The sequence below is a fragment of the Cryptomeria japonica genome, chromosome 10 (assembly GCF_030272615.1).
Source record: "Cryptomeria japonica chromosome 10, Sugi_1.0, whole genome shotgun sequence".
NCBI classification, from domain to species: domain Eukaryota; kingdom Viridiplantae; phylum Streptophyta; class Pinopsida; order Cupressales; family Cupressaceae; genus Cryptomeria; species Cryptomeria japonica.
This window is the reverse complement of record NC_081414.1, coordinates 503,330,107-503,474,285: the sequence shown is the minus strand read 5'-3', so window position 1 is coordinate 503,474,285 and position 144,179 is coordinate 503,330,107. Positions and strand designations below refer to the sequence as shown.

General features: G+C 37.2%; 1 protein-coding gene across 3 annotated transcripts; it reads left to right on the top strand.

Moving 5' to 3' along the window:
* The first annotated feature begins 32,321 nt into the window (after positions 1-32,321).
* LOC131039451 (PH, RCC1 and FYVE domains-containing protein 1) lies at positions 32,322-134,033 on the top strand. Of its 3 annotated transcripts, none has more exons than XM_057972230.2 (10): positions 32,383-32,974; positions 33,276-33,458; positions 35,200-35,286; positions 49,484-49,573; positions 65,559-65,639; positions 65,862-66,059; positions 66,258-68,405; positions 84,368-84,514; positions 132,514-132,977; positions 133,089-134,033. In XM_057972230.2, the coding sequence occupies exons 2-10, from the start codon at positions 33,411-33,413 to the stop codon at positions 133,237-133,239; spliced, it is 3,414 nt and encodes a 1,137-aa protein (XP_057828213.1). In that variant the 5' UTR covers positions 32,383-32,974; positions 33,276-33,410; the 3' UTR covers positions 133,240-134,033. The 3 variants fall into 3 exon arrangements, with proteins under 3 accessions (XP_057828214.1, XP_057828213.1, XP_057828212.1); XM_057972229.2 differs by having other exon boundaries at positions 33,261-33,458; XM_057972231.2 differs by lacking the exon at positions 133,089-134,033 and having other exon boundaries at positions 32,322-33,458; positions 132,498-132,971.
* Positions 134,034-144,179: the final 10,146 nt, after the last annotated feature.

The window sequence follows — 144,179 nt, the reverse complement described above, 5'->3', positions numbered from 1 at the left end:
CGCCATGCCTTCTGTACGTGCCTCTATGGCCGAAGGTGGTCCCACGGGTGGCGCACTAGCCTGCGGAGGTGGTACGATGGAAGGTGATGCCACCTGCTGCATGGGCCCAAGTGCAACGGGTGTGCGACCCTCCCCAAATGATGGAATCGACGTGCCTCCCACTCCCGCGGATGACCTCACAAGTGTGCCAAGTGGTAGTGAGGGTGGTGCAAACAAGACTCGCTCCCCCGTGGGCTCCATCCTCCCCTCTTCTGTCGCCCTACTACTACTATCCTCCGCCGAATCCTCCTCCCCTGAAACCTCTTCACTGCTGGAAGTCTCTCTTCCACTATCAGGTTCTGCCGAGGGGGTCTCTACTATCCTTTTTCGTTTCACGGAAGAATGGCCAATGTCAAGGTGTCTCCAATGCATGATAGGAGGCTCACCTACAGCCAATGGTCTCTGCGACTGTATCTCCAATTCTGCCTCCGGTACTACTTCTCGCGTGGCCTCTAGAAACAATCTGATGGCATAATGGGGCATGTAAAACGTGCGCTGCTCCATCATCAAGAACTCACACATCTGTGTTGATAACAGTGTAGCCCAATCATACCTAACGCCATTCAGAAGTCCATTCATCAATATGATCTGCGGGAGAGCGATGTTGGATGCCCTACCAGACCCCGTCAACCTGCTCTTGATGACATCCATTATACACCGCCAGTGACCCTCTGCAACAAAGGTCCTACGTATCCCACGGTTTTTCATGGCATCCACAATGCTATCCAATTCTGCCTTGGTCAAGTCACAGGACACTAGTTTAATCCAATATTCTTTTTCGTCCCGCGTCATCTTCTTAGCTTTCAATTCAACTTTCTTGCCATGTATGCCTGGGATGCCAAACACTCTAGTGAAATCTGCAAGTTTGAAGGATATTGTGATATCCTTCCTAAGGTACTCAAAAGTACTCGTCCGTCAATGGCTATCAAAGGTATCAACCATGAACCGTAATGCTCCCTTTTACTCACGGATAGCAAACACAGGCATTCGGATGGCCCACTCCACTCCTGCTTTCCGTAGGCTCTTCTTCACCAAATCATCATCTGGTGTATCCTGCCACCACTTCCTGCATTCAGACCCATTCAATCCCTCAAAGGTGATATTATGCGGAGTCCATGTGTTCTTCCCTCTTGCGACATGCTGCTGTGGTGTCTTTCTCTTCTGCGTGGCGTCCATTGTGCTACCTGCTATGCGTACACCCGAAGGGAGAACTCGCTTATCCTTATTCATGTGGCTGCCCTCCTGCAACTATTTTTTCCAATTCCTTTTTCCTGCAAACTCCATTAATTTCCTCCTCTAACTGATTCTTAATTTTAGCCGTGTAGTTGCAAAAGCCGCTAACTACCTCCGGGCAGCTAAGACCGTGTGGAGGTGATCATAACTCCGCTTGCCAACCAACTACTGTCAACGCGGCCATATATGGCCCAGCGCCACCAGTACCAACTAGGACGCGCGTTGAAAGATCAATATAAATGGGGCCCCCAAATCGCCAATACGAGTCGGTGCGGAATGTTCTATTATGCCCAGCAATCAAACACTTCCCTTAACCGAGATGACTTTGCCACTTCCAAGCAGACTTGCTACACTTCTAGCTGTGCGATGACCATGGCCAATGACTCCCACACACAAGCGTAGGTCAGAACGGTTAAAATCCACCTCCAATTTGCATGCCCTCAAATTGCGAATACGTGTTTTGAACAATCCGGAGCACAATTGCAAATACGCGTTTTGAAAAAATGTTGGCCATGAATGAAAATGCCTACCAAGTAATTCCCCTCAGGTGATCCCACTGTTGTATGTGCCTGTGCGTTGGGCGTGCGGTAGACACCGGGAGGAGCAAACCCAAACTTGTCGTTGTTGTCCCCGTGCGTTCCCTTCTCGCATTCGTTGTTTTCCACCGCACTTGTTTTATGTCTACGTACCCACCGCACGGTAGACTTTGTTTGTGGCTTTGCGCTGCCTGTCCGTGGGGGATTCGCATGGTGGAGTATGGAATATACTTCACGCAGCAGCTAGAAATGTTTGGGATTTGCTTGTTTGTATACTTTATTTATATGATCACCGCACTTGTTTTCCCTTGGGACTTGCTTACATACCCCCGCACTTGAATGCGTTTCCGTTCGGATGTGCCCACCGCAACTTACTTTGGCGTGACCACCGCACGGTAGAGCCTTAGTTCCTTTCATGCTGTTTGGTGAGGGTTGTAGGTGGTGTGGTGGACACCGCACGGTGGTTCCACTGCGTGGTGGTCACCGCACGGTGGTTCCACCGTGTGGTGGTCACCGCACGGTGGTTCCACTGCGTGGTGGTCACCGCACTGGTGGTCCCCGCACGGTGGACCCAAAGTTATTTTATTATTTTTTTTATTTTTTATTTTTTTTTATTTTTTATTTTTTATTTTTTATTTTTTATTTTTTATTTTTTATTTTTTATTTTTTTATTTTTTTATTTTTTTATTTATTATTTTTTTTTCAATTGTCGAGTTGCCTGCTCGCCTCCAGCCTCTGATGATATACTTTAAGTTTTGAGCCATTGACAACCTCCGGAATTTCTTGTCCGTTGAGGGTCCAGAGTTTGACGGACCCATTTGCTACGACCTCTCGGACCCTGTACGGGCCTAACCACTTGACCTTGAACTTGCCAGGCTTAATCTCGTTTCGTCCATTATATTTCAAGACTAACTGCCCCGGGGTGAACCTCGCCCACCGAATGTGTTGGTCGTGCCAATGTTTCCTTCGTTGCTGGGCCACGTCTGTCACCCATTGTGCCATCAACCTTCGTTCATCGAGTTTGTTTAGGGCATACAGGCGCTCCCTCAGGCTCTCCATATCGCCAAGTTTATTCTCAATAGCAATTCGGAGACTTGGCACCATGAACTCCATCAGTACTACTGCTTCCTGTCCGTACATTAATTGGAATGGTGTCTGGCCCATCGTTACTTTGTAGGTGGTGCGGTATGCCCATAACACCGACGGTAGTCACTCCTCCCAATCTTCCTTTTCTACCCCGCACGACTTATAGATGACCGAAACCAGAATCTTGTTGGTCGCCTCCGCTTGACCATTGGCCCTTGGGTAATACGGACTAGACAAGGAGTGAAAAATTTTGAACTCTGTCGTAAGGAGTTTCACCACATGGTTCACAAAATGGCCTCCTCTGTCACTAGTTATCTGAAGCAGAATTCCATATCTCGTGATAATTTGTTCATAAATAAATCTGGCTGTACTCACCGCGGTGTTATCGGGTAGGGCCCGTGCTTCGACCCATTTTGTCAAGTATTCCGTAGCTACCACAATGTATGTACATCGCCATGGTCTGCTAACTTTTAAAGGCCCCACAAAATCAAGCCACCAACGTTCGAATAACTCTTGTGCCGCTGAAGGGTTTAATGGCATGAAGTCTCGTTTTAGTGGTTTTCCGACCCTCTGGCATGTATCACAGCTTCCGACCCATTCTCCAGTGTCACTGTGTAGCGTCGGCCACCATAGTCCGGCTAACAATACTTTCCTGGCCATCGTGTCCGGCCCCATATGACCTCCTGCGGGTCCTTCGTGCGCTTCCTTCAAAATCCCCGGTATCTCTTCCTCCATCACGCATCGGCGGAGTACTTGATCTGTCCCCATTTTGTAAAGGAGTCCATTGATCAGTTGGAACGTTCGGCTCCTCAGAACCAGTTTGCGTCGTTCCCCTGGTGGCATGTCCCGAGGGAACTGGGACGTCGAGAGGTACTCACCAATACGAGTGTACCATGATGGTAAAACCGCAATCCAGAATACGTGCGCATCCGGAAAATCATCATTCACCCCCTCCGCTCGTTCTCCTGACTTGATTCGTGACAGTTGGTCAGCGATCACATGGCTCTTCCCTGGCCGTACTATAATGTTGAATGTGAATTCTTGCAGTAGTAACAACCACCGACTCACTCGTCCTTGAATAATAGGTTTATTCACCAAGTACATCAAAGCTTGGTGGTCTACATAGAAGGTGAAGGGTGTTGCCAACAAATAATGCCAGAACTTATGTACTGTGTAAACCATGCCGAGCGCTTCCCGTTCAGTTGTACTGTAATTCCTCTCAGCTTTCGAGAGTAGTCTACTGGCGAAGTAGATCGGGTGATCTAACCCATGATCCCCAACTTGTGCTAATGTTGCACCTATTGCATAGTTGGAGGCATCGACGTGCACATGAAATTCTCTGTCCCAGTTTGGGTAGGCCAATATTGGTGCCGCCAACAGTCGTGATTTCAATTCCTCGAAGGATTCCGACTGCGTTGTTCCCCATACGTACGGTTCCCCTTTTCTTGTGAGGTTATCCAGGGGGTAAGATATCTGGGAGAAATTTTTTATAAACCTTCGGTAATATCCGATGTGTCCCAAAAAAGATTTTACCCCTGAGACATCCTGTGGGGGTTCCATCTCCACAATCACCCGAACTTTATCCGGGTCTGTTTTAAGTCCCGCTTTACACACTATGTGTCCGAGTAGTCTACCCTGAGGTACCATGAATCTGCATTTCTTAGGGTTCAGTGCGAGTCGTGCCCTCCGGCACCTGTCCATACATTCTCCGAGTGCCTTCAGATGCGTCTCCTCCCCGCTGTAGATGGACCAATCATCTAGGAACGCCTTGAAGTTACCCACGGACATCTTATAAAAAATGTGGAGAATTATTCATTGGAACGTTGCTGGAGCATTGCAGAGACCGAAGGGCATCCGGTTGTAAGCATATACTCCGTCCTCCACCACAAATGTCGTCTTCAGTGTATCTTCCTCCGCTATTGATATCTGATTATAGCCATAAAATCCATCCATAAATGAATAGATTTCATGGCCGACCACCTCTTCAAGAATAGAGTCCGTGAACGGTATGGGAAATGGATCTTTGATGGTAACTGTATTGAGTCGCCGGAAGTCAACACAAATCCGGATCTCGTTACCATCCTTTTTGAGAGATATTACGATGGGGGATACCCATTCGCTATTCTGCACCCTAAAGATAATCTTGGCCTCCAGCATTCGTTCAATCTCTTTTTGTACTTTTGCAGCATAGTTTTTATTCATCCTGTACGGCCGCTGCTGTACTGGTACTGCGCCTAGTACCAACAGAATACGGTGAACACATAACTCCGGTGGGACTCCCTTCAAATCCTTATAAGTCCATGTGAATACATCTTTGTACTCGGTGAAAATCTTGAATGCGGCCGTTTTCAGCACTGGGTTCCAGTCATCTCCTACCAGAATGATTTTCTTATCCGTCTCCGTACCTAGATTCAAAGGTTTCACCATCGGTTCTTCATACTTCATGGCCTCCTTGTTTCTAAACTGATGTGTGGGTACGGTGTCCATTGTAGCTTCTCCTTCCTTATACTCCCCGTATTCTGGAGAATATTGATTTAGCTCCTCTCCTTCGACGCTTAATACGTTACAGGAGGGTGAGAACATCTCATAGTCCTCCTGCTGCCAATGGAACAATCCATTTAGTGAATCTGTGTCATCCTCCGAACAACAACCTCTGATTTTTAATATGCCTTCGGTATCTAGGTCCATCCCCTCTCTCCCTTCGTCTCGTGGGTCATTTTCCCTCTCGGATTCAGATCCCGAGGAAGAGGCAAGTTCCTCATTCACCAACTGCGTCCGGAGATCAATAGTGAATTTCTTGCCTCCGCTCTCCATCGAGAGTGTATTTCGTTTCCAGTTGTGGTTTGCTTTCGCTGCCACCAACCATCCTCTTCCAAGTATGGTGTCATGCCCTTTTTGTTTCAATGGAATGACCACGAAGTCGAGTACAAAAGGTTGTGCACCCACGGTGACTTGTTGTGCCATCAACATGCCGAGGGGTTTAATCCCGTGCTGGTCTGCACCTAGCAGATTAAACGTAGGTGGCCATAGAGTGGGCTTTCCTAGCTTTTTCCATGTGTCCTCCGGAAGGACATTTACTCCGGAACCGCCGTCTACTATAGTATCCGTCAAGATGGTGCCCAGGATGCCCATCTCCACCACGGCTGGGTGTCGACCATTGTTGATGGTAAGTACAACTGGATTTGTTGCCGAGCTTCCTAGTATGGGAGCGTCCATGTCTCTCAGTTTGGGTTTATCAACCTTTGTGCCCAACAACACTGTCCCCAATTGTGGTATGGTGTGTAGGAGATCTTCCAGTTTCACAGGTACCTCCATTTGGAGCATCTACCGTACAATGTTCCTCTCCGCGTCTGTGCAGTAGGGTCTAGATGACTCGTGTGTCTCTCCCCGTTGGGCTTTCATGGCCCTTTCTATTTCCTCCCTTGCCTCCGTCATTCTCTGCTTCTCCGTGCGGGGATGGGGGTATCGGGCTTCCTTTGCCTGCCCTCGGGTAAGAGGAAGGATGGCTTCTTTACCCCGTGTGTTGCCTTCGATATCAATCAGATTGGCCCCTACGCCAGACTTCGGACAATCGGCATCTTCATGGTCACCAGGGCCACACCATCGACATAGCTTTTGAGCGGTGTCATTGTTATTACACTCTCGTGCGTAATGACCCCATTGATTGCAAGCCCTACATTGAATCATCGGGCGTCCCTTCGCATCGTATTGGACCCTATTTCTGGTGGAATTATTATTATTCCCCCGTCCACCTCGTCGGTTTCCTCGGTAGCCTCCGGAAGATGCATTATTGTTTGAATCCGATGTGGAGGGCTGCTCCTGGGCAAAGAGCACTTGTTGGTTATGTGCCTTCAGATTGTATGGGCATTCCTTCGTAGAATGTCCCATGATCTGGCAGATGTCACATAATGCCTTCTTGGGACAGGCACCCTTTGTGTGGCCGCTCTCCTTACAATCCGTGCACCACAGTTTGTCATCCTTGCTTGTGGTCCCCTTCATTGTCTTAAACTCTTTTAACATCCGTTCCATATCCTTCTGAAGGGCCGTGACTTTCTTCTTCGGCTTCTCATCACTGCTACTCTCTTCTTCTGACGTATCATCTTCAGAGGATGACGAAGATCTATTCTTCTTCTTTTTGGCCGTCTTATTTTCACTTTCCAAGTCCATGGCCCGGTTGTATGCATCATCGTAGGATGTCGGAGGCACGATTTTCATCTTTCATCGTAGCTTAGGGTTCAAACCCTCGACAAACCACCACTTCTTTAAGCCATCAGCCGGTTGGCTTTCCATCTTTCCGACTAATTCCTTCAGCCGGTGGCCATACGCCCGTACGGTCTCCTTCTTTCCTTGCTTTGTTCCATAGATTTCGGAGACTATCTCATTATCATCTCGGAGAAGCCGAAATTCCTTCTCGAATGCTTTCTTTAGTTCATCCCACGTAGTTACCCCGGTTTTATCCAAGTCTGAATACCAGTCAATAGCCACTCCTCTCAGTGTGGCGGGGAACTGCTTCATCCATTCATCCTGGTTAGTCACCCCGTTGGCTGTCCAGATGGTTTCGCATGTACGGCAATGCCATGCGGGATCATCTTTGCTATCCCCGTTGAATTTGGGCAACTTTTGTTTGCTCACCATTGATGGAAGTCGTCCACTTGGAGGTGGTTGTGGCTGTGTCTGCCCTCCGGCACTGCTCCCTCCGATGCCGCTGATGTCTCCTGTGGTGGTGACCGAAGGTACGGTGTTCTGCCTTGTACCTACCATGCGGTTAGCTTCCCCTTCGTTGTTACCCATGCCCGGCTCCCTTCGGTGATCCTCCCTTTGTGGCGTGAGAGATAAGTCTATGAACCGATTTTGAGTCTCTTCAACTAGTTCTCTCCGTAACCTAGTTTCCTCCAGAAACTCTTTGAGGCTTCTCGCTCTACAGCAGTCTGGCGATGCGTAGAAATTCCCCTCGGCCTCTGCACCTTCCATGACACCTCCTTGGTTCCCCTCGGGCAACCCTTCGGCAGGTCGTCCTTCGGCAAGTTGCCTCAGCCTCCATCTACGTTCTACACGTTGTTCCAGAATCAAAGCCTTCTGCGCAGCCTCCCACTCGTCGGCTTCTAATTTCTTATTTCTGTCTTTATTCAATAAATTGGGCATTAATTGTGGTACAATTTCATGTTTCACAACACATAAACCAAAACACAACATGTCTTTATTAATTCATTCTTTTGTATACAATCAACATAATTCTTCTGCTTCTAACAGTGTTCTTTATTTCTCCCCCTTCACAATTTAAGGATTATTTGTCCTTCGTCGGTCGTCCGTCATCTTGGTGCTCATGAAATTCTCGTAAGATTTGCTGTCGTCAATTCTCACGGTAGGTGTCTTCTCTGCGGTTTTGAAGAGCCAAAAATGCTTGAGCCAGAAGGTTAGGCAAATTGCTCATCAACCGATTCACCGTCGGGCTTACACCAAGCGCGCTCCACACAGCATCCTCTGGAACAGCCTCAATGGTGGCTTCCCTCCGTACATGTGTTTCGATGGCCGCCTGAAGGATGCAAGCGAAATCTTTTGTGAGTGCTCGTTCTCCTTCGAACAGTTCTTGGTGATCTTCGTCAGGGTTACTACTTGTCCCCTCGGGCAATGGTTGTCCCATTATCCCTGTGCCATGTAGTATATTCCCGTCCCTCCCGAAATAATTTCGGCAGCGGCGCCAAATGTTTACCTCTCTGGGTAAACAGGAAGAATACAGAAACTGAACAGCAATGCACAATGCACTTACAAAGGAAGTACCAGAATAAGCTTTCCATTAATGTCAAAAGATGTTCATATTATATTCTGTCGTCCCCATTACATGTCTCCAACACCCGGAGGTGGTACAATATATAACAGCCGAAGGGGTGCGACACAACATCGCGACTCCAACTACCTACCCGTCGGCTAACTAACTATCAATGATTAACATTACTAAACTATACATATTTTCCGATAACAACAATTCCAATAGATTTTTCTTTGGAGGATTTTTTTTTTCTCAAAATGGTTTTTCTAAGGTATATCTTATGGTGTGTATTTCTCTATTGGATATTGTCTAGATATGTAACTTGTTGTGTTACTTATCTTATTCAATTAATGTAGAACTATCTAGCTTCCTTACATTTGGCATTAGCCTTTAGTATTGACATGAGGGATAGAACACTCTTCTTGGTTTGGTAACAATTATTATTTGAATGGGAGATTTACACGTAGATAATCCTTTTAGGGAAAAGAATAGTAAGCATACAAATGAAGATAAAGAGATTAAACAATATGAACATTGAGATTGGAAGCTTGATATGGAGGATCTTATCATAGACAAATAACCATGGGTTCTATTTTCTAGTTAGAAACCCTCGACCATGATAGATAAAGATTGTCTAATTCATAAAAGGAAGGAAATAAACTTGTTTGAATTCTCCTTGACACTAAGAACTTCTAGAAGATTATTGGGAATTTGTATCAATGTCCCTTATTAAGAAGTTTTTTATATAAATAACTTACATATTTATTAAGAATGAATGATGGACAACCGTGGTAGAGCTCTTATTTTCTTTCAATATTAAGGTGAGCTAATTAGAATCTATTGATGCAAAGATGGATTAAGGGGATTCCAGTATATAATCTTGTTGTGTTTATTACTTAATTAATAACATAAATTTGTGATGGTGATTAATGGTATCACCTCTTATTTAAATATTGATGATGTGGTTAGCAATTTGAGTCAATCAACAAGGTAAACAACTTTCAAATTTGTTAAGGATACATTGATTATTATAGCACATTCCAAGGAAAGAGGAAACAAGATGAAGAAATGAAAGGTAGATCCAAATCTTATGAAAAATCCAAGGTGAAGCATTAGCATTGTATGGAGTTTAGACAAAGTAAGTAGGATTACAAGAAAAAAAGGTAGCAAGAGAGAAAAAGATGAAATGGTATGAAATTTTTTGCATGAAATTCCTCTATTGAAGAAGATGAATTTTGTAGTGAAGATAAAATTAATGCATATTTTTTACCGATAAATGTGACACTTTGGTACCACCCATAAATTGATATCATGAAAATTTACATATTTCATCACCCAACAGGCTTTTAAGACTATATTTATATCTATATGTTATGCTTGTTATTTTTTATGTTGGAGTCTTTTATCAAAATGACTCATTTTGATTACAACTCAGATATATGGTACTCATTTGGCATACTAAGCTATTGTAGGGGCTTATATTACAATATTGGCTAATTTTGTGCTAACATAAATGTCTATAAAATTAAAAAACAGATCTATTATTGACATACCACTTTTAATTCCTTATCTACCCATGTAATTAACATGCAAAAAATATTCATCTTTGTCATGGGTTGTTTACCCTTCGTCATCCTTGATTGCATCATGTGTTGAAGGTGGATTGAGTAGGGAAAAGGGCCAATAGACTTTTGCGACCATCTCATCTCTAATGATAGCTTTGAGGAAATCAATCCCACACTTGACTTGTTGGCACTACAACTCAACATTCATTTCACTCTCCCGTGACAAAAATGGAATCCAAGGGTAATTAAAGGACTAGTTAATCTACAAACACTCCTTTCCTTTTGGATGATAACTAATCCCTATCACCTCTCCTTTTGATAAATTGCTCATTCACCACCACGAATAGGACCAAACCAAGCCTATCGTCGTTTCTTGACATTAGTATTCTCCTCTTTTGCATCTAACAACATAGCCATGAACATCAAGGCTATATCTAGATGTACAAGTGTCACCTCACCATATTGAATTTATGTATTGCCAACACCAACCAAATTGCACAAAGAATAACCCTAGCAATTATTTTAAAGACCTCTATCAACCTTCACTTAGTGATCTCCCTTAGAAAGGTTGTTTTCTTATTTTTAGCTCTTTGAAAATTGGTGGTATCTATCTTGGAAATTCATGAATAATTAACTTTCATTACTACCATTTGTAAACTATATTTCCATTATGAGGATTAATGGTTGATGTACTTTTCAATATGATTCTTCACTTCTCATGATTTCATTTATTATTTTCTTTCTCGCAATTATAATATTTACCTCTCTACCTCTTTTGTTGCACAAAGTATATCATACCAACATTTGACATATCTAAGAGTAATTATTCACCTTGCATATCGACTACCCAATTTTCAACTCATTCTACCATGTCATTCCCTTCTCTATACATGTGGGTAATGCGAATGTCTTCATGTTCTTCTACTACTTCTGAAATTGGTACAATTTGTTGGCAATTGACACTCAATTGGTTGGTTTTACTATGTTGTCATTGATGGCAACATGGCAAGTTATTTCAGCTTCATATTTTGGGTCAGTTGTGTACCGACATACACTTCACCGGCACCAACACCAAAACCGACACCGGTAGGATGGAAGGAATTCTCAAGTTACCGGCGATGCAGGCCAACATGGTTTAGGTATTGGAGGTCGACATCTTCTGGATCCGATATTGGCAATTGTTTTTTATATTCATGTATTTATGTTATCTAGCCGACATGTATATTAATATTGTAATTATCTTTGTAAGACGACATAAGGCATGATAAATTGTATAGGTTATATAGGTCAATTGGATTAGATCATTTTGACATATGTGATATGATGCAAATATGTATTAGGAAGGAAATAATGAAGGAGATGCAAAATATATTAGAGAGAATCATGTATGTGAGGATATTTATGTAAAGGGGTATTCCGGTAAAGGGTTTAGGGTCTCAGACTGGAACAAACATAGCTGTAGCGTCCTAAAATTGCGACACTTGCAATTTTGACCGCATTTGGGTCTTCACGATGGTGGCGCAACACTGAACCTGAATGGAGACCCCGAAACTTGTTCATGACACCAAAAACTGCATTTTTCAGCACCCTGGCCTGATCCCTCCTTGCACCCTGCTGTCCCAGGAGGTGGGACCATGGCGCCCAGCGCCCTGGTCCCTGGCCCTATTTTGGGCCCGGTCTCTTTTGGGGCTTCGGGTCTTTAAGTTTGCAAATTGGAAAATAATATTTCCTGGTCGGCCTAAGGTCGGGAAAATCAGTCTTTCAACCCTAATTGACAAGTATATAAACTACATTTCCTCTCCCATTTGAGGAGGACATAGATGGAAAAAAAGGCGGAGGCGATATTCAAACATTCAAGTATTCAAGCATTCAAGCATTCCTTCAAGCAATTGATCATTCTAAGTCTCCATTCAAGGCTAAGTGTTGCATTCAAGACAAGGATTCAACCATTTAAGAGGAGATCACATACAACCTACAACATACTACATACATTACACCTTCGCATGTAAGAATACAAACATTCTTACAACAAGGTATCAGTACTTGTTTACATTACAAACATTTACATTTACAGCATTCTCATTTCTTGGTTAATTCCAAAACTGGGGTTTGACCTAAAGGCAAACCCCTCATCCCTAACCCCCCAATCGTCCTCTCTTTTCTGTGTGTAGGTTGCAGGTACGCGGCTGTAATTGAAGATCTGGAATCCTTGTGCAGAGACGAACAGATCCACCTTCGTTTCGCGGATTTTTCGGAGGACCGTGTGCACACCGGGCGCCATCGTCCCGTCAAATTTCGCTCAAATTTGCAGAACAGCACCGTCTCGGCATTTTACTGCTAATTCCAGGTCCGCAGCTTCATCCTATATCCCTATCTCTGTTTATAAGCAAATCTTTCCTACTTTACATGCATTCCTAGTTCAATCTTTCTATCTACATTCTTTACAAAAGAGGGTATCCTTGATGTCTTAACCCTTGAAACTCATATAGAATCCAATCTTGCATTGCGTGGGATTGGATCTTGTGGGTTTCAACCCCTCTTTTGAATGTAAAGTCTCTCCTAAGTGAAAACCATCAACCCTAGTGACTCTCCCTTCTCTCTCCTTGGAGTTGGGGAGGGGAGATCGACTAGGGTTTGATTTTTCCGCTTTACAATAGCTTAACTGAAACTATATTCAGGCATAGAAGATGCCATCTCTATAGTTCAATCATTTCTCCAGATTGTAGTTTGGATTTATATGTCGTCAGTGAGGCTCCTTTTGTGATTGAGCAGTGTGCTCTAGGCTATAAGCCTTCCTGCAAGTGCAGGCCCCTATATTTTGTAATATCTCTTCATACGACCAGTGGATTGATATTGTGGGTCACAAATCCCACCGTGGTTTTCCACGTATAACTCTGTGTGTTATGGTATTCATCTATGTGATTGGCTTATTGGTTCCTTTACTTCTTTCAATTCTGTATGTACCGGTATACCGGTTGGTGTATGCATGTTTTAATAAGGTTAAAATTAATCATACTGGTAGAACATTGATTCACCTCCCCCCCCTCCCTCTCAGTGTTCTTGGATTCCAACAATTGGTATCAGAGCCTAGTGCCTCAGAGGAAGTTTAATAGCTTGAGGGAGATCCTAAATCCGGAATCCATGGATATGGGTTTGGAAAAGAAACTTGAGATGGAACTTGAAGATTATGATGCTGAAAGGATGAAGAACTTAAAGCTACAAAATGAATTGAATTCCACTCAGGAATTCAATCTTATCCTACAGGAGAGGTTGTCATATGTTCAAGCTAGGAGGAAGAAACTTTTATAAAATCGGGATGATGAAGAGAAAGATGCACTTAAGAAACATTGTCAGAAGCTGTGTCGGGAGAACATGGTTATGAGAAATGAAATGCAAGATATAACTATGAGAATGTCTAAGGAGATTGAAGACTGGAAGAAAAAGGAAGAAAATCTTGTTGTATCTCTGAAGAACAAATTTGAAGAACGTGGTAGGCTAGTTCATGAGAATGATATGTTGAGAATTGATTTAGTACAATCTCAGAGAAATGAACAAGAGCTTGAGGGACAAATGATAATTATGAGAGATGATCTAAATACTGCAAGTGAGTATAAAGAAAAATTCAAGATTAGTTCAGCACAACTAGATGAGCTATTGAAGGGACAAAGGCAGAATGGAGATTCCAGTGGACTTGGATTTGAACAAGGACAGAGTTCCGATACTACTAATGAAGATCAAAATCATAAGGCACCGGTAAGGCAGTTCAATGCTTATAAATTTAATGGTAGATGTTTTGTTTGTAATAAATTTGGTCATGTGGCTAGGCAATGTAGAAATAGAGCAAATCAGAACCTTGATTTTGCTCTCGGTCAATGTTCTAAATATAATAAGTATGGTCATAAGATAGAAGATTGCAGAATGAATGTTAAATTCTATGCATGTGGAAAATTTGGACATATGGCTAATTAGTGCAGGTCAAGCAATTAAACTGGTTTTAGCAAAGCAATTCAAAAAACAATGTTACATGTTATGGATGTAATGAGGTTGGACATATTGCTAAATTTTGTAGAAGTAGAAATCCACTAGTTGGTAATAGAGGATCAAATGAGAAAGGGAAAGAGAAGGTTATTGAAATCCGAAAATATCATACCCAAAGATGGGTTAGGAAGACTGAAGATCAATCTGCCGATGGGAATGCACTGGTTACTTATTTAGTAGAGGAGGTTGCTCCTGCACCGAAAGGAAGCTCATCCGGTAACTAAGGCAAATGCCTTAGGGGTAGGAAAAATTCATGAAGATGTTGCATATGCCCTAGGAAGAGCTTCTGGAAGATGTTCCACACATTGGAGATGCTTATCCGGCATGGAGATGTTTAACAAAGATCCAGTATCTTTCACCGGAAGTCATTTATATCAATGACGAATTAGGGTTTTTCTTGGAGGATAAAAGGTTGACTCCACTTCATTTTTTATCACTTTGCATTTAGAGCAATTCAGAGCGATCAAAGGCGATTCAATGCGATCAAATATCTTCTTGAGCGATTTCACGGGCGACTGAAAGAGTTTGTTAGGGTTTCACCGATAACGATTAATAGGTATGTATCTTTAATCATGAAAGCATGATCATCATGTTTTCATATCTTTGTTGCAAACCCGACTGTTGTTGAAGTCAAGGACCATCCCAGGCCAACTTTCAAGCAATATCCGCATGTGGCTACCCTGGAAGACTCGGTTGGAGCATTTTCCTATGTTTCGAAAGGAGTTGTGTATGTCGAAGATATTAGGGCATACATACACTATCACATTAAGGATTTGGGGACATCTGATATAAAGGGCATGTACATGAGTGAGCTAATGGGAAATTTTGAAAAGATCAAACCTGAATACAAGCATATTGAAGACTTAGGGTTTACCGATATTCTAGACATTCTGGAATTTGAAGATGAAATAGTTAGGTATGTTTTAAGCAGAGTACATGGAGAGTTTATCTGGTTGGACAGACCATATAAGATTACAAAGGAGGCCATCAGGGTAATCAACAGTTTACCACAGATTAGGCAACATCCAGATAAGAAGGTTTCTAATGAATATGTAAATAAAATCACTGGTGCAACATCAGACAGGTGATCCATGAGAATCAACACTATTACCGACACATACATCAAATTCAGTGGCATGGTCATCAGTTATAAGGTAACTCAGTCAAACCGATAGAATTTTGTTTCTAGCTCCTGCATTTTCATAGCTTATAAGATTATGAGAGAAAATGAGAAATTGGATCTATGTGGTTGGATGTTAGATGAATTATTGATAAACCTATGAAAGATTAAAGGAGAAAAGAAAGGAACTTTCCAATATGGAAACTTAATTGTCTTCTTAATGCTATTTTTCATGAGTGAGACTCCCGGTTTTGGGAAGAGACAAGGGGCATTTGATATCCCGGTAGGGAGGCAAGTGAAACAGTCAATTGCTACATTGGGCAGTCAAAGGGAAGACAAAGTATGGGGATATTTTAAAGCATTCCAAAAGGCTATGGAATCTAGAGAAAGGGTTCCTAAGCACATTGCTGACAAATACTCAACTGACATATGCTTCATGGTGAAGAAAGATGAAACACTCATGGAAGCGGTCAAATCTTGGAAGATCTGGATTGAGGAAATGGGCTATGAAGTTGATGGACATATTTTAGATGCTTATGCAAAACTGTTGATTGATGCACCTATTGATGAAGCTAAGAAGTCGTGTGGTACTGCTAAACAGAAGACACAAGAGGTTGAAACTGAGTTCAACCAGAAGAAGAGAGAGAAGTAGGAAGGAAAGGCAAGTAAGTTTGTAGAAAAGGTTTCACTGGACATCAAAGCATTGATTGATGTTATCCTGGAGAAAGGTAGGAAGAGGAAAGAAACAGAAGTATTCATTAAGTATATCACAGTTGATTCTACATCTAAGGATGACACACCCCTGGCTTTCAAAAGAATTATAAGGAAGAAAATAGAAGAAACCAAGGTAGAATCTAAAAAGCAACCGGTTAGGAAAGTTACATTCAAGTTATCGACACAGAAACAACCACCAAAAGTAACACGTTCAGCTCCATCCGATACTGCAAGAAGGAAGAAGAAGGCTACCATTGATCTGACAATTGAATATGGTAATGTAACTATCATTCCACCAAAAACTTGTGCAGAATTAGTTAATGAGACCACTAAGGATGGTATGTTAAAGAATGTACAGTTTTCTTATGAGAATTTAGAGGATGATGAACAAAGAGAGATAGAGGAAGCAATTTTGTTGTATTTGGATATTTATAAGAAATCCTTAATAGAGATTGAAATCCAAATACCGATAGAATTGCATGATATGTTAGATGCTAGAAGACTATCAACAATGCAAGAAGACAAGCACATAAAAATTCAAGAGTTGTTATCTATTTGTGTTTCTATTACTCCAGAGGAAATGGATAGGACACTTGAGGTTGCAGATAGAAAAGTCTTTAACAACAAACATAGAATAACCAGTCTGATGCTAGGAAGGGTAAATGAGATAGTAAAGGAGACCCCCAAGGCATGGGTTAAGTTCTTTGAAGAGAACCAAGGTTTCTTTACTTCACCAGAATCAAAGACAGACACTGCAGAAATCCCAGTTGAAGGGAAAGGAAAGGGTATTATAGGTACTTCACCCTCAATTTTGAAAAACATTAAGATAGTGGAATTTAAGGCCCCGGTAAATACAAATGTACAGGAAAATGTTGAGATACCGCCAAATACAAATAGTATAAAGGTTGATAATGTACAAGATACTAATGTTGAGGACAACAGTCCTCCATATACAAATGTACAAGATGAGGTTACAGTTCCTAGGGAGGAACCAATAGTTACTGAGACTACACCAAGTGGCGAAGCCACCGGTGCAAGTGACGAAACTATAAAGGATAAATCATCAGAGGAGAAGTAAGGGGAATCTGACAGGGAACTGGTAGTGAGTCCATCATTATTGTCAATTGACACCTCACAGGTTGTAAAGAAAAACATAACCAAGATGAGTTCTACTGAACTCATGATGATGGTTGCACATAAATTAATGAAGGAGGGATCTATGGATAAAGGGATTATTGATCAGTCTATCACTGTTTTGCACAGACTAGTCCCGGGTTGCAAGTTTGACAGAGAAGCGAGCCCATCTGGCAAGCTTAAGACAATTACATAGCACATTTCAAAGGATTTTCAATCCTTGTAGTAGATTTGAAACTGACAAGCACTAAAAAAGGTTCACATAGGCTAAAAGAGATACATTTGATCAGATGATTGAGTTTGAGAGAAAGGAAATGGATGAGAATTTGAAATTGATAGATAATTCTTTGAAGCAGTGTACAAATATTTACAGAGTATGTTGTAACATAGATGCTCTTACATTTAATTTGGCTAAGAAGATTAAGGAATTCTAGGAGAAAATTGCAAGTATAGCTAATTCTTTTGATGGATTGAGTTCATTGACTACATCCATTGATGGTCAAAATTTGGTTTTGGAAGCTCAAATTTCTGCTCTTGAGAAAGAAAAAGACAAAATCATAAGAAGAACCAGAAGTCTAAGAGGTTTGGTGAGTCCTTGGTTGGATTCCCTCAGTGTACATAAGAAGGAGTGTATAGATATGATTGGCAAGCCCACAACAGCAGAGCTAAATGAGAAAGAGTCCTTTACCCATATGCTAAATGGGCTTGTATCTATTTTCGGGACTTTCAAATCTGGTTGGGATACTTATCTTGAGCTTTTAGAGAAGGCATACCCAAATATTTTCAAATATATTAAGCTCCGGTAAGGTATTTCTGGGATATTCATTGTACAGTCTTTTCATTCTTTGTCCCGGTTTTGGATCTTTGGCATTCTTTTTGGAAATTTTGATGGCATTGATGTCAAAGGGGGAGTGATATAGATGTGAAAAAGAAAAAAAGGGAGTTGTATACATTAGGGGGAGATATGGAACTATGGAAGTATGGAGTATTTTGTATTGATGAATATTCAGCTCAGAGGGAGCAGGCAGGATGAAACTGACAGATGAAACCATGATCATTTTTCACATGAGTCTTGCCATCAATGCCAAAGGGGGAGATTGTTGGCAATTGACACTCAATTAGTTGGTTTCACTATGTTGTCATTAATGGCAACATGACAATTTATTTCGGCTTCATATTTTGGGTTAGTTGTGTACCAACAGGGACTTCACCGGCACCAGCAGGATGGAAGGAATTCTCAGGTTACCGACAATGCAGGCCGACATGGTTTAGCTATTGAAGACCAACATCTTTTGGATTTGGCATCAATAATTGTTTTTGATATTCATGTATTTATGTTATCTATCCGACATGTATATTGATATTGTAATTATCTTTGTAAGCCGACATAAGGCATGATAAACTGTACAAGGTATATAGGTCAGTTGGATTAGATCATTTTGACATATGCGATATGATGCGAATATGTATTAGGAAGGAAATAGTAAAGAGATGCAAAATATATCAGAGATAATCATGTATGTGAGGATATTTATGTAAAGGGGTATTCCGGTAAAGGGTTTAGGGTTTAAGACCAGAACATACAGAGCTTAACCGAAACTGTATTCAGGCATAGAAGATGTCATCTAGTGCAGGAGCACCTAGTTTTGAGTGCAATTTCTTCATTTTGGTGTGTTAGTCCTTAGTTTGGTTTTGTATGATGAATAAGAGTCTTCTCATAGGTCCTCATATGTTTATGATATGCTTTGGTAGGTTGGATATCCATAGGACCATGCATTTGCTCAATTTTGGCTTGTAAACCCTTGTAAGCCTAAAATGGCATAATCATGTATTTTGATGTAAAATGTCTTGAAAATCCTTGTTTGAAATTGGGACATGTTAAGGTAGTGGTTTTTATTCATCTTAGATGGTTTTAAAAAGGAAACAAAGCATGTAATGCAAAAATGCACTTTTTGGCAAAAGTTGTCAAAGTTGCTTGACAACATTTTGCAACATTGAGCAACTTCGAGCAAAGGGTTGGTTAGGAAACTGATGGAGAGTTAGTTAGACTAAAAATGGCATATCAATTCCCTGAGCATGAATTTATTGAGGTTGGTGAATGCCTGGAGCAGATAGAAAACAATTTGGAGACCATTTTCAAGTTTTTACCTTGTGTTTTCTAAGAATTAGAGCAACAACTCGTACTTCATAGATTGATTACATTGTTGTTCTTTGATCATTATTTTTTACATTTTATTGTAGTGCTCAAGAATCATTTTGATTAGTTTTGTTGCAGGTTTGAATTGAGTTCTTAATTTTGAAAGCTCTCGACCTGAGTAAGGGTTTGAGAGGCCTAAACATGGTTCCAGGTTGAAGTCCTTTGAGTTCTTCTCAATAACCCTTGGGACTCGAGCCATGGAACCTTTTTATAGTGTACATAGTCTTTTTTTTCATTTTGAGGTCATTGAAAGGCCATTGAGCATCATTTCCTAGGCGAGCTCAGTCATAGCCTGGTTAGGAAATGAATGAAATTATGCAAATGCTTGTAGGGATGAGCAGAATTGGAGTTGCCAAGTGTTTGGAATGAGAAAGTAGTGTGTGGAAGAGAATTTTTGAGAGTTTGGAGGTGTGGCAAATTGAGGAAGACACCAAACCCTTGAAAGAAGACCAAAAAGAGCCTAAAACCCCTTAAAACAAGCCATTCCCGGGTTTCGTACCTATACAGTCAGACTGAGATTTATCATTTCATAAATCTTGAAGTACTTCCAAAAGGGTACTCAGATCACCAATGAGTTTGTTTGCATCTTTGGGGAAATTGTGAACAAATCCATAAAAACCGGTTAGGTAGGGCTAATTCGGGCTCTAAGGCTACTAGGCCTAGAAAATAGGGAAAGGAAAGAGCTATGGGGAAATGGATCAAACCCAAACTCAAAACCAGTTGATTGGCCTTGGAAAACATCATAAACACCTACTACAACCCCTACACGCATTTCTTAGGAGTTTGATAGTGTAAGGTTGGATTTACCCTTGTGAATCTCAACCATGCCCGAGCAACCAGTGGGCACACCCTGATTGGGAGCACTCCTAGAGAGTTTGGATGCCTATTTTGATTGCTAGACCAGAGAACAATGAAGTGATCCTACTAAGACAACACTTGGCTGCCATTTGATAAAGGATTGACTCTCTTTGAGTATCCCTCCCCATCATTATCTCTGCAGTTCAATCATTTCTCTGGATTGTAGTCTGGATTTATATGTAGTCAGTGAGGCTCCTTTTGTGATTGAGAAATGTGCTCTAGGCTGTAAGATTTCCTACAAGTGTAGGCTCCTATATCTTGTAATATCTCTTCATATGGCCAGTGGATTGATATTGTGGGTCACAAATCCCACCGTGGTTTTTCCTCTTTGAGGTTTTCCATGTATAACTCTATGTGTTATGGTATTCATTTATGTGATTGGCTTATTGGTTGATTTACTTCTTTTAATTCTATATGTATCAGCATACCAGTAGGTGTATGCATGTTTTAATAAGGTTAAAATTAATCATACCGGTAGAACACTGATTCACCCCCCTCTCAGTGTTCTTGGATTCCAACACAATTCACTTTTTTAATTTCCAATTTCGTGTAGGCATTTTACATATAACATTGATTATTATCTATGAGTCCCCTTCTAAGTGATATTTTCAAAAAATTCAATTTCTTACACATGGATAGTCTTAGTGGTGTAGCTTGAAACTTGATGACGTTGTTGATCCATCTTGGTAATTTCTTGGTGGCTATCATAATAATTTTTCCTTCCCAATCTCTAATAATTCACCCTACACCTAATAATTATATATTTCTACAAGAGTAACCATTAAATTTGATTTTAACCCATTCATGATTTGAAGGAATCCATCGAGCATCGTCTCCATAATTAGATGCAAGATAAACCCACTGAGCCTATAAACACCTGGGTATATGATTAATGAATCTTATGATTTTTGTTAGGAAACAAAATTATTTATATCTTCCTTATTACTAATTGTATTTCATCTATTCATCATTGCTTAGTAATTAGAAAACAATGAAATGTAATGTGTTTTGAGTTTAGTCTTTTGCTAGTATATGTAGTAGTTTTGTATCATAAGGTGATTCAACCCTTCTAGATTGAGATGATCACGTCCCTCTACTTATGTGTTACTTGCAAATTTATATTTCATGTATATGTTAGTACATTCACGTGTATTAACTACACTTATGTATGTATGTGCACATTGCAACATATTTTGTGTTTGTGTTTATTGACACAAAAAATACTATCCTTATTTTTACTCATGTTGTCTTGGTCAATTTTAGGCATTAAAAATTTGTTCATGTGTTGAATTGGAGTTATTTTTAACGGTATGGGATAATTCCTTAATTATGCATAAAGGTTATGAATTTAGTCATGTGGTAACTTTGACCTATAATTCTTAAACAAATTTGAGGTTCTTTTGCCTACATAGACTTGGTGAAAGGAGTTGGCAATGTAACGATTTGACTTGGAACTCCTGGATGCATATAACCAATGGAGGTTATGGTGTTGGTCATGCAATAACTTTGATTTAGAGCTCATAGATAGAACCTTAGTCCTTTTGGATGCATTTACAAGTTGCATGTTGTAGACCTACATATTCTAAATTTGTGATATTTTATCATTTATAATGTGAATTTTCTACTCTTAGGATTTATGGGTGTTTTTGATATGCTATGGATCTAGATTTAAGAATGTATGCATTTGGCATGGTTAGTTTTGTAGGTTTTTACATAATTATGTAAGATTATTTCTTTAGATTATAATCCTTGAGAGTTATTTGGATTGAGACAATTTCATATTTGCACGTGCTTTTATAATGGTTGGTTTTATGATATTTTTATTTAAAAATCTATTAATGTTTTTTTTTTTTTTTGGAAGGTAATTCTTGAGGTTTATTCATATGGAGATCATTTTATATTTCGATGCATATTTTTATGCACGGTGAGAGGTTTGTTTATTGATTCTAGTTCCTAACTCATGCTAGTCTTGGAGTGTAAATTTATTTTCAATATTTTAGATGCAATGATCATGTTGTGGGAAAAATTTGCATGATGACCCAATTTTGTTATTTCTAGATGACTTCACATGTGTGCAATAAAAGGTTATCAATGATATATTTATGGCTACATGTTGGATCAATGACTTGGGACCAAATCTATAAAGTGTTGAAAGTGTTGTGTGAACTATTATGATAATTATGCACTAATTGTGGTGGTGGGTTAATCCTTTTATGAGCATCTTATTTATTTGTTAGATTGTTTGGATGCAATGGAGTTGTAGATTTTGGTTTGTTGGCCTTTGGCTATCTTTAACCATTGACATTTTTTTTTTGCTTTGTAAGATGTTGGAGGTCACAAGGGGGACCTCCTCCCCATTCAACATATTCAACTTACAAGCCACATAAGCCACTTAATTGACTCAAGTAAACATAGAAGCCACACAGATGCAATTTCAGGGGATTCAAACATGGAACTCAAACATGAGAGCCTCATGGCATTACCATTTGAGCACAACCCCATTAAATTTTATTTAACATCTGGTAGGGAAATTAATGGTCAAGGTCTTTTTGAATACCTCATAGAATAGAGAAGGATTTTATTTTTTGGTTTTGAAGATAATAAGCTATGTTTTTATGATATATTTTGACATCACAATTTAGTGGGAGCCTTTGTGTAGCCTTTGTGTAGGGACACGCTTGTTTGTGAGACTATCTTATGGGTTGAAAATAGCAATCATAATGTCATAGGAAAATCTTGTATATACGTGGAGTTTTGACATGACATGATTAAGTTTATGAATATACCATTTGGGCGCTTATCATGATGTTATTGGTAATTTCAAATAACTCCTAGTGGGAGTCTATAGATGATGTGAATTTTGCATTGGTCCTTGTAGCGTCCTAAAATTGCGACACTTGCAATTTCGACTGCATTTCGGTCTTCACGATGGTGACGCAACACGCAACCTGAATGGAGACCCTGAAACTTGCTCACGACACTGAAAACTGCATTTTTCAAGCACCCTGGCCTGAACCTCCTTGCACCCTGCTGTCCCGGGAGGTGGGACCAAAGCGCCCAGTGCCCTGGTCCCTGGGTCCTATTTTGGGCCCGGTCTCCTAAGGGGTCTCGGGTCTTTTTGTTTGCAATTTGGAATTTAACTTTCCTGGTCGGCCTAAGGTCGGGAAAATCAGTCTATCAGCCCTAAATGACAAGTATATAAACTACATTTTTCTCTCTCATTTGGAAATAACACATACATGATGAAAAAGGCGTGGAAACTATACTCAAGCATTCAAGCATTCAAGCATTCCTTCTAAGTCTCCATTCAAGGCTAAGTGTTGCATTCAAGACAAGGATTCAACCATTGAAGATGAGATCATATACTACATGTTACATACAACATACAACATACAACATCTAAACCTTCGCACATGAGGATACAAACATCCTTAGAACAAGGTATTAGTACTTGTTTTACATACATTTACATTTACAACACTTGCTCATTTCTTGGTTAATTCCAAAACCGGGGTTTGACCTAAAGGCAAACCCCTAATCCCTAACCCCCCAATCGTCTTCGCTTTTCTGTGTGTAGGTTGCAGGTACGCGGCTGAAATTGAAGATCTGGAATCCTTGTGCAGAGACGAACAGATCCCCCTTCGTTTCGCGGATTTTTCGGAGGACCGTGGCGCCGGGCGCCATCGTCCCGACAACTTTTGCTCAAATTTGCAGGACAGCGCCATATCGACATTTTACTGCTAATTCCAGGTCCACAGCTTCATCCTATATACCTATCTCAGTTTATAAGCGAATCTTTGTCACTTTCTATGCATTCCTAGCCTAATTCTCCTATGCACATTCTTTACAAAAGAGGGTAGCCTTGCTGTCATAACCCTTGAAACTCATTTAGCATCCAATCTTGCATTGCGTGGGATTGGATCTTGTGGGTTTCAACCCCTCTTTTGAATGTAAAGTCTCTCCCCTAAGTGAAAACCATCAACCCTAGTGAATCTCCCTTCTCTCTCCTTGGAGTTGGAAGAGGGGAGAGCAACTAGGGTTCGATCGCGATTTTCCGCTTTACAGTCCTCTAGTATTGAGGATGTTCATTATTGTTCCTCTATGGAATTTGAACTAACTAGATGGATCTTGGCATGATATAGCTACTTTTGAGTAGATTTATTAATCAAATGCATATAATATTCCTTTGCTAAAATGAAAATCATAATGTCATAATGATTCTATTGAAGTATGTAATGGGAATATTAGTCATGATTTCGGGATAATGTTCTAATATTATAAAGTATAATGATCATTTTTCCTTAGAGAGAGACACTCTTGGATATTGCCTAATGTAGTATTTGAAGTTTGGTTTAAGGAATTAGATGGTCATAATAGTACATGTGATTACTAGGTAGATTAGAGTGAGTCCATAGATCATTATTTGATATAATATTGTAGAATAGTACGAGTCTCTCAATGGATCTTAGAAAGAAGATCATGGAGCCTACACCTTGGGCTAGACACAAGTTTAACATGGACCTGATGAGGAGATTATTTAGATAAATGGATGATTTAGAGCATCACATGAAGATGAATCATTTCATATTACTCCCAAGGAGGTCCACTTGGTAGAGAATGCAACTTGATAGCTACATAGCTCCCTTTATTTTTCATATGCATTCTATTTTTTTTTCTTCTATGAGTATATGTTATATGATGTTAGTTTATGGATGAGATTGGGATGTACAAGGTATGATTAGTGGTCAAGGGATAATTTCTTAGATTTGGGAATTAATATTGGTGAGATCTTCTTTCTTGCTAAGAAGTGTACATATTTAAGATTCATAGATTTGTTGCTATCAAGTTTGACTTTGGAGTGAATATAAGATGCAGAGATAACTTTTCTATCTAAGGGTTTAGAGTAAGAGTTCTATAGTAAACAACCATAAAATTTTTTGGGTGTTGTAAGAAGGAAATAGTCCATAGCATTCTTTTACACCAAGTAATAAAGAAGATATTAGCCATGTACTTTATGTGAGTGTAGTTGGTAGTTTTCTATGGTTTGCACTTGATTAAACATTTCCCAAGTATATGTGTACAATCTAGGAAAGCAATGTTTGAGTTGGATAAAGAGGACCTTCAAATATATTTGACATATTCAAATTTTAATTTGCTACTAGGGAGGATATCTTGAGTAGGACAATTAATATACAATAATTTATGATTTTATATTAAGTACATGAGATGTGGATAGTAGGTATATTAGTGGGTATATGTGTTTACATTTTTTATGGTGTGGCTAGTTAGACGAGAAAGAACATATATTGTGGTTGCTCTTTTAGTTACATTTAAGATGCAAAGAAAATTATGTGCCAATTGTTTAGGCATGTAAGAATGAGCTTCACTTCAACATGTGTGTTTAGATATTGGGATGAAGTTGGATTTATTTCATGAAACCCATGAGCATATAGATGTTCAGTTGACACGTGATGCTAATGGGGATGGATTACATTTGCAATGAGCCTATTGTGCCTTGAGTTGACCCTTTACATGTGTGGATTCTTATCTAACACATACAAATGGAACAATTAATTGGGATAAAGTGTTGTGTGTCTCATAGAAATATTTGGTATTTTGTTGAGTTGAGGTTCATGTCTATGTGGGATACCACACTTTTAGAGAGCTCAATGTCCTTCCAAGGGATTGATTTGTGTAACATTGCATGTCTAGTTACTATCAATGGCACATAAGAGGAATTACATTTAATATATAGGGGGTCATGGTTTAGTGAGCATATGGTTTGTTGGGATTATTAGAGGAATGCATTTAATGGTTGGAGGTCATTATAAAATCCATTCAATATTATACAAAACATTTTAATACTTGAATCAATTTTTGTTAGTTAAAATTATGCATTTATGCTATGATAGAGGAACATTAGTTTCATCCTCTATCAATCATCTTAGAGATGCAAATGATTGCATTATTGATGCATGAAAAAATAAATAATGGTGGGAAAGGAGGTCAGTGTTGGTGTGAATGTGGTTTTGTTCCTAACTAGTTATTTGTGGGAACCCATTCACATGGCTTAAGTTTACTTAGGCCCTAACCTGTATCTTAATTTAGATTGTATTATCCTAAGTTAGTTATCATTAAATCCTAGGTATCATTCTGGATTAGCCTTGTAATGGGGCCATATCAAGCATTATTAAATATTAGTCTTTTCACATTTAATATTTTGCATTAAGAATTTAATGTTTGTATCAAGGGTAGTTGTCATCCCACCTCATCACTTTGCCTATACTAGCAAGGCCTTTATACATTTTTAATCATATCCAACGGTTATTAATCTATGCATTGTTATACAAGTTATCTTGCCATTCTCTCTTGTGGAAGCTATTTTTTCTCATGCAGATATCTCGGGGGTGTTGAGGAGTCTCCTATCTACTCCTACAACTTGAAAGATTCTAATAATTTTTCCCTTACTTGTTGCCCTCTAGCCTACAAATAAGATACTTGGGATAGAGTTATTCATATCTTGTACATGCTCACGATGAGTGAAGCTTGGTGTAAGCACTTGGAGGTGGGTGCTTGTTGAGGAGATATCACAGAACATTGATTGACATGTGTCACTCTCATATTCTCTTCAATTAGTCTCATGGAATAAATAACAATGGTTTATCACCATTGTAGAAGAATGTCATATCTTGCATTGTTTCCTCCTTGATTGAGAGAGTTGATCTCCACATTAAGGACCAAAGCTTGACTTTGTGCTATCTTTTTTTCTACTTGAAATATATTAGTTTTGGTGATTCGAAGGCTAGGTTTTACTAAATGGGTTTTCTTAGAGTATATTCATGTTTATCTCTCTTGTGTGGTTATTAATTTAAATTCTTGTTATTTGCTATTTATGCTAGAATATTGTTCTAGAATATCTATAGATTAGATAATGTACGACATCTCTTATCATAGGGTGAATATACATTTTTTCTTTATTTCCTTTGAAGATTTAAGCATTTCTTACACACACATTTGTGTGCTATGATACTATATTTAAGAATATTCATTCATTTTTAAATCACTTAAGAGTTATGGAAGCACTGTTAAGTTATCAAGATAATTTTATCATAGTAGAATTATTAGAGCATTTAGTCAACATATATCATCTTAGGTCTATTACATGTTTGCTTTTCCCCCTCAATTTTTTTCTAAAGCTATTGAATTAGTTCAACTTAGGGTTTGACTAAGGATACTATGACAATTATGATTCCATGGATTCCTTGATCATGTTTGCAAACATTATCAATCCTTATTTAGATTCAAGTAGCAATTTGAGGCAAGTAAATTCCAAGAGTCAAAATTTCTAGGTTTGCATGCTAAATCATTTTTACACTCATGAAGACCAGTTATGTGCACACACATATGAACTAAAACAAAACACAAACAATTTATAGAGTTTAATACATTTGATAGATTAGATCCTAAAATTCTAGTTATGTGACACATTGATTCCATTCATTTTCAACATGATAATTCCCTCTCTAGAATTCATCTATCACATTTTTTATTTATTTCATCTCCATAGTTAATTTAACATCTATTATTTATGAACCCCCACCTCATCCCTAAAGTCAACTTCTTTTGGTGGACTACACTCCACAACAAAATCCTCATGCAAGATAACCTCTCCAAAAGAGGTTTCCAGTTTCTTAATAGATGTGTTTTGTGCAAATTAAATGAAGAAAATATCTCTCATTTGGTCCTACATTGTGCTTTTGCTAAAGCCTTTCGGGGGATGCTTTGTCATAAATTCAATATTTGTTAGACTATGAACGAGAATTTGACCCACTTGGTGCAAGAGTGGGGGGCCTCAACTCCTAATCCCTAATTCGACAACTTTGGAGGTAAGTTCCACCGCACTTGGACTGGAGCATTTGGAAGTAGAGGAATAACAAGATTTTTTGAGACATTGAAGCCTTTGTCGAGGTTGTTTTTGGATCCTTCTTCGAGCTCCTCTTAGAGAACATCTCTACCACTATTGTTCAATTGCCCACCAACCCTCCCTCTATCTCCGATAATGAATACACTATTAATTGGAATCTCCCACACTCCTTTGTAGCCCTTGATGATTCTAAGCGCTTGCACAAATTGATTACCAAGTGGACACCACCTTCCCTTGGCTACTTCAAGCTCAATTTTGATGGGGCTTCCAATACTCTTGTGGACTAGCAGTGGGTGGTGGAATTTTAAGATCTCACACTAGGGAGCTAGTGATGACTTATGTTGGTAATTTGAATGGATGCTCTAGTAATCAAGCTGAAGGCATGGCCTTGCCTTGGGGCCTTCACATTTCCCTCTCTATTGGCATCCATGTCATTGTTAATCAAAGGGACTCCAAACTCATCATTGATGCCGTTAAAGGGCTGAACAAAATTAACTTGTCGATCGATGGTATTATCAAAGATATCCTCAGACTTATCTCAGGTTTTGACTCCTTTTTCTTAGGCCATGTTTATAGGGAAAGTAATAGGGTTGTTGATGCTTTGGTGACACTTGGTCTTCCTAGATAGGGTCTAAGATGTTGGAGGAATTTAAATTCATTGTCTCTCAATGTCAAATCACTCCTTTAAGGAGAGTATTACGATCCAATCACCCATGGATACCCACCCCCTGATTTTACCCACCCTCTCCTTTGGGAACATAGGTTTCACTGGAAGGGGAGTTTTCAAATTAAAAAAACTCAGCCTTATGTTGATTGGACCAACGGTCATGTTACACGACTTGCCAAATGGGCCATAATTTGTGAAGTCCACCCCACCATCATTTGCTGGCATTGTTTCTTTTAATGGTGCAAATTACTCAAGCTACAACACATGTGAAGCCTATGGAGAAATGTGAGCTTAGATAACGGATTGAGCTTGGATGGACACGTGAATGTCTACTTAATGATTACTCCCTAAGCCTCGATTACAAGGTAATGTTTTTTATATCCAATGTCACTTCGAAAGGCTGGATTAACCTTTCACATGCTTCTCCTTGCTCGGTGGATATCTCCAACAATTATTTCATCGATGGCTTGTCTGATTTTCAAAATTTTAACATTTACGTTAAAAATAATTTGATTTTGACAAGACAATGTTTTTTGGTTACCTTCTCTACAAAAGAGTTTATGTTGAGGGCTCAAAAAAAAGCCTTGGCTATCAATGTCTTTGAGTTTTCCATGAGAGGTGACAGGGTTCGTTAAGAGTCGGATAAACCTGATGACTTCAAGAAGGATGCAATGTTTGGAATTACTGTGTTGAAGGCGGGGTGGCGGAGTTCATGGAAAATCTGCAAGGGCATGATGAGTAGCTCTCCATTCAATTTGTTGTCTCTTGGAATAATCATAGAGTTACTGTTGGGGGATTTCCTTTGAAGTTTCTAAGGAGGTTATCGCCCAAGCGACTAGCCTTTCTCTAGAGGGAAGAAGATGGAAAGAGGCGAGTCATGTGGCTAACAATGAACGTCTCAACATATTCTTCAAGGGGAAGGAGGCAACTGTCAAACTTCAAGACAATTTTGCTAGAGAAGAGCTACAACACTCGTGGAACATGGTATGTTTAATGATCATGAAGTATTTTACTCTCGAGGGTTGCCATAAAATTTACTTTTATTACCATTTGCTCTTATTAAACCACTTTAGAAATCATGATTTGTTAGGTCTGCCTTTCTATTTGTTACATTATTTGGAAAAATCAATCAAAGAGTCCCTAGACCCAAAAAATGAGGACAAGCCACCTATCCCCCTTCACCAGGGCTTGATTTATAGGCTCTGTCGCTACCATTTGACCTTATATCGCCCTTGTAATATTATGCTAATCCAACCCACCCTACATGCCTCTCACCCTCTGGCGGTTTATGCGAGTGGAATGACCCCTTCCAGATTCTTTCAACTTTCTAATGAAGCCTTTGTTTCCTCTCTGATTCCCTCTTCCTCTGTAACTATCACAGAGCTTAGCCCTCACACCTTTCCCTCCCCTTCTGCTGCGAAAGATTGGAAACCCTTTTGCCCTAAGGGCAAGGCTAAATCTATAGGTAAACACAAATGAATTGTTATTAATAATTCTAGCTCGAAAGACTCAAATGATGAAGAAAATGTTGTGGAAATTGAGTAGGAGAAGGTCTCAAAGGCTTGCTCCAAGGGTGTTAGTGAGAAAAAGGATAAGACCCAAAAGCTTGCTGAAACTCAAGAGGAACTTGACAAGGGTGAGGGCGACAGGTATCCCAAATGAACCTGTGGGGGGTGAGGTTGTCACTGAGAATTTGGGCATTGCCGACTTGGATGATCCTGGTCCCCCTCTGGGCCACCATGATTTGAACACAACTAATGTACAACTTCTTGAGAATTTTGAAGATGTGGTCTTGGAGAACTTTATGTAGAAGGTAGACCCTGTTACTAGGATGGCTGCTGAGTTGGACATCGAGGTTGTGAGTGATGAAGGGGTTGTTGTGGAAGGTGCAAATAAAGACAAGAAGAGTGATAAGAAAAAGAAAAAGAAGAAAAAAGACAAGGGTTTTTCCCTAGCGATAGAGGAATATTAGGAAATGCAAAAGGCAGAGGAAGCAGATCCCACAGACCACCCTAGGGAGGACAAAATGTAGGCCCTCAAATGTGAAGTTAGTGAGATGAGGAACCACCTTGACAATTTTGGGGCGGATGAGGAAATCCAAAAGCTGAAGGAGGAAATCAGAGAGTTGAATTGCAGGTGGGACACTAGGGACAAGCATCTCGTTAGTATCAACAAATTCTACATTCATGTAATGCACAACTCGACGTTGATGTTCTGCCTCCTCCGCGACAGGACTACTGAAGATGAAGCGAACAAGCAGGCATGTAGGGAACTCTACAGGTTCCTTTCTAAGTATTGGGGCAAGGTCATAGATATGACTGGGCTTACAAAATCGACCCCTTAGGTCGTTGTCCGCTAGTCTTTGGTTAGTTGTTGGTTTTGGTTCTTTGGACTTATGGGGTATGCCCCTGATGCTTTTATTCCTGTTGAACTTTCGTTGCAAATTTTGTTTTTGTGATGTTTTGATGTTGTTAATGTGCTCTTGATAGTCTTTGACTATGTTAAAGGTTATCGCCCTAGTTAACGTTGCTTTACAAATAAAAAACATTCAATATTTCTATTCCTAACTCATTTATCTAAATTAATTATATTTATAATTAGTTTAGATACTAATATATAAAATAAAAAAGCTTGTAAACAAAATAAAAAATATGATGATTTTTTAAAAATTAATTAATAAATGGAAATTAAAGGAGCAATAATTATTTTCAAGACATTAAGTTTCCATGGCTTGTTTCAATAATATTTTTGAGTTTAATTATATGTAATATTTTAGTTGTATCAAAAAATACAATTAAAATTAATATATATTTATTGAAAAAAATAAATGGTGCAACAAAAGGTTATAGCTCAATTAGTTGAGCATGTGAGGTTGATGGTATGTTCCTTAAATACGCCAACCACCAAAGTTCAAACTTTGAGAGGTATGATATAAGGGATGATGTGAGGATCATAGCTAGACAATGAAATAAAGGATATGCTTCAATTGACTCTCAATAGAGGAAGTATCAAGAAATCTATGCTCTTATATGAGAAAGCCAAACAATCCCAATAAAAGAAATATCAACATAAATTCATGTTCTTATATGAAAAAGCAAAATAAAATGATAAATAATATAAAATCTGCCATAAAAATAAGTATGTGTTAATATTTGCTTGAATGAGGGCAAGGAAGTCTCCCCTTCGTGACCTCAAAATATTTTGACTAGTTGGTCCCACTTTTATTTATTTAAAATTTGCACGTGCCAGTCAACTCATGTATGGATATTGAGAACATAAAGAAAAACCAGTAAAGCTCTAGGCTTTATGAATTGACTAATATTCACATTAATTACCAAATTAAGGTATAATCTAATAATACAATATTATTTATGAGTTGTTACGCTAATTTCACCAATCGCAGCCCCACTTATATAAAATAAGTTAAACAGAAAATGCAACAGAAAGCTTATTAGTTAAAAATATTTTTTAAAGTAACTATCACCTTTGCTATCTATATATTTTTTAACTGCAATAATTTTTTTAATTTTTTTTATCTGCAAATTTTTATCTTGGCATTCCGGGGTCTGGTTTTTTCGTTTTGGATAGATTGTAAGATTTTCAGAGATCAGACCCTTTTCTGTAGAAACTTTTGGAATGCTCGTGATTTTTTTGAGTTGAAGAAGCCTCGAATCGCTCCAAATGAGCAAGTATTGAAGGAATTTCATGATCCGAGATTTTCGAATCACTAAAGAGGATGCTGATTTCATGGACGTCTTTGTAATTTTTGTGTATGTGTTACTTATTCAAGTATTTGCCGGCCATGGAGTTGGGCTAGCCGTGAAATGCTGAACAGATGAAAAATTAGGCCGCGTGTGATTTTTTGAGGCTCAGGGTTTAATTTTTATGGTATCCGTAAAATGGCGGTAAATTGCGCGAAAAATTGGTCGGAGGGCTTAGTCAATGCTCAATGCCGAGTGAATTGCGTAAAATTTGGAAATATTTTTGATTGTGCGATATTTGGATAGATTTTTTTAACTTTTTGAGGAGGTTTAGACGGTTTGGAGCTGCGGTGCTATTGATTGTTTAGTAAATGCAGAGAACATTTTCACCTAGCGTAAGTTTTAGTTGTGGATTTTTATTTTCTGAAGATTTTAGCTCAGATGGGGCAAATTCGCTTTGCTCTGTGCTTTCCACTGTAGAACTTTGCAAATCAAGATTTTAGGTCATCTATGTTACTGCATTGTTAGGTTCATCTTGTTCGTTGCCTACTGATGGTGGTCTCTCCTCTAAATGCGTGGAAAATTTCGATAAAATTAAACTTTTGATGCCCTGGAACCTGATGAAAATTTGGATATTGATGAAAAAATTGAACCTTTTCTGATCCGTGTACATGCAAGCAGGGGTTCAAGATAAAGGGGTTCAGTGCAACCTTTCCCTGTATATCCCAATCTTGGCATGAAATGAGACTTCCTGATGGAGAATGGGCGAAATTATAAACGTTTAGAGCAGAATTGGTGGAGTGATTAGGGTGAATTCTAACGGGTAGCCGCATGGCAGATCTATCCCGTAATGGCCCAGTTGAACGGGACATCGAGCAGGTATGCCTTGGATTCTCTTTACATTCTTGAGGCTATTATCTGCATTCTAAAATGTGGCTGCCCAAAGGTCCTTGGTGCAAACCAAGGTCCCAATTTTTTGCCACTTGGCTAATTATTAACATTTTTTTTAGAGTTTATATTTGCCAAGCAAGATTTTTTGAAAAGCAGTTGCTTAATATTTGTATAAAAAGCACGTAAGATTAACAAACTCACTTAAGTTAACAACTACGATTATATGTAAATCCGTATATTCCCCCACCCTCCGCCCTCCCCCCCATTAGCTTATAATGTATATATCACTTTGAAGATATCTCTTAGCAGTTTAAGATATTTTGGAGGTGGACAGTCTAAACCAACAGTCTAAACCAGCTCTTTGAGGAGACAAGGCTTCACAAGTCAGCAAGCTTCTTGGTCAAAATTCATAATAGAAGAGCAGAAATAGAAAGAAGTCTGATACATGTGTTAATGTTGTGGCTTTTGGTTCCTTAGACTGCTAGGTCTAGTGAATGTCCTTCATTCATTCATTCACTTGTTTATTGATAAAAATATCTGGTAATTATTCTACGCTTGTAAAAAGATTTTTTATTGTTGCAAAATAAAGGAATCATTTCCGTTTCCACAATTATGCAAGTGTTGGGTTTTGTGCACAAGTATGTGCCAAAACAAGATATCTTAATCTTTAAGATCAACAGAGCTACAATTTTCAAACATTCAGTTGTGACGTTTACCCTAGTAACCAAATTCAATTTATGCAGTCGTGCATTGTGTTGAAAATGATATGCTGGAGCTGCCGGAAGGCTAACCCTTTTTAGTGGAATTCGAGCACATCAAAATGCATTAACTGTAATTTTATTTCATAAAATTGTGGGCTTAATATTTTGAAGTTCAAAATGGAATTGTGCATACTAATTCATATTTACATTAAATTTATGAGCTCAATACTAAGTGTGAATTGGACTAAAGTTATAAATGAAGTTGTTGATGCATATCGATTGGGGTTCTGTAAATTTTACTATGATGCCTGTAAACTATAAAATCTTGGGGTGACTATCTTGAATCTTGATATTTAAGCTGTAACGAAATGGTTTGGCCTAGCAATCAGTTAGTGGGATTTTCAGCCATTAGTTACAATTACAACTCCACTAGAATTTATATATTTGTTGTGGGCACATGCAAATAACAGGTGAATACATCAAGCAAGAGGAATATAAACTTGGTGTTATACACTTTGTGAAATTTAAACCCTCTTTAATTCAGTCTGTTTCAGTTGGAACAATGTTAGGCTGTGGCATACCAAATTTCGTTTACAGTATAAGTTTGGATTCCTAAGAAGAATGTGTTTATATGAATTTTGAAATACAGTGAGGACTTTTTTGATACTTTGAACTCACTAGAAGAGTCTAAATTTTCTATACTAAAGGGGAACACGAATATAAACCACTATAAGATACCTTAATGAAAGGTTGTAATAAGTAGCATACCTCTCAATCCCATACATAAACTAGGCTCTATGCATGCAAACTAAAAGGTAAATGAAGTTGTAGGACACCTAATTTGAATCCTCTTTGATTCAGTTTGTTTCAGTTGGAACAATGTTGGCTATGCATACCAAATTTATGTTACACTATAAGTTTGGATCCTTAAGAAGAATGTGTTCTATGAATTTTGAAATACATTGAGGACAATTTTGATACTTTGAGCTCACTATTGCCATTTTTCTTTCTGATCAATAATTCTACAGGCAATAACCGCACTGAAAAAAGGGGCATACTTACTGAAGTATGGACGAAGGGGGAAGCCAAAGTTCTGTCCTTTCAGGCTTTCTAATGTAAGATTTTATTTTGATTGCCACTTATCTGTTCAGTAATATGATCTGCAAAATTAGACATGGGCTGTTACTTTAAAAAAAATAAAAAATTCCGCTGGAAGGACTATATATGTAAATGCCTCCTGACATCCTTTTGTTCTCTCTTACACATATTAGTGACTTACATATTCAAATATGTACACTTATATTCATGTCTTAAATGGGCAAAAAGTGATCATATTAAGCCAAACTGGGTTTAAGAAGTTACATCTTATGAAAACAATCATATTTTATCATATTCTGGCACTTAGTGGCTGAAAACTTTCTCTGTTTTTTATTAGGCATACGAAAGATGTTCTTGATGGTTTGTTTATGATTGAATCTAAGGTGGATGTGAGTCAAGACGACTTGATAAGAACTCTAGGACTCGACTACTGTCTAGGATACATGTGTTTTTTGTTGATATAAACTACTGTCTTACATTGTAAAAACTTGTGAACGTAGTTTTTGATTTCACATGTGGTGTTGTACATGGTCCATCTTGATATATAATAGTGGCTTGTATAATATTAATTTAGTTGAAGGATGTATAATATAGCTACCCTCTACCAGAGCAGATTCTGAATGCAGGTTTTGCATGGCTGCTCCGTTCCCTTTCCTAGAATGCTTTTCAGTAGACATTTAATCTCTTTCTTGTCAATACCCAAGTGCCAACCGTCACAGAATGGAACAACACAATGAGTAGCAATTTGGTAAGAAATCCAACTATTATAGTCTTTTCACGTTAACGTTGTTGTTTTTCTCTACAATGGCTTTTGGAGTGGGCGCAGTTCATTTTGCAAAGGTTTTCAGACACCTTTTAAGCTAATTGAAAATCAACATAGCCATGATTTAATTTTAATTTTTAACTAATCAAATTCTGATGTATGCCGATAAATCCTATTTTGATCTGCAAGTAAAATTGGTTGATCTTTATCCAAAAATACAAGCATTATAGTGATCATCTAGCAATATTGGTGCATTATCCTTTGTAGATGGAGATTTATTATTATGGCAAGTTATTACACAAATTTGTGTTGACGGAATTGGTAAAAGGGTTTGAACTTCATGCGAAATTGCTTCCATCAGTGCTGCTCAAAGAAGAGATGCTTATAATTCATAAAAAACTGATAATAAATGGAAAACTACACAACAAATTGGAGAAGTTGATAAGAAATCTGAAATCTGATCTATTTATTTTTAATTCTTTCCGAAATTCAAAAGATTCTGTAATCTACCCTATTTCAGGAAGTAAATTGAAATATTTGAGAAACAGTGAAGTTAGAATACAGTGTTAAAATTATTGCAGATTTGCAGCAGTTTTGAGAATATTTGTGAAAGAATTGACAGAGACAAAACAAACTTTCTTGAGAAGGTATAGGAGGCAACGCAGGCCCAACCTAAGAGCGCTATGGTTGTCAAAGTTGGTCACAATCAATTCATCTACAATGGTCTGCTCAATATTTTCCAGCCAAAAGTACATATTGTTATGAACTTATATTTATTTAACCAGGTAAATTGAAAAGGCCCACTAACCAGCCAAGCAAGTACACAAACAAGGTCACTGTTACCTGAAAGTCCAAAATGTAAGGTAAGAAGAACAGAAAGAAAGATATTATATCAATGTCCATAGATGACTAAAAGTAATTCAATGGGACTAAAGGTTACAGCAGTTAATAATAGAAAGGTCTAGGAAGAGAGAACCCTAGAATCAAAATATTAAAAGTACATTAGATAAAATAAAGCAGCATGTTGCTAACAAATAGCAATAAAGGAAGAACAAAAACCCCAAAAGCATGTGCTGGTGAAGATTGGAAGAAAATCTTTTTGAATATTCCTGTCTGTGTCCAAAGTGTCTGAGCCATCATCTGTTACTGTGAGAGATAATGCTTGCTAGGAAGTATCCAGGTTGGGAGGCTATGCTGGGATAACCGAGGAGGAATTGAAGCACTTCCTCTAGAAACTCTTCTAATATCCAAGGTCTGTGCAGCTCCCATAATACAAAGAAGCTTGTAATATGAGTCTGCCCGTGGTTTTGGGGGTGGTTGGAAAGTAGTAGATCCATGTTGCTGGAATGGGGCTGAGTCATGACGATGGGAAGGAGCAGAGTCATGATGCTGAGAAAGAAGATTGTGACAATGACGATCAGATTATACTACTAAAAATAGAACTGCCGTTGAAATCCACTGAAACCGAAAACCTCTCCACAGAACATAGAGACCCATAATCAGTTCCGAATAGCCTACAGGAACCCAAAAATAGGCTAATGGGAAGCAAAGCTGACCATGTGCAAGAAGGGGACATTATACCCTTCTTTTGTTTTTGATTGTGGGCTAGTGTTCTGAGCGGTATCTCATCCATTATAATGAATATATATTGGCTTAGGGTTTTTCCTTCGTCTCAATTCGTTAGAGGTCTTAAACCATCTTCCCTACTGTCTATTGAGGGCTATGGAGAAACGTGTTATAAAGACATCTCTTTTCCATTCCACAAATCTTTTGCTGAATCCAATCTGTTTCAGAATTCTGACAAGAAAACCCTAGTTACAACTATCAAAGGCATTTGACCTATCCAGTGTTTGAAAATTCCTCCCAAATTTTGTGTTTAGCTGAGTGCAGGAGTTTTTGTATTGCAATGATATTTATTGTGATCGACTTTCTGGGACGTTATGGGATAATTAACTTTTTTACAAAGAAAATTCATCTAATGAAGCAAATGCCAAATGGAGTGACAAGTCTGGACCCCACTGACCAATTCTAAGACAATATAAAAAAGGAGTTTAATGGAGCCATAGGTGTTGGTGACTAGTGCTGAAGCTTATTATCATATGGTATGGTACCATAAGTAGGGATTGTGTGAACTATACAGTCCTCGTAGACAACCTTTGTATGCTTCAATAGAAGCCATCTGGTGCTTGCATCTACAGTTGCCTGTTGCCATGGTTTTGGTTTATAGTTTCTTTTTTGTTTCCTGTAATAAAATCAACATTGGCCAAATGAAAAATTTCTATTTGAAGATGTTATTTCACACTTTTTCCCAATGTAATTAACCTATGCTGTGATTGCTGTACTTCCCAGATATTGTCATATAAGTTGGTACAACTTTGCACTGATTGTTTTTTGCCTCGAAGTTTGAATGTGTGGGAGTGATTTATCCAAGTGTGATCATATCACGAGGTTCTGTGCTGTGGTTTTTTGAATGCAAATTTCAAGGCATATGAGCAACAAACCATCTCAATTTTTATTTGCAAAAGCAAAGTGTACATTGTCACCTTCTTGGTTGGATCCCTGAATTTTTTCATGTTGTCACTTTTTTTGCATGCTTGCAAATGTTCTTTCTTAGCAGTCCAGTTGACAAATAAAGCCTACCATGCCCTTGTGTACACTAGAATGTTTCATCACAGCACCACTGCATCTGACATTTGACTTTTTTATGCTATTATATCAATCGTTTTATCTCCACAAGGTTGTTTGGTTATGTGTAAGTTCCATCTGATTTAGTTAATCACCTAAGGTAGGTTCATTTGGGTTGTGTAAAATTGTGATCCTCAGAAAGTTACTTGGATGGCCTCTCAATTGTGGCAAATTTTCTGTTTCTTTATCATACAGTTTGCATTCCTTCAATGGTTGACATAATATCCAATTGACTTCACACTTCATTTTATCTTCAGGGAGATTTTGTTCTGACAGCTTTTCTAACAAAGAAACGAGAATTTTGGTTTTCAAATCATTAGTCTTCTACAATGAGTAATGCCACCCTTTTGTTTTGTTTCCATATGCAAGAAATAGATATGTGGTCTTCTTTGGTTTGGAGTCCCATAGAAGCAATAGTCTGCAAAAAATCATGATTATACCCGATTAATCTTGATTCTTGATGCCAGCCAATTTATTCCCCGAAAAAATCCTGATTCACGAAAAAATCGTTGACCAATCATTGAATCAATTTTCAATTTTTTGCATTTAAATCACATTAAAATCATGTTAAAACCCCCAAAATATGGCAAAAAAAGTGTAAAAAGTCATTGTAAAAACTTGAAAAACCCTTGAATAAGTTTGCAATTTTGTCCATTTTTCAGGGGCACAGGGTTGATCTGAGACAGAATCAGAGTCAATGTGAAATCAACATTGAAAAAGTTTGTAATTTTGTCCATTTTTGGGGGGTTCATGGTTCATCATTCTCCACACTTCACTTGTTCAAACCCATGAGCTCAACGACCCAACAAAGGCAGAAAGCCCTCAAGTTCAATGGCCCAGCAGGGGTTTGAACCTTGGTGGCTGCCTCACTGTCATGTCCCAGAATTAAACGTACTAAACATGAATATATTTTTATACTACAAATCTTTATTTAATTTCTGTCACTGAGTTATTATTGATTATTAGTGTAATGATGAATAATAATAATGATACTCTATTGCAAATGTAACGATTGATATTAACTATTTTGTTACTAATATTAATTAATAACCCATAAGTTATACCGTGTGATATTCGTATAAGAATCACGGCTCTTTTCTTGAATCATGTCTCTTCAAGACATCGGGGAATAAGGTAAGAATGTTGCGTCCCTCCAAATAGGTCGTGACTCATCCTGCCATGGTTGCACGATGTGCTTTATAAGGCTTTGTTGGGCTCTTACACGGGCAAGGAGTAGAGAAGGAATTTACGGGAATAGCTTCCAGACGAGTGGTAAAAAAGGAAGGAATTGTTCCAGGTAAGTACTTCTGCCATAAGACTGGTATGGAAAAGCATTTGTGATATTAAAATAGAATGAATATAATATACTAGAGTCTGTACAATTTGGTACAATAAACTGTTAGACAGAGATCATAGGCGGATTAATCAAAGGATATTACTGTTAATAAATATACAGCGAACATACAGATTACAGTGACGTGTATATAATAATAATCAGAGAATAGGACAAAATAATCTTTAATGAATTGGTATTTGGTACTATTTGGTATTACCGACACATAGCAGATATAAGAATAAAGTAACTATGGTTTGATAAAAAACTACCTTCAAATGATAATATTATGGGAATGCAATTAATGTAATCTGATTAATAAGCAATGATGATAAAAGGCACAGTAGAATTAATAATCAATGAACAGCCATACAAGTATTGATTTTTATCTAACTGACTGAACAAATATAATAAATTATTAACAGAGGAACAGAGTATGAACAGAAAGTTAAGACCCACACCATGTAGTAAGACCCGGTGGGCATAGCATGGTCTGGATGGGCAATCTGGTCATGACTCTGAACCCCAAACTGAGTGTGATTAGGGAAGTAAGACCCACACCATGCTAGTAAGACCCGGTGGGCATAGCATGGTCTGGATGGGCAACCCTATCATGACTACAAAACCTATAACATTAAACTGGAACAGCACAACTGATAATTAAATCATACTCATTTAATATGTGATTGCTATAGAATTCTTAATAATTTGTAGGATCTTTATGTATATTATCAAAATTATTAGATTAAAAGGTAATTGTTTTCTCTCAGTTTACCAACTATTGCATTCATTCCAGGATACTGGGTAGGGAACATCACACTCACCAATGGAGTGTTTCTACCACAACACTAAATGCCCAAAGACATATAATATATATAGATTTAGATATATGATTTTTAATTTATAATCGATATAGTTAATTTTTGCTCAAATAAAGACATACAATTCATTAGGTGAGCAATATATCCAAAGTGCTCCACGAAATAAATCTGAATGACAACAAACAAGCTTACATAGCTGTAATAAAAGAGCCTCCAACACAATTATTAAAATTTGTCTCCACCTAAAATAGTAGTTGCAAGCTAGGTATTGCGAAAACTAGTGGCTTGCTAATCTTTTACTTCAGCTAAACAAATGCCTTTTGTCGAATTCTACCCCATATAAAAGACTTACCAATTGCCATCAGGGAATATAAAGCATTGCAAGTGTGGAATATGATTTGATAAGCTTTCTCCAATATTGAACTACCTCTAAAAAACTCCTTGCCTCGATCACAATGGAAGTCTTGGATCACTTTAAAATGGCTTCCACTTTTACAAAATTCCTAATAATAGATGGATCTTTGTTTGATAAATTTTGATCTCAGCTACTTCATAGACTTAGCTAATCTTTGATCTCAGACTTAGACAACTATTTGGCATATTTGGTGACTGCCCTTTTAAAAAGTTAAATGAATATTTGCCTATGTAACCAGCAATATGAATATAAACAACAAAAATCAATTTCCTACAATTCATGGGTTAAACTCTATATTTTATTTACTCTCTATATCTCTATGCTATGGAAATGTGCTTGAAGTTTTTAAAAAAAGTAGTTTGCATCTATTTTTCTACAATTTTTTACGGTTTTTAAAATCCAATTTTTTATCCATTTTTTCAAAAAATCTTATACTTCTGGTTTGCCAATTTTTTTCCCAAACAATTTTTGTTGCTATGATATAAAACATGGCAATTGTGGAATATGATTTGATAAGCTTTCTAAAATATTGAATTAACCCTACAAAACTCCTTGCCTCAATCACAATGAAATTCTTGGATCACTGCAAAATGGCTTCCACTTTTACTATTTGTTTGTTAACTTTTAATCTCATTTACTTCATAGACTTGGCTAATATTTGATCTTATATTTGGATAACTATTTGGTGTATTTGGTGACTACCCTCTTAAAAAGTTAGTTGAATATTTGCTTATGTAATCAACAATATGAATATAAACAACAAAAAAATATTTTCTACAATTCATGGGTTAAACTTTATTTTATTTGCTCTTTATATCTCTATGCTATGGAAATGCCCCTAAGCTTTTTTAAAAATAGTTTCTCTTTTTCTACAATTTTTTATGTTTTTTTTAAAATCGATTTTTGCTACTATGGTTCACTTTGGACAACACCCCTGGAATTTGATTTTAATTTTTGTATGAATTGCCAGTACTTCTAAAGAAATTTGTCATTCTGGAAGATATCTTAGCATCTTCAATAATGTCAATATCTGGCCCATTAGTCACCAATACCAAAGAGATTGCATTGCTCACCATAAGTAGGAAATTTATATATCTCCTTAAATGTTGAATGATACGGGTGGTATACAACTGCTGTCTTTCCATTAATGTTGAATAGATTGTTATAGTGGTTTGTATCCTCATTATGATAAAATATTGACATTCTTAGTGGATGCCACATTGACTATACTGCCTTCATTGTTACACCTAATAGTCTTAGGTCTCTTTAGTTTGTGAGGTGGATAGAGCACATTGGCTTCATCAATTTTGGTTTTCCAAGTTCCTGTCCAACTGATTTTGGAAGAAAAACTAATAATTGACCCTCATCTATAATGGTTTGGGTATGACTTGAAAGAAAGTCTACATGGTACCTTTGGATAAATATCCCAAATTATTTGGGGTTTTCTTACTTGTAGCACTTAGGATTTCAATCATTTGGATGCATTACTTTAAGTGATGCATTTCAACAGCTTCTTTGTACATTCCCTATGTTCATGTTTCCATTATCTCTTGATCCAGTTGTTGAATGGTATAAGAAAAAAACAGAGACCAATTTGTGGAACTACTCTCATTGAGTAGTAGAGTTAGGATACACACCATTCTTTTATTGGTCTGGGGTTTCTTGTTTAAAAGTGTGGAATGAAGAATTGTAGCTCTACTAGATGCTATTTCATCAAGGAGTACGAGGAAAAGATATGTGCCTTGAACCTTCCTCTGTATTTCTGGGTGATTTTTCCCTCTCACTTGTAATTGTGAAGGCCACACTCACAATATACACAACTTCATTTCTCTTTTTGGATAGTAGATTGGACACAAGTTGATAGTCTTCTATACCCTTAGTATCTCAATGATAAATATTCTGTGGTTGGGTTTTATTCAATGGTCATTTCTCTGCATTGAAAGCCCCCCATTCTGCAATTTGCAACCATGCTTGCATCAGTAGACACTTTGTCAACATGCTCATTTTAGTTGTAACCATTTGAATTACAGTGGGACATTCATAGAAGCATTACTCGATTAGGGAATTAATCGGCAAAACGAAAGTATAAGATTTTTTGAAAAAATCGGGGAAAAAATGGATTTACAAAAAAAGGTAAAAAAATTGCAGAAAAACAATCAAAAACTACTTTTTTTTAATATTTAAGGGTATTTCCATAGCATAGAGATATTGTAGGCAAATAAAATAGAGACTTAAACACATGAATCCTAAAAAATAGATTTTTGTTGTTTATATTCATATCGCTGATTACATTGCATAAAACATACCACAACATAAATAATAACTAGATGGTGACAGTTGTCAAAATGTCAATTACAATATAATTTGTGACTGTGGACTAAGTCAACCTGCAAATTAAGTACAAAATTCCAAAAAATCAATTGTAGCCAATGACATGCTAGAGGGCAGGAGGCCTTGATGATGAAGCTCCTAGGTGAGAGCCTTTTCTAGCTCGTTCAATCCACTCAAGATCTAGGTTGGCCATCCTCATGACATCAAAATCTTCAGGCTCAAGCAAAGTATCATCATCATCAGCAACAATCCACTTAGTTTCTGCATCTATTTCATTGAGGTCAATTTGCTCATCTTCCTCAATAGTTCTTGATTTTGCCCATGTAGAAATTAGTCTTTGCCATACAAGTGAAAAACACAATGAATACAATTTCAACTAACTGCAAGTATATATTAATGTTCTTACCTTGAGCTTTCTTTAGCTTCAAGCAGAGGTTGTGGTGAACAAACACTAAGTCATTCATCCGTTGTTTAGGTAGTTGCGTTTTTTGGAATGTATGTGTTCAAAAACACTCCAATTACGCTCACAAGCAGATGAGCTGCATGGTTGGCTCAAAATACGCACCACCATCCACCTAAAATTTGGTAATTCATCACCAAAACAAGCTCACCATTGAGCTGAAAAACACATTATATGGAGATGATATTGTAAGAATATCTTAAAATCTTAACAAATTTAATGACCATGTTGGCAAAATAAAGAGATTGTCAAAATTTTATAGTCTACTTGGTTAGAAGGTCTTTCTGCCTTTTGTGGCAGCCCTAGAAGAGAGAAAACCCCTAGCCTGCTTGTACATTTCCAACTCTGACATAGTTGCATTTAATTTATTTTGATTTGGAAACATTTTGTCCATGCACTTGAAGAAGCCTTGTTTGATCTCAGCATCAATATCCATGAATGGAGTCTTGTAGAATAACGATGGATTGAAAAAGTATCCTGCAACATGGAGAGGAGAGTGCATCTGTCCATCCCATCTCCTATCAATTATGTCCCACAATAGCATATACCTCTCCCTATTATTTGCCAGCTTATGCTTTATCACTTCCTTGGCCCTATCCATGGCCTCATACACATATCCCATGAGGGACTTTTCCCCATACTCTAGTCTCCTTTACTAGAGGCTTTGAAAATTCTACAATTTGTTCAATTGATTCCCAAAAGCTGGTAGAATACACTTGCTTGGTCATTTGATTGATTTGTGAAGCCAAGCTCCGTCCACTCAGCTGAAACAAACATTTGCCTCAAATTACTTTTCTGTTCACATAGTTTCTGTAATGCAAGAAGTGTGTTGCAAATCTTGTCACCCTTGGTCGAACTAGCTCCTTGCCCCCTGTGAAAGAGCGCATTATAGACAAAATCCTTGTGTGATTATAAACAAATTTGGTAGCCTTGTAAGCTTTTTGCAATGCCTCGTTAATCCATTCAATTTTTCCAATGTCCTCTAGGGTTAGATCAAGGCAATGTGCTGCACATGGTGTTAAAAACATAGAGGGATATTTATCTATCAAAAGTCTCCTAGCAATATCACAAGCAACAACATGGTCTGTGATGAATTGAACCACATTTTGTGGCCCTACATCCATGACTACCATGTCATACATCTCGAACAAGGCAATTGTGGATTTCATTATATTAGATGCATCCACATATTTCAGAAAAAATAGTGCCAATCTCACAAGAGACAAGGAAGTTAATGAGGGTTCGGTTACTTCTGTCTGTCCATCCGACATAATGTTGCAACCAGTATTAGACCACTGTAACCAATGCTCTTTAACAACATCTTCAACATCTTGTACTACATCTTTGAACATACCAACCCTCAATGACTCATAAGATGGGGGCTTGAAACCCAGGACCTGTAGCTGCAATAGCATCTACAATATCTTGCCAATATGGAGATCTGGAAGCATGGAATGACAAGCTAGAGGAGTACCAAAAATTACCAATTGCCTTCTTTGCTTGTTCATGGACAGTTTTCCTCCATCCAATACTCTCCAAAGTGGTTTGTGATCCTGGTGTAGTACGAGGTTGGAAGTAATCATTAATGTTTCCTCCACTTGTGTTTGGTCCATGTGCTATAGAACAAGGTGTTGACCCCTATGTTACCCCGAGTTTCCGGGACAGAGACGTCATGGGATGAGTTTCCGAGACATCAAAATTTTTTGCCAATTTTGGGGATGGCAGGGGACGGCAAAGGGGACGGCTATATAAAATATAGAGAAAATTTAAAATATATAGGGAAATTTTATGTCCATATGAAAAATAGATAAAGCATTTATATATACATTATATTCATACGAAAACATGGATAAAGCAGGTATATGTACATTATAGAACCTTAACATACCACATTTGTGTTCAAAAATCATTGTCAATACTCAATATGCATTCATAATTCAGAATTCATTGTCAATACTCAAAATGCATTCATAATTGAAAATACATTGTCAATATGCCAGCACTTGTTTGCATGTAGTTTATTGTTTCTTTCTGGTTGGAGGATATTTTGATAGTCTTCTATTTCTATTATGACCTACAACCGCTTCTTCATGCACTACAAAGTTTTGGGTGTTTGTGAAATTCTATACCAAGCCATTATTCATATTTCTGAGTGCTTTTGGCTATGATTCAGACCTGTTTATCTTCCATATTAGTGAAAAGTCCAATATTGCAGACCTGCAACCACTTTTTTACGCACTATCGAGTTCTAAGTGTTTGTGAAATTTATTACCAGGCTGCTGCTCATTATTTTTAAGTGCTTTTGGAAGTGATTCAGACATGTTTACCCGTCATATTAGTGAAAAACCAGTTTTACAGACCTATAATAAAATTAAAAAATGTTTTGTTTGAGCATTTGTGTCTTTTTTTTTTAAATGTGCGGGGAAAAGGGGGACGGTTGGTCGTCCCGGGGATGGTTAGGAGATGGGGGGACGTCCCCCAACAATATTGGGGATGGGGGACGTCCCCTTTGAGAATCCTTGTCGTCCCCAAGTTTCCGGGATGTTTCCCACAACTTTTGCAATTTTGGGGATAGTGGGGGGGACGTCCCCTAGCGGTCTCCAAGTCCCCGGTACGGGGACGGGGGATTTTTAGCCCGGGGCCGCGTCCCTCGGTAACGTAGGTTGACCCAAATTCCTTAAAACTCCCATCTTCACCACCCTCCTCACCCAAACGGTTCTTCCTAGCATCTGCTGAACTAGAACCTATTTCAACCCCAGTTCTCGCCTTTTTGGCCTTACTCTCAACAATCCCATCAAGAGATTGCTTTGTCTGATACGAGACATCTGCAGGCCATTGTTTGCAAATCTGAGTATTATTTCCTCGTTCTTTTGACAAATGCCATTTGAAACAATAAATGCCACCGCTGATTTCGTTTAGACGCCGATTGCATTTAACCTTCGTGCTACCAGCAATTGGTGTGCAATGTGTCCATGCAAAGTCTTTTTTGAAGTGGCATTGTGATCAAGAATCAAATCTGCAAGAACATATTGTCAGAAGTTTTTAGCTTTTTACCCCTGATTTTCCTTATCCTCTCAAATATATTATAACTGTTTGACATCTTTCACTTAGGTTAATCCAGATTAAATGCAAATGATCACTCAAAAAGTAGCACCTTGTATTCTAGAAAACTGTGAAATAAGTAATGTAGAAGACGTGTCAACATTGTGTTATTCTGGTTCTGGTTTGAGACAACTATTTTGTGTGAGCCAATGCTCTTATGGTGCAATTAATTTATGCCATTGTCATATATACAGAATAGAAAAAAAAAGTGTATTGAATTAAAAGGCTGCTTCAAGTTCCTCAATAACAATTTAGGGGATCTGATATTGGCCATGTTTAGTTAGCCTTTCAAGCTAGTTGAGCACCTATCCATTTCTATCGAAAATCATGTCTGTTGTTTTATCTTGCAATTTTTTCCAACATGTTTAATGAATTGTCAAGTCTAGAATTTGCTAGGCATAAAATGCAAAATTAGCACTTGTTTAAAGGAGCACTCGGTTGCAGATAAGCCTTTACTTATGAATTGTTTTCTGTCTTACTATTCTGTAAAAATTTATACAGTGATACACTATGAATTTTTAATATTATTTTACTTCAAATGAAATTAAAAAGAAAATTGAATCATCTTTTTTTAAAGAAAATTATTACTTTACATAATGTTATTACAGTAAAAAGAAATTTGAATCTAATTATTTAAGAAAATAATTATATTCTGTGATACAGTAAAAAAAATTTAAATTCAATTTTCTTTTTACTGTAATAAATACACAAAAAATAGGTTTATTTTTTCTGCTTGTCAAAAAAAGAAAAAAGAAAATTGAATCTAATAATTTATTATAGAATTAGTACAGAAAATTATTACAGAATTTAATAATTTTATTTAAGAAAATTATTAAATAGGTTTTTTTTTTCTGCTTGTAATTATTACAGAAAAATAAAAAGAAAATTGAATCTAACTATATAAGAAAATTATTAAATTCTGTGATTCAGTAAAAAAAATTAGATTCAATTTTCTTTCTACTGTAATAAATATACAAAAAATAGGTTTATTTTTTCTGCATGTAAAAAACATAGAAAGAAAATTGAATCTAATTTTTACTGTAATAGATACACAAAAAATATGTTTATTTTATTTAAGAATTTTTATTAAATTCTGTAATAAAGATACACAAAAAACAGGTTTATTTTTTCTGTTTGTAAAAAATAAAATTAAAAACTTTAAATTAATTAAAAAATAGTAAAAAAAATTAGTAAATTACACAAAAATAATATGCAATTTATTTTTTCTGAAATTAATAAAAAATTTTGAATAAAAAATAAAACAGACTAATAAAATTTTCGTAACAAAGTTAAATACTTGTTTTTGCTGCTTCTGGTCATTCCCGGCAATGGCGTGCGATTTGGGTGTGATGGCGTGTGACCAAATTTTTCCTGTCAATGGCATGCGACCAAATTCCTCCCGTTGATGGCTCTTCTTCCTCCCGTCATCCAAATTCTGCCTCTGAAGCCCTTCTTGCTTCTCCATGCCTCTGCATGCAACATATTTATAATTTTTTTTGCCTGTATTTTTACTTTTTGTGGCGTTTAGGGTTTTCGCGCATTATTTTTTCCACGTTGGCATTTTTCACCCGACTAATCACACAATTTATTCCCGATTTTTTCGCGATTACATGCGATAAAAATTGTTTACCGCATTGACATTAAAATGCGATTTTCAGGGAATAGATCACCATGGCCCGCGATCAACGATTAATCAGGTCTAATTGCAATTTTTTGCAGATTAATGCTTCAATGGGACATATAGCTCACATTGTCTCACTGTCTTTTGAGATTACAGATTGCATTTTTAATTTATGTATTCATTTCTTAATTCATCAAGTTCAGGATTATTTTTTCTTTAGCATTGCTATGAACTAATTCTGAAGGTTTTGCATCTCATTAATGCCTTTAATCAATTAGTAGTGATTTTGGTAGGATCTTCTTTATTTTCAAATGATTTTCAAGTATCATTGCAAATTCTTTAACCTATTCATAGCTAGTGATTTGATGCATAGTAATTCTATATTGAACTTTTTAAGGTAATCCTTGCAAAAATATTAGCAGTCTGTGTACTTGTTATCTTCTGAGCCTCTATTTTCTCATCATGTTTAAGTAGATCTGTATTTTCTCATCATGTTTCGTTTGCTGATTTCATAATTATTGTGGATCTGCTAGTGCCCTAAGAATGGTATTTAGATGTCAGTATTTTGGGATTGGTGGTCAGGTTTGGGAACCTTTTGCTTGATTATTTATCATTTTAGATAATATTGAACAATTTGCGTACTTAAATCTATAATCAATTTTGCCCCTTTGATGTCTTTGCAGGATGAGTCTCTTTTGATATGGTATTCAGGTAAGGAGGAGAAGCACCTGAAGCTAAGTCATGTAACAAGAATTGTACCTGGGCAACGCACTGTGAGCTTCCTCTTTTATTTACAACTCCTTTTCTCCTGTTTTAATGTGTTTAAGATTGCCGTGAACTATATTGACAAAGAAATGTTAAAAAATGAAAGTGAATAATGAAGGATGTCCCATCAAGTCAGCATTGAGACTTGTAAATCTTACCAGCATTTTCCAGTTTGGCTACTGTTATGCGACTTTTCTGTATTACGAAAACAATTTTTTTTTAATTTTTAAATGAGCGTTAAAATGTTTATTAAACTCATCAGAACTGTAGAATGGCTATTTTAATCTGTTGTAACCTTTGTATAAACCAGACAAAACTACAGCAAAATATCTGCCAAGTTTAAAAACCAAAAATGATTTTTTTTCTCTGTGATTGCTGCTATTTGAAATTTCTAACCATTTTCTTTTAATTTCAACACATACTATGCTACTTACAAGACTGATTCTTGTTTCTCCTTTGGCCTAAGGACTTTTAAATGAACTCCAGATATATTTATAAGATATATGCTATGTTGTATGGTCAAGTGGCTTCGCTTGTTAGATGCCTTCTTCATTTGATTAGTTGCTTAGTTATAGTTCTGGTCCACTTCATTCGTCAATTGCATGGAATGGTGGTTGAGAAAATATTCATCTACTTAATGAATGCCAAAATCAAGATGCTGATGGAACTCAGTAAGGGTTTTTCTTATAAATCAAATGGGTTGAGCCAAAAAGTATGTTTGCTTCACCCAGTTTGGGTTGTAAAATATATCCTAATTGCGTAGTAAGAGTTTGTTTAGATGGTCTCACAATCAGCAGTAAGGTTCATACTCTAGTTGACAATTTTAAGAGCAAATTGTGGCAGTATCAGAGGCATTTTCTCAACAATATTGATTCCATGTTTTATCAACATTTATTAGCATTGTTTTGTATACTTCTTTATAGGTTTAGTTTTACCATTTGAACAATGTCTAGGTATGGTGGATATATTATCACAATGAGCTCCATATCTGAAAATTGGAGCAGCGGGTAGTGGCCTATTCTGCAGTTGTTAAGAGATCAGTACCTGATATTTGAAGAACAGTAAGACAAAAATATAAGTATTGTGATAGGATTCAGTTCAGGTACATGCCTTCTTAAGCGCTGAAGTATCACAAGATTATTGGACTAATATTTAAAATTTCTAAATGAAGGGATACTCCCTTAGTGGCACATCAGATGGCTAGCAACTTCTGACCAATTCCCTTCTGTAATGATAAGAACCAAGTGGTCATAACACAATTTTGATTTCTTTCTCTTGAATCTACTCCTTTTTAGTACAAAACTAAATACAGGTTTAATCATTAGAATGTAAGAGATTCTGCTACTGATTTGGCTAGTAGCTCTTCGTCCAGGTATATAGAAGACATTTCTAGGTTATGACCAGTCTTTTGATGACTTGTACAAATTGCCATTAGTTTAATTATAGAGTACATATGTCCTCTTTGGATGCAGTAGCCAAAATAGAGTACATGGGTTCTCTTGGGAGCCAGTAGCCAATACAGTTTGTAGGTCTCATCACTTGTTTCCTCTCTCACAAAAAGTGCCTGCTTCCAAACAGGCTTGGAAAAGACTTTTTTGTGTTGGTATAATTGTCGTTTGTCAATTACACTTATGAGGAAAGAAATAAAAAAATTAGAAAATGTCCATAAGTGACCAGAAAAGTTCAATGGGGCATAGAAATACAGCTAGAAACAATAGCAAGGTGGAGTGAAAAAGAGGCTTCAAAGAAGATTAAAATAAGGCTCAAAAGTTACTATTAGAAACAGCAATAGAGTTTTAGATCATCATTGGTAAGCATTTTATAATATTTGGGAAGAAGCCAAAGGGTACCTCATGGCATATAGCTAGTTTCTAGGGGCCACTTGCCTAACATTAGGCTATATTGTTATTCCCATGTGCAAAAGAAAGTAATTAAGAAAGTGGTATAGGAGATGTTGGATGTAAGTGTTATTCATCCTAGTCAATTTGCTACTCTTCTCAAGTGGTCATGGTTCGTAAGAAGGATAATACTTGGCATATGTGTCCAAACTACAGGAATTGAATAAGCTTACTATCAAAGATAAATTGAGTATTCCAGTCATCAATGCTTTGTTAGATGAACTAAAATGGAGCTATGTTTTTGACAAAACTCGAGCTTAGATTAGGTTATTGCCAAATTAGAATTAGGCATTTAGGACACATGAGGACCATTATGAGTTTCTAGTGATCCCATCTAACAAATGCTCACACATTTCAAAGTTTGATGAATTCTATATTTAAATCATTTTTGCAAAAGTTTGTTTTAGTTTTTGTTGATGATGTGCTGATTTATGGCAAAAAATGAGAAGACCATCTGTACCATGTTGATTAGGTGGTACAAACTCTAAAACAACGCCGGTTTTATCTAGGCCCTCTAAGTGTTCTTTTTGTGAAGAGATTGAGTACTTGGGTTACATTGTGTCTCATGAAAGAGTTAAAGTTGATCCTAACAAATCAGGGCTATTATGCAGTGGCAATTTCTTAAAACCCTCAAGAACTTGAGGGGCTTCTTAGGCCTCAAATAGAAGCATCTCTCAATGTGTTGAAAAAGGATGCTTTCCAATAGAGTGAGGCAGCAAATACATTTAAGAGAGTAGAAGTGGTATTCCATGGGGACACTTCCCCCCCAAAAAACCCATGTCCCCTGTAGGGGGACGTTTTCGAGACTTGGGGACTTGGGGAAAATGCCCCCCACAGCACAAAGGCTAGGAGACACCTCAAATCCTCCATCACACTCCCCAAAGGCTAACAACTGAATAACTCCCTAGTGTCATACAATTGCGTGGACCTGCAATGCCTTCCCTCAAACTCTGTTTGTTCGCAACCTCCAAATCTGTCTCCCTCTATGGCTTATGGCTTCCCTGCCAATGCTTATCTGTAGGCTTCTTTCTCACAGTACGAGACAACCCAAAACTTACCGTGCCTTCTGATGCCCTTCGCCCAACTCAAAAAGTGTATTGTAGCTCAAAAATAAACTGGGGGTTTGGGGGCAGTGCCCCCAGCGGGGTCGAGGGGTAGCGCCCCAGAGGGGTCGAGGGCGTGCATCATTTCTGTGATATTTTATGATGTCAAAACCCTTCTTCTACACTCCAATATTTTCAGTGTCCAGGCTTTAGATGTCATCGAATAATTTTTCAATCTGGTCGTTGTCGTTGTCGTTTTTTTTTTTTAAGTTTCCTTTGTAATGTCCCCGATGGCACCCCGACCATACAACCTCCTCGTACGGTCAACAACAGCACTGACACCTCCAATCGTACAGCCACCTTCCCGTGCGGTCAACACCCCTCCACCGTACGACTGTGTCTGTGTTTGTTTGTGCGGTGCTGCGTTTATGTCTCTGGTGGCTGTGATGTCCACCGCACGGTGGTCCCACCGTGGCTTCCCTTTTTTTTTTTTCCCCAATCGTACGGTCATTGTCGTACGGACCCGTACGACAGTACGTTTTTTAAATTTTTTTCCACCCGTACGGTCAACTGCCATACCGACCGTACGGTCGTACGTTTTTTTTTCTTTCAATTTCCCAATTTAGTTGTCTAGAGAGTCGTCGGCTCAGGTCCCCAGTCTCTGGGATCGCCCTTCATCCTTCTCGGTTTTCCTCGCCCAAGAGTCTCTTGCGTTGGTCTCGTGCCTCTCAAGTCGCCTGCCCAGCCTCTCAAGTCCCCTTCCATCCTCTTGGGTGCCCCTCCAGCCTCTCGGGTGTCCTTCCGGCCTCTCGGGTCCCCTGCGCGCTTCGCGTGGTAGGGTTTCAATTTGGGCCCGTTGGTGGCCAATCTATTTTCAATGGCCATCCGAAGACCTGGAACCACAAATTCTACAGGGACCACGGTCTCCTTCCTGTACATAAGAAGAAGAAGAATAATAAAGATTTTGAAAGCTGCGGCCTTCCACACAAGGTTCCAATAGTTGCCGACACAATTGATCTTCGGATTATCTACGTCACCGAGGTTTGGGGCGTCTCCCTTCCAATATTCTATGTATTCTGGTAGGTACACCTCCTCTGTTACTTGCTCTGGTTCCTCTACTTCGAGCCTGTAGCTCTGGAACATTTCATAATCCTCCATCTGCCAGTGGAAGAGCCCGTTCAATGACCCTGTCTCATCCTCGGAGCATTCTCCTAGTTTGAGAATCCCTTCATCGTTGGGCTCCCTATAGCCTCGTCCTTTGTCCCTCGGGTAGCCTTTTCCTTCACCCTCCGATTCCGAAGATGATGTCAGTTCCTCGTCAACAACCTGGGTCCTCAGATCAATGGTGTACTTCCGCCCCCCTTTCTCCATAGAAAGGGTGTTCTTTTTCCAGTCGTGGTTCACCTTTGCTGTAACCAGCCACCCTCTGCCTAAGATGGCGTCGTACCCCTTCTTCTTGAGTGGGATTACCGCAAAATCTAGTATGAAAGGTTGCGTGCTGATGGTGACCGGCTGGGCCATCAGGGTGCCGAGTGGCTTGATGCCGTTTTGGTCTGCACCTACCAAGTTGAACATGGGTGGCCATAGTTTTGGCTTCCCCAGCTTCTTCCACGTATCCTCTGGCAGTACATTCACCCCCGAACCTCCGTCCACGATGGTGTCTTTGAGGATAGCCCCGAGAATTCCCATCTCTACTACAGCAAGATGCTGACCACTATTTAAGGCCAACAACATTGGGTCAGCCGAGGGGCTGACCGGAACTTCCGCCCGTGTGGCATGCAAAGGTGCCTGCGCAGTGGTTTGTATGGAACTAAAAATGGCGGTTCTTAATTGTGGCATTGTTTCTAGAAGGTCCTTTACCCTTATAGGTACTTCCATCTGCAGTACTTGCCGAATGATATTATTTTCCGCTTCCGTACGGGATGATGTACTCGCCACCTCGTTGTCCCGTCGTTCGGTCGTCATCTCACGTTCAATATTGGCCTTTGCCTCCTGTAATCTCTCCTTCTCCGTATGGGGGTCGGGATAAGTGGCCTTTTTCGTTTTGGCGCGGGTGATTGCCAGTACTTCTTTCTCACCAGTCTTCTCAATGTTGAGGAGATTAACCCCTGCCTGTGGGCAATTTGTGTCCTCATGGTCGCCTGGCCCACACCATCGGCAGAGGTGCTGAGGGGTGGCTTCCTTCGTGCAATCACGGGCGAAGTGCCCCCACTGATTACAGGCCCTATATTGGATAATTGGCCGGCCCTTGGCATCATACTGGATACGGCTTCCGTTATTGTTATTGTTGCTATTCCTTCCGCCGCTGCGTCTGTTGTCCCGGTAACCTCCAGATGATGCCGTTGTGTTGGTTTGCTGAGCCGTACCCGCTGGTGCGGATGTTGTGGCTTGCTCCGTGAACAACACTTGGTTCATTTGCGTATTCCGGGTTTTCATGTTGTATGGGCACTCCTTGGTGGAGTGTCCCATCACTTGGTAAATCTCGCAGAATGCCTTCTTCGGGCAAGTACCCTTTGTGTGCCCCTCCTCTTTGCACTCAGTGCACCATATGTCCCCTTCGGTCCGACTGGTGCTTCTCATTGTTTTGAATTCCCTCCTGATTCGCTCCATGTCTTTCCGGAGCGCTTGCACCCGTTTGCCAGCCTCGCTGTCACTGCTGCTTTCCTGTGACAAGTCATCCTCCTCGGACGAGCTATCCTTCTTCTTCTTTTTCTTCGATGTCTTGGTCTCGCTCTCGAGATCCATCGCTCTATTGTATGCGTGTTCGTACGATGTAGGTGGAACGATTTTCATCTTCCTTCGGAGGGAATGCTTTAGTCCCTCCACGAACCATCGCTTTTTCAACCCATCTGCTGGTTGACTCTCCATTTTTCCCAACAGTTCCTTCAGCCGCTGACTATAGGCTCGAACAGTCTCGTTCTTGTTCTGCTTCGTTGCATAGATCTCAGTGACTATTTCGTTGTCATCTCTCAGGAGGTAGAACTCTATCCCAAACTCCTTCTTCTAGTCGGGCCATGTGTCGACTTTGGCCTTATCCATGTCTGAGTACCAGTCTATGGCCACTCCCCTTAAAGTTGCTGGGAACTGTGTTACCCATTCGTTTTGGTCAGTAACACCGTTCGTTGACCATATGGTTTCGCACGTTCGACAATGGCAGACGGGATCTTCCTTCCTGTCGCCATTGAACTTCGGCAGTTTCTGTTTACTCCCCATCGATGGGGGTCGTCTTCCTGGAGGTGGCTGTGGCTATGTTTGTGCCACTGCGCCGCTCCCTCTGGTCCCTCCAGTGCCGGTGGTGTGTCCTGCGTGGGTGACTGGAGGTACGGTGTTTTGCCTGCCGAGTGTGGCACCTACCGTACGGTTATCCTCCCCTTCATTGTCACCCACGCCCACTCCTGGCTCCCTTCAGTGATCTTCACTTTGTGGTGTAAGGGATAAGTTTCTGAACTGATCCCGGGTCTCTTCGACTAGATCTCTCCTTAACCTTGTTTCCTCCAGAAACTCTTCGTGGCTCCGCACCCTACGGTGTTCTGGCGACGCGTAGAAATTTCCGTCGGCTTCTGCACCCTCCTTGACACCTCCTTGGTTCCCCTCGGGCCACCCTTCGGCAGGTCGTCCTTCGGCAAGTTGCCTCAGCCTCCGTCTACGTTCTACTTGCTGCTCCAGAATCAAGGCCCTCTGCGCGGCCTCCCACCCATCCGTTTGTGCTTTTTTTATTTCTATCTTTATTTAATATATTGGGCATAAATCACTTCCGTACATAGAAAGCACACGCCATGTACACAAAAAAAAACTTTTATTATTTTTCCTTTCGGCCACAATTTATCTCAACATTGTGCCGAGATTATTATAGGGTTCAATTTCCCCTTCGCCTCTTACCATCACGCTCCGCGTCCCACGATGATTGTTCCGTGTGTGCGTCGTCGGCCTCTGGGTTAATCTCACCGACGGGTAGGCCCATCGTGTTTGTGCGCCATCCGCGTTTTCTGTTCCCGAGTACGTCTAGGCAACAACGCCAAATGTTTGCCCTCTCGGGTGAATAAATAAAGCATAAAGTACGTAATGCAGAATAATGCCATAGATATCAGACAAGTATCAGATGTGCTATTCCATTCCTAATTGTTTCCTTTACAAGTTACATTCCGAAGTATATAAAGATGCCAATGGGGTGCGAGCGCCAACTGTCGCATTGCAACTACCACCCCTCGGTTGCCAACTAACCAACACAATTACAACTTAATTAACTAGTTTTATTTCCGTGTACAATATTGCCGCCAACACACTGCAATTGAAAATCTTCCAACCACAGATAGTATAACTATGAACTAAAGGAATTATCAATATTCACACATGACTCCATCTAACTTGAGGATACAACAAGAAATCTTTCAATATGTAGAAGAAACAACACATTCCACCATATCTTCATTGAAAAGGATGTTTATTTACAATCTTTGCCAACAATTTCCGCCTTCTCCTGTTCTAGTTCTAATTGCTAATTGCTTGCTATCTAACATCTATCAACTATTAGCCTTTACAAATGAGAGAGTGGAGCCTTATAAGTGCTCTTAATACAATTGAATGGCCTCAATCAAATTCAAATCAATGGCCAAGATTGAAAGATAGAAACCCTAATTAGGGTTTGTTATACCCATTACATATCATTTAATGTTTGACCAATGATAAAATTACAATAAATAGGACACATGTCCTCCTTTGAATGTTGATCAATGAATGATGAGGCTAGGTACATCGAAATTTGTGCCTCCACATGTAGTAGTTATCCTCCTTGATGGATGAGTCAAGTGCATTGAATCTGGACGCCTTGACTTGGAATGATGTGATTGGGTAGGTGATGACTAGGTGCCACCTTAGCTTACTCCTTGTAACTCATCACATGTGTTGTGATTTAGGCATATCTCTTGATTCAGGCATATCTCTTGATACTCAACATTTCCAAGCCGGTGATGAATGAGATGATGGTGGGAGATATTCCCAAATTGCATCATCCTCTCTGACCTGATCGCCTTCACTTGAAGCCTCCGTTTTGGATTACTCTTTTGGTATACTAGCAATGATTCTTGGATTTCTGGAGGAAATTCAAGATATTTGTAAAATTCCTTTTTTGAGCACCTTCACTCTCATGCTTGCTCTTTACTGTTTTCTTTATCTTTCATTCAATTGCATCCTTGAAGGTGTTGATCATTGTATATGCTCTACTTGAGGTCATGATGCCTCTCTCTTACAAGGTCACAATGTCCTTCATCTTTGGAATTCTTCTCATTGCTGGATCATTTCACCCTCCCCTTGCCTTGAAGATGCTGATATCCTTCTCTTGCTTCTACCACCATTCCATGCATTACCTTTGCATCAGACTTGGAGAATGAAGCCTTTAGGTCTGAGTTTGTCTTATTCTTCCTTCTTGTAAGGTTGATGAAATCTTTTCCTTTGAGCAGCTTTCTTGTATCCAGAAACCAGCTGGCGAAGCCTTCCACCCTCGCTTCTATAACCTTAAAAGAAAATACACCTTGATCAAGATATAGAAGAGAACAATGTCATTCTTTAAATCTGGAAATGAATTCCCTTTGTTTGAGTTCTGATTTTCACATTTCAAGGTCTGATTCACTGATATTTTGAAGTCTGATTGCTCTTGTTTTCAGTCTGAGACAACACCCTTTGTAGGTCTGATTTTGGATTCCACCAGGTGGTGGACAAATTGCTGAAGTTCATTACCCACCTAGGCTGTGGATTTGGGAGGCCACTGTAAATGCAGCAAGGAAGGGCGGGCTTTTGAGGGGTAAGTAACAGTTCATAAGGTACGCCAGAGATTTTGATGCTAATTGGAAGTAAAGTGAATCTGGTCGGACTTTTTTTTGGGGGGGGGACTAGAAGTCTGTGGATTTGACCAGCAAGTGGAAGTGAGCAAGGTAGTCCATGGATTTCAATTCACTTCAAAGCATCTTAGATTGAGCAATTTCAACATTTCTTCTTTATGTGAAGGATTAATCTTGCGAACTTCATGCATGGTCTGGATTCTGAGGTGCAATTGGAAGACTGCATGATGATGGCTGGGGTTATAGGGGTGCACTGGAAGTCCATGGATTTCAAGGATCATTGGAAGTGCAAGAAGTATGGCCGGGGATTTGGAGGGTCACTGGAAGTGCTCTCAAGCTGGCTGGGGATTTGGTCACCAAGTGGACGATGCCTAAGACTGGTTGGGGATTTCACCATGAAGTGGAAATGAATGACTTATTCAATTTTGTTGATTCCAATACTTATCTCATGCATTTCGAGACTTCCCTATCATTATTCACTAAGGCAACCTCACCATCATCAAGGCACTTTCTTCATTGCTCGAGCCTTGATCGCTCCCCATCAAACACTTTATTTCAATTGCTTGTTCATTACCTCTTGATTGCTCCTCACTTCCACGTTCCAACCTAAAGATGTCCACTTTCTTGCTTGACTACTCATCACACCTAAGACTCATACGTTGACCTGACTCAGATTCTGCACTGCATCCCCTCTCAAGCAAGAAGTTAATAACTAAAGAAACTACTGCCAAGCTACGTGACTCTTCTAAGACAACTAACCTGCAAGCAAAAAGTGGGGGGTCCCCATTTGCAATGGGGCGATGTGTGAAAATGTCACAACAACTCCCTCATTGTAATCAAATTTTTTATTTGACAGATTCCAATAACTAATGGGGATTTGGGAGTGGAGACCCCAATGAGGTTGAGGTGTAGTGCCCCTCATGGGGATCTAGGTGCAACACCCCCAATGGGGTCAAGGGGCAGTGCCCCTTGTGGGGGATTGGGGGTAATGCCCCTAATGGGGTCAAGGGATAGCGCCCCTTGTGGGGGTTTGGGGGCAACGTTGCCAATGGGTTTGAGGGGTGGAGCCCCTACTGCCAATCCCAAATTAAGGCCTTTGAATCCTTTAACCAATAAAAATCACATTTTTTTGATTGCAAGCAAGGAAAAAAAATCGTATGAATTTTAATGAGTTTTTAATACAAAACTCATGAGTTTTAGGGTGAGTAACTCTCATAGCATTTTGACTTGAGAGTACTTGCAAGTCAAAAGAGTTATTGGCAAGTTTTGCAACACCTATACATATATATACATATACACAAAGATGAAAAACTCTTAGTCGACAATAATTCTTTTGGCCCAAAATTAAAAAAAAAATGGGAAAAAATTGGCAAATTTATCGAACATTTAAGAATATATAATTTCTTAAAATATTCCTAAAAAAACACACATATACCCTAAATTTATAGAACATAATAACATATTACTGGTTTCCATCATATATAAATCATAGTTTGAGTTAAATACATATCATATACCAAAAAACAAGTGCAAGATTTGAATAAATTTGAGTCAAATACATATTGTAGACCACAATACAACTACAATCTCTGAATACACATTAAGTTCAAGCTTACGTATCAATGAAAATTAGAAATTATAATTTTTTGTCTACGGCTAAAGCTCAAAAAAGTCTGTTGCTGTTGAGTGGGTGCTGAAGTAGATGGTGTTTCTGCTGCAATATCCTCAATAGGTGAGGAAACTGCCTCAGTTGGATCACCAACCTTGTCTTCTGCCACTTCCACCACTCATTCAGCTACCTCCCTCTCCAACTCAGCTAAGTTATCGTAAGTGAAAAATGGTTCCACATCAACATTAGCAGTAGGACCATCAGATTCAGCAATCCATTTCGCTGAATATGGATCAATGTCATCTAGGTCAAGTGCTTCATGTAAACCCTGCCCTTGTACTCTCTTTTCATACAATTGAACCTTGTACCACACATATACAAGGTCATTCAAAGCTTTTGAGTCAACCTATTGTTCTTTTTTGTGTGAATGGCCTCAAAAACACTCCAATTGTGCTCACAACCATAAGCACTACAAGGCTGAGATAATATGCGGATTGCGAGGCTTTAAAGATTAGGCGATGTGGCATCATAATCTTCCCACCACAAATCTGCAAGGATAAAAAATGCCATTTATAACTTGGTAAAGATTTTTATAAACTTGAGGATTGAAATAAATGGTAAAATAAATTGAAAGAGCACTTTTTTTTTACTTGGCAGCAGGGTGTCTCTCTTACGAACGCAAATAGGGGAAGAAAACAATGGCCCTTCTTCCTTCTTATAACTCTGTAACTCATCAAGTATGAGGTCTTGAATTTTGTCATCAACAACTAACCTCTAAATGCATGTGTCAAGGCCAACATGAACCTTTGCATTTGCTTTGAAAGTAGGGGAAAAAAAAGTTGGTGTTCAAATAGTAGGTAGCAGCATGATTATGTTGGTGGAGTTGTCAATTCCACCTTCGATCAATTATCCGCCATGAGTTTATATTTGGTCCTGTTTGACCCATACAAGTGCTCAATTGCCTCTTTGGCCTTATTCATGGCCTCATATAGATATCCTATGGGGTTTTTATCCCCACTCGCCATCCGTAGAACCCTCACCAACGGTTCTGACAACTAGATATGAAAAATTTAACAAAAATCGACAAAGTGTAATATTAGAAAATTAAAAAATAAATCATCAATTGAAGTTTGAAAACTTTTATTGATGATCTCCTCCATGAGTTTGGCAAATCTGTTATAAAAAATGGTCTTCATGACCTTCTCTGCTTCAAACTTCCTAGAATAAGGACTCTCCAACTATCTGTCACTTACAAACATCCACTTTAGGCTGGGTAATACACCTAATATGCTCTGTAAGTTGAGGAAGTTAGTGGCAAAATGTGTGGCTCCTGAACGCACAAGATCCTTACCATTAGTGTGTTGTCTCATAAGCTCTAGGACCCATGTGTGGTTGTAGATGTACTTTGTGATTTCCCTTCCATCTTCAACCACATTCTTCACCTAAATTAGTTTCCCTATGTCCTCAAGGAGAAATCAAGGCAATGAGCAACACATGGGCTCCAAAATAATGTCAGATGCCTAGCTTGTAGATGTTTCTCGATTGCCACATATGCAGCTGCATTATTGGTCAGAACTTGAATAACATTTTGCACTCCCACTTCTATCACCACCTCATCCAACATGTTGCACAAGGTTTCTGCATTTTTCACTTCATTTGAGATATCAACGGATTTTATAAGTACCACTTGTCCCTCTGAAGCAACTAGAAAGTTGATGAGTGTCCTATTCTTGCCATTCGTCCACCCATCAGATAAAATGGTGGAGCTTTTCTTTTCCCAAATTTTCCTTTGTTGTTCCACTAGTTGTAGTGTGTTTTGGACCTCATCCTGCAATGATGGCCCACTCAACTCATAACAACGTGGGCCTCGAACTCCTTACCTACCACAGTCAATGTAGTGACCAATTGCTCCCAATATGGACTAGAAGCAATACTAAATGGAATACTATTTTAATACCAAAATCTAGCACATGCCACCTTTGCCTGCTGATGCACTTCCTTATTCCATGAAGTACCTTGCAATTCAGGTTACGCACTAGGAGTGTTACGAGGAATGAAATAATTATACATATTGCTGCCCACCGCCACACTTCTTGATCCTATAGAACAAAAATCTATTATTAGCGTTGCCATTACCTCTGCTGTTATCTTTTTATCTACCTTGTTTTGCTCATATTTTGAAAGTCTCGCTTTTGCCTCCCTCTCAACCTCTTCAGGAAATTGTCACATGGTGTAATATTCATTCTAGTGATCCGTGCAAGGTGATATTTTAGTCGGTGTATGCTATCGGTATAAATTTCATGCAATGGTTACAAATAACCTCTCCTTGCGCTACACCTTATGTGCCATGTTTCCATAAAGGATCCCTCTTTCTACCACCAGCTCTACTTCCACCACCTCTAGTTGTAGGCGCGCCACCTCTAGTTGTAGAAGCCATTGTCTTTTGTAAAAGTATAAAAGAAACCTAGCAAAAGAGAGAGTCAACAGAAATGTATCACAATTATTATCAAACAATTATGTATTATTGTGTATTCTTGCACATGTTCATTTTGTCAAACCATTATAAACTTTTGATAATGAAGGTGTTTGTTTTCAAGCCATCACACATGAAAACACAGACCAGTTGTTTCGCCTTCTAATAGGGATTGATTGGGGTGCACAAAATTGCTCTCAGGTTCATTTTTGATATATAAACTTCAGTGTTCGTGTAATATATATACATTGAGCATTCAAGCACTAGGATTCAAAGCATTCAAACCATAGCAACGAGACTCAGGCTCGTCTCAAACTTGGCGAGGCCGACTCTACTTGGGACTTGGAATCGGCAAAATAAACTCGGCTCGGACTTGGTTGGACTCGGCAAAGTTATTGTTGCAGCAAAAAAATCAATTGAAAACATATTGTAAGTTGTTTTTTTTAAACTTAAAATGTCATTGCCGCCGGCCAAGTCTAGGTGAGTCTGGCCGAGTCCAAGCGAGTTTGGTCGAGTCCAGGCAAGTTTGACCAAGTCCAGGCGAGTCGGGACCGCAGACTCGTCCGAGTCTGAGTCCAAGTTTTGGCGATTTTGGGCGATTTTCGTTTCTCTGATTCAAACACTCCTTGAACCTTCTGTGTATAAATATTTCACGAACACCAAACATTGCCCGAACCTTCTAATGTTTATATGTTCATTTTTGTGTATAAACACTAGGACTCAGAGCATTCAATTTCAAACACATAATTTTATGTATAAATTTCTAAAGTTTATACATCAAAAATGAATTTAGGGCAACATATTTCACGAACAAAGAAGTTTAAGTTTTAACAATTGAATGGACTCGAAGCATTCAAACACTTACCAATGCCTTTATCTGATTTTCCCATGATGGACTCTACCCTTCTGATCACATTGGACTCACACTTTGCCTTGTCGAAGACAAACGCAAAGGCCAGCAATCAATGCTCTTATCAACAGCACGGGTCCCTTAATCCGTCATTTTTACTGTTGTCGACGTTTGTTTGCATGCCCTTTCTCCCGCAAAAATAAACAAGTTATGTCGTGTGTCATTGCGTCAAAACACGTTCTGTACCGGTAAAAAAAATTAGGTTTTTAGTTAAAAACGAGATGCATTTTTTAATGGTGATTTTTTACATTTTAAATCGCGGTTTTGCTCGATTTTTGAAAAACTCTGCAATGGTTTTTTCACTGATTTAATTGGTGCCGGTTTTGACTTGCGAGAAATTGTGATTCAGACGATTTTTTTGCCGATATTTTCATCACTATATATATATATTCTTGGATGTATACATACATGTATAGATACATATATATTCTTGGATGTATAGATACATGTGTTTTTAATTTTGCATATATGTACTAACCTCATTGCTAATCATCTTGTTCATTCATATAAACATGCAAAGTTATTTGCTTATGGGCTCTTCTACATCTCGTCTCTCTTCTACATGACTTTTCTCAATCTCATTTCAATCTCAGCACCTCGTGCTTCAAAGAAGCTTGAGACTTGCAGTAGATTGACATATTTTTCTTTGGGTCTTAAAGTCTTCAAAAATCCCATTTCTTATTCAATCATAGAATAACTTCATATATTTAACTTACAACATTCATAGATCTTATGGCACATGATTGTAGATGTGTAGCTCTCCATTAAGGACTTGGCCTTTGAAGTTGCATTTTAAAAAATGCAACTTTCTGGGATCAAACCACACATTTCTGTACATGCAACCCTGTTAATTCTTTATCTCTTTATAATTTTTGAAATCTATTAAAATTGTGCTAAATGTGCCACTGTTGAACTCATGATTCTGAAGGTCTCCCCAGCAAAATAAGCCTTTTCCAACTTAAGTTTTACGTGAGAAAACAAGCAAGGGACAAATTATCCCACTTTAGTAATGGAATGTTCAGATAAGCCTTGAAGCTAGATCCTGAATATCCCAAGGCCTTGTAAATTGTTTATGAAGGAAATAGAAGCAACCTATGAAGCTGCTCACACTTTTTAAAGTGGAGCTGAACCAGCTATTGTGAAATCCTTAGAATTTTGATTTCCTCAACTATACCTAAATGTCCTTAATTTCCATCATTAGGTTGCCCTTTTAGGCCCTTGATCGGATAACCCTTAAAGACACCTTTTGTTGGATAAATAGAGATAGGAGTATGATGGACCAAATGGATTGTATTAAGTGGTCCTCCTCTTCACGTTAGGTTTTTCTTTTTTTCTATATTCTTTGACCTGTCATCATAAGTAGTTTCCTTATCTGTCTCTGCCTAAAGGAAGGCCTTGTCTTTCAAAAACAGTGCTGGTGTGTCAGAGAGGTGCTACTGGCAGTCCTTATTGTAATGGTTGTTTAAGAATACAATAGAGTGGATTTTTTTCTCTTCTCTCATATTTTTTTTTGATAACACATCCAGGGAACGTATATATAACTGTAAATATATGTATCTGATGTTTTAGTTTTCCGTTGTTGCTTTCATGCATCTCTTTTTTGTTGACATAACCAGGGAATATGATAATATATTCATATTTTCTTTAGCTGTCAATATATGTATGTGATATTTTAGACTTTAGTATTATTTTTCATCTTTTTTCTTAGGTAATATTCAATCATCATTGCGTGATTACTATTTGAGTTGGCATTTCCTGTTCTGAAGATAATGGAAATGAATAAAATGGGTAAATTGGAACTTAAGACTTTGGGGCTATGCATTGTACAGAATGGCTAGATGAACATTTTCTCTTTTTCTCATTGTCGTATGTTATAGAGTGATATATTTTTCTTGTTGCAAACTTCTCAGGCATGCACTCCTCTTTGTTGCTTTGAATAGCAGTATCATTGTTTCTTCTCTTAGGCATGGAAACTGTTCTATTTTGCTTTCAATAACGACAAGAAATGCGAGATGGCTAGATATAGAAAACACCTAAACTTAATAATCTGAAGGAAGAATGATTGTTTAATTGTTCATTGTACTGGTAAAGTCATTCAGGATGCAGAAATGTGGTAGAGAAATAACAATACCGATATGTTTCTTTCTGTTTATGGAAGGTTTTGCAGCAATGAAAAAATATTTGGAATACTAACATGTGCAATATGTGCATTTCTGTGTTTTCCAGGCAATTTTCCATAGGTATCCACGGCCTGAAAAGGAGTATCAATCATTTTCACTATTATACAACAATAGATCTCTTGATTTGGTAAGGGGCCTTTTGTGTCTCAGCATTGCTTTGTGTTTATTGGCATCCAAGTGTTACCATGAAATTTGATTTTTCAAATAAATTTGCAAAGTTCTAGAAATGATTCTTTAACCCAAATTCAAAACACCTTTATCATTTATGTTTTTTCACCTTTCTGAATCTACATTATTATAGAGCAATTACTTCAAAGCAACTGAGCCTTAGATTATTTCGTATTTGCAGATATGTAAGGATAAAGAAGAAGCAGAAGTTTGGTTTGTTGGACTTAAAGCATTGATTTCACGTGGTCACCATAGGAAATGGAAAACAGATTCAAAAAGTGATGGGGCAGCATCATCTGATGCAAATAGCCCCAGTACTTACACTCGAAGGAACTCCCCTCTTAGCTCCCCCTTTGGTAGTGCAGATAGTATGCAGAAGGTCTGACTCAACCAGCTTGAATTTTGAAATACTGCTTTTCAATTTTGATCATTTATTTCCAAGTTTGATACAGCAGGAATTTGTTTCCAAAGAAGTATCTGTCTGTGGATACATTGTTTCAATCAGCTATTCATTGTTGATCAAATTTTTTTCTCAGGCTACCTATTGGAGTCACAATTCTTTGTTTTGTTAATTCAGGATGGTGGAGATACCAATAGGAGTCCAAGTCCATATGGGAGTCCTTCTCGACATGGTTTAGAAAAAGTCTTTTCTGATGGGATATTATATGCTGTACCTCCAAAAGGTTTCTTTCAGTCAGACTCTGTTGGTGGCTCTACATCTCTCAATTCGATGTCCTCAGAGGGGGGATCAGACAGCACTAATGGACACACAAGAAATGCAATGATAGATGGTTTTAGGATTAGTCTTTCCAGTGCTGTAAGTTCATCAAGCCAAGGTTCAGGTCAAGATGATGGCGATGCATTGGGAGATGTCTTTATATGGGGAGAAGGCACCGGGGATGGAGTTCTGGGAGGTGGTTTGCACAGAGTTGGAAATATTGCAGATCCAAAAATGGATGCACTTTTACCGAAAGCCTTAGAGTCAGCAGTCGTGCTTGATGTTCACAATATTGCTTGTGGTGGTAGGCATTCTGCACTTGTTACAAAGCAAGGGGAGGTTTTTTGTTGGGGTGAGGAGTCAGGAGGTCGACTTGGCCATGGGGTAGATGCAGATGTTTCTCAGCCTAAACTTGTCGATGCTCTTGCCCACACAAACATTGAACTAGTAGCTTGTGGAGAATATCATACATGTGCTGTCTCTCTATCAGGAGATCTGTACACTTGGGGTGATGGGACACACAATTTTGGGCTTTTGGGACATGGGAATGAAGTGAGCCACTGGGTACCAAAAAAAGTAAATGGTCCTTTAGAGGGAATACATGTCTCTTCAATTTCATGTGGGCCTTGGCACACTGCTATAGTAACTTCGGCAGGTCAGTTATTCACATTTGGGGATGGAACATTTGGTGTTTTGGGTCATGGAGATCGTAAGAGTGTTTCTTCACCTCGAGAAGTTGAATCTCTAAATGGGTTACGGACTGTCAGAGCAGCTTGTGGGGTATGGCATACAGCTGCTGTAGTGGAAGTAATGGCCGGATCTTCAAGTTCTAGCAACTGCTCATCTGGTAAGCTATTTACCTGGGGAGATGGGGATAAAGGGCGGCTTGGGCATGGAGACAGGGAGCCAAGACTTGTTCCAACCTGTGTGGCTGCACTTGTTGAGCCAAATTTTCGTCAAGTAGCATGTGGGCATAGTCTCACAGTGGCTCTCACAACCTCAGGCCATCTATATACAATGGGCAGTACTGTTTATGGTCAGTTAGGAAATCCTCAAGCTGACGGGAAACTTCCAACCCGTGTGGAAGGTAAGATTCGTAATGCATTTGTAGAGGATATAGCCTGTGGCGCATATCATGTTGCAGTTTTAACCTCAAAAACAGAAGTGTATACCTGGGGAAAGGGGGCAAATGGACGTTTAGGTCATGGTGATATTGAAGACAGGAATTCTCCCACACTGGTAGAAGCATTGAAAGATAAGCAAGTTAAAAGTGTTGTTTGTGGCTATAGTTTTACAGCAGCTATCTGCCTTCATAAGTGGTTATCAGGGGCTGATCATTCCATGTGTTCTGGTTGCCGGCTTCCATTTGGTTTTACAAGAAAACGTCACAATTGTTATAACTGTGGACTTGTTTTCTGCCATGCTTGTAGTGCTAAGAAATCACTCAAGGCTTCTCTTGCTCCAAATCCTAATAAGCCTTATCGTGTGTGTGACAATTGTTATATGAAGTTGAAGAAGGCAATTGAAGCTGGTTCAATGTCTCAGAGTTTGGGGACTAGAAGAGGAGGGGCTAATCAGAATTTCAATGACAATGGAGAGAAACATGAGAAGTTGGATGCTAAAACACAGTTACAATTTTCCAGGTTCTCTAACATGGAATCATTCAAACAAACTGAAAGTAGATCTTCCTCTAGAAGTAGGAAACTAGAATTGCATAGCAGTCGCGTGTCTCCAGTGCCAAATGGGAATTTGCAGTTTGGAAACAACAATCCTCAAAGATCCATGAATCCAGTATTTGGGTCTTCAAAGAAAGCTTTTTCTGCATCTGTCCCTGGTTCAAGAATTGTTTCTCGGGCAACATCACCAACTTCAAGACGTCCCAGTCCACCTCGTTCTGCGACTCCAATTCCAACACTTGCAGGCCTAACTTCTCCTAAACTTTTTGTTAATGATGCAACAAAGACAAACGATGCATTAAGACAAGAAGTTGTTAAGCTGAGGTTGCAGGTAATTTGGTTTTGTATCTTATCTGACTAAATGTGTCATTGAAGGAAATAGTATTTTCTTTACAGTATCATATGAGTAAGGCTTTTACAAAGGTCATGTGTCTTTGTTATGGTTACTCCCGTTTTTAAGTTATCGTAATTTTAATTTGACAATTGTTCAATTAAAAGAAAATATAAAAGTTATGCAAATGTTGTTTGATATTATTTTGTTGCATGTTGTGCCCCTGATATTTTATCTTCCTAAGTGTAATAAGGTTAAGCAAACGTGGTATGCTTAACCTTAATTATTTTATTTATTATCCTGATTTTTTTAATTTATTATCTCTCATTATTTAATATTCTCATTCTATAATTTTTATGTTCGAACTTGTAATGAAGTTACTTTCACAAGAGAGAATATAATAAGAAATACTTGAGATTATAATTGAAACTACTTGCCAATACTTGATAATAATAAGTTACTTTGAATTACAGCATCCAAAAGTCTTCAATAAGAACAAAATTCACAATATGATGCTTCACCACTACTCACTACCTCTTACATGTAGGCATTGTTAGGTAATATTAATACCCTAATCCCAATGAAGCTAAGCTAGCATACAATAATTATACTAGGGACACAATGAATGACTCAATTAAGGATTATGTGAGCCATAATTGGCTATTGCATATTCAAATACACTTAATAGGTTGAGGATGTATCATGCCCCCTCCCCCGTCCTCCCCCCTCCTCTCACAAATATTGTCCTCAATGTGGAACAATTGTCGATGGTGAGTGAGAAGCCAGGTTAGGTGCTCAGTGGGATTTGATTTACTATGACTTAGTAGCCCACAATGAGCAACCATGCAAGGAAAGCTTTTTAACCCGTATGAAAAATTTGAAACAAATGAGATTTGTAGCTGAATATAATGTTCAACAAGTGAGATTAGCAATCTAGATTCTAGACTTAGTATGTGATATTTTTTAAGAGGCTGCACTTCTACATCAATGGACTTAATGATTGAACGATGTGCAATGCTTTTCTATTTGAACCATGTTTGGTTAGGAAAGTTAATGCAACAAGCACTACCTATGGAGCAACGAAACTCTACCACCAAAGTTCCATGCAAGGTCAAACCATAGGATGCAAAGATAGAAATTCAGTGGTATCTTTTGGGTGAAAGAAGTTGAATACTTAGGCCATGTGGTGTTATACAAAGGTCTTTAAGGTGGGAACCTAAGAAGATTGTATCAATAAAAGTGTGGCCAAAACCTGAAAATGTTGAAAGTTTGAGAGGATTGTTGGGTCTAAGAAGATACTACAAAAGATTTGTTTGCAACTATGCTCGCATAGCAGTGCCCGTAGTAACATTGTTGAAGAAGGATTCTTTTTCATGTTTAGAGCCAACACCCCAAGCATTTTAGGAATTAAAAGTAGCTATTGCTGCTACTCTTGTGCTAGCTATCCCATACTTCTCTAAGACATTTGGGGTAGAATGTGATGCTTGTAGACATGGCATAGGGGTAGTGTTGATGCAAGAAGGGCATTCCTTGACATTTGAGAGCAGACAACTTTAAGGTTAGAAGTTGGGAAAGCCCACATATGAGAGAAAGACATGTTAACAATCATTCATTCAGCCAAACAGTGGTGCCAACTTTTTATGGAAAGGCATTTCAAAGTCAAGATAGATCTTGAGATTCTAGAATATTTTAATAGTAATGATGTTTTTGGTAGAGCAATAGAAATGGGTCATACAAGATGTTAGGGTATGACTTTGAAAATTATTTACAATAAAAGGCAAGGAGAATAGTATAGTTGATGACCTTTCTCAACATGAAGTAGAGGAAGCAACAATTTGTGCCATATATTTATTACAACTCAAATGGATAGAAGTAGGATGAGAGTAGTCACAACATGATACTCCAACAAAGAAATTCATTCAACAACTTCAGTAGGACCCATCTTCTTTAGATAAGTATGTTTGGAAAGGAAACTTCTTATGGTACAAAGATAAGTATCTTTTGTGTAAAAATTCTTGGTTGAAAGTCACAGTATTGTGTCAAGTGCACAATTCACTAATAGGACATTCAACAGGTTGGTGATTGTATGATTGTCCTGATTGTAGAAAAACTGCTTCAGTAAGGAAATTCACTGTTTTGAAACCAAACCTAATAGTATTGGCAATTTCACTCTTCTACTTCCTGGGCTGTGTATCTAAGTTTGAAGCTTCGGCAAGGCTTCAATTTTTTGAGGAAATTTCTTCTCTAGATTCTTATGGATCACAGATTTGGACATGCTTTTGGTCCCACAAAAGGTAATTGAGATACTAAGTAAGGGAAGAGTTTTCACACTTTCTCTATGGAATACTTTCTTCAACTCTTGTCCCTTTGATTTTAATTTGCCATGACTCTTGATTTTTTATTCTGATCTCCCTTGTCTTTTGTTGTAGCACTACATCCTTAGGAAGTGTTGTCTGATTCTCAAACACATCCATCAAAAGAAACCTCATGATGGGGCTAAGTTAACCTTGAATGCGTTGTCGTCAACCACTTCTAAGTGTTAAATTGACTGTATCTTAGAGGTTTGGTCTTCTTGGCTTGTCCTTGTAACCTTTCTTTGGGTAGGGCAACCATACCTTACCACCCGCTTTGAGTTTGTGCACCATTTGGTGCTGGTCATGCCTACTGTTATTCTTTGCTTGAGACTTTTCGAGTTTCTCTTTCACCTTGAGCAAGATTTGCTGAAATTTCTCAATGAACTTAGCTGCCTTGATCACCTCTTAATATTTTTAATCTTGTCCTTTTTGCTGTTCTAGTGTTATGTCAAGTAGATTTGAAGGTAGATAACCCAAACTAGCCGCAAATAATGACTGATTTGCTAAGTTGCCAAATCAGGTATGGGCATGGGTATGGTTACATTGATATGGTACGCCGGCACAACAATTTTTTTAAAGGGGCTGGAAAAGTTTTGGATACATCCATTCAAAAAACATATTAAAATTTATATATATATATAATAATAATAAATATTCATTTTCCATAAATATTATATAACATTTATTTGTTAATTTAATAAATATAAACATATGTTATTTATTTAAATAAATAAACATTTACTTATTTAAATAGATTAAAAATAGAAATTCAAAAATAAAAAATAATGAATCGAACAAAAATTTAAAAAAAGAAAGCAAAACAAAGAATAAGCATTTCAAAGTGATTAGTTTTTTTTTTTTTTTTTTGTTTTGTGAAGAAGCAGCTACAACTGGATCGGCGAATGAACCTTTGGATGAAATGAAATCTGAAACATTGTCTACGTTTGCTGTCTTTTTATCTTATCACAATCTCGCATGTATATTTACATCCACTTTGTTCACTTGCCATTGCCTAATCAATTTTGCCTGAAAATGATTCATGTTTCCATTTAAGGGTTCCTTCAATAGCGACTACTTAAACTTGTGCGTTAAATTTGTTGTTCAATTGGTTGCCATAAACAAAATGATTAGGTTTAGGGCCTCTACAGGTAAAAAATGTCGAACAAAACTTTTCAAAATTTTTATCCATAGTTCAAAACGCTTGATATTTGCTCTACAATTGCCACATTGTCGTTAGAGTCGGCCGGATTCGCCATGTTAAAGTTGGGAACGTTTCAGGTGGGAAAAATTTGAATCCTGGTTGAATCCGTAGGTGATCGAACAAGGATCCGATTCCGGGACCTCTTGTACCCAAAGTCTGCTTGTATATGTGTCGATTCAGCAACTTAGCTGATTTGTTGAACAAAGGATTGCTCTATTATAAGAGTGTTGGGTATAGGGAAAAAATTCACCCCAATTTGTCTGACATCTGCTCTATAACTCTGAATGAATTGTAGCAAGGCGGCGATGTTGACCACTTTTATTTTACCATCTGTTTGTGGATGGAAGGCTGCACTCTTTTGAAGTTGGGTATATCTCATGTTTCATAAAGTCGACAAAATTTGCCAACAAAGCCTAAAGAGCACCCACACATTAACAAAAACTATTTTAGCTGCTTCTTTTCATTTAATTGTCTTTATGCACAGAACGAGTATGCTTGGTTCTCTAAATTTATCTACAACTACAAACAGTAGTCACATTCATGCTTACTTATAGGTAATGCACCTAGAAAACCCATAGAAATACTCTCCCATGGTATTGTTGACATAGGGAGAGGCAAATACAAGCCTACTTTTCTTGTCTTAGAATAACTAGTGCAACATAGCTTTCAACATTTAATAAATCCAAGGTTACCAGGAGATGGGGGTACTTGGAGACTCCGGAGACTGGTACCGGTACTGGTGCGACTAATTTTCAAAAATAGGAGACGCGGGGACTTGGAGACACCAATTTTTTTAATAAATAATATTTAATAATTTCCAAAACATATCATGACAGAGAACTTTGAAAACAAGAACAGTGGTAAGGTTTAACATTAACTTTAAAATTGAACAAAAATTGAAATTAAAATTAAAATAGCTTATATTGCTGATACCATAGCCAGTCTAAATTGTTTGGTGAAAGTAGGTAATATAGATGTTGAGCACACTCAATATTGTCGGCTAAATAGTAAAGGCAATTTCTTTTTCGACTATTACAAATTTACAATGATAAGAAATCGGTCCTCTCAAAAAGTCTACATTGTCAATAGATCTGATCACTATAACTTTGCAGGGATTTTTGTCTTCCTGTGAAACAGTTTCCTTATTAGTCATTTCCCTATGACTTTGCTTTGTTGCAAGCTTATCTTATTTGTTTGCTTTATTTTTTTTTGCCTTTTTACTGCATTTTGCCCTAAGTTTTCTAGGAGGAGACGTCAATTTTTAGTTGGGAGACGACAGGAGACGGCAGCCAAAAGCATGTTATGCGTCAAGAAGTTTCCGGAGAAGTATCCGGTACAGGAGACGCGTCTCCGGTACTGGTACGGGTCTCCAGGGGTAGGAGACGGGTCTCCTGGTAAGACAGAATAAATCTAATTAACTACTGCAACACAGCTTTCAACATTAAATAAATCTAATTACTTCCTGTGTTTTGGGCCAATACATATACTTTGCAAATGAGGCATTTTCTTTCCAACTTGAAAATGAACCGTGAATTTGGAGTTATGCACTTTCCCTCTTGAGTAGAGGTCTCTGTGCATTTGGCATACACAATTTTCCCAATTAGTGGAGTAGCCCTTGTATCTTTGAGATAGGATTTCTCCTTACATCTGAAAATATCTTTTGCTTGCAGTTCTTTAAACTTCTTCCCAAATCTGTATCTTGGTCCTACTCTTCCCTTTTGGTCTCTTTGGTGGAAGGCTCAAGGTGAGTCACTATGGCATATTTGTCACTACTTTATGCTTCCCTTATTGTATTTGATCACTAAATGAAACTGCTGTAAAAACCCCATCCATTTGTAGTGTCTTGGCTATTGTAGTTTACTTTGAGCTTGCAAGTATTGTAGAGGTTGGTAGTCAATATGCACAATGTTTCTTTTACCAAGAATTAATGTTTCTATTTCTTAAATGCTCAAACTAGTACAATTAAATCCTGATCATAAATTGGTGACTCATAGTTTTTGAAGTAATAACTTCTGAAGATAAACAACATGCTTACCTCTTTGTAACAAGAGGACACCCATGGCATAATCACTTGCTTTGGTCTTCACCTCAAATGGCTACTGCAACTAAGTAAGAGTAAGCATGGGAGAGTGGTTGATTTTGTTTATCAATAATTCAAAAAGATTCATCATGTTCTTTACCTCATAGGAAACTCTTTCCTATGTTTGTAACTATAGTTAGAAGTGTGGCTATAGATGAGAAAGCTAGAATAAGATTTTGTATGTATCACAAAACTCCTTGTTTCTATGGATTTCCTTGGTGTAGGCCAATTGGTGATGGCCTCCATATTGGTAGGTTCTACTCTCAGCTCATCTCCTCCAACTATACTCCCTAAATGCACTAGTCATTGTTCTGAAAATTCACATTTCTTCATATTACCCAAAAGTTGTTTTTTCTGGAACATTTACATAACTTGCTTTAAATGGATTAAGTGTCCTCATGTTAGATCAATATTATCCATGTATGTACGAAACCTTTCAATATATCATTCATCAATCTCATAAAAGTGGCTATAGCATTAAATAAACTAAAAGGAAGAACTAACCATTTGTATAGATTGTGCTTTGTCTTGAAATTGGTTTTCCATGCATCCTCCTTTATATGAACTAGATGGTTCTCGGATTTAAGATCTAACTTTGTGACAAAATGGCATGTTGAAGATGGTCCAACAAATCGTCTAAAAATTGAAAGGGATAATTGTTTTTGATAGTGATATTGTTCAATTCCCCAATAATTTTTTTTTCTACATTGTGACCATAGGCAAATTGCATGGTGAAGTTCTTGGCTTATTGACCTTGTGTTCTATTAAGTCTTGCAATTGTTTGTTGACCTCATTGCTCTATAAAAGTGGTTGCCTATATAAACCAATGTCAGGTAAAGGAGATTCAATAAGCAATTGAATTTCATGCTCTATTCATCTTCTTGGTGTCAACTCCTTAGGCATATGAAAATCTTTTTGAAAAGATGTTAAAATTTCATCCAACCCCTTCATTTACACGTTATTTTTAGAAACTGTTAAAATCCCTAGGCCATCTTCCTTCTTATCCTTTAACAAAAGTAAACAAAATTGCTTGGTCTCATGAATTATCTTAATGGCTTGGTTGGAAGTTATCATTGCAGCTTTGGGTATGCTTTAGTGCCCTTTTATGATGTATTTGATTCCATCCTTGATCCATCTGTATTTTTTAACCCTCATAAAAATAACATCTCTAATATATAAGGAAGGATTAACAAACACTTTGGTAAATGCATCAAGAGGAATCTTATTTTGATCCCTCTTCATCGATGTAACATGGACTAGTACCAAACTGAAATATGCATGACTGTGTAAATTGAATCTCCACACCCTTTTTCACCCAATCCAATGGATATGGATGAGGATGATCATATGTTTTAAAGTGAGCATTTTGTCAATATTAGCCGAAATCAAATTACGTTTGGAGTTGGGATCTACAAATGCAGCCACTCTTGTTATCTTGACTTGTAATTTGAGTAGTAAAAGTTTGTTCATCTCTTAAAGTGTCCTTATCTGTATTCATGGCCTCTGTGGCTATGCATCCGAGGCTCTTGTCTACATTTAAACTGTCATCGTTTTATATCTCTTCTTAAAGAGTAATGCACCTCGTGGACTCCTTATTGGCCTAATTCCTTGGGTATAATTCCAAATGCAAATCTAACACTTCATGTTAGTATTGCCATCAGTAATGCAATGACTACAATTGATTATTGGACTCTTACATTGCTGAACAACAATGGTAGTTCTCTTATCTTTCCAATTACCTTTCGTGAATAACTTGTACTTGTTCTTCTTGGGCTGATAATTGCTTTGTCCTTGCTTGGAAGACTCACCTGCTCCTTTCTTCTCATCTACATAGTATGCTTGGATACATGCCTCATCCAAGTCCTTTTGCTTTTTAGTAATCACCATTCTAGGGATATGGGTGTGGAAACCCCCAAGATATTAGTTGAGCAAATCCTACTCTTCTAGGTCTATATGCCCAATATATGGTGAATATATCCTTCTGCTCTAGCTTGGTAAAATAAATTCTCTATAAGGAAAGCTTAAAGAAACTCACCTTTTCAAGAGAAATCATGCATACAAACAAACAAGGCAAATTTGTTGTTTCAACATGAAATTATCTTTTTCAATAGTTAAGAATTCACTAGGGTGACTGCTAAAGCCACAATGAAATGAAAAAGCCATGACAAACACTATAAAGTTGTTGTAGGGGCTAAGTTAACACAACCAGTTCACTAAGGTAGACAAAATAAGAAAATTTGGTCGAGGAGAAATGCAGAAAACACAAAGCAACATGGGGCAAAGACTAGGGGCTTAGAATGTCTTAAGATATTGACAAATTGGAACTCACCTTGGAGACATGTGTCAGCTGCTAGGTATTTGTCTTGTTAATGTCATTTTAGGGTTATATAAATTTTTAGTCATCATCGGACATGTTATGTTGTCCCATTCAAGTTTGGGCAGTTGTAAAACATGTACCCATGAGAATGAACTAGTAAAATTTTGACCATTGGAATTCACTTGTCTCGATCTTTTGATGTTTGAATTTGAGTAGGGATCAAGAGCGTTTACAAACACCTTGAGAATTTTTGATTCATTATGGTCATGTTCTCCTTAATTGGACCCTTATTTGGACCAATTAAAAAACATTGGAACAAGGATTGAGGACAACATGAAAGTGTACAATGGACCTAAGATGTTTTATACTGTTGTAATGTGCTGATAATATTCCATAAGAGTTCACTTGATAACCCTATCATTCCTCTTATAGCTCCTAGATGATATCAAAATGAATGAATTAATGTCTTTAAATACAACATAGCACACAAATCAACACAAATGTACACTAGGTCAACTCACAATATGTAGTAGGAAGAAAGTTGATGAGATTTATTTCGAATCTAAATTTGAAAAGTTTAGGGTTTGGAATCATGACTATGGAAATGACTTGGATCAAGTCTGCACCCATGGAATTGAGTTAGGTTGATGAATGGGGGATCTAGGTATTAGGACCATATATGTGGGGATGAGTGATAATGGGATCAAGATATGGTGGTGATGTTCTGAGCTGGATTTGTGCAAGTATGCTATTCTTAGACTAGTCATTGCATTAAGGACTCTGATCTAAGTGGGGCCAAAACATAAGGGAAAAGGGTATTAGTATGTAATTATCACCTTACAAATAATGTTGTAGAGGTGAAAAGTGGATCGCTCACACTTTTCCCTACTTGTTTTGGACTCACTTTGGTCCTTTGTTCTTAGTGAAATGGTCTAGTATTCAAATGGTGTATCATTGCATGATAGTTGGTATTATTCTACATTTTAGTTCAACTTGTCTCCAGTATCCTTAAGTATCTACATTTGACCCTTAACTTTCCAATCACTAGTTTTGGGTCCATCTTGCACTTAATATAAAATAGAATTTGGTTTCAAGCAAGTTGCCAAGTGGAATCATTTCTTTCAAGTTTACTGAAAATAATTTGTGTCATGTTTAATTTAGATATTTGGTATTAAGACTTGTACCCTAAGATCTAAGTCAAATAATACCCATTTATATACGCTTGAGCTTTCTTGATTTTGATAATTGATTTCACTCAATTAAAATATTTTAAATTAAATTACTAAATCAAAACTATGAGATCATTTAAGAGTCTGTTCCTTATTTCATAATGTCTTTTTTAAATACATGCAGGGTGTTTGTTAGTTTCAATTCAATATTTACTAATTTTGGATTAGGAATTCATTCTATATAATCTTCCAAGTTACATATTCAAAGTTGGCACAAAAGAAACCCAATGTTCTTTGCCACTATATTTCATTAAATCTAAATGTCCAACACATCAAATTCAATTGGAAAGATTTAATAAAATTTGTGGTTCTAGTTTCTTTGACACATTTTTCTTATTTTGAAAAAGAATACAATTAAATTTCAAGTAAGCTGCTAGTCAGAGCCATCTATTTTGAGTTTATTCAAATTGATTTATCTATAGTTACAACTTAAAGTATTAGTAAGACTTATACCCGAAGATCTAAATCACATAACACCCATTTATATACAATTTAGCTTGTTGGGATTTATTAACTAATCTCAGTAAATAATAATTTATAATCAAACACCTTTACTTTTTAATAATTAAAATTCAACTGACAAGATTGTCGGGACTCAATTTGATAGTGCCAAATTTTGTAAGGCCTCATCCTTTTTGTGCACTTGGCCTCATTTTGTCCATTTGTGAAGTTTTCTTAAGTGTTGTCCTTTGTTGTCCTCTATGTGACTAACATGTGTTAGAAGTTGCAAGGATCCTAAAAAATTCTAAGTGTGGGGTGTTTTGTGTTCAAATTCCTATGGATTGTGCCCATGTCAAAGTTGCCTTTCTTGGTATGCATTTCCTCTCAACTCCTTTCTTTCGTTTATCCCTATCAAGTTATTAGACCTTCCCATTTACCTTTCACCTGTTCCTTGCCTTTGCTCCCTTTTCTTGTTGGGATACTAGATTTTCTCTTCTCAACATCCATTTCTTCCAACACCCACATTTCCCTTCTACAGATTGGATTATTAGATTTTATCTTATCAACATGCTTTCCCTTTGAATCTTGACTCCTCAATTCCTGTACTAAGTTACCTTTTAGAGTCACAATTTTATCCATCCCTTTACTTGGGTACATTATCTTTGGTATCCCTAATTCCCAACTTTTGACGTTTTCTTTTGTACACTTTTTTGGAGTTGGAGATATCAAAATAATCCTAATTTGGTACATGGTATTAGGTATCCCCCAACATCAATTTCTAGTACTTTTCACTATGTTATCTCATTGGGATTGTGAGTTCAGACGTATCCTTATTTGCATACCTTAAGGGATGAATTCCTTGCTACCTCCAATACCTTACACCTCGACAATTTCCTTTATGCATCCTCACAAAGTTAGAGATTCAAGGAAACTCTTATTTGTTTTCACTGTTCAAGTGGTATGGGTTATGAGGTAGCCCTGAACTCTGAAATTCCCGTGTTTTGCACTGTTCATTCACACCTTCCTCCTTGTGTGATCTGAGTCACTATTGATGACCAGATTTGATGCTGCAACAACTCCGGAAGGGCTTTTCTTGCCAAGAAATAGTTTTCCATTTTAAGGATGCGGATTCAAATGTACTTTTAGTGGTGGAGGACGAAGAACACCATGTTACTTTTAATGTGATGGTTGTGTTTATGACGTCAATTATTTTCATGCAATATCCATGTTGCCATTTCAACAAATTTCGTGAGATCTTAGTTTGTTCAACACATAGCATTAATGATATTTGACCCTCACTCATTTCCCATGTGGATATAGGTGGCTAGACAAAGTGTTATAAACATGACTTCATTTAACATATCAAAGGGTTGGTCACTACTTGTTCTCACTGAACCAAAATGCAGAGAGCATTCTAGGGTTCCAAATTTGATAATTCATTCACCATTTGGATTTTTCATCCTAGAAGTTCTAGAGAGGTAGCTAATTGGAGTACATATTTGTAACTGTTGATGTTATAGCTAGGTCAGATTCCTTCTAGGGCCGACCTAGCACGTCTATGTGACTAATTGGCCTTTGGCCCTAGTCACGTCTTTTATGCAATAAACAGAATGTATCTTGTAACGTGTTGAGGCTGACCTATATTGAGGTCACTTGTAATGTGTGGGGTTGATTCTATTTTGACGCCGATCTTAAAGCATTGAATTGTAATTAAAAGTGCTCTCCTTGAAAGCCGACTTAGGTGAATTAGGAGGCTAAGTCACCTATATATTCAAAGCATCAATCAGTGTATCAACACACAATCAGCAAAGTCACTCTATAGTTATACACAGCGAATACATTCTCCTTCAGCATTCATCAGCGAATTACCCCAGTGATCAGCGAATATCATCTGAAGCTAGCGAATCATCTCCTAAGTCAGCGAACTATATACAAAGGGCAGCGAACCTTCTTGAGGCAGCAAATTGATCTGAAAATGATATTCTGAATCCGCATTCCAGTGAATTGCAGATAAGTCATTCCATTGTTGTATATGCCCTAGCTTGAATGCTTCATACTACTGCTGTTCTGATTGCTTCAAGTGTTGAAGCAGATTGTAAAGATACTGATTATTACATAATAAGATCTGAGATTATAGCTGGGTTTTTCACCTCCAAGAGGGAGGTTTTCCCAGGGTATCACTGTGTTATGTGTTGCATTTGTGCTTTCTGTTTTTACTTTCAGTCTGATTACTAAAATTAACAGTAACTAGGTGTCTCCTAGGCCAATTGTTGGTATCACAAGGTGTAACAAGCCTTCCTTCCTTTGAAGTATTCTCTCACCACATTTGTTAGTTTGATTGTAACACGAATCTAGTATGTGTCACAACACTTTAATTCACCGTGAGTCCTTATTTGTAGTGGTCTTTGCAAATTTGGAGAAGGATTATTAAGTAGATTTGGTTATTGGTTATCATACCTCCATTGGTATTTCTTGTTTGTTGTTTTGATGGTTTAATGTGACTTTGTAAGGCACACAAGACAGCAGTCTTGGGAACCATGACCCTCAGCATGCTTAAATCGAACAAAATCATTAACCAATAGCTTAGGAAGTAGAAAGTAGGTTTCTATGTACCTCATGATTCAATGTAATACTTTGGGAACATGTGATGCAAACCTTGAAATTGTTCACCTTGTGAGAATCATGTTTTGCATATCTACATCAGCTTAATAGAAGGTCATAGTAGTAGGTTGGTTTTGGTCGAGCTATACTTTTTTGGATCAAAATGAATATTTGGTACTACAGCATCTTGTTTAATCATGTATGTATCTTAGGTTGTGATGAAAACCTTGTTGAAGATCACCTCTAGGAATACCCTATGAGGTCAAGCTAAGCCTGAAGTGAATACGAGTTTATCTTCTCTCAGCAATTGGTCTATTATCCCTCACTCTTTGTTGACGAGCATGTTGATCCACCCACAAGAACGATATTTCCTTGGCCTTGAGTTTGATAAATTCTTCTAGAACTATGAGCAGCAATTTTGGGACCCAGCAGAGATCATATAGGCTTTGAACTCCATTCCTTCCATATTTTGGTAATTTCTTTTTTTAAGACAGTTAGGGTCTGTGTTAGTTTCCAATTAAGTTTTCATACATTTGTGGACATGGAATTCATTTTCCATAACCTTCTACTTTACATGTATACTATGTTTTCACATCAGAGACCTAGGGTTTGTCACCAATATATTTTAGTGAATCTAAATGTATGCCTATTTAAGATTATAACTTTCTACGTAAGATAGTTTTTGCCTCTACAATGGAGTTTCTTATACATAAACAAGTATAGGAAGTTTTTCATTTTAAACTCATATTTTATATAATATTAATTTATATTTATAATGATTTTCATTTATATATAAATGTATTTACATATTTTTAAATCAAGAGGGTAGCATTTGTACTAGCTTTTGAAACTTACCCTCTGATTGTAAGTCTGAATCTTGGCTCACCAAACTAAAAATGTATTATAAAGGAAAACTATTCACTTACACATACATACATGATTTATCTGTAAGAAAGTGAGCCCAAGATATTATTAAGCCGATAGGCTTTTAGTGGGGGATTTTGCCCGCAAAAGTGCAAGACAATCCGGCCATTCACGATTTCCGGTGACCGGTCGTTTTCCCCGATGAACGGTGCGTGGCGTTTTGGTGTTAGCTGCCAATGATGCCGTCCGTTGCACTGTTTTGTGGCGGTGGGTATGTAGCGTCATTTAATGTTCAATTACGACAGGAAGGACATTTCACCTGGAAAACACTGCGCTTCATTTTCAATCTTACCTGACAACGAGTAAGTACACAGTGCAGAGTGCACTTCATTTATAATTTAGTCTGTCAACGACAAGGAAGGACATTTTCATGTGGCCAGTTGGTAAAAAGTTTTTGCATTGGGGTATTCACGGGATAAACATCAGGTGAGTAGAATACTTGCAACTGATGTAACCTTTGCTGAGGTCTTTCAAATGGGGTCTGCAATAAGCTTCGGTTCAAGGTAAGCAATTGAGTCCACATAACCTAGCAGACTGAAGCATAGCCAAAGACTCTCCAATGGGGCCGTCGAGACCCGTTGCTTCATAGAGTCGTCATAGCTCCTGGAGCATTTGAATTAAACTATGCCATCAATTCAAGGGCATCTGTTAGATAAACAACTTATTTTAATCACACTGCCTTCTACAGCATGGACTTGGTAGGTGATTACATTCAAATTTTCACCTATCGGCGTTCTGTTGCAGGCACTCCTCCTGCAACTGCTAGTTTAGAGAGTGAAAGAGAGAGGGAGACACTGATATAACTGTTTGATTTCTCATTTGCAAACTATAAGCTCTATTGATCACATCCTCGACAGGAAGAATGTGGGGTGAATATGGGGTATCCTCATTGGTCAATTTGGTCAATAGAGACACTTATTGATGGAGGAAGCAATTGTTCTTAGAATGCCAACACCAGAAATTTCTAGTAAGATCCAAGGAGGCAACCCTCTACAGAGAACAGAGGTAAAAATATGGGTATTTATCATGAGGTAAGGGTGAAAAACTGAGGGACCCAAAGCCATGAAGGTTGAAAAAAAGAGTGAAAGTTCTCTCAAGACAAAGGGGCTGGGTGACCTTCTTGCATTGGGAAATGAGAGATTTTATATTGAAACAAGACAGTCAGTCAGATTTTGAATTTGAAAAAGCTTCTAATCTTTATGAGTGGGAAAAGGAATCTGCATGCAATTTTTGGTTTCGTGGTGTAGCAGATTCTTGACTTGGACACTCGAGATGTGGAGGCTCTTAATTACTGAAAGCATAAGTGACTGGCATTAGAAATGGAGCTATTCATAGAAAAAGAAGTGTTTGCAAAAAAGGATCATGCAGAATTTTCATTGTGGGTAGAGAACAGCTCTGCAGAGTTCTGTTGTCCATGTAGAGGAGGGTAAAATTCTCAACTGTGCCTCTGCATTTCATTAGCCAATGCACCTGTCAAGGATTAGCCAATGCATCATTTCATGTGCTCATTACTTAGGGAAGCATGGTGTTTAGAAACACATGCTTGTCTAATTGTCTCCAAGGGCATATAGGAGAACACACAAACACACAATTGACACATTTCAAGATGGTGAGAGTCCTGAAGTCTAGAGATTATTATTTATACATTAAGAAGAATTGTGAAAATATTTAAAAATCTTATATTTTATAAATCTGACTCTCTTGTATTTCTCAGGAAACAAAAACTACCAATTATGAATTTAGGGAAAAACTAATTATAAATTTAAAAAGAATAACAAAAATTCAAATATAGAAGTGCACTCAAATTTTAGCTTGATACCTACCAACACAAGTTAATTTGAACACAAGAAAACTATAAATACATAAACATAAAATAAAAACATAACATTAAAAAATATATTTTTTTGCCACAGGATTTGTGATTAAACATCATTTATTTTACAAATTGAAAATTAAGTATCCCCCTAAATAAAAGGCCCCAACCAGTTTTCTTAATTCTTAATTTTTATTAGGGTGGGGTACCATGGAGGGGGGCTTCCTGAAAAATAGAGCTGGAGCTGCTGAGCTTCTTTAGGAATATTTTAAAGCTGGCGGTCCCATGAATTTTGTTTTGCACTTCAGCTTAAAAATTTCAGCTTCTAAATTTAAGGATGTCATGAACTTTGTAGTGCAGATTTTCACAATATTTGAGTTTGCTTTCTCATTGCCAATGATAATCTCTAAATATTTTCTTGAGCATTCTGTCCTTCTACTGGGTGATGGTTTAGGTTAATATACATCATGATGGTAGAAATTCTCTTATTTGTTTTCATAGACATGATAGGATCTGTCAAAGAGTTGGTGCATTTGATTTTTAATTTATGTTTTATTTTACTGTGTAAAAAAAATGGATATGATTGATTTACTCAAAACAATGTATGTAAGTTTCTGTTGTCAGTGTCTAAAATTCATCACTTTATAACATACAATTTTTAGTGTTTTGTGTAGATAGCTATTATATCTTTGATGGTTAACATCCATTGAGTTTAAGTACACAGGTGACTAGATGTTTGCAGCACATTGTAAAATATCATGACCTTGGGAAAAATTGGAAAAAATTGGAAAAAATTTAATTCATGAAAATATAGTGTGTTTTGCCAGTGCAAATCCTAATTAGTATACTGGATTTCTTTTCCATTTTCAATCCTATTTTGGCCATAAGCTTTATATTTTATGATATTGATTGTTTTCCATTTACAATCTGAGCCTCAAGCTGTGTTTTAATGATGGTAACCTAGTAGTCAAAGAATAACTTCCCAAAAATTCAAATTTCCAGGTGGAAAACATTACTCGCAAGGCTCAGCTACAAGAAGTTGAGTTGGAACATAGTGCAAAGAAACTCAAGGAGGCTATTGCAGTAGCAGGAGAAGAAAGTGCCAAATGTAAAGCTGCCAAGGAAGTGATTAAGTCTCTTACTATGCAGGTGACAAATTGAATATAGTTATATTTTACACATATCTTGCAACTAGGTCCAGTTTTCCTTTAATGCTGTATACATCTTTCAATCGTAGTGCTTTCTTACATGCTTGTGTGCATGATTATTTTACCCATATTTGGTCTTCTGCTTTATGAATTTGGTACAGTGGAAATTGCATTGATATCTCAAATGTCTAATAGCTAGCAAAAGTAATCTTACAGCCCAGAGGATAGGGTGATGAAGAATTAGAGGTTTAACATTTGAATTAATTACAGGAATCAGATTAGAGTAAGCTTTAGAATCTGTTGTTAAATGAATCATTAAGCAAGGATTGAGTTCAAAGTATTGAATCATAAGTTGATATGAGCGGATAATTCTGAAGATTCAATTAATAATAAAGATTTTTCTAGGAACATACTCATGCTCTCCTCACACACCAGCAATCTGATCTGATTAAGAATGGAACTCTCTATTTCTCTAGCCTGAATAGAACACATCAAACCTCCCTCTTAGCTTCATGGCCTTCTTTCAAAAGCCCCTTTGACTTCAATTTTCAGAACTACTGTACCAAAAGAAAACAACATGATTTGTAAGGAGGCCCTGATAAAATAGCTTAATCACTATGCCGAGAAAAGAATCAAATGTCTCTCCATCCCAATGAAAGAGGAGAACGGGTTCTGCCTCTAAAAGGAAACTCTGCCGAGGCTGCAGTTTTCTCTGATGAAAAGGAATAGAGGTTTTGATTTGTAAAGGAAGAAGCTTTGATGTGTTGATTCAAGGTAACCTACCCAACATCCAAAACTCTCTGACTTTTGATTCAAGAGAACGGAAGACCAGTAGGAATTGTACACATTTTAATGATGACAAAGCTACTAAATTGCATTATCTTCCTTGCAGAAGGAAAAAGATCAATCTTTTTTATAATGCCCATGGTTTATGAAGAAACATGAATTATTTGTAAAACAACTCTCACTTGCTTTCAGTCCAACTGAAGATCTCCACATCACAGTACTTGTTTAAGTGCGGTTACCTCTTCTTCCCTGTTAATTTAGGCAGGAATTTTCTGTGCAGAAAATAGGGAATGCCATTGAAGAATACATCACAGCCTCAGGATTCACAAGGCAACCTTGGTTGCCCAACCATGTATGGTTCTGTGTGAGTAATAAGTATATACATAGAAAAATCTCTAATGATAGAATTCATTTGAATTAGAAGTGATGGAATGGGACTAGCTCATAGATTTTCAGAATATCCCTTTCCGCTGGTTGATTTTTCACAAAGATGGTCACCTGGCAGTATTGCTGTCCCCCTTGGCAGGAATAGGACCAAGCAATGAATGAACAAATAGATGAAATAAATTTTCACCAAGAGAATAAGGACAGCACACCAAATCAAGAGAATAAGTATGGATAGCACATCAAATTGAATTAAAATCTTGAAAGACAGCCATAAGAACAAAAGAACCAAGGCTCAAGCAAGGGTCAGTAAGGAAAGAAATGTTTTTAAAGAGGCTTCGTGAGAAAAGGATAACTGCAACCAAACAGCTAAATTAGATGCACCTCTCCAACTCATCCAAAGCTCTGAACAACCGAGATAAGAGAAGGATGAATGTTATTTAGAAGATTATGAAAGCAATGCTTTGGAGATGCACATCAGAAACTAAATTCAGTGGAGAAAACTTGTACGAAAAGGAAAAAGAGGAAAAGTCTCTGGATTTGGTCCAATTCACATTAGTGGTGGACACAATAATATTAATAAAAAAAGCCAAAACCAAATAAGGTAATTGCACGAAAAGGAAAAACAGGAAAAGTCTCTGGATTAGGTCCAATTCACATTAGTGGTGGACATAATAATAGTAATCAATAAAGCCAAAACCAAATAAGGAAACAAGTTCCAGATGGCAAGCGGTGCAATGATATTCCAAACAAAACAAAAAGGGAGAATCCTCAGCTGGCAATTGCACCGAGTAACAAGAAGATAGCCAAATGAACAAGACAGGCAACCAGCCATGGATCTAGTAAACTATGTTGTTTGAGACTGCTCTAGAGAAAGTCATAGGTGTGTGTGATACCGCCCTGTAAGTGCACAGGTACTGTTAGAGAACATAAGCTGTTTGTGCAAACCAAACAAATGACTAATTTTCAAGAATAAAATCAGGGAAGAACTGTTGATTTTATTGTAGCTGTGGTCGGAATCTACAGGCCTACATAAATAACACAAAGCTTGTGATTATATTGATAATATAATTATTATATTATTAGTTGTGAGATAATATAATTATATTATGTTAATAATAATTATAATTATATTATTAATTGTGATAATATAATTATAGTTATAATAATTAATGATATAATAATATATTAATATATATAATCATTAATATTTAATTATTTAATATTATAATAAAGTATGGTGTCCCTTGGTGAAAGGGCACCTCTTGCATATATATTATGAGATGTGTGATCTCATTGAGTGAAGAAGAGAGTAATAATAAAAAATAAAAATACAAGCATTACCTGGGACTTTAACATGGTATCAGAGCGGGTTCTTAGAGATTCCAGTTCATATTAAAATTGAATTGCTGGAGAAATTGACTGTTTTACATCAAGTCGTGAAGGTGGAATATTGGTGTGGGATCGGTATTGTGACCAGAATCAAGGGGTTGTGGAGAGACTAATTTGTGCATTATCTTTCAGTGATTTTTATTCATCAACATCCCTTCTTGGAAACATATAAATTATCATGGTGGTTTGAATCGAACGGCATAAGGGAGATATTCCTTGTGGCACGGGTGCATATTGTTATCGTTAAACATTTTCGCCAGGCGCCATCTATCTCCATAAGCATGGTTTGGGTAATGATTGTCGATATCCGATATCAACAGGTCTTCTTTGTTTGGTGGCATATTGATATTCTAAGCGGTGGGTCTCATCATTTTGATCGAAGCCACTAATGGAGAGGCATGGCCTTGACTTGTAGACAAGTGGTATGATATAATCTTCCCTTGCCATGAAAAGCATTTATATTGGAGAAACTTACTATTGAAGCACATCGAGTATCAAACAAAGGACTCGAGGGTTGGAGCACAATAAGAATTCCACACAGAGGTGCCGCATGTGGGTGTGTGTTGCGTTAATCATTATTGAAATGATTGTGTAAAATAAAACGTTTTGGAGTTACAAAGGAGTCAAACTGTATCGAACAACCCAGCGTATGATTCTCATCGACTTCTCAGGCACTTTTGTGTTAAGCAGTGGGTGTTTGTGTTTGTTTTTGGTTGGAGCTTGGGGGTCAAGATTTTGGAAGCAAAGATTATTGTTATTATAATGGATGTAAAGAAATGTATCTGCACTGGCGTTGTTTTGATTGGTTAATTTGCTGATATCGTGATTATTGGATGGCAGAACTGTTTCGTCCTTTGCGGAGTTAAGTCTTCTTGGCATAGCGTAAATATTCATGCCTTAGGTGCGAGTCTTCCCTTCAAACCACAGTGGAAGTGTCAATCCACTCATTCTTATTTTAGCATGAACCAATTTATCCTAGACTTTGCTTTCTAACGTTGTGGTGCGAGAGTTTTATTGGAGCCCGACTTTCACATTGCATTGTGGTTGATGGTGACTAGTGAGGCTCATGACAAAAGAACATCAATTCTTCTCATATCTGTGCAACTTCTTTAAAGGTCTCTTAGAAAATTCAAAAGATTTGAATGACTGGTGCGATTTGTTCTTGGCATGGTATTCCTAGTATATATTAGACTATTTAATTATATTTTAGTCATCTATATTTAGTTCCTTGTTTAATGGTCATTTAGCTTTTTAGTTAATTAGCTTTTAAGCTTTATTTAGCATTTAGCTTTTTCTTTTTAGTTAATTAGCTTTTAAGAGTTATTTAGCATTTAGCTTTTTAGTAGTTCACTTTAAACGACTTGTTCTTAATTTAGAATGTCGTCCTTGTAATCTCTTTATATACGTTTGTATATTGTTGAATAGATTATCCGATTATTGAATCATTCATTCAATTTATTTTTCATGGTATCAGAGCAGGGTTGATTGGATTCTTTAAAGTTTGGCGAATTCTTTAATAAAATTTCATGGCCTTCTTTCTGGACAATTTTCCAGATTTTTTTTATTGTTTTTTTTATAAAAAAATGATTTTACTTTTTTGAAGGCTTTTTGAGGGTTTCTGGTTCGTGGGCGAATTTCTTTGTGCTGGGCAGCAGTTCATGTTTTTTTAGGGTTCTGGAGATTTTCGGGCTTGCAACCTGGAGGTTTTTTTTTTGCAGATTGAAATTTTTTTTAGGGTTTTTGCAATTTTCGACTAGGCTTTTGACTCTTCAGTTCAAGTCGAAATTTTATTTTGGTTGTAGATTCTTGGTGGGTTTTTTCGAGACCTCAATTGGGTCATCATCAGATTTTTTTGGGTGCATCGTTTTACGTGCCTCAATTTTTGAGCTGTCGGATCTGCATTCTGATTTCAGATTCTTGGTGGGTTTTTCGAGAGCTTTTTTGTGTTGGTCTCATATTTTTCTGGGTGCCTTGTTTTTCGTGCCTCGAATTTTGTGCCAGCGAATTTGCCTTGAAATAAAAAGTCTGTGATTTCTGCTAATTCTGTGGATGTCGGGAATTTTGGTGTCTTCTGGGTGCTGTTTATCTTGTACATCCGACCTAGGGTTTCTACCCCTATTTTTTTGCGTTTTTTTTTGAAAAAAATCGTCAATATTTTTTCTGGTTTTTTACAAAAAAATCAGAGGTATTTTTTTATTTTCTGCAAATTATTATTTTTTTTCTGATTATTTTCATGAAAAATTTCAGGTTTTAAGTTTGCAGAAAATTTTAATTTTTGGGTTTCTTCCAAATCTCGAAATTTGCACCTTGGAATTCGTGCCAAGATTCTCCTTCAAAGGTTTCAGTTTTTTCAGCAGCTGCTTCTATTCTGTTTCCGTGATGGCATCTTTGACTAGCATCATGTTGGAACACAGACAAAAGTTCAACAACTGCCACAACACCTGGAAACAGTGCATGTTCACGATATTTGAATATCGTTGCCTTGATCAGATTGATTTAGGCCAGACCTCGTCCTACAGGTCCTAGGGTTTTCACATTTTTTTTCCTCACAAACTGTTCACAGGGTTAAGAATTTTTTCCTTAAAAATAAAAAATCATGGGAGGGTTTTGCTTGATTTTTTTTCTCAAAAATTAGGGTTTTACCACGTGATGTCTGGTATTTTACCACGTGATGTTGTCTAGTGTTTTCCTGCATGATGTCTGATGTTTTACTATGTGATGTTTGGTGTCTTACCACGTGGTGTTTTGGGTCTTGCCACGCGAAGTTTCAGGGTTTTGTTCGATTTTTTCCACAAAAATCATTTCAAGGGTTTTTACCATTTTTTTCCATAAAAATGATGATTTGTATCTTCAGTTTTGTAGGGTTTGCCAATTTTTCCTCAAAATCATGGTTTCAAGTTTCAGTTTGGTTACCCAACGTCAAGTTGGATGGATATTGGTATTCTTGGTCATTAACACTTTTCAGATCTAGGAAGGGTCTGTACCGCAACGGAGTGTTCTTTTCATTTGTGATCAAAAGACTTGCAGTTTCTTCTGCAGGGTAGTTAGTAGATAGAATGACCATTAAGGTAGGGTATTAGAATATTTAATTATATTTTAGTCACCTATATTTAGTTCCTTGTTTAATGGTCATTTAGCTTTTAAGCTTTATTTAGCATTTAGCTTTTTCTTTTTAGTTAATTAGCTTTTAAGCTTTATTTAGCGTTTAGCTTTTTGGTAGTTCACTTTAAACAACTTGTTCTTAATTTAGAACGTTGTCCTTGTAATCTCTTTATATACTTTTGTATATTGTTGAATAGATTATCCGATTATTGAATCATTCATTCAATTTATTTTTCAGTATATGCATGAGCATTCTGGTGAGAGTAATTCTAAAGTTAGTGGGAGGAACCAAATCTCAATTACGACATTGGAAATGGTAATAGTTGGGAGCCATTAATACAGCGTGAGGCCGAGTTTATGTACAACTATTATATTGAAGAGGAGTAGATTGGCAGATTATGAGCAGCTTTCATTACTATGATTGTGGTCATTATCTATCGGGCCTGTTATGTTTGAGCACATATTATGATGAGACCAAGTCGCACCTGTAGTGCGAATCAAACTCTTCATTGCAGGCCTCTTTTAGGTTTCAGAGTTTATCATCATCAATAATTCCTGCAGCAGAGGTATTCCATTGTCATTCACTTCTCTTACTTTGGCAACTCCCTTCATTTAGTGTGGCCTGTAGTATCTTGTCATGAGGCTTCTATAGTGGCGTTAGTGCTTGGAGGGTTATGGAGTTCAGTATAATTGCATCGTTGTAATGTTTACCTAGAAGTTGCTGTGGAGAGCACCTCTGCAAATTCATATGCAACCTCACAATGAACTATATGAGAATGTGGGAGCACAAACATAGCATGTAAACTGTTCAACAGTTTGCCTCAATGAGATGTCACCTCATGAAATGCAATTGGCAAGTGTAAAGCAAAGTTCTGCATTCTTTACTAGCCGCATTATTACAAATGCTTTGAAATAGTTTATGGGTAGCCATCAAAGCATAATTAAAGGAGGATTCCTATCAGAGATTACAGTTGGAAATATTCAGGTAAGGATGTATGCAAGACATATATGCACAGACATGGCACATGAATTTATGACAAAATACCCCAAAGAATTATGCTCTCAGCCAAAGCTGTAGTTGGCAGTCTTTCAAAATGCACAAACATAAAGAGGAGTATACAGACTGCTGTATGTTAAAGTTACTATAAGAGTGATGGTAGCAACTTGGTTGGCCATCACTTGACTCTGCGTAGGGGTCAGCCTATTCAATCTCCGTGTATCTTTGAGACCCTTGGTAGGAGTTCCAACACTTAAAGAAGGTTGGTGTGTCTCAGACTTGAAGGACGATGTTCCTGGACTGAGTGTCTCAATGGATGAAAAGTTTCAGACACAATTTCAAGACTAACTTATAAGAGATAAGTATTTTTATGGTTTAATAATGTTCATGGATTTTTCATGTTGTCATTAATTCATGCTATTGGGACAGTGAATCATATATGATGGTATCATTGTCTGAATCATGTATGATTCTGGCATTTATATTTCTCTTCAAGATAGTCTTGAACTATTAGTAATCTCTCTTAATGCTTTCAGGATAGACTGGGGAGCATAAGGATGATGAGAGATTGCATTCAAGGAAGGGAAATCTTGATAATTGCTTGCATTTCTTCGAAGAGGAAGAATCGGCATTTAGAGGGAGTTTGACAAACCTACAGAAGCAACCTTGAACGAGAAGGTTAGGAGGTTGAGGTTAGTACTTCAAGCTTCAGAGGGAGCGGCTAGAGGATCTTGATCATATTGATTTAGAGGGAGTAGACCATGTCGAGATGTTATCTCTAGTGATCAGGAAATTGCAGCAGCTAGAGGAATCTATGATTCATGAGATAGAGTTCCATGTGATATCCTTGGATGGATGGATACTTGGTGGCCTTGGGATTCACCAAGGGTGATACAAACCTTCAAGACAAGCTTGGAGATATGGAAAAATGAAGCTCTAATTGAGAGGGAGGCTCTACATTAGTGATCTTCTGTGATTTGATAATACATTTCTCTTTGAGAGAGACTTTAGGTGAAAGTCCTTATCTCCACCCTCTGATATGGTTCATGGTGGATGTCATGTGTGTGACTTCATGACTTCATTGGTTCAGTACTTGTTGAGCGCCTGTGAACATTATTGAGAGGTGACGATCTCACAATGATGAACACTTGTACATTTGATCATTATCGTAAGGTGACAATCTTATGATATTGATTGATCATACCATTATGATGGATATCATGGGACGTGATATCTGTGGATATGTCATAATGGTTTATATCTCTAGTAGTAATATCGATGGATATGCCATAATGGTGGATATCATGAGATGTGATATCCATGGATAAGCCATAATGGTGGCTATTACATAAAGAGATATTCATGGTGGATTTCATGTGACGTGAAATCCGTGGAAATGCCATGAAGTAATATCTTTAGATGTACCATGATGGTGGATATCATGATACATGATATTCGTGGACAAGCCATAATGGTGGATATTACATTAAAAGATTTATGGTGGATATCACGTGACGTGATATCCGTGGATATGCCATAACTCTTGATACCACAATGAGGTGATATCTTTCTCTCACACAATAAATGGAGCTATTGTGCTTACTATAAGGTGTTATTACTTATTGAAGATGTCAAGTAGGATTCCTCCCTAGCTAAGAGGGAGTGTTGATTTTATTGTAGCTATGGTTGGAATCCACAGGCCTACATAAATAACACAAAGCTTGTGATTATATTGATAATATAATTATTATATTATTAGTTGAGAGATAATATAATTATATTATGTTATAATATAATTATATTATTAATTGCGATAATATAATTATAGTTATAACTATTAATGATATAATATATTAATATTATATTAGTATATATATAATCATTACTATTTAATTATTTAATATTATAATAAAGTATGGTGTCCCTTGGTGAAAGGGCACCTCTTGCATATATATTATGAGATGTGTGATCTCATTGAGTGAAGAAGAGAGTAATAATAATAATAATAAAAAAAATACAGGCATTACCTGAGACTTTAACAAGAATTGCTATGTCACCCCTAGTTTCTGAGACGAGGGGACAGGAAAACGGGTTTCTGGGGCAATTTTTTTAATTTTTTACATTTTTGGGGACAGAGGGAACTACTATATAAAAATAGGGAAAAATCTAAAATATATAGGAAAATTTCAAATATTCATATGATAACATTGATAAATCATTCATCATATACATTATGCATAGCAATTGAGTTGAGTTGAGAGTTGAAATTCAGAAATTCATATGCATGATGTAACTTAATAGTTAATACATGAGGGGACATCCCCCTGTCCCTGGAATGTTTACATTTCTGTGATGCTTGGTTTTTACCCAGGAAACGCGTCCCCGGGTAACACTGGGAAGGAGTGATCTATTTTAGGTTTTATCCAAAAAAATTCTGAGTAACTCTTTCTCATGTATCAAGATAGCTGAAATGTGGGGACCAAAAATAGCATCATCTTTCCACAAAGAAAAACAATGATTCAATGAACCCAAGTATGTAGCACTTTGTTACCAATCTTTTTGCTGGGAATGCAAGTAGCAAACTAGCTAAATTGGATCCAAGGAAAAGAGCCACACAATCCTATCATTATAGGGGATTTTAGTGCAATTAAGAACCCAAAAGAGAAAACAAGGGGCTAGGGATTCAACTTCATAATAGCTATGGCTCTTATATAGCTAATCACCAAGAATTCTTTGATAGATATTGAATTATGCCTAAGGCCTCTTCATGTAGTGCAATTTGAGAAAAAGTGTGCATTACACAGCAGAAAAGTAGAGAATCCTCATCTAAGAAATCTGGCTATTAAACTCAAAATTTAAATAGGTTCATGATCTGATACTATTAGAGTTTTCGCCAATTTCAAGTTTCAATATAAATTACGAGTTTCTTCTATGACAAAAACTCTTAAAATTTTGTTGCTGTTGTGTGGGTGTCCTTGAATTGGATGGTGATGTTGTGTCAACCTTAGCAAGAGCCTCCACCATATTATCATGTTGTGAATGCGATAAGTCTCCTACTGGTGGCTCACTAATCTTGACTTCTACCTTGAAAATTGTGCTGCTTTTGCTTCCCATTCTGCTGACTCCCTCTCCAAAGTAGCCAAATCATCATTAGTGAACAACATATCCTCACTCTTCGGAACCCAATTTGAATGTGGATCAATGTTATTGAGGTCAACCACATAATGTCTCTTGCCCATCTACTTTCTTTGCATGCAATTGAAGGTTGTATTGCACAATGATAAGATCATACAAGCGCTTTAGAGTCAACCTATTGGGCTTCTTTATGTGAATGGCCTCGAAAGAACTCAAAACTAGAAGTGCTATAGCACTTGGATAAAATACGGATGATGAGATTTTTAATACTAAGTGTTGTTGCATTAAAATGTTCTCACCACAAATTTATAAGGATAACATTGATAACTTTGGAATGATTTTTGTAAATTTAAAACTAAAAGTTATTTAAACAAGCAACTAAAATAAAGCATAGATTTTTTTAACTTGGCTATAGAGTGGCTCTCTATTGTACAAAACAATCTCCCCTCAGCCCCCATTGTAAATTTGTAGCTCATTATGTATGATGTCTCTAAGGTTGAGCATCCTCTCCATACATGTGGAGGCCATCCAGAACCTCTTTATTTACTTTGAATGAAGTGAAGAAGAAAAATTGAGGGTTTAAAATTTAAATAATAGGCAAGAACATGAATATGTTGGAGTTGTTGGTTCCATTTCTGATCAATAGTGCACCATATGGGTTCAAATTTGTTTTTATTCAAGCCATACATATACTGTATTACCTATTTAGCCCTATCCATGGCCTTATATAGATACACCATGTTTATCAATCGTGGACCCTAACAACAATTTTGATTCTAAAAGAAGAGTATTCTTTTTCAAATCAACAAATTAAAGTATCAAAATTTTACAACATCAGCAAATTATAACATTATAAATTTATTAAAAACTATTACTTTTGATTGAAAACTTAGTTTGATGATATTCTCCACGCCCTTCACAAATTTATCAAAAAAATGTTCTTCACAACTCTGCTTTGGCTTTGCCGCAGTAAGGACTCTCCAATGACCTTTAGTGTTGGGTAATGTGGTTGTAATACTTTGCAAGGTGATGAAATTAGTGATATGGCATGTGACGACTATTTGCAAGAGCTCCTTTCCATTTGTGTGCTTTCTCATGAGATTTTGAACCTATACATAGCTGTAGATGTATTTTATGACATTCATTACATCTTCCACTATGTTCTTTATTCAAGTTAGTTTTCCCATGTTCTCAAGGAGAAGGTCAAGGTTGTGGGTAGCATAAGGAATTCAAAACAACACAGGGTGCCTTGCCACTCGAACTTTTTCAGTTGCTACAGATATAATTGCATTTCTACCCTTATTTGGGCAACATCTTTCTTTCCCACCTCCATCACCACTTCATAAAAAAAGATTAACTATCCTCTTGAAGCTGCCAAAAAGTTACAAGCATCTTCTTTTTGCTTGTTAGCGTTTTAAGTTGTCTGTGGCCCAACAACACAAAATTGAACAACATGGGGTACTTTCGGGCCATTTATGGGACGGCAGGGGACAACCATAAAAAACAAGGAAATTTTTTAAAATATAGAGAAATTTCAAATATTCATATCATAACATTGATAAATTATTCATCATAGACATTGTTGAAGCTTAATACATAACATTATACTTGAATTAATATTTCACTTGAGAATTGACAAACAAATTTACAAAATTCAAATGCTTTCATTGTCAATGTACATACATATCATATAAGAATTATAATGAAATGCTCAAAGGCTCCAGGTTTCAACTATAAAATGACGATAATAGAGAAAAATATATGGCTATCCCTAATCAGCAGATGCAACTGGTAGGTTTGTATCAAAATTGAAACTCTTGAGTTTGAGTCATTGCTAGCATAAAGGGCTGCCATAGGCAACAAAACCCCAACCAATCCCTCCCGTGTTTCCTCCTCATTGATCTGCATAGTATATTTGGGATCAACATCCCAATGCAAGGCTGGAATTTGACAATTCTTAGGAGTATGTGGATCATGTAGTTGCAAAGCAACTATCAACTTCTTTGATCACCTAGAGGTAGGTTTGTTCCTCTTGACTGATTGGACAACATGTGAAAGAAAACAAATGGCAAGTAACCTTAACTTTGGTGCATCCTTTCCATGCCATGTCCACCATCCGATAGGATTGGTGAGAGCTAATGTAGCTCTATCCGACCTCAACTTTGGTTTGTTAGAAGTTAGAGCACATAGATTGACAAATGCAGCTACTGTGTGCAAAGTAAACTAGATTTCTCTTTGGTATACATTTTTCAAAGGGCCTCCATGAGCCCTTCTTTCACCTCTTCATCATGAGATAGAGGCACTCTTCCATGATTAACTACATTCCATTTTGGATTGAGATCATAGGCTGCTATATGAAGCGAGGTGTTACATAGTATTCCACTATTGTGTCACAATCGGCCTAAGATGCTCCTTGTAAAATCCCAAAGTAGGGTCCTTGATATGAATTGCTAGCTTCATTTGCCCAAGCATGCTATCAAAGGTCTCATAAATCTCTCCAATACTAGGAGAGTTAGTATCAACATATCAAATTACTCGCACAATAGGCTCAATGAAGGAGCAAACATATCAACAAGTGCAAACAAGTTACAAAAATTAAAATATTTGAAATGAATGAAAATATATTATAAGTTAGAAACATCAATAAATTGTTAAATTAACATTTTAAAATTTAAAAAATAAAATCATCAGTTTTATTACCTTATTGTGGACCACCGATCATCATCAAGGATTTTTTGTTTCACATTTCTTCCTTTCGGTGTGCTTGCCTCTTGCCATCTACCTCACTTTTCATTAACCACCATTGATTGTAAAGCCTCTTGGACCTCATGCATCCTCTCTAACAAAATGTAGTTAGCAACCTAGCATATCTAGTGTCCATGGGCTTGAGGGATTCCTTCCTCGAAAATGTCCTTAACAAAGCAAGTGAAGTGTGATGGTTGCAAATGAACATCTGCACATCTCTAACCTTTGACACCATTGCCTCTACCTAATCAATCTTCTCAATGTCTTTCAAGGTATTTTTCAATGTATGATCACAACATGGAGTCCAAAATATGTACTTATAAGCACCCTCTACCATCAATTCAACTAACTTATACACATAGGCTGAATGGGTCACTGCTTGTACAACATTAGAGGCTCCAACTGCTTCTATTACATCTTGCAAAATGTGAATTGGAAGGTTGCATCCTTGCTTTTCCTCGAACGATCGATAGCTCTAAGAAAATAAGAGCCAATTGAACTTGTGACAGTAATGTTGATGAGTGGACAATTTATGATATCACTCCACCCAACCGTGATGATAAAACATCCATCCCTTATTCAAGTTTATCTCATATCTTCCATCAACACACTCACCTTGGATTATACTCTATTAAGTAAGGTGGTCCGTAGCTTATCTTCTCCAAGTGGAACAAATGAGGGACTGACAACTATCACATCTTTGAACATTTGTTTAAAATATGGTGAATATGCCACATGAAATGGTATGGCATGAGCAGAAAGAAAACTTAGCAATAGAGGAATGGGCTGCATCTTGTGATTGTATGTTTAACAAATCAGCAACTATAGTAGTTTTCTTCTTTCCTATGATAGAACTCTTTCCCCCATGAAATCCAACATCCACGGATCTTGTTGGCAATGACAAAGTAGGCTGTGAACTTTCTAATGAAATTCGTTGTTGTTTTGCTTCCCTCTCCATATGCAATCTAGTTACATCAATCTTCTCAGCGGGAGTTACTTGTTCACAACTTTTCACCCCTTTACCACCTATCCACAACAAATCACAATAAACTCTTGTATAGCTTCCTCTATATTCTCTTTTTCAGAAATGGCAGGCATTCTCTACTCCCCCCTATATTTTTTTCTTATTCTTATCAACTCGTGATACAAATTGTAATAGAGTTTTCTTGGGGTTAAATGGACCTTTTGCATATTTTCTGAGGAGGTCAGAAGGACATCAAAATAGGTTTGAAGTTGCTAGCCCTGCTACGCTCCCTCTCCTTGAAAAACTCCCAGTGGCTGCCATAGCTGTATGAGTTCTACTTCTAGGTCTACTTATTTCTTGCATTTTCAACCTCCTCATTACCACTACTCTCACTACTGCTCACGATTTCTTTTGGTTAAGAATTGAAAAGAGAGCTGCAAATTCAAGTCTAAAAAATGCAATTTTTCTTTTTGAAAAAACAGATGTAAAATAAAGAACTTACCTCTAATGTAGTAGATTTGATGCCCTAGTCTCCTTTTTCAATTGCTGTGCTCTCCTCTCTCAACCGTTGCCCTTCTCTTGCTGCTTTTCAATGCAAGTTTGCAAATGTTCAAATGATTTTTTTTTTGTTTTTTGTTGTTTTGATAGGTGAAATAGGTTTAGGTTTTGTTTAAAGGGGCGAGGGGGTCTTTGTGGGCCCACCCATCCCCCTTTTTTAATTTAAAATATCCTTTCTATTTGAAAACAGGTCAAATTGCTGTTGGGCTGTAGGGGATGGCTAGCTGCCCCTTGCTGCCCCCTATCCATTTTGGCACTTTTCGGAGATGTCTTTGTTTTCTGGCATTGAGCAGGGATTTTTTTTTTTTCGGGGGTGGGGGGGTGGGATGGAAACGTTTCATAGGTGTCTCAAAGTCCCTGAAACTGGAAACATCTCCTTCAGGGGATGGGGGTATCGGGGAAGAGAGCATTGTATTAAACTAAAACCTAAAGCTGTGAACAAGTTTGCACACTATATAAGATTTCAGTGGGGTTTCACATAAATGTAAATAACTAGTTGACAATGATCTTTTCCCAAATGCAAGTGCTAGAGAATTGTTGACCATTTTTGTGTCAACCTTAGCCATGCAGACAACTGATCTGAGATATCTTCACTGGCTAAAAACCTTGTTAAAACCCCTAAGGCCTAAAACCCTAACCGCTTAAGGCTTTTGCCTTAACCTTTTTGGCCGTGTTCTTTTCCTTTGTTGATTGGCACGGGTGGTCATTTCACTTAAGTTTGCCGGCTGGATGGTCCCTTCTTCATGGCGGGACTGGCCCCTTCCACCCGCTACTGGCGGGCAGGAGTTCTTTTTATCACTATGTCGCATTCGGTCGGGAACTTCCACTTTTGTTCCCTGCTGCAATTGTTCTATTTTCGCGCTACACGATGATAAGCGATGCTGGTAGGAGCTCTTTTGGTTATCACTATGTCGCGTCGGTCGGGAACTTCCACTTTTGTTCCTTGCTGCGACTGTTCTATTTTCGCGCGACATGGTGATGAGCGATGTGGCCAGCGATATGAAGGAATAGAGTACTATCGTTGTTTCACAGTGATCAGGAACTGGGTCACACCTTGGCTATGATACTGGGATGAGGCTTGTTTAGTTGGTGGGGCTAGTTGGTTTTCACAAGGCAATCAGGGTCGTTCGATTTCACTTAAGGGGGAGATCAACAACCCTATTTTAAAACTCTTTTATGAGCCCTTTTGGAGTCCACTAGGCGCATCTCAGCCATCCACTTGCACGCGAAGAGGAGGATTGGGTGGCCCGATTTCAAACCTGGAAAGTGCGTTAAATTCAAAATTGCTGCTTCGGGTGGTTGTCGACTTAATGGGTCAAAAATTAGTTTCTGATCCTTTCGGTGGCCCAGATCGAATCATATTTATCTCGACTACTTTCAGGCGGCCAGGGGGCAATCTCCATTATCCACCATGACTCTACAAACTCTTCTCGTAGGCCGCCCATGCTCATTTATTACAGATTGAAGACTTTTTGGGCTTGATAGAGGACAATCAGACGCTAAGGGATTCTCCCTTTTTTCAGGGATTGTTGGTCTTTCCCAGTTCTGGGAGATGGTTTTAGACACGCAACCATTAGATCAATCTGTTTGATTTGATTGTCTCTTTTTTGTAACCTAACCCTAGCTGGTTAGGGTTTCTAAACCTAGCGTTCCATCTGAGTTATGCCTGATCTATAAAGGCAAATTTTGTAACTCTTTCTAAGGGTCCTCTCCCCGTTTCTCTTATAGAAACTCATACTTTCTGCAACTGTAAACTTTGCCTTGCCTTTATATCAATAAAATTGTCTGTCTTGCCTCTTTTTAGTTCAAATATTTTGTGTAAAGCATTTTACCTCTTCATCTGAATGCGTTCTTTTCTGATTCTTAGTTTATGCGTTTGTGTTAACACCCTTGTATACAGTGTCTGTGAATTGATTTTAGTTCCTCTCTTCATCTTACAGGATTCTAACCTTTGCATGTTCTTAAGGAGCTGATTAGGATAGGAAATTGTGCATATCTTTGGGTAGTTTTCATTGATGTTTTGTGCAGTTATGGGCAGGGAGGATAAACTTTCAATCTAGGTGCATTACCTCTTTTCCCTTTCAGCATTCTTTCTCCCTTTTTCCCCTCTAGATCATTATAATAGGTTTTATAAGTGTTGGGTTGGTCCAACACTGCACCCTGATTGATAAGGAAGCTGGCCTTCTCCGGAGACTCAACCTCACATGTGCAAGGTCCCACACTTGGAGGTTTATAAGGTTGTTGAGCACTAGTGTTCAACAAGGGTGCAAACTTTTGTGACAACAAGTATTGATAGTCAAGCCTTGAAAGAAGTTTTTTAGTTGTAATGGAGAGTAAACCATCAAGCACAACTAAAGACAACTTTATTATAGCTAAAGTAGAGCTTGGTGTTTGTTGCAAACAAAGATATGAAGGAATGACATAGATAGATGCTAACTGCTGTCTAAATCAAATACCAATAAATTAACATCAACAAGACAGAATCAAATTGATGAACGTCACAAGATTTCATGAAGGAAATAGTTAAACATCATTTAAAGCTACAATTTAGATAGATAGATTTAACCAATACAAAGTGTGACTCAGAATAATGTATTTTTGATTTACTTCAGTAAATTTACAAACATTCAATCATTGAATAACACAACAACTTTAACCAAACATCAGTTTTGTAGCATATTTCTGACATCGACTATCATAACAAATTATGTGCCCATATCACTTATTTATAACCTCTCAAGAGGTAACTTTTAGGGATAAAATAAAACTACTATAGAAAAGAGGAAATAAAAATTCTTCAAAGGAAACTAATTCTAACACAAATAATAAAATACAAACAGCCAAAATAGGCTCATTTGTTCTTTTAACCCTTGGTGAATACCATCTTTATAGTCTTTTGATGGAGTTTTGAGTGGCAATTGCCAATCGCCAATTGAAAGTATGCCTCCCTTTTTGATCTTTAATTACCTTTATGTGAGGTGCACTTTTGAAGTTAGTTTGCCACTTTTTGATTACATTTAGAACTTTTGAGTGGCTTTCCTACTCTAAAAGTGCACCTCACATTGACTTTGTTGACAAGAAAATGCAAATGAGTGGTCTGAATTTGACTGTTTTGTGGTGATTACTCTAGTATAGTGGAAAAGATAAAATCTGTGACAGATTACAAAATAAACAAAGGAAAATTTGCATATATTCATTCACCATTATATATATATATAAATTTTTAGAATTTTTTTTGACACTTCTAGGCCTCTTTTTTTTATGCAGCCGAGTTTTTGCCAGAGACTTTATATCACAAGAACTCAGTGAGTTTGTAGGTGAAACACTCGCAGAGCAAGAAAACTCGCAAGTTTTTAAAAACTTGTCGAGTACTCTGAGTTTTTCAACAGATTATTATGTACTATATCTTCTGTATATACATTACATGGTCATATGAATCTTCTCCTCTCACGCCCAATATATCCTTCATTTATCTCTCACACTCGTGTAATCCATGCCTTCTCCCACTTTCCCTTCCTTGTATTACCTCTTAATGCAGCCTTTCCTTTATATCCTTGTTATGACATTTATCCATATTATAACTTATCTAGCCATGTTAAGGTGTGTTTAAAGCTATTTAAGGGATATACGATCCATATATGGGTCCACAAACAACTAGAATGATATATGCTGTATCGCACAACCTCCTATATTTCTTTGTTGAGTGTGTACTGCTTTTGTGTGGTATTAGAAGGTCCTTAGTGGAGTGTGCAGTATTGCACAACCTCTTGTACATTTTATGTTACAATCTTATCCATTTGTGTGATATTGCAAAAATTGGTGTCATAAATGAGGATTATCTTCACTTTTGTTTCTTTCTAGCATTCTTGTTGGGCCTAAATCATTTCCTTTTCCTTGAGAAAACCTTGAAAAATTACTTTACATTGTCTTGCTTTTGAATTTTGTTAGTTTCTCCTCCTCCTTGCCATGCACATCTTGACTCTTAAGATGTTCATTTTCCTTAAATAAAAACAACCCTTTCATGGTACTGCACCTAGTTTTTCCATCCTCTTTACCACCTTCCAAAGGCTTTCTATCTATTGTGGTAGTTTTTCTACATTTGTGGGTCTTTGTAATCTCTATTTTGCTGCAAATATCTTTGCAATATTCCTTGTACCCAATGCTCTCCTAATTCTATTTTGTTGTGGGTTCTCTTCTTGAAAATCCACCTCGTCCCCTATAATTCCGTCTATGGACCAGCTGGTTTTGGTTAGGCCTTTAACAGCTTCAACTATCAGCTTTGAGTCCCCTTCTATAGCTAAAGCCTTAACACCAAGCGAAAGAGCAAATTATAATTCCCCACAACAGGGCCATCCCCTTTGCCTGTTTATTAGTATAACCATTTAAGTTACCAATGTTGGTGGTAATCATATCCCTATTGGTAGATCTAATGACACCACCCGCAGCAGCGTTTTCCCTTCTTGCAGCTCCATCAAAGTTAAGCTTGTACCAGCCTGTGTTCGGTGGTTTGAACCTGGTGTTCCTCCTTGCCAATCTTTGGAGCTGTCAAATTTGGCATAAGCACCAGGTAATTCCCAGTTTATCGCTGTCTTATCATCAAAAGAGGTGGGGGGATAGGATGGGCATTTGTTAGAAATGAAAATAAATTTAATAATAATTATGAATGAATGAAAATATGTCAATAGAATTATAACTTATATAAGGTAGATAATTTATATAAAACATAGATAATAAAACATATGTTATATAAGGATAATGATTTATAATAGTGAAATTTGTAGATTTATGTTGATTTCTAGTTAATTTTTTATTTATTTTGGGAACATTTTAATACGTGTACATAGTAAATAGTATAACCTTGTCAGAAGTTTAGTAGTATTAAAAGTCATGACTTAATCTATTCAATTTTACATTTCATCTTCAACAAAGTTATCTTTGATGGCAAAATTGTTGTATTGCATACAAGTACTTGATTATTAATGTGATTGTCCACCAAAACTTAATCTACTTTTAAACTGGGATATATTGTGGGCTCCAACCATAAAAAAATGAAATTGAAATGTTTTTGCAAATTTGTAGATTTGATCATAATGCCACGTCAAAAAGACTTTGCATGGACATATTGCACAACGGTTTCGGGTGCAATGAATGTTAAATGCAATTGGTGTTTGAAAGAAATCATTAGTGACATTTTTCACTTCAAGTGGCATTTGGCAAAGGAAGCAAGACATGATATGACTAGGTGCATTGAATACCTTGCGGATAGCACCTTTCATGCAAAACAAGCTATCCTAGGGATTTTTGAGGCAAAGGCAAGAATTGGGGTAGAAGTAGCTTCTAATTCTAATGATTTAGAAGTAGCTTCTAATTCTAACGATGTAAGAAGCAATTGTTTGGATGAAGGTGGTGAACAATAGTATTTTAGGGAATCTGGGTCAACACCTTCTACAACATGTGGCTCAAACACAAGTGGAGGAAACATTAATTCTTTCTTTGCTCCTTGTACTACACTAGGATCATAGACCACTTTGGGTAGTACATGATGGAGAAAGAATGTCCATGAACAAGCAAAAAAGGCAATTGCAAACTTTTGGTGTTACTCTAGCTTGCCATTCCATATTGCGAGGTCTCCATATTGGCAAGGTATGTTGGATGCTATTGCAGTTGCAGGTTCTGGGTTTCAAGCCCCATCTTACGAGATATTGAAGGTTAGTATGCTCAATGACACAATGTAGGATGTTAACAATGTTGTTAATGAGCACCGATTAGAGTAGGCAAATAGTGGCTGCACTATTATGTTAGATGGGTGGACAGATAGAAGAAACTAGATCCTAATCAACTTTCTTGTTTCTTGTGATATTGGCTTGATATTTTTGAATTAGGGGGATGCATTGGATACAATCAAATCAGCAGATGCATTATATGAGATGTATGACCTAGTGGTCAAAGATGTAGGGTCGCAAAAAGTTGTCTAGTTTATTATAGACAATGCTGCTACTTGTGTTACTGTTGGGAGACTCTTGACAGATAAATATCCATCTATGTTTTTTACCCCATGTGCAACACATTGCCTTGATCTAACCCTAGAGGATATTGGAATACTTGAATGATTTAAGGAGGTATTGCAAAAGGCTCGCACAGTCACAAAATTCATTTTTAATCACACGAGGGTTTTGCGTATGATGCGTTCTTTCATAGAAGGCAAGGAGCTAGTTAGACCAGGTGTGACAAGATTTGCAAAACACTTCCTTGCACTACAAACTCTTTGCCAACAAAAAATGAATTTGAAATGAATGTTTGTTTCAAATGAGTGCATGGAGTCTGGCTTCGCAAATCATGTAGATGGCATAGCAGTGGTAGAGTACATTTACTATATTGGTTTTTGGGAGGTGGTCGAGCAAGTTGTAGAATTGTCAAAGCCCCTAGTAAAAGTCTTGAGACTAGTGGATGGAGATAAATCCAAAGACAGGGCCAAAGAGGTGATGAGGCATAAGATGGAAAACAACAGAGATAGATACATGTCATTATGGGACATAATTGATAGAAGATGGGATTGACATATGCACTCTCCTCGACACGCTGCAGGATACTATCTCAATCCAACATTGTTCTATAACTCTTCATTCAGACATGATGATGCTGATGTCACACAAGGCTTGTTCATATGCATGGAGAAAATGTTTCCAAACTTAGAACAATTACATGCAACTATGGTGGAGATGCCAATGTACAAGTAATCAAGGGGTGTTCTTTCCTCGAAGGTTGCTGTAGAAGGCAGGTAGACCTTTCAACCAAGTAGATTCAATAAAGTTTTGACAGTTTCTCTATTTTTGTAGGCATGATCATTAAATGTGTTAAGATTTTAAGATATTTGGACATAATATCATCTCCAATTGATGTATTTTTCAGCGCAATGGTGGGATTTTTTTGGTCGTGAAACCATCTCTTAGATGGTTGGCGAAATGCATTTTGAGCCAGACATGTAGCTCATCCGCTTGTGAGCGTACTTGGAGTGTGTTTGAACACACACATTCCAAGAAATGCAACTACCTAACACAACAACAGATGAATGATTTAGTGTTTGTTCACCACAATCTTCACTTGAAGCTAAAGAAAGCTCAAAGTTAGACATTTAATATACTAGTAGTAGTTGAAATTGTATTTATTAGGTATTTCACTTATAAGAAAAAGTCTAATTTATAAATGGACAAAAACAGGTACTTTTGAGGACGTCTGTCATGTCCCCTCCTTGATATATATATATATATATCTTAATATCTTAAATGAAGTGATTATTAATATTAATTAATATAATAATTACCAATGAATGATTATTTGAAATTGATTTATTAAATAAATATTATTATTTAATTAATATCTATTACTAATAATATTCTTGAAATCTTCAAATAAAAATAAATTAATATTATACAATAATTTAAAAGTATTTGTATGAGATACTAGCCAACAAAAGTAAATATTAACAAATTGCTAATTAAATAAAGCACCAAAGGTCACGATTTTGTGAAGCTAGGCAAGCATAGTTTGGAAGAAACGTGACCCTCATTTAAGTCACGTCTCTCCCTAAAGGGAGATCAAACCAATCGGTATATAAAGACAAGACCGATGCTGCACACTGGGAGGGGAGGATTCAGCGATCAGGTAAGCAGCCTCAGTCCACGTCTACACTCCATTCAATATGGATAGGGGTGTACAGCATTCAAAGAGGATTTAAAAAGGGACTCCGCCCAAGTAAGCCATGTCAAACTCTATACAATAGAATAATAATGGCAACAAAGTATGAGGAGATTAAAATATAGTATCAGAAATAAAGATAATAGACAGTCTAGTATTTTCTGAACATATACAACTATCACCAGATCATTAATCTGTCAATAAACTACAGAAAATTAATGATATAAATCTGAGGGTATGTATTAATAATAAGGAAAAATCCATGGGAAATAAGGGGAAGAAAGATAAGATATTAACATACTGGCAATTATTTGGTAACAGCACATTGTTATGCTGTATCTATCCAAGAACTACATGCTTATTATATAAATATTATGTCTGAATGCTAATAGGAATTGAAGTATTTAGATCAGATAATCATAAGATATTAATATCAGCAGTTCGACTGATTGTTACAGTTTGGTATGAGTTCTGTGCATAATATAATAATTGTGATACTTATTTACATATAGTTCTGCATACTGATTATTAGCACTGCACTGCTGTTATAATTACTCCTATATATATATATATATCATAGTTGCATGGAAATGTACCCTAGACCCTTGGAGACCCTAACCGGATACTGGTACCCATATCCCATGTGGGAGATGTGGGTGGAGGCATTTCCACTTGTAGGAGACGTTGGCGGGAGTCGACAGTGCGTCTCTCGACGAATCCGTTTGAAAAAAAAAAAAAACCTAAAACGTGTGGAAAAAATTGAAAAAGCCCTAAAAAATGTGTCGTCACAACGGCCAAAAAGTCAAGAAACCCTAAACGCGCAACGTCACAACGGTCATTTACACTGCACGAACAGATTTGCAGCTGCATGAAGTCGTTTTGCAGCCTTTTGAACTCCTGCTTGCCTTCCAACACAAATTGCACGAACGATTTGCAGACTTCTGCTTGCCTTCCAACACAAATCGAAAACCACAAACTACGTAGAACAATTTTTTTTTCTATTTCGGATGTTTTTCCCTAAATCGGATTTCCATTTCGGATTTTTTGATTTTGTTTAATTTTTTCTTTTATTGAATAGAATCGCCGATACGATTTATTGAACATTCAATGTGAATTTGTTTTATAATTTTATTAATATTTCGCAGTATACTGTGAATGTATCAAACATTCACAGTTTTTTTACTATGAAATACATGAAAAAAATAATTCACAGGTATTAAAAAAAATTAAAATTGCATTTTAATAATTTATTTATTAATAATTTCAATTTGTAATATTAAATTAAAATAGATTAATAATAATATTAAATAGACTAATTTATTTGATATTTCAGAATTTTAAATTTTCAATGTTTATTGTTTCATAATACAGTATATTTCTAATTCAATTTTTTTAATATACTAATATAGTATTACTGTATTACTTAGTACTATAAAATTTTTTGCTAGAAATTATTGGTAAATTAGTAAAAATTTTTTTGGTAAATTATATAATATTTCTGGTAAATTTATAATTACTAAAAAAATTATATACTCAAACCTGCCAATACACATTTTTTGGGCACAATCAAACTTAGAAATTTTAAGATATTATTAAGAAGTAAGCGCAAAATCTAATATTCTTTTGTTTTTAACTTTTTATTTTTCATTCAGATTCATCATTCAAAATGTCAGGTGGAGGAAGACAAGGGTTGTACCCACTATGGAAGTATGTTGACCTTGTTTCGGGGCTGAAAGGATCAGGTGGAACAGCCACTATCAAATGCAAACTTTGTGATTTGGGATGGAAAGGTACCTACACGAGGGTGAAGGCTCATTTCCTCCACTTGCCATGTAATGGTGTTGAAGGTTGTAAAAATGAGTGTGAAAGATATGATGTTGTGAGAGAACAGGAAAGGGCTGATGGGAAAGTTGCTATGCGAAGCTCTCATGCTTCAACAACAGGGGCAACTATTGTAGCTTACAGTTATAATATAGAGTCAGAGGTGGATGTGACTTCTAGAGGTCTAGCAACTGAACCGGGTCACAAAAGACCACACATTGGCAGCTCAAACCCCATTGGAAGATTGTTTGATGTGCAAGGTCGAGAAGCACTTGATGCAGCCATTGGATGATTCTTTTATGCAAATGGAATATCAATCAATGTTGCTTGCTCTCCATTCTATGAAGAGATGGTTCGTGCTATCAATAATGCACCAATAGGCTATAAACCACCTAGGTATGAGAAGCTTCACACTACTCTTGTTGATAAAGAAAAAAGTCGATTAGAGGAACAAACTGCACCATTGAAAAGAGTGTGGGCTCAAGAAGGATGTAGTATTGTGATGGATGGGTGGACAGATGCCAGGAATCGTCCATTACTTAATATCATGGTAACATGTAGTAAAGGGCCTTATTTTTTGAAGGCAATAGATTGTTTTGGGCAAGAAAAAAATGCAGAAATTCTTTATAACCAGCTATGTGACAACATTGAGGAGGTGGGGCATCACATGTAGTCCAAGTTGTTACCGATGCTGCCCCTGTTTGTAAAGCAGTAGGCATGTTGGTGCAAAAAGAGGTACAGGCATATATTTTGGACACCATGTTGTGTGCATTCATGGAATAATGCTCTCAAAGATATTGGCAAGTTCCAATGGATTTCAGATCTCATAGAGAAGGGCAGAAAGATACAAATGTTCATATGTAACCATCACCACACACAAGCCATTTATCGTAAATTTGCCAAGGTGGAACTTCTCAAACCTGTTGATACACGTTTTGCTTCTTACTTCATTCTTCTTGACCGCCTTTGTGAATTCAAAGGAGCTTTGTGTTCCACGGCTGTTAGTGATGCATGTGCAACTTGGAAGCAATCTACATCAGATATTGCAGTTGAGGTGAGAGCTATGGTCCTTGATGAACATTTTTGGGCTGATGTTAAGTTTGTTGTGGACTTTATTAAGCCCATATGTGAGGTGATCAGATTTGCAGATTTAGACAAGGCGTGTTTGGGAAAGGTTTATGAAGCAATAGATTCCATTTTTGAAAGAGTAAAGAAAGTAATTGACGCAAAAGATATTTCTCTATATCCTTTGAGGAAAAGTTACATGGAAGGTGGAACAAACTTAACACGCCTCTTCATTGTGCCGCCTATGCCCTTAATCCTAAATGGTGTGATACAAAAGTGACCACAAAGAGGGCTCCACATCAAGATAGAGAGGTAATGAAGGGATTTTGGGCTACGGTTAAAAAGATCTATGGTCGAGGTGAGGAAGCTTCAGTAATGAGGAGTCAATGGAATAAGTTTTCACGTGGGCAAGGTGATTTTGCTTTTGTGGAAGCTATATATGATATGAAAGTAAAGAAAGACCCTATAGAGTGGTGGTGGAACCATGGAAGTGAATCCTCTGAATTGCAATCATTTGCAATATGATTGCTCTCACAAGTAGCCAACTCCTCATCTTGTGAGAGAAATTGGAGCACTTATGAGTTCATTCATTCACTAAAGAGGAACCCATTAGGATCAAAGAAAGCAAAGAACCTAGTGTACATTCATAGCTCACTTCATTTTCTCTCTCGTGTAGATCTTGGATACAATGAGGGTCCTTCGGCAAAATGGGATCAAATTTCCCCTGATGGAGAAGTTGCAGCCATTGTGGATGAAGTGGTTGAAGCAGATGGACTAGCTGATTTACCCCCTGTTATTCTACCATCAGAGGAATTTGAATTCGAGAGTGATGACTATTTGGAGAGCCTCATAGCTTAGGACCTTGATATGGATGATCATGGCGAAGAAGAGTAGATTTTAGATATAAAATTTCTGATTTTTGCTTTCAGTTTTTGGTTTGCATATCAGCTTGCTGTTTATCAAGCTATTTTCAATATGTAATCAGTACTCACTAATCAGTTTGAAACTATGACACAACGATTGTATGACATTTTGATCCTAAACTTCATAGTTAATGTTAATTCTTGTTTTGAAAGTTCAATGTCATCAGATTTTCAGATTTTCTATAATTTATTAAATTATATTAAAAAAAATTGGCGTCTCCAAGTACTCCTGTACCCATGCAACCTTGTATTATATATATAAGTCACAGTACTTCTTAATGGAATAAAGAGATATATTGATTGCTTAATTGGACATACAGTTTGGTACACAATATTGACTTATTGTTAATAGATTATATAACATAAAACTCTTAAAGTAGTAAATATTAAGAAGAATATATATATATATATATATACCGTCTCCAATTTTGAAAAAATAGCCGTACTAGTACTAATACCAGTCTCCGACGTCTCCAAGTACCCCCGTACCCATGCAACCTTGTATTATATATATAAGTCACAATACTTATTAATGGAATACAAAGATATATTGATTGCTGAATTGGACATACAGTTTGGTACGCGATATTGACTTGTTGTTAATAGATTATATAACATAAAACTCTTAAAGTAGTAAATATTAAGAAGTATGTATATATATATGATTCCCTTGTTACTACTGTCGGTATTATAGAAAGTTGGGGGATGGAGTTATTTTCAAAGAGGGACAATCTAAATCCAATCAATAGGATGATTCCCAAGAAAGGTTAAGAGCTTGGATCCCTAAGCTTTGGGGAGCCTACTATATTTTGGTCTCAAGTGCTTTGGTAACAGGCATCCTCTTCGTCCCTAGAATTGAATAAGTAACAAGGTTGACACTTGCATTAAGGATTATGGACGATATAATTAATCACCTATTATGATTTGGAGTGGACTTCATGACTTGATGATTTGGAGCGAACTTCATGACTTAAGGATTTGGAGCGAACTTCATGACTTGATGATTTGAAGCAAACTTCATGACTTGATGATTTGGAGCGAACTTCATGACTTGATGATTTGGAGCGAACTTCATGACTTGATGATTTGGAGCGAACTTCATGTTTGAGAGATTTGGAGCGAACTTCATGAGTTGATGATTTGGAGCGAACTTCATGTTTGAGAGATTTGGAGCGAACTTCATATTTGAGAGATTCAGAGCGAACTTCATGTTTGAGAGATTTGGAGCGAACTTCAAGAATGAGCACACATGAAGGAACTTCACCTTCAAGCCTTCATGAGCGAAATTGGAAGTAGAGCGATAGATGTTTGATAGTATTTACCTTGAATGGATTCAATTTGAAATGAACTTTATGAACTCAACAACACAAGCGAACTTCATGAGTTGACGATTTGGAGCGAACTTCATGAGTTGAGAATTTGGAGCGAACTTCATGAGTTGGAAAATTGGACAGAACTTCATGAGTTGGTGAAATGGAGCAAATTTCATACAAGTGGGCTTCATGAGTTGATAAAGATGAGCGAACTTAATAAGCAAGGTGAGACAAACGAACTTCATGTGCACGCCACTTAGAGTGATTTTCATCCTCATATTTAAGCTTACATGAACGACTTTCAACATCACAAATTGACCTACAAGGCCGAACTTCAAGAGTTGAAGGACATGAGCGAACTTCATGAGCTAAGGGAGAAGAGCGAATTTCATGTCTTGAAGTAGAAGAGTGAGGTTCATTGATTTTACAAAACATTAAAATGAGCTAAACATTACTTTAGTGCCCAAAATTAAAATTCGAAATTGAATAAAAGAGGTAAGTCGGCTTATGTGATGTGGTAATTTGTTATTTTATTTTATTAAGACAAGTCGGCCTTCATAGGAAAAGACATAACTCTTCACCTACATCGCATATAAGAGGGCATTCAAACAATCATTTCAACATCACATCAAACAAGTCTTCTCCCTCTTAAGCAAATTTCATCATCAGCAATCAGCGAAGTTCATTAGCAAGGCGAATTTACTCCAAAGAAGCAGCGATTTCATCCTCACAAGGGCAAATTTTAGCAGATTGGAGGGCGAATTTCATCCTTCAATAACAAGGAATTAAGGAGACAGCGAACCCTTGAGCATAAACATTCATATCATCGAGATTAGATTTTGAAGTAAAATTCAGAGATCAGAAGTGAAAGATGGCAGCTCCTAAACCAGGCAAAACCATTTCTCGCCAAGCGCTCATCAAGGAAGACTCGAAGAGTGGTGCATTCGAAAGCAATATCACGTCGCATTGGAGCAAAGTAGGAGATACCAATCTCGGGAAGTTTGACACCAAGAAGTTTCGGCACCCATCATACACAAGCGAACCTACTGCTGCAGCCAAGAAGATGATTGAAAGTGGGATCATAAATGCAGCTGGTTTTCCTCCGGCGGTGCAATGCTACGAGCTGATTATAGAATGTGCTCAACACTATGACTCTACCTCAAGGAGAATTGTGGCGAAGGATGGAACAGTGCTTGCATATCTCTCGGAGACAACAATCAACAAAACTTTTCATCTACCTGAGCCTAAGGACATGGTCTACATAAGCATAGGAGCTAAGTTCGCCTACGATGATGATCCAGACGCTTGTGCGAAGATCATTGACAAGTTTGGGTTGAAGAAGAGTAGAGGTGGTAGAAGCAGATTGCTCGATAGACTACATAGGATAGACTTCAATGATGAATTCAGAGACTTCATCACCTTACTCCATCAATTGGTTGGTGCACCCGAGGCTTCATATTTCGAGGAATGGATGTTCTACTTCATTGAGACCATCACTCATGGCAAGAATGAAATCAATTGGGCGAGGCTCATTAGCAACAACATTGATCTACAGTTAAGGAGGCGAATGTGCACCAGAACTTTCTATATGAGCTCCCACGTCATATACTCCATTGCAAGAAATTATGAGTATCCAGGATTTATGTACATCGGCGTAGTTGGAAGGAGACTTAGAGAGATTAAAGTATATGATTGTTATCCACAACTTAAACATCCACCAAAAAAACACTATAGGAGGGGGAATGATGCATTCACCATGCATATCACGAGGACATTTTGAGGTGGATTACAGCAAAGACTCTCCAGAAGCACAAGCATTGGTAGAACACCATGGTGCGTGGTTCATCCAGTTCTCGAAGTTCACATATATCAAAGTTCAAGGATGTCCTGTTCCTCCCTACATGTTGTTGTGCTACCCAACTAAAAGAGTGGTGTTACCTGAAGTGGTGAGACAGTTATTAGCATATGTCAAGGCATATAGGCATAAGCATGGAGCTGGTGTTTCTTTTCCTATCACGCTTGGAGATTCTATTGAGGTATGCCCCTCCACTCATGCAACAGAAGATGCTGAGAAAGAGTTGGCATTCCATTCACTCAAGCTATTCACTCCTAGAGATTGTTTCGACCCATATGATAATGTGAAAGCAGTTCTGGGAAAGAAATATGGACACTGGTGGCATCTTGAGGACTATTGGATGAACGTTCAAAATGATGTAGAAGTGAAGAAGAAGATGTATTCCAGGCTATCTCTTGATTTCATCCAGAAATGCAAGTTGTTTCATGTTGCCGATCAAGTTCAAGATAGTGGCAAATATCTCCAAGCAACCTACGCCAAAGAAGACTAATAAATCAAATTCAAATGGACAGATATGGAGGTTGATGACTTAAAAGAATTGATGAAACTAGGTTTGGAATATACCCGCATATGGATAGACATACAACACCAGAAGTTGAAAGAGCAAAATATAGCACCAACATTCCACTTAGAAGAAAGAGTAGATGATGAAGATGAAGCAAGCACAAGTGGGAGTGCACCTCAACCATCTCATTCAAGAGGATCAAAGAGAAAAGAAGATCATGGAGAAAAGGAGACCTCAAGGAAGAAGCATAAATCGAATTCAAGTCATCCTTCTTACAGACATGAAGAACAAAGGGTAGAAAAGGAGTTGAGTCAAGGAGCTAATGAATCAATAGAATCCACAGTTCACAATGATAAAGGCAAGGAGAAGTCGTCTCAAGGACAAGAAGATCTCACCCATCTCGTTCAAGAGATTGAAGGAGGTGAACAAGAAGATAATGATGAGACCACCTCACCACCTAGAGATGAGCAAATGCATGAAGAAGCACAAATTCAAGAAGGAAGATCTTCTATTCCAGAGTGGTTGAAAGAAAGACTAGCTCAAGAAGTAATAGTAGTTGAGGAAGAGAAAACATATTATATAGCAAGTCTTTTAAGCCAAACTCGAGAGGTCATCGAGAAAAGGAAAGCTACGAAGATGTCAAAGGTGATTAGAGATGATTCGGGATCAAGGAAGTTGCAAATAGGCACTCCAAGAGTTGAGAAGTATGAAGGTGAGGTCACAACAGATGAGTATGATATGGAGACTATTGATTTGGGTCTACTCACTTCTGAGCAAGCTATAGGTGATGTAACCGATTCATTGAAGGCAGTTAATGACATGTTGAGAGCTGAAATAGAAAAGAATAGAAGATTAGAAAAGGAGATAAGTGCATAGAGGGACTATGTCCAACAATTTCAGCAACCATTGAGACATCATAGTCCAGCAACCACACTACCACCTTTGCTTCCTCCAGAATAAGTTGATCATATGGAGAAGATGAGGAATTCAACACAGTTGATGGATGCATGGATAGAGGATGCATATACTAGAGTTAGCAAGTTCATGAAAGGCATAATGAAGACACTTGATACATTCATAAAGGTCCTTGGAAGAACTCATGTCCTCATAGAAGCCTTCGAAGCATTTGCTCATGCTAGAGATGTCATCATTCCAGTGCTTCAAGTAATAAGGAAAACATCCTGAGAAGTCATATCAAGAGAGAAGATAACAAGAGAGGGATCTACACCTAGCTTTCTACAATGGAGTAGTCTACTTCGAACAGAGAGTCATTTTTGAGGAAATTGGAAATGGATGCAATCAGGCTCAAGATGACATGCATTGAATTCATGATAAGATAGTGGAAGTAGTATTGATTGTTTTAGAGAGAAAGATTGATCCAGGAACGATCATAGAAGCTAGAGAGTTGGAGGAAAGGATAAGAGTCATCTTCCATGGGATTGATGGAATGATCACCAGACAACAAATGAATGATATGCTGGAATTCGTGGTTTTAGCAAGAAAAACTCAAGAACTCAAACTTGAATGGGATAATGCCATCGTCAAAGCTTTCAAAGAATTCATGCACATGGAGGAACAACTGAAGTCCCTACCCGAGATCCCGATGATCGAGATGGAAGGCATAGTGACCAGATTCATTGAATATGCCATAAAGGAACGTGAGAAAGGGAACCAGATTCTAGAAGATAGTTTGTTATGATCCCACTTGGCGTTTCGTTTCCTATTGGAGGATGCTTCCTTGGTTTTTGTGTCAACACATGCTATTTTCTCATTGGTTGATTCCATGACGATGTTTATCTAGATTGGGTTTCATTTGTATCAAACCCTAATTAGGGTTTAGGTGGCAAAATCTTGGCCCTTGATCTTCATTCGATCTCGGCCCTTCATTGTATTTGGGAGTCCTATATAATCTCCACTCATTTCATTTGTAAAGGTTAATAGAAGAGAGATTAGTTAATAGTGCTAGAATAGTGAATAGAGAGATAGAGATTTTGACTAGAAGTCAAGAGTGATAAGAGAAGGACTTGAAGAATTGTTGTTGTTTGGCCATTGGATTAATAAACATTGAAGTTATGGTGTTTCTATTCATTGGATTAATAAACATTGAAGTTATGGTGTTTCTATTCAATCTTTGAAGCCTATTGCATGGTTCTTTATCTTCTCAAGTCAATCTTTGATATTAGTTTAAGTATTTAGGTTGAATGATGGAATGTTGCACTTGATGTATTGTGAAACTCATTATCCATACCACTAGCCTCTTGCTGATTGTAAGTGCGCCTTGTGTGGTCAACTGGAATCTTTGAAATTGCTTAAGTTCGATTATTGGTCAATCATTGATATGCATTCGAGTAATGGTGTCTATGCTTAGTAATGATTTGAAAACCTCCAAATATCCTTAGAAGATTGCACTAGTTCTAGTGGAGTTGTTCTTGTATGGCAAAGCTAAAACTAGTAGGGTTTCACTTGTGTCGTTCTTCATCCATTCATTCTTAGGATAGCTTAGAACCTCTCTAAACCCTTATCTTTTGCCACTCTTTGACAAACATTCAGTAGTATTAGGAAAGTACCTCATTGCATATCATCTGCAAAATACTTCATGTAATCTTTCGTAACCAAAAATGCCCCTTGATGAAACAGCAATCACAACGACCAACAAAGCTTATCCACACATAGTGACTCTACATTCATGAACCTTGGGGTCTTCTCAAGTGATCCTTAAGCTAATCTTCAACATTTGAGAGATTTTATGCAAGAGAGGATAAGATACTTTTAGGTATTTTATTCTGTGTTTGCATGTGCGTTAAAAACACATCAACAGGTAAGAGCTTGGATCCATAAGCTTTGTGGAGCCTAGTGTATTTTGGTCTCAAGTGCTTGGGTAATATAGACATCCTCTTCTTCCTTAGAATTGAATAAGTAACAAGGTTGACACTTGCATTAAGAATTATGGACGATATAATTAATCACTTGTTATGATAGAGTTAATTATCTATTGGGGTATATGAACAATTTACTTAGTAGCAAATTGATCAATTGAACTATAGAATATCACCGAATTTGATTCACGTTAAGATAGATCTGTCTCCTATTCAATTTGTTTAGTCATAAGTCTATTGAAATAACTTAATCATGGTTAAGTCAAGCCTAAATCTAGTAGGGGACATTACAACGACAAGTGAATTGACCTTGATGAGATTGATCCAACCTGAATCCTCATGATATTGAACAAATTAGGAGAGGCTCTTGCCTGGGAGCTTCGACATCAAGATCTCCCACCCTCTAACATATTATTGGCTACATTTGATTTTTTGGAACTGTGTACTTAGTTTATAGGTTGACTTTGTACAAAGTGACAAACTATATTGTAATTGAAATTTTGTCAACTGTCACTATCTAGATGAGAGGCTAAGGCAAGATTTCCCACATTGGCAAAATCTCCCAATAAAGATGATGTAGATCGGAGTTAGGATGAAGTGGAACCTCAAATTTGATGTAGTTGTGAACAAATGAAAAATTATAAAGTTGGAAGAAAGTATGTAGAATATGCAATCTCAAATATTAGAAGTGGTTAGTATGAAAGGAGAAGTGACTATTATCAAGGAAACAATGTCCCAACTCCAAAGATCTATCTAGATGCTATCTCTTTCACCATCGAAGGCACAACATGATGCCTAAAGAAATCAAGGTGGATTGTCTAGGCCAACCAATTTGGATCCAAATTCTAGCACTTTCACGAAATCTTGGAATGCACTATTGAAGGTGAATACATGCAAGTTTGATGGCAAGGATACAATTACATTAATAAATCAAATGGAGATTTTTTTTGATGTACATCAAAGCTAAGTGTGCAAAAAGTGACAATTGTTTCCTTATATCTAGAATTAGAGTAGTTCATTTGGTTTAGGTGGCTTTGTGCTCAGAAGAAGGTTCTTAATGTCAATTGGTTAATTTTATTGATGAATTACAGTTGCACTATTGTAATAGCATGGCGGAGAACTGTTTTACCCATTTGTTAAAATTGCACCAAACAGGATCTATCAAGGATTATATTTAGTAGTTCCAAAATCTATTATTGCAAATGGAACAATCACAAATAAAAATTTGAATAACTTGTTTCGTAGTGGGCTCAAGGATCACGTACAACATGAGGTGTGCATGTTTAACCCAAAATTTTATATTTTAGTCTTTTATCATGGCACATAGGGTAGAGGAAATTTTTTCATCTCCTAGAAGTAAGGAATTCACTTGCAACAAATATGGGAAGACTCCTATACTATCATCCCTTCAACCTACAAGATTGAATCCTTAACTAATTGAAGAAAAAACGGCCAAAGGGTTATGCTTCAAGTGTAATGACAAATATGGTAGAGGACATAAATGTTTTGAGAAGTTGTTCTATATTGATGACACCAATGATGAAGAAGAGGTAGTAGTGCTTGTGGAGGACTCATAAGATGTCTAACCATCTCTTGTCATTTGTTGCTAAGTACTAGCACCTACTGAACCCTTAAGGTACTAAGTTGCCTTAAACAACTTAAGGTAACAATATTGCTTGCCTTTGGGAGTACGCATTAACTTCATCAACAATATGTTGGCAACTAAATTGAATTGTTTCATTTACCCAACCCCAAAATAGTAGGTTATGATTGTAGATGGAGCTACAATTCTTTGGAGAAATGCTATAGTATTAAACTCAAAATGGGAGACTATATGCATGATTTTCTGATGTTTGCTATTCCCATGTCTGAAGTAGACATTGTTTTGGGAGCTCAATGGTCACTACCTTGGGAACAATTGAGATGAACTTCGAGGAGTTGTTTATATGTTTTCAGTAAGAAGGTAAAACATGTGAGCAAGGGTGGCATGCAAAGTATCCATAGTTGGTAAGATCTCACCAAATGCAAAAGATGCTTCACAAGGGGGTAGATAGGGGTGTGGCTCAATTATAGCTGTTGGAAGTGCAACAGTCAAATATTCCTATGTCACCAAATCTACAAGCTATTTTGGGGGGTAGGCCAAAAATATTGCATTCTAAAAGAGATCTTTTTTCGGTCATTCAATTAATGCTAGGGTACCATCTACCATCCTTAACCTCTTTTTCAAATGTACATCAAAAGATTAGAGTAGTGGAAAGGATACATTCAACACCAACAAGAGGTACTCTTCAGTTTTAAAATGAAGAAGGCAAAGGCATGGTTGATCAGCGTTGAGGATAAGGCTTCTTTGAAGAAAGGGGGCATGCTACGCCCTTACTTCATTGATTGTATTCAGATATGCTTAGCAGACTTATGGCCAGCATAACCTTGTATTGTTATATAAACATTTTAATAGTCATATAAGTAGGTAAGTTGGCCTAAGTGGCATTCAAGGCATAAGTATGGTATATATAGAAGCGCTACTGGTTAATCAATGCATAAGTTTGCAGTGGTCTAGGGACAACACCCTTAGCAGGATCGAGGGGCAGCGCCCAAGGGCATGTTTTGTCCAAATGGTGACCTTAAAAACCACACAGAGCTTCATGGTGCACACAATTTTCATATTTTTTGTAAATTCTAGATGGTCATGTCATCAAACAAGCATTGAAAGGTTGTAATTTTTTTTTAAAAGTAACTAAAATGGCTGATTCTAACTTTTTGGACTTGCCTAGAACCAATGATTTTGGCGAGTGTCCCAGGCTTGACAAGTTTGGCGAGTACTTGCTAGTAGAGTCTCCTAGACTTGCCAAGGGTCACTCGTCGAGACTTGTTGAGTCTAGGCGAGTCCTTGTGAGTCTTGTAACACTGGTTTTAACCTCCCATTCCACATCAAATCCTCGCATTTTCTCTAGATTGCCAGTCTCTCACTAGATTTTCTTAGAAAGATCCGATTTGACTCTTGCAACTACTCTAAGAGGAATTCCCACCTAAAAACAATTGTTCACCCTAAGGGTGTGGATCTACATGCAATGTCAATGGTGTTAAATTCGTGCCCTAGATCAGTAATCAGATTTGTAACATTTAATCATGCCCTAGTTTATTAATCAGATTTGTAATTTAGTAAACTATAATCAAGTAAATTCAAGAATGAAACAAGGAACCAAGAGACAAACACAAATACCCTGGGAAAACCTCCAAGGAAGAAAAACCCAGCATTAAAGACCCACAGGTCAGATTATGTATTCACTCTTATTGCAAAATACAATACTTAGCTTGCTTTTCTGAATCTGATCTTTATATATCAGATCTGCCCTTTTTGCATGCTTCAAGACTGCACCAAAATGCCCTATATCCTCTTGAATAAGTTCGCCCAATCCTTGGACAAATTCGCACAACCTTCTTTGGTGATTTCGCACCTCTTGATTGTAGAGCTAATTCGCTGATTTCATGGATAACTGAATTGTATTTGCATTTGCAATTTAACCTTTATTTATATGAGTCCTTAGCCTTTATTAAATCCAAGTCGGCCTCCCTCTTTTGGTGCCAATTTATTTATTGTGGCGTGGAGGTATAGGGCTGGGCTCAATTTGGGGGCACGTTACCCCTTTAGGATAGGACCCATTCCTATATGGGTTTGGATGTTGCCTTAAGGCAATCCGAACCCGTTTTTACCTAGTTACAAACAACACTCCCTCTTAACTAGGGAAGAAGAGAATACATAATCTGAACCTTTAGAGTTCCATCTAGCACACAAGCATAGAATGGATCTAGCACACAAGCATAGAATTACATCTTCCACCTAGCACACAAGCATAGGATGGTTCTAGCACACAAGCATAGAAAGTGTAATAAACAAGTGGGTCTTTACATAATTACAATTTTCCATGTAGCACACAAGCATAGATTGGACACAATTCATTCTTGCACACAAGCAAAGAATGATCCAAGTGCTGCAGATAGAGTCACTGAGATTGGAGGTCCCTCTCAATTAGAGTTCCATTTTCCACAATACCAAGTCTGTCTCTGAAGTATTCGAACTTCACTCTGGATAAGGGTTTGGTAAGGATGTCCGCAACCTGTTCATCCGTGCTAATGTACTTTAGTTGAATGGCACCTCTTTGCACCATATCCCGAATGAAGTGATAGTGTGTTTCCACATGTTTGGACCGGTCATGGAACACAGGATTTACTGACATCTTTATACATCTTTGATTATCACAATGAATGGTGGTAGGACCACTAGCTTGACCAAATAATCCAACGAGGAGTTTGCGAAGCCACATTGCTTCTCTGGATGCAACAGATGTTGCAATGTACTCAGCTTCTGCAGTGTTCAATTCTATGGAAGATTGCTTTCTACATGCCCAAGAGATCACTGCAGAGCCCAAGTTGAAGCAGATACCCGAAGTACTTTTCCTGATACATTCATTGTGCAATCTGTAATCTGAACTCAACCAACACTCCTTAGAGAGGATCACAACAAGTAGCCAGTAACCATAAGTAATAAGTAACCAAATCACATAATGGTAACTCATCATGGATCCTTTTATAATATTCATCTTGCCTTGCCTGTAGAGGATGAATCCTGAACTTTATCATGTACACCTGCAAGACATGAATACAAACACAAGTATATAAATGCTCATCATGGACTCTTTTCATGATATCTATCATGCATATACACCATTCATTGCCTGCTAAGAATGATGAAGAGCTTCCATTTCAATCTTCTCTCAGAGAAGATTGCAGCACCAACTTTATTTGCACACGAGTATTCTCCTTAATCTTCTCCCAAAGAAGAATGCATTACCTTTACCACAATCTTCTCCCAAAGAAAAATGTAACATCATAATTTTTCATCTAGTACACTTTCCATCCAACACACAAGCATAGGATGAAAATCCATCTTTTCTACCATCTTACATTGCCCGCAGAGGATGGTAACAATTACTCTTCTCCCTGAGAAGATTACACTACCACCTTACATTAGCCATAGAGGGTAGTTGATGAAACACAATGCATCATTGAGGTTGAGACTCCTTCTCAATCAAGGCGGTGTTCTTCACAGCTCCAAGTCTATCTTCTGTAGTACTCAAGCTTCAAAAGACTTGGTGAGAACATTTGCAACACAAGATTATCCTGCCATAAGACACTGAATTTTCAGGTATCTCTATACGACTCTGATAATAAATGATTATGAGAAAACATTCAACAAGAATTTGAAAAACCACACAATTTCCTTGATACAGTTCATGCTCCAATGAATTCAGCTTCAGCAGTACTAGGTGTGACTGAGGACTGTTTTGCTGTAGTCCTAAGAGATCATAGGGTATCCAAGTTACAACAAGAGATTGAAGTGACTTCCCTTATCTAAGACACTTCAGAATCTGAGTTAGCCTTCTGAGGTGATTACAGTCTTTTGCTCACAATCATTTGAGATTTTCAAAATGCAACAAGATATGCTTGGCAGCAACAACATGCTTCAACCTTGATCATGAATTAGTTGAGGCATCCACCAATCAGCTGCTTGTCTTCAGATGAATCTGCAAAATCAGACTTTGCTACAGACATCCTCAATCTTTATGTTATTTTTATAAAGGTTTACAATCTATTATTCTAAATATCAAGAGTATACTTGACTTGGAATAATTTGGTTAGATCCTTGACATATTTCTAATCCTAGAAGACAATAAATTTAGATCCTTGCGCTAATTATTCCTTATATTCCAAGGATGAGAATAGAATTAAATCATCACATCAAAAACCAAAATACTCTAAGAAAGGAAGTTAGAACTTTACAAAACCCTAGACTTAACAAATGATTGTCAATTCTTTAAATACTAAGTCTTTATTGAAGATAGGACTCCCTCTTAATCCTTAATCAAATAAGAATCAATAAAGGAACCATAAATAATATAACACTAAAGATGCTACTTGCTTTTCTCTTACTTTCACCTTCTACAAGGTGAATTTTCAGAAAACCTTCATCTTTAACCCCGAGAGGCTGAGATACAACCTAGTTCCCATCCAAATAACTATGCCTGAAAGTCTTATATACTTATTCAAGCAAGCAAAATACATAAGCCAAATCATCTTTCAAACTGAACAACTGAAATTGAGATTTCTCAGAAACCCAATCACAAGATATAGTATGACTACATACATATGATTGATAAATATCAAGTAGAACAGAATCTTCATACTTTGCTGAACAAGATCCTAATTATATTCAGCTTTGGTGGAAGTAGAAGAAGTTAATGAGTAAAATGCTTACCTCAGCCTGAAGAGATCTCAATGCTAATCACAGAAGGAGACCACTGACTTGATCATCTTTCACTCTTCCTACATATGCTATTTACAACAATACATTCTAACTTCTACTATGTAGGAAAGAGCATCATCATAACCAATTAACTAAAAGCAACCTGACATGCAGTTATTTTAACAAATAATTGACACATAATAAAACTGCATTTGTCACAACATTTAATGACATGAGCTTGAATGCAACAGGGATGATATAAGGATGGTAACTTGGGATAACATAGGCACAAACTTGCTTGTAGACCTACAAGGATAAACACCTGACACAGGGAACCTCAAAACATGATTGGTCCAACACGGGTTAATTCAAAGATAATATCATTTTCCTTTCACACACCCAACAGGGGTTTTTACAAAACTAAGTAAGCACAAACCCATAACAAGCAAATATTGATAATGAAACCCTTATTATTACAACTTGACAAAAAAACCCCATATAAACAAATTGACAAAGTTATTCAATAGGAATACTTAACCTTCAATTATCATAAAGTCTCTCATCACAAAGTTAATAAAGAATTAAGAAAAATACACTTGTTGATATTTAGATATCACTGACATTGGAACCGAAAGCTTCCCCAGAAGAAACTATCTTTGCAGTCTATCTTCAAAAGGCCATAATTCACAATCTCCTCTTGATGTGCCTTAGCACAGTCAGCTAGGGTTTGAAGATTGGTGGGAATACAACTGATTTTGTTAGCAATACAAAATAGTAGCTGCATGTCTAGTAGCAAAATAAATCTACCATACCATCAAAGATTCAATCATTATTTAAATTGGATCGGATCACATCAAGGGTTAAGAATCATGAAATATATACCAATCTAGGGTTTAGACCAATTCTGAAAATCAACAACTCTGAAGGTCTGAATAAGGTAATAACTCCATAGTATACACTTTGCATTCCACAGATCTGAAAATCTGAAAGGAGAAATATCAGTTACTTACTTCTTTGATTCTTCACTCGAATCTCCACAATCTTTAATGAATTAAAGAATGACTCCTTGATGAGGACCGGATGATGCCCTCTAACTTCACCCCTGTCATTATCTTAATAAAAGACGAACAACAACCTGAAGGTAAGAGCTTATTGAAAGCTGAGGGTTAGTATAACCTTAGCTCTGATACCATGTTAAATTCGTGCCCTAGATTAGTAATCAGATTTGTAACATTTAATCATGCCCTAGTTTATTAATCAGATTTGTAATTTAGTAAACTATAATCAAGTAAATTCAAGAATGAAACAAGGAACCAAGAGACAAACACAAATACCCTGGGAAAACCTCCAAGGAGGAAACACCCAGCATTAAAGACCCACAGGTCAGATTATGTATTCACTCTTATTGCAAAATACAATACTTAGCTTGCTTTTCTGAATCTGATCTTTATATATCAGATCTGCCCTTTTTGCATGCTTCAAGACTGCACCAAAATGCCCTATATCCTCTTGAATAAGTTCGCCCAATCCTTGGACAAATTCGCACAACCTTCTTTGGTGATTTCGCACCTCTTGATTGCAGAGCTAATTCACTGATTTCATGGATAACTGAATTGTATTTGCATTTGCAATTTAACCTTTATTTATATGAGTCCTTAGCCTTTATTAAATCCAAGTCGGCCTCCTTCTTTTGGCGCCAATTTATTTATTGTGGTGTGGAGTATTTAGGGTGGCGTGGAGGTATAGGGATGGGCTCAACTTGGGGGCACGTTACCCCTTTAGGATAGGACCCAATCCTATATGGGTTCGGATGTTGCCTTAAGGAAATCCGAACCCATTTTTACCTAGTTACTAACAACAAATGGTGGATGCTGAAGAAGTCCAATCCATCATGATTGTAGTGGTTGAGTTTTAGATGTCGATGATCTTCAAGCAAGCTCTAGATTAGGATTTCATTTTGTCTTGCATGCCACATTTATTACATCTTGTTCTTTGTTGAATTTCTGCAAGCAATTTTTAGACAAATCATATAAATATCAGTTCTTTTTTTGTCGAAAGGCATGGTCTTTTTTGGCTTCTCATAGGACTAAGTACCAAGGAACTTTTAGGGTTTCAACTCTGGTAAGTCCAGTTGCCTAGAGAGAAACATGTTTGTAAATCTTAAGGTCTCTATGTGATGTCCCCACTTTGAAATAGAATTTAATAATAAATAATAAATAATAAAATTAAAATATTAAAAAAAGTTAAATTAAAATATAAAGAATATAATTAAATATAATTAAATATAATTAAGATTTAATTAAGTTAATGAATAGTCAAAAGACATACAACGAAAAATTGTGACTCCCTCAATTATGAGATATAAAAGGGAGAAGAGAACTTCATTTGAGGGGGGATAATTTGGGAATCAGAAGTGCAGATCTGACTTAAATAAGAAGTACAGATTTGATAGTGAAAGGTTGTGTCCCTTTCAAAGTGCAGAAATAATGAAGAGTTGCACTCTTTCAAACGGTGCTAATGGTGAAAGGGTGTGTCTCTTGCCAAAGGGCATACGTGATGAAGAGGTGTGACCCTCACATTGAGAGATATAAAGGGAAGGAATCAAAGCATCTATTAACATCACCATGGATTGGATAAGATCAGAACTGTTATTAAGTTACAGTCAATAGCATCTTTGTGCTTGGTGGTATGCATGGGGGTGTGTTGAATATGTATGCTTAATATATGACTGATAATGTTGCTATGCAGAATTTAGTAGTAATATTAATATAGTTTGCAATATGTATGACAGTCATACTTAATTTCATATATATATTCATAATACATGAGAAGTTAGTAATTAGTATACTTATAATTTGAATCAAGTTATTACTGTCAGTATTTAAGAAGATGGGAATGAGATGCTCCAAAGAGGGGCAGTCTAAATCCAAGCAATAGGTTAAGTCCCAAGATAGGGTGGGGATCAGCGACCCATAAGCCTTGAGGGTATAGACCCAAGATAGGTAAGGGCTTGGATCTGTAAACTTTGAGAGAACCTATTGTATTTGGTCTCTAAGTGCTTTGGTAACATACATAAACCCTTCTCCCTTAAAACTGAAGCAGTAGCAGGGTCTGATACTTATATTAAGAGATTATGAATAATGAAATTAATCGTCTAATGAGGAAAATAAATAAGCACTTGTTACTAACTAATTTAAGAATAACAATCAATTTTAGTATATTGAAATAGATCAGGTAGGGGACATTACACTCTATATTGTGAATGATGCTAGTTATTAAATATCTCCTTGGCCATATGTAGATCATCAAGCAAACTTCTATTTGACGACTTGTCATAGCATTTTAACTTGGGTTTCCTCTTGCCACATTGTGGCTATGATTGTAATAAATGTTTGTGAATTTCGTAGCATTCTAATACAATGCAAGATTTGTAATGGTCTCTTCTTTGTTTCATATGGATTTTTGTAGTTTGGTGATGGATTACTAAGTATATTTAGTTGCCTGATATCATATATTTGTTGTGTATGTGCATAGTTCATATTCTATTGTGATTTCAAATTTTTGTTTCTCTTGGTAAACAGTGACTCTGTAACTCAACGGATTAGACACCCGTCTTTAAAGTTTATGATCGACCATGCATGCAAAATGAAAACATATTTCACCAATAGTTTAGTAGTAGGGTTAATAGTTGTTTGCACCTCATGATTCAGTGATTTGCCCAAGTAAGCATTTATAGCGAGCCATAAAAGATCTTATCCGAAGGAATTATGTTTTGCATACCTTCATCTTGCCCTTGTGCAACGATGTTTTTATCAACTTAAAATGAGGTTTAATGTGCAATAGGTTAGTCTTTGGTCTAGTGACAATTTCTTGGGCTAAGCGTAGATTGGGTATTACTGCAACAATTTCAGTTTGTTTATCTCCAGTTGTGATCAATCTTATTAAGAATGCCTCTAGGGATACCCTCCTGGGTTTAATTGAGCCCGAAGCAAAGGAGAGAATACTCACTCTCAACAGTTGGCCTTAAATCACTCACATTTTGTTGATGAGCGGATCAAACCCTGTTCAGGATGACATTTCCTTGGCCCTAAAGTGGATTGATTCCTGTAGGAGCATGAGCACTGATTTTAGGAACCAACAATGGCAATCCCTTGAAGAAATCCTGAAACCTTGACAATTCACCAATTCTGGTGACATGAATATGAAAACTCTTCTCTACTAATCTTTTCATTAAATTCTAGCTGAAATATGCAATTTTGAATGCTCTGTATAAAAATTAATGATTTGTGTATCTAGTGATCAAAGACGTGTGACTCTGCCATTTTGATTGCTGTCTTTGCCTTCTGATTGATGACATTATTGGCCAAAACCCCACAATAATGTTGCAAAGATGATATGACTATTAACTGATATCAAATAAGCCAAAAAATCAGTTGAAAACCTAAAAAGATCATTGTTTTACTGCTGACAACTGAGTTTGATCACAAGGCATCTGATATTTTTTTTTCTGAATTTGATCAAACAACACTTATTTCCTTCTTCCCCGATCACTCCTCACTATATCTAATTTTAATTTTGATAAGGTGCCCACGTATAGCAACTGATTTTCTGCACTTTAACAGACAGGGACACTCATACATATTGACTGAACCTTTTGTTTTGAAAACTGGCTTGCATGTTCTAGAGCACACACCCATATATCCTGCTCGGGAGTTTGTCTTTGAAACTGTATTAGCTCATCATTTGGCACATGCCTTGGTGTACTGTTGCATTTATATTAATTCTAAAACCTGTTACCCCTTATCTGAGTATGCAATAAACAATAGCCTCACATATTTTTGCTCTCACAAATCTGTCCCTACATTCATTGGTGCATGTCTGATCAGGAGGTTGCAATTTTCAACTTCGAAAGTCCTACTTTTATGTCTACCGGCTTGTGCTCTTTCAATTATTCACATATTTTTGGTTTTTATGAACTTTGTGCTTACACTCACAGAGGCGCACACTTACATGCTACATTGTGTTTTTGAGAATTTAACGTCCATGTATATTATTGCAAGCCAAGAAACTAGCATGCAGATATTAATTTAAAAAAATTGTCATTTTCCCTATATGGTGCATGCAAAATGGAACTTGCATGTTTTGTTTTGGACTTGAGTGTTTCTCTTATGTAGGTGCATGCGTGATTTTTGTGCTTGCAACTTCCATCAATTTTTTTTCCCTCAACAGATGTGGAATAATGTATACCTATGCATGTTTTAATTTGTTTTTCAAAACTCATGTTTCTCTCTAACAGGACGCACACCATCCAGAAAGGCTACATTTTCTGTCATGTTGAAATTTTTTTCACCTCATAATGGCATGCATTGTGTAGGTATTGGCAAATCTTGGCAAATCTCTTCTCCGCTCTTAGTTCCTGATGAAGGATCATGGAGTTTGATCCGAAGCGTCGAAGAAAAATACTCACACAGTCAAAACCAGAAACTATGCACAAATCAAAACTTGTTTACTTTCCTTGTGGTGCTCTAGAGTCTAGACCATCCTCTTGTGTCTTTATTGCAAAATATGTTAGATCCTTGAGAGAGGCATGCTCCATCTAATGCTGCTACAGATTTTGCAAATTAAAACTTGTACTATCTTTCAAAAGGCACTGTATACTTCATTTGCAATCTTGAATACCAAAAATCATCAGCCCTTTATTTGGCATTCTTCATCCTACTGAGAAGCAACTTTATGCTCGGATGAATCTTCATAACATTTTCACCTATTGGATTCCATTCTCCACTCTAGTGAATGCATTTGAGAGCTTCTTTTCATGTACCTAGAAGGTCACAGAAGAAAGATGATAAAAACAATATAGACCATGTAATATGACTGTAGTTTCAATGGAAACACAAGGATTTAGCTTGATTTTTGACATAATACAATTCTTTTTGTCTGGGGACAACATCTTCAAGAGGTCAAAGCAATGGGTAGCACAAGGGATCCAAAAAAATGTTGAGTGCTTCTCCTTAAGTAGTCTCCCTGTTCGCACATATGTTGTTGCATTATCTATATGCCCCACGGGCCCACTTCTAACACAATCTCCAACATTGTATTCAAAATTTTTACTATGTGCCTCAAAAACACCATCTTACCATTCTAAGCTGCAAGAAAGCTGATGAGCGTGCAATTATTTTCATCTGTTTACCCATCTGATATCATGGTGCATTCATACTTGTGCCACTGACTTCTTTGCTCATCCACACTTTTTTTTGTATTTGTCACTGTTGTTTTGAGAAATTCAAATGACCCACTTATGGTATCCTACAATTGCCAGAGACATGACCAAATTCTCCCAATATAGACTTCTTGCCATATTAAAAGGAAGGTTTGTGTAGAACCAAAATTTTTTACAAACCATTTTGGTTCATAACTGTCGTTCCTAAATTCTACCTTCAAGTGAATGCTATCATCTAGTTTTGTATCATGAAACAAAAAATCCTTGTGACTAGACTTGCTTGGAGCTTGATGAACTGGATGTATCACAAATTCTGTATGATGAATGGAGCCCATAATCTCTGTCACGTCTACCTCTTTTTCCTGTGCAGTGTCAGGATTCATCATTGTTGCAATGGCTGTGGTTGTTTTTATTCTCTTCAGTTTCTTTTGACCATCAATGCAAGTGTCACTGTATCTCTCAGTCTACCTCTACCTCAATATTGGGACATAATTTTACATTGTAGACTGCCTTCTGCACAAGGTGGTACTTGAGGTGATAGATGCCTTCACCCATCATTAATCCAATGTAGTTGCAATTAACAGTTCTCACAGCCAGTGTTGGTATGCGATGCTTCCAAGTGGTGTCACTTTCTCTAGCAGGCCAACTTCCACTTCTTGATACCATAGGATGCTAGTGCACACCTGACATTCATAAAATTAGAATTTTTTTTTTTGCAGTGTTTTAAATTTAAAAAAACAATGTTCAAATAAAAACAATGCTTTAAATACAAAACAACAGTATTAATTGAATTGTATTTGAATTACAAAAAAATACTGTTACAATTGAAGAAAAACAATGATTGTTTGTATCATAGTTGAAAAACTTGGACTCGGCAATCACTCGACTGTCTCAATTTTTTTTAAAATTCGGGGCTTGCCAAAAAACTTGGAAAAAATCAGCAATAACTCAGCAAATTAATCAAACATTTTAAAATATTCTTAAAAAACACACACATTACTAAATTTGTTCATATCACTATATATATATATATATATATATCAAAACTAGAGTTTAATGCTAAGTTGCTGGTATGGTTATGAGAACCAGGCATTGCTGGTATGGACAATTGTTTTTGCCCTTGGGTACAGTACGTTTGGTTAGGTGTATATGTATATATATATATATATACAAAGAATTTAAAGAAATATATAGATAAATATTAAATGTCAATTGATAGTTCAATATTTAATACATTTTTTTATCAATTGGGCATTTAATAGCGATAATTTTAGCTGTCTAAGTTCTTGATTTTGCTCTCCACTCCCAAATCCTCCCATTGTAATCAAATTTCATATATGATAAGAAATCCCACTAACTAGTGGGGGTTTGGGAGTGGAGACCCTAATGGGTTTGAGGGGCAACAATGATAAGCTACACAAGGTGTTAGATGTTAGAAAAACCCAAAGATAGAAGGGTTGTGGGGAAACAATTTATTTTTAGAGAAAATGAAAAAAGAGAGAGTGAAGATCATCACTAATGAGAATCATGTTTTATAAAATACAAGCAAGAAAAACTAAATTATTTGATTTGGATGAGTTTTTCAAGCAAAAATCGTCACAAGTTTTATAAACTCATCGGTGAGTAATTGGGCAAGTGACTCGCTTGGCAAATTGGCTCGTGAGTACTTACAAGTTTTGGTGAGTTTTTCAACTATGGTTTGTATAATGAAGTCATAAACCCTACACTAGATTAAAAAACAATGTGTTCGTTAATAAAAAAACATTTAATAATATAAATACTGATTTGCATTCAATACAAACATGTAAATGAAGAATTTAGGAAATATAAAAGCTGCAAGATTTGAAGAGAGAAGGGGCATTCCTTGGAGTGTCTTATAGGTGCATTGAAACCTCTCTAAAAGATGGATGCTACTGTTTAATTTTTTGATGCAGAGATCCAATGTATGTATGGTTAGAATACCTACATCTAAGGTGTACAAATAGTGTATAAATTATACAATCTAATGTGTGAATGTACAGTTTTTCTTTTTTGGAGGCCTTTGGTGCATAAGGGCTTGATTTTGTATCATTTTCCAAAGCGTTTGGTTTAAAAATTTAATGAAACTTTGATGGTTATCAAAACATAATACATAAGCGACCTGTTAATAAGCAGTTTTAATAAGAATTTCATGTTAGAGGTCACAGTTTTGAACCTCTGTTAGGGCTTTTCCCTTTCACACTACAAGTATTTCTATTTTATGTATCAACATAGAGGCATTTAACTACTCATTTTGGGGCTTTTAACTCATTCCAAATACATTGAAAGAGTCATTTTTCCTCTGTAGAGTCTTTGATTTTGGGATCATATACTACTTGTACTCTTGGAGACATTAGTGGTACATCTAGTGATGCTTTCGGAGACTTTCATGTTGCATCAGATTGGTAGACAATTTAGGAGTCATAGAGGAGGTTGGAGAACCTGGAAGAGGATGGAGGACCATTCCCATCTTGAGTTATCTTCTCACTGACTCAGAGAGTGAATGCATTGCTTGAGAGGCACCAGATCTTATTGTCTCCCCTTTGGATCAAGAGCGATTTGTTCATTTGAGGAGGGATGTATTCCCTGGTTTTGCACCTATAAATGTAGAGTATGTCTCAATTCACAGGAGGAATGTTGTGTTTGTGGATGATAGTGATCATGTCTTGATTCAGAGATAAAATGCTGTGGTTGTAGATAGTAAGTGTGTCACGGTTCACAAGAGAAGTTTAGTACTTGTGAATGTCTCAGTTCACATTAAGAATTGGGTTCAGCATTGGCTATTGTTATTGTGAGTCGTGGATTCTAGTATGGGTCCTAGTCGTTGAATTTTAGTACTTTGGTGAAGTTTGTGTATGTCCTAGTTAATCAAGTGATAGGAGACATTTGGGCTGTTGTGTTTTTCCCAGTCCACTTACTAGTTTTCTTTTTATATTTGGAATGTAATGTAATAAGAGGGAAATGTTAGAAATATTACATTACTTGGGTTAAGTCAATTTTAATTAGGTATTCAAAAAATGTGGTCCATGGCAATGCTATTCTTTAGGGAAAATAAATGTTATTCTTAAAATTCCTTACAAGACAAAGACAATGGGTTTTATCCATTCATTTTTTAGACAAACAGATAAGAAATTAAATTTATAGCTTATGACTTGTGAGATGTATGTTCTGAACATCACCATTAAGTTAAAATTATATTTTGAAGTATAGTGGTAGATCTCCAAAATGTTTGTAAGGCTTTTTGCTGAACTTCTGGTTTTCTTTAGCAGGCATGTTCACTTTCCTATGAATTGTATTTTTGTGATAGCAGAATTCTAATATTATTACAGCTTCTTATTTCAACAGCTGAAGGAAATGGCAGAAAGATTACCTGGAGGAACATATCGGTACAACAAACCAGGTTCATTGCCTGCATATTCTTCTAACGGTATAAATCATTCTAGTTCCAATGATATTACCGTCTCCCCAGATTTCAATGGTGCTCATTCCCATGGCTATCAATTCAACAGCATCTCAACCTTTTCAGATGCAGATTCCAATGGTACCATTAGCCCTGCAGTTGGAAATGGGTGTTCTAGTATAAACAAGCAGCGTTCCATGTCATTGAACCAGGTTAGATTGGTTGATGATTCAAATAGTTTATTTCAAGCTCAAAGTATTGATGAAGTACCAAGATCTGGGAATAGAGCAATAGTTGAAAATGAGCATGAACAAGAGACAGAGTGGGTTGAGCAAGATGAGCCTGGTGTCTATATAACACTCACAACCTTGCCAGGAGGTGGCAAAGATCTGAAACGTGTAAGATTTAGGTATGTGCTATTTCAAATAATTTAGTACTTTTCCCATATATAATTGACATTACAGTCATAACTTATCTATGGTTTCAAGTAATGATAGTTCTCTTGTTGAATTAATTGCAGCCGGAAAAGGTTCAGTGAAAAGCAAGCTGAACAGTGGTGGACAGAGAATCGTGCAAGGGTCTATGAGCAGTATAACGTTCGTATAGCTGACAAATCAAGGATGTGTCCTTCATTGACATCAGGACGACTAGAATGTGTTGACAAAGTGTAGGATGTCTATAGAAATGGGTTTTGATTACTTGCATTTTGAAGCTAGTTGGGTCAGCCTTCCTTGGGATTTTTCCTATAGGGAAATATTGGCAATATGTTGGCCATATTGCTGTTCAGTTAGTGGTGACCTTTGGTTGCCTCAGCTCAATATTTTACATGAGAAATCTGATTGTATTAACAGTCGTGGTAGCATTGGCAGGATGAAATTTGATCACCAACTATGAGCTCCAGAGATGTCTGTAATTACAGGTGGAATTTATCATTTTGTGATCGACCAGTCCATTTTCTTTCACCATATATTTACATGTCTTCAGACATTGATGAGAACAAAAGATCTACATGACATCGAGAGACCTGATCTGGTGGAATTCTGTAGTGGACCATTCACCCTGGACAAGATAAGTCAGTGTATTATAGTTGAATCACCTCCAAAGTTGTTTAGTTTTTGTCATTAACAGTAATAATACTCATTCAAAAGGTTGTTGAAATTCCTGTATACTCTTATACAGTAGCTTGCAGTTATATCTGTTAGCTACCATGTAATTTAAGAGCTGCAGCTGAGGAGCTGTAGGCATCTGGAATATATTATTCTTGAAAGCAAATGTTGTGCTCTGTTGAATGTGATATAAAGAGGACATCTTGTTCTTTCTTTTCAAATTCATAGATGTGCTCTGTATCACTGCCGATATTTTCAGTTTATTCCTTTATTAAAGGAAAGGGTAAGGACACAGTCTTTTACCAGAAGTTGTAAACTTTTTAGTGCTTGTCTTAATATGAAGTACAATCTTAAGTCTCTGGGATCTAGTTCTTAATGGCACTCATAAGGTTGCTTGCAGAATTAACAGAGAGCTGAATTGTTAGTTTGAGATCAATATGGTTTTAAAATGGAAGATGGTACGAAAAACTGTACAACATGCACGTGATGTGATTTGTATGGTGATCCCTATAGAATGTGTTCAGTTAACAAAAAAATGTTACATTACCTAAACAATGTGGACAGCAAATTCAAAGGAAATATTAAATACATTTCATCAGGCTCTATTATTTCTTATATGGAAATGGTGGAATTTGATAGTCTATCTATGAATTAGAGTGCTTCTTTAATAACTTTTTTGAATATAAAAATTTGTCAATCTCAGTCTTCCACCAAAATCACTCTTAACCCTATCTAATGAACTCTGCAAATATTATGGCATCGATAGTCTATGTATGTGCTTTAAATTTTAATTAGCGTTGACTGAATTTCAAAATATGATCAAGATTAGATGCCTGCTGTAATGCTCAGATTGGAATTTCACTTCAGATGGTTCGTGATTTAATTCATTAGGCCCAGACTATGCTACTACTTGTACCGTCTTTTTTATGCTAACCAAGCTGAGCAAAGGATGTAGTGTATAGCTTTGCATTGTGGATGCAGTTATCAGCAATGCGATCAATTTAGATAGAATTGAGCAACATTTAACTTCCAGGAACATTGAGTGGAGTTGAAGGCAAGGAAATCGTGTTGTATGATTACCAATGTTTTAATTTTGTTTTAAGTAGAAACCAATATCTATTTCTTTAAAATTCTGGTTGGCACTTTTGATTAAACACAAACGCAAATAGTGGATATATTATTTTTACTCTGAATTCAAAATGCAATGAGACAATGGAAGTCTTTTCTGGTTTTAAAATGCTCTCAAGGAATTTCGTCCATTATGTTTCTTGTCAGGTTTGTTCTGTGCACTTTTCATGCAAAATAAAAATAAAAATAGAAGTACAACCCTTCTCTCCATTGCGAATTTAACAGCTAATCTTAACATCCTACTTCAGAACAAATGTTTACAATTAGGCAGGAGTCTAGTGGCAGAGATTCTCCCCAACTTATTTATAATTATGGACAAACATAAGTTATTGATCTATATATTTTGTCAGATAAGTAACATGGAAGGTAGGATAATGTCATTCGATGTGGCATACTCTTACTCTGCTTCTTCTATTCCTGTTTGTACCGTGTCTTCTGTGCTTTGATGAACAACTTTATGCTAGCTGGGGAACATGAAGTGCCCAGGTCCTATTGGGACTAAAGTGCCCGTTGCAATGTTTCCCTGCACATTAAAATCACTCAATCTCTTGACAATTCAAAGAAATGAGGGAAATAAGTGTGGTCTCGTAAGCTGCCAATTCTTTCCTTTCGGAGATCTCCCTAGAACGAATGAATAAATTTTAATGACGTCCATGAGACCACCAGTCTATGGGACCAGGAGTATGATTGTTAACAATTTTTAAGTTACTTTCAATGTTGGTTCTTCATGGAGGTTCCGGCAAAGTTGTGCCATACAAATGATGTAATCAAAGGTTCCGGCAAAGTTGTACTCTATGTTACCAGAAATGCAACAGGAAACGGCGTTTTCCGTTGCCAATGCTCGTTTCGAGGCACTCTAAATGTTTCAGGTCGTTGCTGGGTAGTAATTATTTTCTGAGTTTTATAACTTTCATTTCACTTGCCTGAAAACTACGGCACAGCCAGTTGAATAATTGGTTTTTTATTAATAAAGTGCTAGTTAACATTGACTAAACTTCATCAGTAGATAAGATTGTTTATTTTCAACTTTGAGCGTACTCTTCATGGTATAATTGACTCCCGTTTACTGATTTGCATGACTCCCATTAAGAAAGTGTTCATTAAGCTCACAAACTGTTGGGAAAGTAGATTGTGCATTGAAATTAATAACATTTATTTCTAAAGTAATTTTAAGAGTGGATGATTTCAATAATTTAATAGAATTAAAATCAATTAAAAATATATTAGTCAATTTGTTTAATGGTTAAATTATTAAAAATATATATATTTGTTTTTGTATAACTTGTATGTAAAATAAATTCTTATAATGATATATATAAAATCTGTTGCTTATATGCAATCTATAAAAAAATCGTTTCTAGTCACGTTGTCATTGCCGTTGCCGTTATTGTTTCTTGTATCTGGTAACATAGGTCGTACCATACAAATGATGTAATCAAGGGTACCGACAGTAATGAAGGTATTCCAACAATAGCGAAAGCTAGTTGATGAATTAATAGTTGGGGTCAATAACTGGTCTATCAATGTTAGTTGACTGAAAACAAGGCTTATTGACCATAGGGTGGTAAATGAAATCACAATCAAGAAAAGATTGTTTACGAAAATGATTGATACCCTTAGAGATAAAGTGGATGGAGCAAACATATCCAGAAAAAAACATACTCAAGCTCGGAATTTTATGACAGCCCACAAAAGTACAATATTCTACAGCATTAAGGATTTTATGGATCGAATAGCACCATTTAGCATATTCAACACTCCAAAAGGTTCTCAGCTTTTATAAACAAATCTGTGGTAAATATCTGCAAAATTTATAATTTGCATCGTTGATTCAGACTACAGCATCTGAGAAACACACCATTTTATCAGAACTTTGGGTATACTAAAAAAAATTGTGTATATGAGAAAATCAATATGTGGTTTCGGTAAACAAAAAACCTACTTTAAAAATACCGTACCGGTTAACATAAAATATGCAAGGCCATTGAGTTAGCATAGAGAAAAGTTGAATCTAACTAGGTTTTACAGGAAAGTGTTTTTAAGTAATTGTGCTATTAACAATTTAAACAAACAATATGTGGAAGACAGGTCAGTGAAAAGCACCTTTGAACAATGAAAAAAAATTCTCGTTTTATACACAGCTTTTTCGGGAAAAGCAATAATAATTATTGAAGGATAGTGTTTTTTTGGTTGAATAGGAGTTTCTATATTGGGAACTTATATTGGGAACTTAAAGAAGGGTAACTTATTTAGTGTATTAGCTTTGACTTAGAGATAGAAGACAAAGTTATTATGAATGAATGAATGAATAATTTTATTGACGTACCCATCAAGTCTATGGATCAGGTATTCACATCTCATCTTTAAACTATCTGCATATTCCTTTCAATGTCCGCCCTCTTGCTATGTATCTTGACTAGAAAGCTAGCAGTTTGGTTGATCTTAGCTTCGTCAAATAAACGGTGCATGCTATCAGCCTTCAATATGATCTCGTACTAAGCACAGATATCTTCATACGCTGTGCCTTTCTGTCTCGACTGCACCTTAGAGCTTTAATATAAGAATTTAGGTTGGGGTCCCATGGAGGAGGGCTTCCTAAAATAATAAGGCTTGAGCTGCACCCTAGAGCTTTAATATAAGAATTTAGGTTGGGGTCCCATGGAGGGGGGCTTCCTAAAATAATAAGGCTTGAGCTGCTGAGATTTTGTAGGAATATTTTAAAGTTGGCTATCCCATGAATTTTGTATCGCACTTCAGCTTAAAAAATTTAAGATACAAAATTCATGGGATCGCCAACTTAAAAATATTCCTAAATCTCAACAGCTCTAGCTCTAGTTTTTAGGAAGCCCCCCTCTATGGGACCCCGACCTTAGGGTAAGGCCCCATGTTTAGCAACAATTTATGGAGTTGGTGGTCCCATGAATGCCAAATTTTAAATTACATTATTAAAAGAAGTCTTTAAGAATAATTTGTCACATAAATTCTAGAGAAAAAAGTGGAAACAAATAAAAAAGAGGGAAAAAAAATTTGTGGAGCTAATAAGCAGTCCCTACTTATTTTTAAATTTAAGGTAGCAGTTGCTCCACTTATATATGCGAGGATTCCAATTTATCCTTTACCCTTAATAAAAAATTTGCATGGGAACATGCTAGCTGCTTAATTTTAAGTAGAAATTGCACTTAAGCAACAACTTGGGGACATGGGGTTAGTCACCCAAATCTAAATGGAATGGGTTTGGAAGTGAGCTAGATTAAGAGATTATAGAGATCACAATTCTTTTTCAAGAGTTCTAGAAGTCTTTTTCTCTTAAAGCACAAATAAACAATAGAAAGCAAACCATTTCTTAGCATATGAAAATGAGATTTGCACTAAAATCCAACCCAAAAAAAGAATGAGCAACTTTAATCTAAATTGAATTGTATGGGCTATGCCACTCTTGGTGGATATTGACAACATGAACTTGAGGACGTCATGAAGAAACCCTAACAATATTCTTTTCACAAGAACCTATCCTTGTGAATATTACCCTACCCTTACATAAGTCTTATTGATAAAAGATCTTAGGCCCAACCTATCCATGTAGATATCACCCTACCTTTACACGAGTCAAATTAAAATATCTTAGGTTTGAGAAATTGCATTTGAAGGGTTTGAATCTCATGACACCATGGACAAAAGAATGGAATCTATTTTAAACAAATATCTAAATTACTCATGCCAAATCTTGGTCTAGAGAAGTTAAGTTTCTTAAGAATAGAGCTGTGGAATATAAGCATTATCACAATGTCTAGCTAAGAAAGCATTGGGGAGCTTGTAGTCTCTAAACATCAAAGATTAAGTAGACGTGATATCTAGTTGAGAACTCACATTTTGTGTAAGTTCAAAGTCCAATGAAAATGTGAGATGTCTTTTGAAGAATTTTTAGAAAGGGAAGAAAGAACACAAAAGTTTTTAGAATGTGAAATAAGATTATTTAATTTCATAGACAAAAAAAAAAGATGTGAAACATGAGAGACAAAAACAAAGAAAGTTTCTACACAAGGTATGTTATGAAATTATTGCAACAAAGGCACTAAAGATTAATTGTGAAAGGCGGAAGGTGAGATATCCTCCTCTTTATCTATGAAGTGCTTATCTATGAATACAATGACCCTAACAAAAAGAGTAACAAAAAGATTTTTTTTAAGCTATCATGAACCCAAATTATTGAACATTATATATCTGATATTATAATTATTTTTTGATAGATAATGCACCGTACTGAAAATATATTATTAACATTAAAAATATCAAGATGGTTTCAGGCATCTGACTGAGCCTTGATGCTCCAGGCTAAATGCAGAAAGACCAAAAGATTAAAACTAATACATCATCAACCTATTGCAGATGGGTGCCACAGATGGTCACCATTACATCAAAAAACAACCAATAAACCTCGACAGCTCCAACGACACATCCTTTGCAAAACAAGGCGAGGCAACCAACAGATAACATCAATCTGTCTCAGAGATAGACCCTGGACCAAAATCCATCACAATCAACATCAAAGGATTGAAGACCGCTCACACGTTCCCCCACAATTTGCCCCCCCAGGCAAGTTGTCATGTTCTATTCCGACCACCCAATGGAGGAACTCCTACTCCTTGCCCACCACAACCCACCAGTCCACGTGCATCCAGATCAAGAATAAAGGGCCGCTTCACCACCTCGACTCTGACTCATCAATCTTCGCGATGTCATATAGCTAGGGAACGCCTACACTCGGTTTTGCAACCACTAGAATGTCAATGTTATCCACCAAAACCTCATCTTTGAAGATAAGCCATAATAGCAACAAAGTTTGAACTTTTGGCTCCCCAAGATCGAGCAATGAAGCAAGAAATCGAGAGGAGATATCCACGTTGACCTGATATCTGTTTGTAGAGGTTAGGAAATCCCTTCCCAACACCATCCTAATAGCCTCCATCATTAGGATTGTGGGAGCAGGCCATCTGTAAACATTGGTCTGAAATATACCCTAAGAAGGATATTTGTCATTTATTGCTCCACAGACAAATAGTCGTCTCCATATTCACAACTAGCAAGCAATGAAGGATTTTAATAACATCCACCTTGCCAAAGTAGCCTATGGGACTCACGAACAACGCACACCCCACAAAATCAGGGTACCGCGACCTTAATCTTCATGTAACTTATTCTCAAGATCTATTCTTCTGCAATGAATTTTTATCAATAGATTTGTTGTTTTTTCCAAGTTTTGTTTCTTCAAACAAAGCATTTAAATTGTTTGTTTGCAAAATATCTTCATAAATGGCCCAGATGTCACTGTATGTTGGGCATTCCAAAACAAAATGCCGCTCCATCTCTACTACTCTTGTGTTGCAAAATAAACATATCCTCTTTTCCCACTCTTCTTTAGGCATCATCCATCTACCTGTTTCACATCTCAATTGATGAGAGCTGGTTCTTAACCGAGCCATTAGCGTTTTTGCTTTCCATTTAATATTTGCTCCTATGTAGGCTTTTTCTTCATGATATTCCGTGGGGTTGATCTCTGTGATATAATAGACTTTATGTCCATCTTGTTTTTGATATTGAAAGCAACAAAACAAGGTTGCCGAGCCAAAATACAACCACCCAGATATTGTTTTCACACCTCAAATGATAAGAGCTGGTTCTTAATTGAGCCATTAACATTTTTGCTTTCCATTTAATATTTTCTCCTATGTAGACTTTTTCTTCATGATCTCCCATGGGGTTGAATTCTGTGATATAATATAATAGACTTTTTTACGTCCATCTTGTTTTGTCCATAACCCACTCCTGATTTTTTCTTTCTCAAATTTTTTAATTTCTTCATTGGTGTTTGGGTATTCTTGTATATTCATGTCCCATTTTTTCATCCATTTGCCATTTTGTTTCATCCATGTGTTCTTCCTTCTATCTAGTCTTTCCTCCATAATCAACTTTGGCCAACAATGTTTTTCCATATTTCAAGTCTTCTTTAGATAGCTTATCAAATGAACCATCACTAAAGCTTCCAAGGAATAGGTGCTGGTTTCTACCAATAGAATCTCATATAGAACAACAATTTTAATTTTAAAACTACTTATGATTAGATGTTTTTGAATTCTTTCCATTTGTCTGCATTTATGATATGATTAGATGTTTTTGAATTCTTTCCATTTGTCTGCATTTATGATCTGACATACTGCTGCCCCAAATTTCACATCTATATAGAATGATTGGAGTGGCCAGCAGATCGAAAAATATTCTCTTGCTTTTTCAATCCCAAAGTTCTGCATTTCTACACCTATTTTGTAACGAGTACAATGCTTTTCATCCACCTTGAATTTTTTTTGCTCTACACGTTTCCCAGTTAAGATTGTTGTGAAAATCAAGTTCAAGATATTTGTACTCATTCACCACCTCCAATGACTTGCCTTCACAAAGAAAATCATCTTGTGTCGTTTTATTTCTTCTCAAAGAGAAGATCATAACTTTGGTCTTGCTAATATTTACTTGCATCCCTACTTCCTGACAAAAGACTTCAAGCGTCTTTAAATGTTCTCTTAGACCCTTTGTAGATTTAATATTAAGATGAGATCATCCGCATATAGAAGTAGCTTTATTACATAATTAGCCAACTAGACTCCTTTTCTACTAGTATTGTTTATCCAGTCTTCTAACTTACCAATATATAGCCCAAACAATGTTGGGGAAAGCAGACAACCTTGTTTGACACCAATACCACTGCCAAAACATTCTGACATTCCTTTTGAGGTTCCGATTTTAGCCTTGACCTGCTCATATAGCCTATGTGTTGCAGCCCTAAGCCCATTTGAAACTCTCAATTCTTCCATCCTATTCCATAGTTTGTCCCGTGGTACCATATCAAAGGCTTTTCTAAAGTCTACAAAGCAATCAAAAACTTCTCCCCCTTGAGTATTTCATATTTTTTCAACCAAGAACCTAAGTGTATCACCATGGTCTATAGTAGAATGTTTTGGTCTAAAATCAACTTGTGCTTTGGCTCTTTTCCCTCTTATTTCTGTCCAGCTACTAATCTTGCATTCAATCATGCTTCCAAACAACTTCCCAAGAAGGGGGTTTGTTGGCAATTGACACTCATTTGGTTTAGTTGTGTTGTCATTGATGGTAACACACATCATTTTGGGTTGGACACTTAATTGGTACTCATCGGTATTCATGATTCGGCAACCGACATTCAAGTCATCAGGTAGAGAAGGGAAACCGACAAACTAGGAACCAATATATGAGGCTGACATAGGAGATTGATCCAACATGTTTACTTGGCAACAATCCGCGAAATTGGTCAAAAAGTTTAATGTATTTATTTTTGTCTAGGTCGACATGTAAAAAAATTGTAATATCTTTGTAAGCCGACATAAGGCATTCATGTTTATGATTGGGAAGGGTATTTAAGTCAGCCTGGTTAAGTTATTTTGGATATATACACAGAGAGAAGGAACATATAGTGATGTGATATTGCACGAGCAATGTTGATCAACTAAATGTGAATATAATATTCTGTAGTCGCTCTTGGTTATTGGTTTAGAGGTTTGGGATGCGAAGTAAGTTACCGGTAAACGAGGACACAGTGAAAACCGTTACAAACAATTCTTGAGTTGGAACTCATCCAACATAATAGATACATTCTTAGAGTTCATAATTTTGTTTGTAAACCAGTATTTGGTGTTTGTAGTCAGTGAGGCTCCGTTTGTGATAAGCAATGCGCTCTAGGCTGTTGGCCTTCCTACATGTGCATGCCCCTATTGTAATATTTATTCATTTGGCTAGTGGATAGATATTGTGGGTCACCAATCCCACTGTGGTTTTTCCTCTTTGAGGTTTTCTACATATAAATCTCTGTGTTATGTGTAGTTCTTGTGGTTTCATCATTTCTACTTACTGTTATATTCTTTTATTGTTACCAATTACTGAATTACTTTGTTAATAAAGTTAGAACTGATTTCACTGGTAGAACACTGATTCACCCCTCCCTCTCAATGTTGGATTCCAACAATTGGTATCAGAGCTTGGTACCTTGGAGTAAGTCTAACAGCTTAAGGAAGATCCTAAATATGGAATCCATGAAGATGAGTATGCAGAAACAACTTGAAGTAGCACTTGAAGATTATGATGTTGAAAGGATGAAGAACTTGAAGTTGCAAGATGAGTTGAACTCTACAAAGGAATTCATTCTTATCCTACAGGAGAGGCTGTCATCTGCTCAAGCTAGAAAGAAAGAACTTTTGCAAAATCAGGATGATGAAGAAAAGAGCACCCTTAAAGAACAATGTTAGAAGCTGAGTCAGGAGAATAGTGTCATGAAGAATGAAATGCAATCCCTAACTATGAGGATGTCCAAGGAGATTGAAGACCAAAAGAAAAATGCAAAAGATCTTGGCAAATCTTTGAAAGACAAATCTGAGGAATGCATTAGGTTGGCACATGAGAATGATATGTTGAGAACTAAGCTGGTGCAAACCCAGAATAATGAGCAGGAGTTGGAAAGATTGACAACAATCCTAAGGGGAGATCTGGATACTGCAAATGAATACACAGACAATTTTAAGGACAGTTCTGCAAAGCTTGATGAGTTATTGAAGGATCAAAGGCGCAAGGGAGACACTAGAGGTCTTGGATTTGAGCATGGAGAAAGCTCCGGTATTGCAAATGAAGTTGAAGCAACCGATCAGAAGGAGAATCTACCTGTCAACTGGAACCGGAAATCACTAATAAGGCAACCCAATGCACATAAATTCAATGGTAGATGTTTTTTTTGTAATAAATTTGGTCATATGGCAAGACATTGTAGAAATAGAGAAAATCCGGATAATAATGCAGTTCCTAGTCAGTGTTCAAATTGTAAGAAGTATGGTCATAGGACAAAAGATTGCAAAATGAATGTGAAATGTCATGCATGTGGAAAGTTTGGACATATGGCTAATCAATGCAGGTCAATGAATGATCAAGGATATAGTAAAGCAATTCAAAAAAATAATGTCACTTGCTATGCATGCAACAAAATAGGACATATTGCTAAATTCTGCAGAAGCAAGAACAATCTGGTAGGAAATGATGAGAAAGGAAAACAAAAGGTTGATGATATCCGAAAGGAGCATGAGAAGAAATGGGTTAGGAAATCTAAAGATCAACCGATAGAGATAAACAACCCGGTTACTCAATTGATAGAGCAGAATGTTTCTGCACCGACAGGAAACTCATCCAATAACTAATGCATTAGCCTTAGGGGGAGGGAAATTAATGATAGATCTTGCATTATTCCTGGTAGCGGTCTGAAAGCTTGTTTCAGATCTTGGAGAAGTCAGTCTGAAGGTTTTCCGGTAGTG

Coding starts and splice junctions, on each gene's coding strand:
- LOC131039451 (XM_057972230.2), top strand. CDS start 33,411: ATGGCAGATCTATCCCGTAATGGCCCAGTTGAACGGGACATCGAGCAG. Junction 33,459..35,199: donor TTGAACGGGACATCGAGCAG/GTATGCCTTGGA, acceptor ATAATTCTACAG/GCAATAACCGCACTGAAAAA. Junction 84,515..132,513: donor TTAAGTCTCTTACTATGCAG/GTGACAAATTGA, acceptor TTATTTCAACAG/CTGAAGGAAATGGCAGAAAG.